Consider the following 144,179-nt stretch of genomic DNA (forward strand, 5'->3'; position numbering starts at 1 on the left):
CTTGCATCCTGGAGATGAAGCAAGACTTTCCAGGCACAGATCCATGGTCTTGCGAGACTAACCAATGCCATCTGGATAGGCCATTCAACTGCTGCACATATGAACCAGTTTAGCTTTGGATCAGACTCCAGGCTGGGATGTATGAAGCTTCACAATGAATGCACTGGAGACCTGGGTCCAGTCCTGATCTGGGTCCTACCATGTGGAATTTGCACATTCCTCTTGTGACCATGCAGGTCTCCCCCATATCCCAAAGGTCAGCTGAGCTAGCTGGTAGGTCTACTGGCCCTTGATGCACAGGTGTGTGGAAGGAGAAATGTGGGGCTGGGGATGGAGGGGGGATTGAAGGGGAAATTTTTAAACATGTGAGGGAGAACAGATCAGGATGAGGTAACTGAGGAACGATACTTGCATTGAGCACCAACATGTTTCATCTATTGTTCTAAGACAGGGGTTTGCAACCTGGAGTCCATGGACCCCTTGCTTGATGGTATTGGTCCCTGGCATAAAAAAGGCTGGGAACGTCTATTCTAAGAGAATATGGAAAGTCATGAAGCAGAAATACACCCAGCTCACTGTTTTCTGGTTCTGAAGTTTGGAAATGGCTTAAAAGGTGAAATTCTGACGTTCAAAGTTGTGTTTTTTCACTGTGGAAGTTTCCTTTTTGGGTCATGTCTTGGCAAGCCTGATATGATGATGAACTCCGTACAATCTGCAGTTTCAGTAGAAGTTCTCCCTGGGCTACAAACAATCAACCTATTGACACACCGTACATACAAACGAGCACTGAGGAGACCAGCGGGGTAGAGGGGGATGGATTTACCTGCTCTGATGGGGCTGCAGGCATCTTCTGCCAGGTGGGAATGGGACATTTCTGGGGGCCTTCTCTCTCCACTGCCCCGAGCAGAGCTGGGAGCATTGAGCAGACTCATAATCCCACTGTCAGGAAGGCTGACTGGTGGCCACTTTACCTTCGCCTGCTAACTTAGGACTTTTACCGATTTGGTTGTTACTAAATGCATGTTAACTGTTCAGATTATTTTATTTACTTTAAACATTACAAATGCTCAAAAATCATCTACAAACCAGTTAACTATTTTTATCTCTATCCAAAAGCACTTTGGTTAAACAAGTTAAAGTTTTGCAAGAATATTCAGTCTCACTTGAAGTTCAGATTTGCACTGAGGAGTTTACTGTGGGGTGTATCGAGTTCACTCCGAAGCCACTCCTGTGGTGCTCAGGAGTGATCCCGATACATCCCACAGTGTCCAGGGAAGGTCGGTTCCTGGCTGTTCTTCCTGCTGAAACTTAACACTGTCAGCTGGTCACAACTGACCCCATGTTCTGCACTATCTCTGCTTCTGCATGAATATCCTCAGCCTTTCCAAAAGAACAAGAGGTTGGTAGATTAATTGATCATTGTAAATTGTCCCGTGACTGCAGCTGGATTAAACTGGGGGGTTGCTGGACGGTGTGGCTCGAAGGACCAGAAGGGCCTATTGGAGGGCAGCACAAATGCCAGCATGGATGCCTCGTCACACTACCTTTGGCATTGTCTCTCCTGGGCGGCTGCAACAGTGACACTGTGGCACGAAGCCTAGTCTGTGCCACATCCGAAGCCACACAGTTTGCCCGCCGTTGGTCCCACCAATAAACCACTGAAGTGGACTGGCAGCATTCCACATTACCAATGTCCAACAGGGTTTCACCATCACAAGAAAACGACAACTCGCGGTCAGACTGTGCACCGCCTCGGCTCTGACACCTCTCTGTAGCAGACAGTAACACGATCCACACCAAGTCCAGCTCCTCCACCAACGAGCAACTCGCTGAAGGAGCAGACCTACAGTAGTTGGAGTTCTTAATATCCAGCAGTGTCTAATGATCGTAAAGAAAAACAATAACAGCTGAGTGCCACCATCGTACAGGAAACCATTCGGCACTGCGCCCTTGCTGAGATACGTTCCTCGGATGTGGAGCCGCCTTCTAATCCTGTCCTCCCTCCTCCTCTACTCAAGCCCTGCTCTCTAAACTCTTTTCCCTACCCTGACTAAGTATTGGACCTCTGTCTCTTCTCTCTTCCCATCTCCACTGACATGAGTCTGGATATAGTCTCACAAATGAATCTGGTGCTGTGGTACATGACCCTATCTATTCCACCGCTCGAGCCTGAACCCCCACTCACTACCACCTCCCTGAACTCAATCCACTGGCACACAATGGTTACAGTCCGACTACGAACAGTCAAAGTGACTCTATTGTTGTACATTTGAGTACATATTTATACAGGTACAAAGAAAAACACTTACTTGCGCAGCATCACGGGCACATGACATCAGATAAATAATATTCAAAAGAAAACCATTAACTAAACATAAATTGCTCACAATTTTGACAAGAAAGAACAATCAGACCAAAAAAAAAAGCAAAGTTCATCATAGTGCAAAATGATCAACGTGATCATAGTGTTTCTACACTGAGGATGGCTAGCCGCCCTCTGGGACGGACGGACAGTCAGCGATGGCGTGACCGGGCTGCAAAAAGTCGATAGTAAATACAAGCTGCTTTTTTCCATTGAGAATGCATGAGACTAGCACCAGAGTTCAGTGGTTAAGGGAAATGTGAAATGTTTGAGAGGAACATGAGGGAACACCCTCTCCACCCTCTGAGTGAATTTTTTCACCCAGAGAATGGTGAGAGTGCGCAACAAGCTGCTGGCGGAAGTGGGTGAATGTGGGTTTGATTTCACTATTTAATAGAAATTTGGATAAGTAGGTAGATGGGAGAGGGATGGAGGGCAATGGTCCAGGTGCACCTCAATTGGACTCAGCATAATAATAGTTTGGCACAGACTAGGTGGCCCAAAGGGCTTGTTTCTAAGCCGTAGGTCTCTATGATTCAAACACTGGTAAATGCTGTCTCTAGGAATCATTTCCAATAGTATCTTCTCCAATAGTCACCCAATGAGTTTAAGGCAAGAGTCTTGGAAAAACTGTTTCCCTCCCTTGCATTCCAGGTGAGTGATCCTGTGCAGACTGAACAAATGCATCAAAGCTTTGAGTATTGTTCCTGAGCAGAGATTAGAGTGAAATCTCACCAATCTCTTTTTCCATCTTCCAACATTTGAATTAGTGTCAACCGTTAATGTGCTATAGAGTCTGATCTGACACAACATTGAAAGCTGCTTTGAGAAATGAATTATAACTGTGAAACTGACGTGTGCATGTGGTTACACTTGCAGACCTGCTCCAACAAACAGATGTGCTGAGTTACGGAGTGGTCGCGGGAGGCAGAGGAATGGCTACAGGACTCACCTGGGCTGCTTTCAGCACATCTTCATGGAGCGTTGTCGCAGGAAAGCAGCATCCACCATCAGGGATTGCCATCACCCAGGGGATGCTATTTCTCACTGGTGCCGTCAGATACAGGAGCCTCAGACCTCACGCTACCAGGTTCCGATGCAGTTATTGCCCCTCAGCAATCAGGCTCTTGAACCAGAGGTGAAAGAGTATCTCCTGGGTGGTGGCAATCCTTGGTGATGGATGCTTGTCACATCACTGAACTGTTCCCACACAATTGCACTGACTTTCAAGGACTCTTCAACCTGTGTTCTCAATATATATTGTTTAATTATTTTTATTATCATTTATATTTCTTTTGTAGTTGCAGAATTTGTTGTATCTATTATATTTTCAAGATAAATTTTTAGAAGACCAACAGAAGCCTTGTATAGATTTGTTAAGCAACACACATCTAGGTTGGTGGTGAATGCAGCAGGCCAGGCAGCATCTATAAGAAGAGGTACAGTCGACATTTCGGGCCAAGACCCTTCGTCAGGACTAACTGAAGGAAGAGCTAGTAAGAGATTTGAAAGTGGGAGGTTTGTTAAACTGGTAATCAATCACAGTATATTTGAAACAACTAAAGACTGTTGGAATGAATGATAATTCATTTCACTAAAAGTTAAAATAACACTTCTGCCAAAATTAGACATAAAATTCCACTCAATAAGTATGCAAAGTGACAAAATGTCACAATCCATGTAATGTTTGTGATGTTTTTAAAAATAGGAAAAATATTTTCTGAATTTTTTTCTCTTCCTTCTCCTTTCACATATGCTGTGAATAAATGGGTAGAGACTTCTCCAAATGCCTCAAATCCATCTATAGCCCAGACTTCCACAGTGGATGAACACAGAGAAAATTCAGCTGAAGAGACAAGTAACCTAACCTCAACGTTTATTTCCTGAACTTGAGACACTCAACACCTGAAAGTTGCTTCTTTTTTGTCCCACAAATGATTTTAAAGTCATAGTTCACTCCGTATACTTTGATCAAGATGTTGCTAGCAGAAATTCTTAGATCTATATTTCTAATAGGTTAGTGTCACAAATGACAGGATACAGTTCCAATCTGTCTTGTTTAAATGTGGAATTTCCATCATCGATTTGAAAGGTTTGTATCATTGCAAACACAAAGACAAAACAATACATTTAAAAATGGCAAGTAAATGTCTGCGTTCGGCCTAATTTGTCCTTTTCTCTGTCTGCCTTTCACAAATGTCCCTGTTACCAAACTCAAACTTCTCTTTGTGATGTTATAGAGATTATTTGTAGATTTCTATTTCTTTTCACTCTCCCATGGAAGATTTTAGTGCCAGTTGATGCCCCCAACAACAGCCATATCAGTGATGTAATCTAATAGAAATATCACAAGGCAATTCACAAAAAGAATATTAAAGAATTGAGGATTAATGTAACCAGCAGAACATTGAACAAGACCATGGAAGGTGAGGTCTAGGTTTTGATTCAAGAAGAAGCCAGAAACTGCGCCAATCCAGTTGAAGACATTGTGGTTAGTGGTGCACTGGAGGGAGCCTCAAGGGGACCTTGCCCATTAGATTTGCCCTCTGTACCAGCACTCCAGACTGCCAGGGTTGGCACTACACCTCAGGATCAGGAACACCGACTTTCCTGCAACCACCTCTTTCTTGAACCGACCTACACAACCCTCATTCTACCCCAGCAAATGAACACAATGGACCATCTCTTGTTTGTCATTGTGGTTTGCATGGTATTTTCCTTCACTGTCTTGTATAATTCCTGTACAAATTACATTTTGTGTGTTCTCTGAATCTACATATCTGCCTATAATTCTGCTACAAGTTTGACATTGTATCTGTACTTCACCATGTTTGTGGATATGACAATAAACTTGACAACACACACAAAGAAATCCAGGAGAAAAATGCAGTAACTTAGGTCTTCACCATAGTATTGAAAGAAACTTCAATTGTTTCAAATCCATAAACAGTTAGAAAACTTTAGCAAGGTGAAGGAATAGTATGAGACAGGATGCCACAAATGAAATTCTGGGAGGGCTAGAGTTTGACAACTTGAAGCTGCAGAGGCTGGAGAATTTTAAATAGCGACGAATAATATATCCACTATACAGCTCAGACTTATCACTGAGACTTGAATGAATAAAACTTGGAAAAGGAAATGGATCTACATAATTGGTTATTTAGCAGGAAGTATCATTACTTTACTTTAAATGATACTTATAAAAAACTGTATAACTGAGTACTCCAAGCTTCAAATCTGGCAGGTGATGCTAAGGGAAGAGAGGTGAATCTATGAGTGAAGTGACTTTACAACATTGCTTCTCGTCCAACAAGTGCATCAGCATTTCCTGCAACTTACTAGAAATAATCCCCTGACCATCTAATTTCCCAATTTGATCCCAGTTGGTGACCCAGGCCCCACCCAAACATTGGGATGCGTGTCCAAAATCTGATTCCCCCCACCACTATCTTTCTCACCCCACACCTGCTGATTTTATCAGCAGTGACCTCTTGAGACAAACCTCCAACCCAAAAGAGATGAATCTTGTTAAATATGGCCTCATAGTTCAAGAAATCTTGCAGGTAAGTTCCGCTGCAATTCTGACAAAATCAATCTTCAACACCAATTCTACAGGTTCAAAGTGAAAGAAGATTAGAGCTTACTCATATATTTCACAACTTTATACTTTGAATACGACTCAAATCAAAAGCGTGAGCTGTTACAAGATTTATAGTTGGGAAGATGTGGAAGTCCATTATTCGTGACTGGGAGGCAGAGTGGGAATAAGGGAATTTATCTTGTTGGATGCTGCTGACTAGTGGTTTTCTGCAGGAATTGCATTGGGAAAGATACTTTTCACGTAAAATGTTAATGATTTCGATGATGGAATTGATGGCTTTGTGGCCAAGTTTCTGGATGATAAAAGATAAGTTGAAATGCAGTTATTGCTCAAGGAAGCATGGAGTCTGCAGAAGAACATTAGGAGATTAGGAGAACGGCCAAAGTAGCAGAAGGAGGACAGCGCAGGGAAGTATTTGGTCATCCACATTTATTGAAGGAATAAAGGCATAGATTATTTGATAAATAGTGAGGAAATTAAGAAATCAGGGGTGCAAATAGACTTGGGAGTCCTCATGCAGGATCCTCTAAAGGTTAACTTGCAGGTTGAGTTTGTGGGAAGGAAGGTAAATACCATGTTAACAGTCATTTCAAGAACGATGAGTCAGCATACAGAGAGGAGTTGCAGCAGCTAATGGACTGTTGAAGAGCCAACAACCTGTTTCTGAATGGGAACAAAACAAAAGAGATGGTTGTTGACTTCAGGAGGACACAGAACGACCACTCTCCACTGAACATCGATGACTCCTCGTAGAGATCGTTAAGAGCACCAAATTTCTTGGTGTTCACCTGGCGGAGAATCTCACCAACTAAATCTTAATAAGAGTGAACTCTTCCCATTAAACATACAGTTTCCAATTTATAGACGTTCACCATTCAGATTGGTTACTGACTACCTTACTTTATCTGGGTGTTAAAATCACGAAGAAGCATAAAGATTTATTTAAGGCCAAATTTTTACCTTTAATTAATCAGTTTAAACAATTGCTTACTAAATGGTCTCCATTGTCTTTATCACTGATTGGTTGAATCAATGCTATTAAGATGATTATTCTACCTAAATTTCTATATCTATTTCAAGTGGTACCAATTTTTATTTCTAAATCCTTTTTTGATGCTGTTGACTCTAAAATTTCTTCATATATATGGCAGAATAAAAATCCTAGGCTAAGTAAAAAAATACCTACAGAAGTCTAAAAAGGATGCTGGTCTGGCATTGCCGAATTTAAGATTTTATTACTGGGCAATTAATATCTGATATTTAATATTTTGGACACAGGATTTGGATATAATTTCAAGACCACAATGGGTAAACCTTGAATGTGAATCTGTACAAGGGTTCTCACTGGTTTCTATTTTAGGGACTTCGCTTCCCTTTGTTCTTTCCAAATTGAATAAACAAATGGTTAATCCAATAATTAATATACATTATGAATATGGTTCCAATTTTGTAAATTTTTTGGTTTGAACAAATTTATTTTATCAAGCCCTATTATATCTAATTTTTTTTCCAATCCTCTGTTATGGATCAAGCCTTTTTGGTATGGAAAATGAAGGGTACAATATGTTTTTGTGACTTATTCTTGGATAACTGTTTCATGTCTTTTGAACAGTTGTCTAATAAATATGATTTGCCCAGATCTCATTTTTTTAGATACTTACAAATTAGAAACCTTTTAAATACTACGCTACCTACTTTTCCAACTTCATAGCCATTGATATCACAGAAAAAATTTTAGATTTAAACCCGTATCAGAAGGGTTTAATAGCAACTATTTATGATATGATTATGAAAATACAGCCAGATATATCTGATAAAATTAAGAATGAATGGGAAAGGGAACTTCAACTTTTCTTACCTACAGAGAAGTGGGAGAACATTTTCCAATTAGTTAACTCTTTCTCTCTATGTGCTGAACATGCGTTGATACAGATTAAGGTGGTGCACAGGGGCCCACATGTCTAAGGATAAACCAGCTCGTTTTCACTCCCATATAAATCCTGTTTGTGACAGATGTCACTCTCAGGTAGCTTCTTTCACTCATATGTTCTGGTCTTGCCCTCTTTTGGAAAAATATTGGAAAGACATTTTTGATACTATTTCAGCAGTTTTGCGTATTGATTTAAAACCTCACCCTATTGCCGCAATTTTTGGTTTACCAATGATGGGACATAGTTACTTACCCTCCTCAGCTCGTTGGGTGATTGCATTTGCTACATTAATGGCTGGAAGATCCATTTTATTGAATTGGAAAGAGATTAATCCTCCTACTACATTTCAATGGTTTTCCCAAACTATATCTTGTTTAAATTTAGAAAAAATCAGAAGTGTCACTTTTGACCCTTCGGTTAAATTTGAAGAGACTTGGAAGCCATTTATTCAACACTTTCATATGATGTAACTTGGCCTTTTCCAAATTCTTCTTATTAACCTTAAATCTATGGACAGATGAGCATAGTTAATGACATTAATGATTGTATCCTATGGAATATAGTAGCTCAGCTTTGTTTAGTTTAGTTTTGTTTAGTTCAGTTTAGTTCTTTTTTTCTAATTTGAGTTTTTTTCCCTGACATTTTTTTGTTTTTCTTTTTATTATGTTTAATTATATTAAGAGTTTGGGAGGCTTGGTATACTTGTGCTATCTGTAGTTTATATTCACATATGCTAATTACCAATAATGTAATTCCAGTCTTTGTACTAATATTGTTGTTATGTTTATGAATTTGAAAATTAATTAAAAGACTGAAAAAGCAAGAAAGAGAATCTCACCTGGTCCCTCAACACCAACTCCATAGCAAAGAAAGCCCAGCAGCGTCTCTACTTTCTGCAAAGGCTGAGAAAATTCCACCTCTCACCCCCCATCCTCACCACATTCTACAGAGGTTGTATTGAGAGCATCCTGAGCAGCTGCATCACTGCCTGGTTTGGAAATTGCACCACCTCGGATTGTAAGACTCTGCAACGGATAGTGAGGTCAGCTGAGAAGATCATCGGGGTCTCTCTTCCTGTCATTACAGACATCTACACCACACACTGCATCCGTAAAGCAAACAGCATTGTGAAGGACCCCATGCACCCCTTATACAAACTCTTCTCCCTCCTGCCATCTGGCAAAAGGCACCGAAGTATTCGGGCTCTCACGACCAGACTATGTAACAGTTTCTTCCCCCAAGCCATCAGACTCCTCAATACCCAGAGCCTGGACTGACACCAACCTACTGTCCTCTGCTGTGCATATTGTCTTGTTTATGATTTATTGTAATGCCTGCACTGTTTTGTGCACTTTATGCAGTCCTGGGTAGGTCTGTAGTCTAGTGTAGTTTGATGTTGTTTTACGTAGTTCAGTGTAGTTTTTGTATTGTTCATATAGCACCATGGTCCTGAAAAATGTCTTAATTTTACTGTGTACTGTACCAGCAGTTATGGTCGAAATGACAATGAAAAGTGACTTGACTTGACTTGACTTGACTTGACTTGACTTGATTTTAAGAGGATCAAAATGCAAGAGCAAGGAAGTAATGCTGAGACTTTCTTTATGAGGCACCAGACAGACTGCCTTTGGAGTGTTGTGAGTTCCGTATCTAAGATAGGATGTGCTGATGTTGATGAGGGTCCAGGGAAGGTTAACAGAAATGATCTCAAGAATGAAAGGGTTAGCATATGAGGAGCATTTGTTTGGCCTTGGGCCTGTATTTGCTGTAGTTTATAAGAATGAGGGGTGGATCTCATTGAATCCTATTGAGTATAGAAAAACCTAGAGTGGACAATGGAGACATACTTTGTCAGAACTAAAAAGAGAATCTGTCAGAGTAAAAACTAAATCAAAAAACAATTTCCACTAACCAGTGACCACTACAGAACTAATATACTTGCATGACACACCCCCAAATCCAATTATTACTCCAAAAGTCGAATTCTGTAATCAATCAAGTTTATCCAAGAGTAAGCTAAGCATTATCTCAGTGAACAGCAGAAGATAGGACCTCTGCTGATCCCAAGATGCAAACTCCACAAAATAAGCAAGAAAATGTAACTTAATTCCTTTGCATTTATCACGTCCCCACTCATGTGACTAGTTATCATAATGAAGACCCAACACAGAATACAAAGCAGATAGAGGACAAAAGCAAAGCAAAGAGTCAACGGTTTTGTTCACTGGAAACAATTTGAAGTTGTACATGACATATAAACGAAAGAATTTTGTACTTTCAGGCTCTCTTAATGAAAAAAAATCTGTTGGCCCAGCTGATGTGCATACTACGAAAGAAGATCAGGGTCCTCTGCCGAGCAGAGTGGCATCGGAGGGGGCATCGTGAAAGGGCTCGAAAACGTGCTGCCTTTATCGCCAACCCCTTCAAGTTCAGCAAGGAGTTGCTGGGGGAGAAGCGCAGTGGGAAACTGGCCTGTTTGCAGGCAGACATAGACCAACATCTGAAGAAGATATATAATGATCCTGAAAGGGAGCAGGAGTTGCAAGAGTGTGACATCCTAATAGACCCACCTGAACCGGATGTGCAGTTCGACATGTCAGAGCTGCAACTAAAGGAAGTCAGAGAGGTCGTCCGCAAAGCAAGGGCAAGCTCAGCTCCAGGACCAAGCAACACCTTGTACAAAGTGTACAAGAACTGCCTCAAACTCCTGCTGCGTCTGTGGAAGATTCTGAGAATCTTCTGGAGAAGAGGGAAGATCCCAGAACAGTGGAGAGTGGCTGAAGGGGTGTGGATCCCGAAGGAGGAAAATGCCACCCAGATAGATCAGTTTCGCATCATCTCCCTGCTGTGTGTCGAGGCGAAGATCTTCTTCAGTGCAGTTTCCAACCGGTTGTGCACCTACCTAGCAAAGAACACTTATATTGATACATCAGTCCAGAAGGGTGGCATTTCAGGGATGCCGGGCTGTCTGGAGCACATCAGTGTGGTGACACAGCTCATCAGGGAGGCCAGAGAGAACAAGGGCAACCTGTCAGTGTTGTGGCTCGACCTGGCAAATGCATATGGCTCCATTCCGCACAAGTTGGTGCAGCTCACACTGACCAAATATCACGTCCCCAACAGAATCAGAGACCTTATCGCTGATTACTACAGCAACTTCAGGATGAGGGTCTCTTCAGGAGCAATTACATCAACCTGGCACAAGGTGGAGATCGGCATCATCACAGGGTACACTATCTCAGTGACACTGTTCTCCCTAGCCGTGAACATGCTCACTAAGTCTGCTGAACCAGAATGAATTCCGCTCAACGGCAACCACCTATCAGGGCATTCATGGATGACCTCACAGTCACCACAGAATCAGTCCCAGGCTGCCGGAGGATTCTGCAAGGGCTCGAAAAGTTGGTGGAGTGGGCCTGGATGCGTTTCAAACCTGCCAAATCAAGATCGATGGTGCTGGGGAAAGGGAAGGTGGAGAATAAGTTCCGGTTCAGCATCGCAGGCACAGCCATCCCAACCATCACAGAAAAGCCAGTCAAGAGCTTAGGCAAAGTTTTTGACAGCTCTTTAAAGGACACAACATCCATTCAGGCAACCTGCACCGAGTTGGATGGCTGGCTGAAATCTGTGGACAAGTCTGGCCTACCTGGGAAGTTTAAAGCCTGGGTGTATCAGCATAGCATTCTTCCCAGAATCCTGTGGCCCCTCCTCGGCTATGCAGTTCCAATCTTGACAGTTGAAACCTTAGAGAGGAGGGTTAGCAACCACCTCAGGAGATGGCTGGGGCTGCCAAAGAGCCTGAGCAGCATCACACTCTATGGACACCACAACAAACTGCAACTGCCCTTCAAATCCTTGGAGGAAGAATTCAAGGTAACAAGAGTCAGCGAAGTGCTACAGTATAGGGACTCAAGCGACCCGAAGGTGGCTAAGCAGGGATCCAAGTAAGTACTGGCATGAAGTGGAGGGCAGAGGGAGCTGTTCAGGAGGCAGAGGCGAGGCTGCGTCACAGGAGGCTGGTGGGAGTAGTCACACAAGGCCGAGCTGGGCTAGGATCCTTTCCAACTCCCCAAATGGACACCAGAGGGAAGGAAAGGCGTCATCTAGTTCAGGAGGAGGTGAGAGCAGTAGTGGAGGAGATGAGAGCCTGCAAGGCGGTGGCAATGAAGCAACAGGGAACTTGGACAAGATGGGAGAATGCGGCTGAGAGGAAGGTGACCTGGGCTGATCTTTGGAAAGCCGAACCACACCGCATCCAATTTCTCATCCAGGCAATGTACGATGTGCTTCCAAGCCCATCAAACCTGCACACATGGGGCAAGGCAGAGTCATCTGCGTCCACTGTGCTCCAAGCGAGGAACCCTGGAGCACATCCTCAACAGCTGTGCAAGGGCACTTGGTGAGGGACGGTACAGGTGGAGGCATGATCAGGTCCTGAAGACCATCGCTGAAGCCGTCAGCGCAGGAGTTGAGTGGGCGAAGCGGTCCTGACCCTCCAAGCAGACCATTGCCTTTGTCAGAGCTGGGGAGCAGCCAATACCTGCCAAAAGAACATCAGCAGGCATTCTGACCTCTGCAAGGGACTGGCAGCTGTTGGTGGACCTCGAAGGGCAGCTGAAATTCCCCAACCATATCGTAGCCACCACCCTGCGACCAGACATTGTCCTAGTGTCTAAGTCTACTAAGCAAGTGGTGCTGCTGGAGTTGACAGTCCCATGGGAAGATAGCTTGGAGGAGGCCTTTGAAAGGAAGCTCTCCAAGTACGCAGGACTGGTCAGCAACTGTCAGCAGGCTGGATGGAGAGTGAGGTGTCTCCCAGTGGAGGTTGGTTGTAGGGGATTCATAGCCCGTTCTTTAGCTAGAGCCTTCAGCATTTTGGGCATCGATGGAGAGAGGAAGAGGAGAGCCATCCGCAGTACCACCGATGTGGCAGAGAGGGCCTCAAGATGGCTGTGGCTCAAAAGAGGGGAGCCATGGAGTCATAAGTAGCTGGGACACAAGCTGGGGTCTGATCAGCCCCGGCTGGGTCACCTGGAGGAGGTTGTATGATGTTGAAAGACCCAAAACACCCGATGATTCCAGGAACATCACTGAAGATGTGTCCAGAAGCATCAATAGATGTATGTACATAGCTAGCTTTTGAAAATACATACATATTTACCTCAGTGAGCCTTTCATAAAACTCGACTTGTCTTGTAGAAGTTGGAGTACTATCTGGACCTTGATTTTGTCTTCTCAAATCTGCGTAAAACTCTAGCTGTACTTGAGTTGTTTGTGCAGATAACTTTGGACAAATATAACAATAATATCCTACAGATCTTCTTGGTAGCTCATGAGGGAGGTATGGGATCAAAATTTTCCCCAATGGAATCCTCTCAAACACAAACAGTTCAGATCAGAATGTTATACTGGAAGCTAACAGACATTAGATGTTTAGCCAATTAAAAAAAGACATCCCAGTCATTGCCCTGTACCAAATAAAGTGGCCACTGTGTTTTCACAGCCCATCTACTTCAAGATTTGATGTGTTGTGTTTTCAGAGAGGCTCTTCTGCACACCACTGCTAAAAACATGTGGTTAATTGAGTTACAGTCACTTTCCTGTCAGCTTGAAACAGTCTGGCCATTCCCCTCTGATTTCTCTCATTAACACGGTGCTTTCACCCACAGAACTGCCACTCATTGGAAGTTTTATTTTGTTTTTCACCTCATTCTCTGTGAACTCTTGTGTGTTTTGTGTTTCACTTCATTCTCTATGAATTCTGGGACTGTTGTGTGTGAAAATCCCAGGAGATCAGCAGTTTCTGAGGTACTCAAATAACCCCATCTGGCACCAACATTCCACAGAAAAAGTTACTCTATCACATTTTGTCCCCATGCTGATGTTTGATCAGAACAACTACTGAACTTCTTCAACATGTTTGCATGCTTTTATGCATTAAGTTGCTGCCACAACTTTTTATTTGCATTAAAAGTAAGTGTATAGGTGAACATAAAAGTGGCCACAGAATGTAAATGTACAAGTGGGTTCAGAGGATTATTCAGTTTCTGAAATTCATTTCTGGTGCCACAGTGAAGTGCCCTAATGCAACACTATTGCACATGTATTGCTGCTTTCTTTCTTTTTCAATCTTTTTATTAGTTTCATAATAATAAACAGTATTGATACAAAATTATTGGGAATACATTATTGTAATTGACATAGTTAAACATAAACCCAATTTACACTTAAATGTTAAAACTCCCAATCATACAGGATACAGATGAACAATATAAAACAAAGAAAACTATCTAAAAAAAAAGCATGAAAAAGGAAAAAAATATATAAAAATATAACTCCCCCCCAAAAAAACTAACCTAAACAGTGTTAATCAACTAAACTAAAAGAAAAAGACATGGGCTGTTATGTAACATCATAAAAAAAAGGAACCATTAGTGTCGGCCACTCCATTCCTCTCAACAAATATTACAAAGAAATAGAATAAGTTTGGAAAAGGTCAAATTACGTCATATGAAAATGTTGAATAAATGGCCTCCAAGTCTTTTCGAATTTAATAGAGGGATCATAAACAACACTTCTAATCTATTCCAAATTTAAACACAACATAGTTTGAGAGAACCAATGAAATGTTGTAGGAGGATTAACCTCTTTCCAATTCAGCAAAATTGATCTTCTAGCTATTAATGTAAGAAATGCAATCATCTGACGAGCTGAAGAAGTTAAATGACTTGATTCTATCATTGGTAACGGAAAAATGGCAGTAATTGGGTGAGGTTGTAAATCAATATTCAAAACAGTTGAGATAATATCAAAAATATCTTTCTAATATTTTTCAACAAAGGGCATGACCAAAACATATGAGTTAAAGAAGCTATCTCAGAGTGACATCTATCACAAATAGGACTTATATAAGAGTAATAACAAGATAATTTATCTTTAGACATGTGAGCCCTGTGCACTACTCCCAACCGTATCAACGCATGTTTAACACATATAGAGGATAAATTAACTAATTGAAGAATTTTCCCCATTTTTCAATCGGTACAATGATCTTAAGTTCTCTTTCCCAATCAGTCTTAACTTTATTAGATACATCAGGACATATTTTCATAATTGTATTATAAATAGTTGCTATAACACCTTTCTGAAAAGGATCTAAATCTATTTTTTTTTCCAAAACATCCATTGAATATAAATTCGGAAAGTTAGGAGAAACAGTATTTAAAACATTTCTAACCTGTAAATATGTAAAAAAGTGAGATCTAGGCAGATTATATTTATTAGGTAATTGTTCAAAGGACATAAAACAATTATCCAAAAATAAATCACAAAATTGAACTATACCTTTGATTTTCCAATCCAAATATGATTGATCCATAGTAGAGGGTTGAAAAAAGAAATTAGATGTAATAGGACTTGCTAAAATAAATTGATTCAACCTCAAAAATTTTCGAAATTGAAACTATATATGTAAAGTATGTTTAACTATTGGGTTATCCATTTGTTTATATAACTTAGAAAGAGTAAAGGGAAGCAAAGTCCCTAAAATAGAACCCAATGAAAACCCTTGTAAAGAATTACATTCAAGATTTACCCAATGTGGACTTGAAATTACATCCAAGTCCCATAACCAAAATTTTAAATATCGAATGTTAATTGCCCAATTGTAAGATCTAAAATTCGGCAGAGCTAACCTCCCCCCCACTCCTTTTTAGATTTCTGTAAATGTCTTTTACCTAACCTAGGATTTTTATTCTGCCATATATATGAGGAAATTTTGGAACCAACATTATCAAAAAAGGACTTTGGAATCAAAATTGGCACCGTTTGAAATACATATAAAAATTTAGGCAAAATAATCATCTTAATAGCATTGATCCGACCGATCAATGACAGAGACATTGGTGACCATTTAGTAAACAAAAGTTTAATCTGATCAATTAAAGGTAAAAAATTAGCTTTGAATAAATCTTCATGCTTTTTCGTGATCTTAACCCCTAAATATGTAAAAGAATCAGTAACCAATTTAAATGGTGAACATCCATAAATAGGATCCTGCTTATTTAGGGAAAATAGTTCACTCTTGTTAAGGTTCAATCTATAACCAGAAAAGTTACTAAATTGAGCCAGCAAAGATAAAATAACAGGAATCGATTTCCCTGGATTGGAGATATATAATAACAAATCATCTGCATATAATGATAATTTATTGTTACGTACCCCGTAACTGGGATGCCAAACCAGCAGAAATGGATCACTCAGTTGGAGTCTGGATTACTAGAACTAAGAAAGTTTTATTAAAGAAACAAGCAACACAGTACTCTAATCAAAAGGATAATAAATGCAACAGTTCAGCAATGATAAACATACATGTACACAGAATTAAGATAACAAGATCAATCAAGCTCTATCGTTGTCTAGGGGTAAATGACCAGTTTCAAAGTGACGCAAAGTTCAGTTCAATTTAGTTCAGTTCAATTCGCAGTAATTGCTGCCGTGGCAATGGACAGTGGGGGGAAGGAGAGAGAGAGCAAAACGAATGAATATTCAAAACGGCTTCCACACAGACCTTCGCAGTCAGCTTTCAGGCGAGTCCTTTGTGATGTCATCTGAGGTCACCGACCGTGACCCCCTCCGTTTCCAGATACGATCGTTTTTCTGCGGTGAACCCGGCACCCAGGCAAGGGTGGACACACACCAGGTTCCCGTCGATCGTGCCTTTCCACCCTGTGCATCTATGGCCTGGTCCCGCAACCGACCTTCCAAAACTTCCCACCGACTTGTGAGAGACGCACCGCTTCCAGGGTCTCGTTACCTCGAGTGTCGTGTGTGTTCTGCCTTAGCAAACCTGTCCCTTTTTATCCCCCTGCTGGGGTATCACCTGTCCATCACTTCAAACAGTTCAGGGTTCAAAGGGGGAGCCGCTCTTGACAGCTCTCCTTCCGTTACTCTCTCCCGTCCCTTCATTAACATCTCCAAATGCTGCTCCATTGTTTTCCTTATCTCTCTCTCTCCTGAAGACAGGCGGCAGACCAACTGCTGATCCCACTGGTGCCAGCACAGGACAGCTAACATCTTAATCTATGTGTATTCTCGTCACATTATGTATTTCATTTCCACGGGTAATACCAAAAATGTTAAGTGAGTCTCGGAGGGCAATATCAAATAATGATGGATTAAGAGGGCATCCCTGCCTAGTACCCCGAGATAAACGAAAAAAGGGAGATCTTTGATTATTAGTACAAACCGAAGCTACAGGGGTATGATATATCAAGTTAATCCAAGATGTAAATATCAGACTAAAATTAAATTTGTCAAACACACTAAATAAATATGGCCATTCAACTCTGTCGAAACCTTTCTCAGCATCTAATGAAATAATACATTCCAGAGTGTTAAATGAAGGAGTATAAACAATATTCATTAACCTCCTGATATTAAAAGATGAATAACAGTTTTTAATAAATCCTGTTTGGTCCACAGAGATCATTTGAGGTAGTATCTTTTCTAACCTAGTTGCTAATATTTTAGAAAAAAATTTTGAATCTACGTTCAAAAGAGATATGGGTCTATATGATGCACAATTAGTAGGATCTTTATTCTTTTTAAGAATTAAAGAAATAGAAGCTCCATAAAATGATTGTGGTAATTTACCAAATCTGATTGCTTCTTTAAATATTCTAGACAACCAAGGAGAGAGAATAGAGGAAAGAGAACTATTGTGGCCAAGAAGTTCTATTTTAACTTCATCAGTCCACAGGACTTGTTTCCAACATGCATCAGGCTTGAATAGAATAGAACTTTTGAATAGAACTTTTTGGCCGCAATGAGCAAAGATATGTTTGGAGAAAAAAGGGTGCAGAATTTCATGAAAAGAACCCCTCTCCTACTGTTAAGCACGGGGGTGGATCGATCATGCTTTGGGCTTGTGTTGCAGCCAGTGGCATGGAGAACATTTACTGGTAGAGGGAAGAATGAATTCAATTAAATACCAGCAAATTCTGGAAGCAAACATCACACTGTCTGTAAAAAAAGCCGAGGAGGAAAAGAGGATGGCTTCTACAACAGGATAACGAACTTAAACACACCTCAAAATCCACAATGGACTACCTCAAGAGGCGCAAGCTGAAGGTTTTGCCATGGCCTTCACAGTCCCCCGACCTAAACATCATCGAGAATCTGTGGATAGACCTCAAAAGAGCAGTGCATGCAAGACAGCCCAAGAATCTCACAGAACTTGAAGACTTTTGCAAGGAAGAATGGGTGAAAATCCCCCCAAACAAGAATTGAAAGACTCTTAGCTGGCTACAAAAAGTGTTTACAAGCAGTGATACTTGTCGAAGGGGGTGTTACTGAGTACTGACCATGCAGAGTGCCCACACTGTTGCTTCGGGCTCTTTTCCTTTTTTGTTATTTTGAAACTGTAAAAGATGAAAATCAAAAAGTTTTCTTGCTTAAAATATTAAAGAAATGTGTCATCTTTAACTTTATGTCTTTTGGAAATCAGCTCATTGTTTACTCGCTTAGCTGTTCACAATAACAGAAATTTTGACCAGAGGTGCCCAAACTTTTGCATGCTACTGTACATGGCAGTGCGGTCTATGCAGCCATAAGTCTGTGTAAAAAAAAATACCTCTGCTATTCACTGATATAATACTGGACCTGTTCCTTAACAGTTTCTCCTTCAGCTTCTCCCACTTTCTCCATTCTATTTATACAGATCAAATCATTACACAGTGCATTGAGCTAGGGTAAAGTAAAATAAAAACATAGAAACATAGAAACATAGAAAATAGGTGCAGGAGTAGGCCATTCGACCCTTCGAGCCTGCACCGCCATTTATTATGATCATGGCTGATCATCCAACTCAGAACCCCGCCCCAGCCTTCCCTCCATACTCCCTGATCCCCGTAGCCACAAGGGCCATATCTAACTCCCTCTTAAATATAGCCAATGTACTGGCCTCAACTGCTTCCTGTGGCAGAGAATTCCACAGATTCACCACTCTCTGAGTGAAGAAGTTTTTCCTAATCTCGGTCCTAAAAGGCTTCCCCTTTATCCTCAAACTGTGACCCCTTGTTCTGGACTTCCCCAACATCGGGAACAATCTTCCTGCATCTAGCCTGTCCAATCCCTATAGGATTTTATACGTTTCAATCAGATCCCCCGTCAATCTTAGAACAAGTAAACCGTAAAGCGTAAGATCATAAAGAGGTAGATTGTGAGGCCAAGAGTCTGCCTGAGAGTATAAGAGCTCCATTCAAGAGCCTGACAGTGGAATAGAAGCTGCTCTTGAGCCTAGTGATACATACTTCAGATTCTTGTATCTTCTGCCCGATGAGAACGGGGAGAAGAGAGAACGTCCAGGTTGGGTTTACTGAGACAATAAGATGTACATCATCCAGAAAGCTATCTTCTGAAACTACACCTCACAGCTCTGGAAGGGGCTGCTTTAAGAACAAGCATTTGGCCATCTGCCTTAACACATTGGTACGAATATCATTGTTATTATGTTGCTATGAAGATGATTAAAGATGCAAGTAGTTTTGTTGGATTCCCTCGTGGCAGCCTGATTCATAGCTGTTGGTCAGAACACATACACCCAGGAACAGTGAAAGACTTTGTTTTGCATGTCCTCCATACAAGTCATTTCAAAACCAACATACATCCAGGTAGTACGTGGGAAAAGCAGTTCTGCATTCTGTTAGAGTTTTTCCTTTGAATTAGCATCATGTGCTGATGTGATGAAATGTCTGTATAATGGAGGGTCTGGGTCCAAAACATCGACTCTTTATACCCCTCCACAGATGCTGCCTGACCTGCTGAGATCCACGACCATTTTGTGTGTGTTACTTTGGATTTCCAGCATCTGCTGAATCTCCTGTGTTTTAAGTTTTTCACTTTACCTGGGTACAAATGGCAATAATAAACCAATTGAGCATCAACAAATTCAAAATATCATGGTACAGTTCCCATTACAGTACTGAGAAAATGCAGTGCAGGTAGACAATAAGCTGCAACAGGAGGGAGACTGTGTGTCAGAAGTTTATTATTATGACTTTCATTCAATAGTCAATTGAAGCTGTTTTTGAGCCTGGTGACGCGTGCTTTTTGTCTTTTTCTTGATGATAAGAGAGAACGTCCAGGGTGGGAGAGCTCTTTCACTATGTTAGGCAGTGGCAATCGTAGACGGAGTCCCGAGTGGTCAGATCGGTTTCTATGATGAACTGAGCTGTGTCCACAATTCTCTGTCCGTCTGCTAATCTTCTCCTGTATCAGACCTTGGAATCAAGTATCCAGTATGACAGAGTATGTGAATAACGTGGCCAGGCCAGCTGAGGGAACTAGGGCCTCAGCGTTGAGGATGTGAGTCTGGGAAAGGATGCTAACATCAGTCCCTTCTGTGGATTGGATGCTTTTACAGAGGGAAAATTATTGGTATTTTAATACTTTTAACTAGTCCGGGTCTGAAAAGTATGTAGGAGGATAGAGATCTGTACTTCCTAATAGCCATCAAGTTTTGAGCTTTGCCTGGGAACTAGATCTTCCAGCGCCCCTTTCCTCAAACAGCGAGCAGTTATGCACCATGTTGAATGTGACAGTAAATTTCATTATTAATGTCTGTCTTTGTTGAGGGATAGCTTCAGTGATATCGCAGGTGGCTCACATTTTGCAGTCTGGAGGGATTCTTTATTGTTGGACAGCGATTTTGTACCACAGGTACATGTTGGTAGTGAACTGTTGTTTTGTGGATATTATTTCAAATGTTTCAGATTAGTAGCCTGTGTCTTTGGAATATTAGGCTCGCAACAAGGACAGGAAAAGAGGCAAAAGAGATAGCGTCACGGCTGCAAAAAAGGAGGAAATCATGGAGGGGTTGTCTGCAGAGTCTCTGTGGGTGGAAGTTAGGAACAGGAAGGGGTCAATAACTCTACTGGGTGTTTTTTATAGACCACCCAATAGTAACAGGGACATCGAGGAGCAGATAGGGAGACAGATTCTGGAAAGGTGTAATAATAACAGAGTTGTTGTGGTGGCAGGTTTTAATTTCCCAAATATTGATTGGCATCTCCCTAGAGCGAGAGGTTTAGATGGGGTGGAGTTTGTTAGGTATGTTCAGGAAGGTTTCTTGACACAATATGTAGACAAGCCTACAAGAGGAGAGGCTGTACTTGATCTGGTATTGGGAAATGAACCTGGTCAGATGTCAAATCTCTCAGTGGGAGAGCATTTTGGAGATAGTGATCACAATTCTATCTCCTTTACCATAGCTGGAGAGGATAGGAACAGACAGGTTCGGGAAATGTTTAATTGGAGTAAGGGGAAATATGAAGGCAGGAACTTGGAAGCGTAAATTGGAAACAAATGTTCTCAGAGAAATGTGGCAATTGTTCAGGGGATATTTGCATGGAGTTCTGCATAGGTATGCTCCAAAAAGACAGGGAAAGGATGATAGGGTAGAGGAACCGTGGTGTACAAAGGCTGTTGTAAATCTAGTCAAGAAGAAAAGAAGAGCATACAAAAGATTCAAAAAACTAGATAATCATAGAGATTTAGAAGATTATAAGGCTAGCAGGAAGGCGCTTAAGAATGAAATTCGGAGAGCCAGAAGGGGCCATGAGAAGACCTTAGCGGACAGGATTAAGGAAAACCCCAAGGCATTCTATAAGTATGTGAAGAGCATGAGGATGAGACGTGAGAGAATAGGACCAATCAAGTGTGAGAGTGGAAAAGTGTGTATAGAACTGGAGAAGATAGCAGAGTACTTTGCTTCAGTATTCACTACAGAAAAGGATCTTGGCGATTGGAGGGATGACTTACAGTGGACTGAAAAGCCTGAGCATGTAGGTATTAAGAAAGAGGATGTGCTGGAGCTTTTGGGAAGCATCAAGTTGGATAAGTCACCAGGACTGGATGAGATGCACCCCAGGCTACTGTGGGAGGTGAGGGAGGAGATTGCTGAGTCTCTGGTGATGATCTTTGCATCATTAATGGGGACGGGAGAGGTTCCGGTGGATTGGAGGGTTGCGGATGTTGTTCCCTTATTCACGAAGGGGAGTAGAGATAGCCCCGGGGAATTATGGACCAGTGAGTCTTACTTCAGTGGTTGGTAAGTTGATGGAGAAGATCCTGAGAGGCAGGATTTATGAACAGTTGGAGAGGCATAATATGATTAGGAATAGTCAGCATGATTTTGTCAAAGACAGGTTATGCCTTACGAGCCTGATTGAATTTTTTGAGGATGTGACAACATATTGATGAAGATAGAGCTGTAGATTGCTATGGATTTCAGCAAGGCATTTGATAAGGTACCCCATGCCAGGCTTATTGAGAAAGTAAGGAGGCATGGGATCCAAGGGGACATTGCTTTGTGGATCGAGAACTGGCTTGCCCACAGAAGGCAAAGAGTGAACACAAAATACTCTGCAGATGCTGGGGTAAAAACAATACTCACAACACGCTGGAGGAACTCAGCAGGTCGGGCAACATCTGTGGAAATGATCAATCAACGTTTCAGGCCGGAACCCTTCAGGACGAACCCTCCAGCGTGTTGTGAGGAAGGCAAAGAGTGGTTGTGGACGGGTCATATTCTGCATGGGGGTCTGCCTCAGGGATCTGTTCTGGGACCACTACTCTTCGTGATTTTATAAATGACCTTGATGAGGATGTGGGGGGATGAGTTAGTAAGTTTGCTGATGACGCAAAGGTTGGGGATGTTGTGGATAATGTGGAGCGCTGTCAGAGGTTACAGCTAGACATTGATAGGATACAAAACTGGGCAGATGGAGTTCAACCCAGATAAGCGTGAGGTGGTTCATTTTGGTAGGTCAAATATGATGGCAGAATATAGTATTAATGGTAAGACTCTTGGCAGTGTGAAGGATCAGAGGGATCTTGGGGTCTGAGTTCATAGGACACTCAAAGCTGCTACGCAGGTTGACTCTGTGGTTAAGAAGGCATACGGTACATTGGCCTCCATCAATCGTGGGATTGAGTTTAAGAGCCGAGAGGTATTGTTACAGCTATATAGGACCCTGGTCAGACCCCATTTGGAGTACTATGCTCAGTTCTAGTCACCTCACTACAGGAAGGATGTGGAAACCATAGAAAGGGTACAGAGATTTACAAGGATGTTGCCTGGATTGGGGAGCATGCCTTATGAGAATAGGTTGAGTGAACTCAGCCTTTTCTCTTTGGAGCAGTGGAGAATGAGAGGTGACCTGACAGAGGTGTATAAGGTGATGAGAGGCATTGATTGTGTGGATAATCAGAGGCTTTTTCCCAGGGCTGAAATGGCTTGCCTGAGAGGACACAGTTTTAAGGTACTTGCAAGTAAGTACAGAGGAGATGTCAGGAGTAAATTTTTTACGTGGAGTGATGAGTGCGTGGAATGGGATGCCGGTGGTGGAGGTGGATACGATATGGTCTTTTAAGAGACTCCTGGATAGGTACATGGAGCCTAGTAAAATAGAGGGCTGTGGGTAACCCTAGATAATATCTAAGGTAAGGACATATTCGGCGCAGCTTTGTGGATTGAAGGGCCTGTATTGTACTGTAGGTTTTCTATGTTTCTTTGTTTCTAACACAATCACTATTCTTGAAATGAGAATTTGCAGTATTTAGAGAGTGATGAAAAATAAAGTTTAAAATATAACGTAACTAATTATCACAACAAAAATATTTGTACAGACTCTAGAATATTTGGTGTAAAGGCCATTTAGTCATTGTGTAACAATTGTACTTGCCCTAAAAATTTTGGGCATTGGGATTAATAATAGAAATATAAAATTGCAAATGCAACAGAAGCATTTTAATATGTTGTGTAAAGGGTGTGCTGATTAAAAAGATGAAGCTTTTATGTGCTGTGGATAGATGACTTTTCTTAAACAAATTACGTACTTTGTGGAAGTGAGTCAGGGCAAGGTCCATTGCCATTTTGTAGTTTAACGAGGTTGCAATGTTCCATTTCATCTGCTTTGCATTTAGAAGTTGGGTTTGAGCTCCAGAAAAGGACAATTTCTGGGAGAAATTGATTTTATATTTGGTATTCCTTATGGAGCTGGAAGGAGTCCTTTCAGGCTACACCCACCATTAGACACACCCCTGTATTGGAATGATACTGACCTACTGCCACAACCTGCTCAGTGAGCTTTGCTGCTGAAGTGACTGAAGTCTCCGTGAGAAATATGAAACATCATTTGCAAATTTCCTGCCAAATTCGTAATGGAAGATTTGGAGATCTCTGCATTAATAATTCTGCTTCATCCACTGATTTATTGATCATGCTTCAGATGGAACAGAAAAAGAAACTTTTACCAATGGCAGAGTGTCAATAATCAGGGAAGATACTTAAAATAGTTGGAAGCAAAAATTCCAAGCATCACCGCTGGTTATTAATTAACACGATTAGAAAATTTGCTGTAACAGAAGCAATAGGTAGCTTTTGAAGGGGATTGAAGAAACACATTAAGGAAAATTGCAGGATGACAGAAAATAACTTGGTTTGATTCTAACTGGCATGTTCCTTAAACAAGTCAATGGGCATTGCAGACACGATGGGCCAGATGGTATGGAGGCTCCAATGTGCAGGACTGAAAGAGGCTGCATAGGGGTGTCGACTCCATCGTGGGATCAAGCCTCCCCACCATCAAGGACAATCTCAAGAGGCAGTATCGAAAGAAAGGAGCTTTCATTGTTACAGGTTCTTGTCATGCAGGACATGCTCTCTTTCCATTATTACTAGTGGAAAGGAGGTATGGGAGCCTAAAGACACACACTCAATGATTTAGGAACAGTTTCTTCCACTAAGACATCATATTTCTGAAAGGTCCATGAACACTACCTTGTTATTGCTCTTTTGCACTTTTTGGGTCCAGAGGTTCATGAGAATGATTCTGGGAATGTAAAGGTTAACATGTGAGGAGCGTTTGATGGCTCTTGGCCTGTAAATGCTGGAGTTTGGAAGAATGAAGGGCGGAATTACATTGAAACCCATTAAATATTGAAAAGCCTAGAGTGGACGTGGAGAGGATGTTTCCTGTATTGGGGGAGTTTAAGACCAGAGGGGAAAGCCTCAGAATAGAAGGACATCCCTTTAGAAAAGATGAGGAGGAATTGCTTTAGCCAGGCCAGAATTCACTGCCACAAACGGCCATGGTGGACAGGTTATTGGGTATATTTAAAGTGGAGTTTGATAGGTTCTTGATTATTAAAGATATCAAAGTTACAGGGAGAACTGGACGGGAAGGGTCAGGTGCCTGCGATAGCAAAGACAGGGGTACGGATCCTACTGACTTATCTGAAACTTTTCTACCGTCTGTGTTCGACCAGGACCCAGGTAGTGAGGCGGATAAGAGGGGTTTGTCATTGTCCAGGCGGAAGCTTGTGGAAGAGCAGGATAGGGATCTTGAGATTGCAGTTTTAAAACAGACAGCTCTTTCTGAGGATGAAATTCAGAGGGAGTCAATGGGTTACTATCTGAAGGATGGGGTATTAATGAGGAAGTGGAGGCCTACAACAGTACCTGTCGATGAGGATTGGGCCGTGGTGCACCGGGTGGTGGTTCCGAAGGGTTACCATACAGAAATTTTAAAGATAGCTCGTACAATGCCTTTAGGGGGACATCTTGGAGTTAGAAAGACAGGGCACAAGATTATGGAAGGATTTCATTGGCCAGGTATAAGAAAAGATGTAGCAGTTTTTGTAAAACTTGTCACACATGTCAAGTGGTAGGGAAACCGAATCAGACTATCCCAGAAGTGCCATTTCGCCTCATACCAGCTTTTGGTGAACCTTTCTCCAGGGTCATTGTGGATTATGTTGGCCCACTGCCAAAGACTGCAGGTGACCACCAATACTTGTTAACCATTATGTACGCTGCCTCTAGGTTCCCAGAAGCAATACCCCTCAGGAACTTAAAGGCTAAAACAGTAGTGAAGGCACTTATTAAGTTCTTCACGTTAGTGGGTCTGCCCAAGGAGATACAATCGGATCAGGGCAGTAATTTCATGTCGGGTGTATTCCAGCAGATAGTTACGAACTGGGAACGAAACAAATTTTGTCCACGGCATACCATCCCCAATCCCAGGGAGCGATAGAGAGGTTTCACTCTAACTTCAAAACCATGATTAGAACGTGCTGTATAGAAAACGAAAAGCATTGGGATGAGAGTATACCTCTACTTCTATTTGCGATAAGAGATTCGATCTAGAAATCTTTGGGGTTCAGTCCGTTTGAGCTCGTGTTCAGTCATAGGCCTCGAGGACCTTTGACCTTACTGAGAGAGCAATGGTCTGATAAGGAAGTGTGAATTGGTGTATTGGATTGTGTCTTAGAGTTTCGAGACAGGCTGAGCAGGGCATGTGACCTTGCAAAACATAATCTCCAAGACTCCCAGGCTGATATTAAGCGCTGGTATGACAGACAGGCGAGGGAGCAAAGCTATGAGGTTGGAGATAAGGTCTTGGTTTTGTTTCCCTTGGAGAATAACCCTCTCCAGGCTCAATTTAGTGGACCTTACGAAATAATGAGGAAAACTGATGAGCTGAACTATGTTATCAGGACACCTGGTAGAAGGAAGACCACTCAATTAGTGCATGTGAACCTAATCAAACCTTTTTTTGATTCTAAATCTGTATCAGTTGGGGGTCACGACCAAACAAGACCCAGCTGCAAAGACTAGCCCAGAAATAACGGGGGAGTGTAATGAGCAGTTTCTGGTTTCAGCTCGTCTCAAGAATGCTAGTGTTTTGGAGAACATAGACAGTAAAATTAACCACCTGGAACCGAAACAACAGCAGCAGATAAAGGTGCTAATTGGCAAACATTCCGATCAATTCCCAGATACGCCGAGGCAGGGTAGTATAGCTACCCATGTTGTCATTGTGGGGCAGGCTGATCCAGTGAAACAGCACCCCCTACAGGATGAATTTAGAACAAAGTAAAGTAGTGTTACAGGAAATCGAATATATGTTGGCCAATGGTATAATCAGGCCATCCACCTCTGCGTGGGCTTCCCCGTGCGTGATAGTTCCCAAGCCCGATGGTACAATGAGATTTTGCACAGATGATAGAAAGGTCAATGCAATAACTAAAACAGATGCTTACCCTATTCCCAGAATAGGTGACTGCATCGATAGGGTGGGAAAGGCTAAGTACCTCACAAACATTGACCTGCCAAAAGGGTACTGGTGCGTTCCCTTAACCGATAGGTCTCGAGAGATATCGGCATTCATCACCCCCTCGGGTTGTAGGAGTATAATGTGATGCCTTTCGGGATAAAAAATGCCCTTGGGACATTCCAACGTATGATAAACTCTGTGATTCAAGGCTTGAAGAATACTGGGGCATACATTGACGATTTAGTAGTATGGAACAACACGTGGGAGGAACACATTGTAACAGCAGAGAGATTATTTGATCGGCTCTCTTAAGTTAAGCTGACAGTGAACCTTGCCAAGAGTGAGTTTGGTCATGCCAGGGTCACGTATCTTGTTTACATAGTGGGCCAGGGTCAACTGGCTCCTGTGAAAGGGAAAGTTCAGGCTATCACTGATGTACCCATTCCAACAGGTAAGAGAGCATTGAGAAGCTTTTTAGGTATGGTGGGGTATTATTGAAAATTTTGCAAGAACTTTGCAGATATTGCCCTTCCACTGACAAGACTGTTGAGAAAGAGTGAACGATTTGTGTGGGATGAGCGTTGCCCAGTGGCGTTCGAACGGTTAAAGGGTATTCAGGAATACTGAATAGGAAAACAGATTATTATCTGAATGGTGGCCGATTAGGAAAAGGGGAGGTGCAACGAGACCTGGGTGTCATTATACACCAGTCATTGAAAGTGGGCATGCAGGTACAGTAGGCGGTGAAAAAGGCGAATGGTATGCTAGCATTCATAGCAAGAGGATTTGAGTAGAGGAGCAGGGAGGTACTACTGCAGTTGTACAAGGTCTTGGTGAGACCACACCTGGAGTATTGTGTGCAGTTTTGGTCCCCTAATCTGAGGAAAGACATTCTTGCCACAGAGGGAGTACAAAGAAGGTTCACCAGATTGATTCCTGGGATGGCAGGACTTTTATATGATGAAAGACTGGATTGACTAGGCTTGTACTCGTTGGAATTTAGAAGATTGAGGGGGGATCTTATTGAAATGTATAAAATTCTAAAGGGATTGGACAGGCTAGATGCAGGAAGATTGTTCCCGATGTTGGGCAAGTCCAGATCTGAGATGAGGAAAAACTTCTTCACACAGAGAGTGGTGAATCTGTGGAATTCTCTGCCACAGGAAACAGTTGAGGCCAGTTCATTTCTATATTTAAGAGGGAGTTAGATATGGCCCTTGTGGCTAAAGGGATCAGGGGTATGGAGAGAAGACAGGTACAGGGTTCTGAGTTGGATGATCAGCCATGATCATAATAAATGGCGGTGCAGGCTTGAAGGGCCTACTCCTGCACCTATTTCCTATGTTTCTATGTTTCTATTCTGTGTCACCATCCAGTGCACCAGACTTCACTAAGCCATTCTCCCTAGCGACGGACACTAGTGATGAAGCTGCAGGGGTGGTGCTATTACAGAGAGGAGATGATGGTATTGAACATCCAGTGGCATACTTTTCCAAAAAGTTTAAGGTGCACCAGGAAAATTACTTGACAATAGAAAAGGAATTGCTGTCCCTCATTTTTGCATTACAACATTTCGAGGTTTACGTTAGTCCCACACAAAAGCCGTTAGTGGTGTACACTGACCACAACCCTTTGGTGTTTTTAGATAAGATTAAAGATCGAAATTGGTATTTATTATACTGGAGCCTGTGTTTACAGCAGTTTGATATCGAGATAAGACACTTAAGGGGTACGGACAGTGTCTTTGCTGATTGCCTACCCCGCTGTTAAAAATGCTGACGAACTGTGTAAGTGCTTAATGTACACTCTGTGAAATAGAATGTAGTGCTTGGTGTGTACAAACTGAGAGTGAACAAAATTTTATTCGAAGATCAAAATTTTCCCCAAAGGGGGAAGGTGAGAAACTGCTGGAAAGTTCAGCATTCTAATGAACAAGGAGGCAATTAAGAGAGAGAGAGAGTACGGTGCGAGCTGGGAAGTCACCATGGTAACAGCTCACAGCAGTTGAGCTAACGGACGCTGGGATTTTGGATGGATTATAAAAAGTTGATCCTTCAGTCTGATAATGGCAGGGGAGATACAAGAAGAGAGAACTGCAGAAGCTACCCGAGAAACCACCGGTGGAGTTTAAGACCACCACAAGGGTGGAGGTGACAGACCGATTAATTTTGACCCGCGATTACCAGTGCGGTTAAGAGCTTGCTTGTGAGGGTCTGCTGTTGGTGAACCCGTGCCGTGGGTTAGTAGACCATTCCCTAGAAAGGGCTCTGTCCATCTGTGTCTGTGTGGGAAGCACACGAAGTGACTCTGAAGACTTCGGAAGCAAGAACAATTAAAGCTGCCAATTTGAACATCAGCCCAATTAACTCTCTTTCTCTCCATCAATTCAACTTGACGCAACACAAAGTGAACTGAACTGCTTAAACTTACCTGACACTGTAAGACTGATATCTACCTCCTGGACTATTATTTTTGCATCCACACACACATTTTATATTTATATATATATATAAATAGTTTATAACCTGTATTGTATTATTTGGTTGAATGATATTAATTCGTAGTAGTAATAAATATAGTCTTAATTTATAGTAAACCAGACTCCAAGTGTGTTCCATTCCTGCTGGTCCTTTTCAACCCATCACAGGGTTCTTGACAAAATTGTACAGAACAGAGTGCTGGTGAGGCCATATCTGTGAACAGTTTGCTTCTAGTTATGAAGGAGCATCCAGTAGCATTAGAAGCATTCCAGGTTAGCTCCTTGAATGAAAGGATTGTTCTATCAAGAGAGGCTAGACATTTTTAAAATCATGGTGTGACAAGGGTAGACAGTAATTTTTGGAGCTTAGAAGAGTGAGAGGTGCCCTTATTCGAACTTGCATGATCCCAGGAGCCTTGTGAGAATAGATATTGACTTATTTTCACTAGTGAGAGAACTGTGAATATGAGGACAGTTTTGCAAAATAAAGGAATGGTGATTTAAAACTGTGTGGAAAAGTTCCTTCTCTTAGAGGGCAGTGAATTTCGGGAATTCCCTGCCCTGAGATGGGGAAGACCAGATTATTAGGTGTATTTAAAATGGAAATAGATAAGAATTTGAAATAGATATAGGAGTTGAGGGTTATGGAGAACTAGCTCAGAATACAGTACCTGGCCCAGTACTGAAGACCTGTAATGACCAACTGGCTCTGGCAGAATGAGGCACCCACCTCCTCCGAGCAGGCTTCAATCGTATGCCCAAGAAGAGCGTGGTAACCTGCCTGAATGACTGTCACCCAGTGGCACGTACATCCACAGTGATTAAGCGTCTTGACAGGCAGGTGTTCAAGCTCCTGTCTGAATGGTGACTTGGATCTGCTGCAATTCTCCTCTCAAAGGAACAGGTCTATGGCAGATGCCATCTCACTGGCTCTTCACACCACTCTGGAACATCTGTACAGTAAAGATGCATACATCAGGATGCTCTTCATCAATTACAGCACCATCTTCCCCTCAAAACTAACCAATAACCTCTGAGACCCGGGCCTCAAAACCCCCTTGTGCAATTGAATTCTGGTTTTCCTCACTTGTAGACCCCAGTCAGTTTGAATTGGCAAAAACATCTCCTCTACAATCTCCTACAATCACAGGAGCACCACAGGGGTGTGTACTTAGCCCCCTGCTCTACTTGCTTTACATCTACGACTGTGTGGTTGAGTACAGTTCAAACACCAATGCAAATTTGCTTATGACACCGCTGTATCAAAGGGGGTGATGAATCAGCATACAGGAGGGAAATTGAAAACTTAGCTGAGTGGTGTAATAACAACAACCTCTCACTCAACGTCAATAAGACCAAGGAACTTCAGGAATGGGAAACCAGAGGTCCATGAGCCAGTAATGATCGGAGGATCAGAGGTGGAGAGGGTCAGTAACTTTAAATTCCTGGGTGTCACAATCTCAGAGGATTTGTACTAGACCCATCACTAAATATTATTGCAAAGAAAGCACGACAGTGCCTCCATTTCCTCAGGAGTCTGTGGAGGTTCGGCACGCCATTGTAAACCTTGGCAAACTTCTATAGACGTGCAGTGGAAAGTGTGCTGGCTGGCTGCATTACGGCCTGATATGGGAACACCAATGCCTCTGAGCAGAAAATCCTACAAAAGGTAGTGGATAAGGCCCAGTACATCACGGGTAAAACTCTCCCAACCATCGAGCACATCTACATGAAATGCTTCCGTAGAAAAGCAGAATCCATCATCAAAGATCCTCCCCATCCAGGCAATGCCCTTTTCTTGCTGCTGCCATCAGGTAGAAGGTACAGGAGCCTCAGGACTTGCACCACCAGGTTCAAGAACAGTTACTACCCCTCAACCATCAGGCTCTTCAACAAAAGGGGATAGCTACATTCATTTAATTACTCCGTTATATTGTTATTTCAAACTTGTAAGTATTTCAGTTTATTTATATCTACATTTGCACAGTTTGCTTAAAGTTTATAGTTCCTGATGTTTACAGTTAGTGTTCTATAGATTTGCTAAGTATACCCACAGAAAAAGAATCTCAGGGTTGTATGTGGTGACATGTATGTACGCCGATAATAAATTTTACTTTGAACTTTGAAGAGAAGTTATAAACATATGAAATGTTTTCAGGGCAGGCTTCTTGCATTAGGAAAAATTATTTACTTCACATTGACTTGTGATTTAATTGCTAACTAATGATAATTTCAAACTATGTAAATTTATTTGTTCACAAAGCATGTACTAGATACTTATTAAAACTGAAAGTGTAGATAAAATTTTGGATTAAGTGAAAACAATTTTACACTCCATGCTTGCATACCTTGTGAATTCTAGGTTTAATTTCTTCAACAAACTACAACTTACTTTCTAAAACTTTCTTTAAATTGTAGAATAAATGGTAAACATTACAGTAATGCTATTCAAAATATACAGAATATATTATCCCTACTACAAAAAATGAAGTGGCTTGAAATCGGCTTTCACACCAGCTATTAGATTCTGGATCCCAGAGAAATCTGGTGGCAATCTGTGGAATTAAAGTAAAATCTGTTAGAATGGCATCTGCAATCATTTCAAATGTGCAGTACTGCATTCTGAATTAAACACAAAAAATAGAATTAAGAGCACAAGAATAGAACACATTGACCATTGACCCTGTTCTTGCTCTTTGGAGAACAATCCATTTGTTTAATTTCCCTCCCATCATCAACCACCACCACCAAGCCCTGCATTTTTTGTATTAAATTTGTGTCTGATTCCTTTTTGATTACACGATTAATTTAGCATCTATCTCACTATCAGGTAATGCATTCCGGATAATAAGTTCTCACTAATAAAATCTTTATCCTTGCACCACCCCTTGATCTTTTGCTTGAACTTCAAATCCATCCTCACTTACTTAATCTGTCCACTCAACTGAACAGCTTCTTCATATTTACTTGGTTAGTTTTGCACATCTCCACCAATCTTCACTAACCTTGTGTGCTCCAAGCAGAACTGCCTAGATTCTCTTGTCTGTCCTAGTAACTGATATCCCTTCACCTTAGAACCATTCTACGACCTTTTTTCTGCACGTTCCCTTGGTCCTTCAGGTCATTTCTGTTGCAGTCACATCAAGGATCAATATTCAATGTTCTGACCTGAATTACACATCTGTAAGGAGTCCATGATTTCATTTGTTTTACCAATCACTTTTGCAACCAAGCCACCTCGAAGGATCTAAGCACATACACACCCAGGTTTCTCTCCTGCTGACAGCCTTTACTTTTGAGGTCTTTCCTTGTGCTTTCTACCAAAATGTATCATTTTACACTCCCCAACATTAAATTTCATTTACCAATCTACCTGCCTGAATTCTGCAGTCTAATTTTTTTCAGTTCCCACAAATGCATTTTTGCTATTTTCGAATATAGTAATTTTGGTCTGTATACTGGTATCCTAATCATCAACTCAAATCAAAACATAGCAACTTGATTTTTGGGGAAAATCATGTCTAATCTCTCTGTACAGTACTCAATCCCGAGCCTTAGCTCTTCAGTTCCAGTTCCAGGCATTTCTCTTTTAAATGTGGTGACAGATCCAGATCACAGTAAACAAATATGGACAGCCTATTTAAATAAGTATTCTTAAGTATTCAAAAAAATAAGCATGTTTAAGTATTAAAATAAATACTTTTAATACTTTTAAAATACTTTTAAACCTTGATTTTTTAATTCTCTCATGAAGACTTCAGCAATTAGTTTATATTGTTCAGGTGCCAATTCTTTTGCTATAGATTTTACATAATCAGGAGGGGAAAGAGTCATTGCCTTGAAGTGTTTACTATCAAGGCCCTTATTTCTTAGTTTGTCCTTTTAGGGAAAAAGAAATAAAAATGAATATTGGCTTTTCTCAATTCTAAATATGTTTTGTTCCTTAATGAATAAAAATTCAACTAATTTTATTTTCTTTCCATCAAAGCCAAAATAAAGCATTTTCCTCATAGTGCATTTTTTAATGTTTGGCAGAGGAAGTGTGACATTTGTTGCCAATAACATTGGTTAAGCAGGCTGTAACTAATCAAACTTCCACTGCTCTTCTCAAATGCATTGTCATCAGATAAATCTTAAAAAATGGTTACTAGACCTAGACGGCTATCACTTTGACTACTCAGTTTTTCTCCATTGGCCCACTGATGCCCCATAAACATTAATTCATGTGAAATTTGTTGCTTCTATCTCTACACAATCTCACATCCCATCGGTGCTTGTTAATCCCTATTGAAGTAAATTTTAATGTATTGGGAGATAAAATGTCAGAGCAGACTAGATGGGCCAAATGGCTCCCAAGCCTATATCTTGTGCTGTTTAAATTCCTTCATCAGCTCTGCAACTTTGCCAGCCATGTTGCAGAGAGCTCAGCATTCATCACTCGTTTCTCCAACACCGGTAGTTGTAACATTCACATTTTTGGCATTGGAATCATTTTCCTCTTTCACCATTTTCATACATTAGTAAATTGCATGAAGCTGAGTCCCAATAGATTGAGACTTGTGACCATAGCTATCCTGTAATCACCATGCAACCAGAAGTTCCAGGATCATATCCTAACTCTTCCAGTAGAATAGGGCAGCCATTGTTGCACCCAAACTAACATCGAATTCCATGGCAGATCCTGTTTAAAAACTGTGAAATAGATATGGGCAAGTTTATGGGTGTGATTCTCAAAGTAAAAGGCAACTTTTGAAGAATTTCAATATTGATCTGTTTCTGGTTTGAACAGAAAAGGGATGGATTACCAATGTGATTTCAGGTCTAGCAATGCTAGTTATAAAGAAGGCTGCTAAAAGGGTTAAGTAATGAAAATTTGTTTGTAACTATTGTTCCTTGAATTGTTGCAGGAATTCAAATCAACTACCAACAAATGCAATTGATTGTTATTACAAACTAAAATGCAGGCATACCAGTTTTAGCATAAAGCTATTCACGGCATTTCCTAACTGCTCTCTAAATGGAATGTCACATGCTGGAGATTCCTTTTATTTTTGGATATTTAATCAAACTAAGTTTAATCTAAGGACTTATATCCCTTTTCATCAATCCCCAGTATTAAATTCTGCTTTATTTCAATTCATTAATAATGCTTCTTTTAATTATCTAAAGACACAATGATTAAGTGTAAGTTCTTAATAGCTAGAACACCATTAATTTCAATGTATTCTTTATTTATGTAATCAATGCAAACACATGAAAAGTAATTATGGGACAACACCTTTATCTAACTTTCCTCTGACTGGAAGGGAGGGTTTTGAAAATGCATGGCTGTAATTTTGTTTAAGTTTCATTCTGGGCTATAACTGCAGGGAATTGAGTTATTCTTGGTGTAATGTTAAATTTGAGGTGTGATTGCAAGATGCTTTTTTGCAGAATTAAGGCAGAACCCTCAGCAGCATTTAACTATGCAGTGTAACTCTCAGTTGTTTCTCTAAACTGCTGCACGAAGAGTATGGGGGTATGGGGTTAGGGCAAGAAAGTGGTGCGGAGTGAAATGGTTGAGCAAACAAGAGGACCAAACATCGGAGTAACAGCTTCCTTTCCAACACGGTAAATCAGATTTAATAAGCCTCACATTTTTCTTTTCAAAATTATACTATGGTTTACTTTACCACCAAAAGTTCATCTACCCTTCTTGCAAAATCAAATTTCTAATCTGGACCCATTTTATACGTATTAGCTAATTTTTGTTTCACCAGAGTAGATCTCCCTACCTATGGTTCTTCAATGACGTCGTCATCATCTTCTTCCCAATTCACTCTCTTCAGTGTGTACAACTTGAAGGATGGTGTCATGTAGCCTTTCCTTTAAGATCTCGTGAAACCTCATTCAGAAAGAAAGTTGTTAGTAGTTAGATTATCCAGCATGATACCTTGCCTATTATTTAATTTTGTTTAGAATGGAACAGGCTCTTCTGGCCCTTCGAGTAGTGCTGCCAGACAGCCACCATTTAACCCCAGCCTAACCACAGGACAATTTATATTGATCGATTCGCCTACTCACTGGTACGTCTTTGGAAAGTGGGAAGAAACCAGAGCACCTGGGAGAAACCTACACATTCCACAAGGAGGACAATCAGACTCCTTCCGGATGACACTGGAATTGAACTCTGACCTCCGACCTCCACCCCCCCCATCCCCGAGCTGTAACAGCATTGTGCGAACTGCAATGTGACCATGGCACCTTCCCTGGTAGGCATTTATTATTCACATAAAGTATTGAAAATGGCTGATAATTGAGTGCGTTACAGAAAAATGAGTGAATACACGCAGAATTACATTCAATTTAACATAATGCAAAGATTATTTTGTACAAGCATTGTAACAAGCCAAATTTGCTACTGACAAGGGCAAATAATGGAGTGATTAACAGGGAAATCCTACCTAGAGTACTTCTTAAATTCACAGTATATTGTCCGAACAATGGAAACAGTTAAGTTGACTGCCCTGTAAATGGAAAAAAAATTGAACAGGTGGAGGGCACCATGTGTGCCTATAGATATGAGCTGTAAAAGTTTTGCTGGCTGCTCGCTGTGCAGAACCTACTCTCTCCTTGGTATTACGTGGGCTGCAAAGAGCCATCAGCTGCTGAGCAAGCCTTAAGATGTCTTGGATCAAGAGGTGTGACCTGTTGACCAATGCTGCTGGGACACAAGCCAGGGCCTGATCAACCCTGGCTGGGTCAGCTGAGAGAGAGTGTCTAATGTTGAATGACCTGAAACACCCGATGACCTCAGGTTACATCACTGATGATGTGTCCCAGTGCATTCGAGGATGATTCTCAGCACCAAATCAATATAAAGGCACTGTTTTCTCCTTGGGTATGAGAGGGAGAGACAAATGGGGGAATGAGTGGAGTCCACTTTACGTGGATTCAAAGCACAAATCTAAACGAAAGGCTGAAACAACAAACTATCAGCAGGTTGAGCAGCATCTGTGGGGTGAAAGGAACCGACAACTTTTCAGGTAGAAATCTTGCATCAGGTCTTGAACAGGGTTTTGATCCAAAGCATCAGCAGTTGCTCTCAGTCCTGATTCGGGGTGAGGTCATTATTTTGCTTAAACTGTAACTGGTTACCAGCAGGAACATTACAGAAAGTAATGTGAATAGATTCTTCAAACCCTTGTGCCTACTATCCTATTCATAACTTTTTTAACCAGTGACACTAATCCCACATCCTGTGATTCCCTGAATATGCTAAACATCTGAGCCTTCATATCCCTCCAGTACAGGATTCAAAAGTTTCTCTGCCCCACAAGTGGAGAAGAGTTCCCTCCCATTTCAGTCCAGAACGGCTGACCACTTATTCAGAGACTTGAGACCTGTGAGAGAAAGCTATTCCGAGTGACAGTGAAAAATTAATCAGCAGTGGGAAACTGGTGGTCACAATGAGCATACTGGTTCAATAGATGAGGGAAGCATGGAGACAAACAGTGGGTCACAGAGGCACTTGCTCCAGTTTCCTCCCACATTCCAAAGGTTAGAGTTAGAACAGGGGTTCCAAACCTGGGGTCCACTCACCTCCTGCTTAATGGTATTGGTCCATGGCATCAAAACGATTGGGAACTCCTGGGTTAGAAGGTTGTGGGCATGCGATTTTGGTGCCAGGAGCATACTGACACTTGCAAACTGCCCCCTGTACATCCTTGCACTGTGCTGGTTCTTGAAGCAATCAATGCATTTCACTGTACATGTGAAAAGTAAAGCTGATCTTTCAGATAACCCTAAGTTTCTCTAACAGTTAATGATCTGCTATTGAACCTATTTGTGTTTACAGTGATACAGTGATATGGGGCAGTGGTGCATCAGAGTCACAAAAAGCTGGAAGTTTGAAGACAGTATAGTTTAAGGCAAAAGCTATGTGAAGGCACATCTGGGAATATATCCAAAAAGAGAAATCCTGAGATTACCCCCACTGGGAATGATATTCCAGAATCATGAAGAAGAATTGAAAGTGCTGGATATTTTCAACAAGGCAGGCAGCATCTGTGGAGAGATAAGTTGAATAAACATTTCAAGTCAATGACTCTTCAGAACTGTGACAGTGAGAACATAAATCCATTCTAAATTGAAGAGGAGGCAGAATGGATAGAATAAAGGGAATGTCTGCATGAGGACAAAGTTAAGAATATCTAACAACTTAGGGAATTTAGCCATTTTCAGAGCAGCAAGTAAAAGTTCACAAAAAAGATAGCTTTGAGATTTTTAAATTTCAGGATTGGTTTCCAAAGGTTTAGACCAATATCCAAGAACACAACTTCCAACATCACAAGAACAATAACAAGGGAATAAAGATTCAAGTTGGAATTTTTCTTGCCCACTGAGCTTACAGTTAAAGAGGTTTACATTAGAAATCCTTGACCCCCAGCCCTTTCTAAGGAAATAACCTGTCATTCAAAAGGCCTGGAACCCACTGCTTTAAAGGGTGAGGGAGGTGGATGCCACTCAAAGAAAAAAAAGCATAGAGGATCACATAATCCTACAAAGCTCCCAAACTGGGAAAAAACAAACAAAAGTATGTCACTGGTACAGACTCCTGGTACTATAAGCATTTTCTTTGACTTTGAAACCTGGAATGACACATTAGTGGTGGTAAGCATGAAGTTATTGGATTATTGCTGAATTTAAATCCTACGATTTCCTTCTGATTTTTCTCTTGCGGCAGTATTGAGAACCAGTTGTGAAATAAGCTGCCTGTCATCTCGTAATGAAATAATTAGAATTATTTCAATCAGAGGGTAGAGAATTCCCTGGAACCACTACACAACACTTCATTAAGGACTGTTGTGGTTCAAGGAAATGGATCATCAAGAGCTTTCATTAAGTATGGGCAATACAAGTTGGCCTTCTCACTGACACTCTTATCCAGAAAATGAATTAAAGACACAAATCTGCTCATCAACTCCTCATGGAGTGAAGCATGCCATCCCTGCTCAGTATGACTTGTATATCAATCAGATCCCTTCCTTCCTCCTACCGCCAATATGACCTACACTGAACCAGGAAACAAGTGGGCAGTCAATTCTGGCTTGAGGATATAGTAATTTTCAGCTCTCTTTGTGGGGGTGTCTACAACGAGAGGGTGAAAGCTGAGCTGAGAAGTAAGAGGTTTCGAAGGGAAGTGAGGCAATTGTTTTCTACACAGTGGGTGCCTGGACTCCAGAGGTAGAAAACTGAAGGTTGAAAACCAAAGGTAGACGCCCAAAGGAATCAAAGGGTACAGTTGACTGGGGAAGTCCAGAGGCAGCCTGTCTGAGGGTTGGAGACTTGCTTGGTGGGTGAAGGGATGGGAAATGTACTTTGTTTTGTTGTTGCTGCTGTACATTATGGGTATGCTTTGTTGTTGCTCAAATGTGTGCCAACATATGCAGGCTGCCTTCAGCACATTCTTAGGTGTGTTGGCTGTTAAAGCAAATGATGCATTTCACAGTATGTTTCCATGTATGTGTAATAAATAAATCTGTATCTCAATCTGGGAACACGCTGCGTGAATGGGTGGTGGAGGCAGATACCATCAGGACATTTAAGAAGCCACTAGATGTATACTTGATTTGGGATTAAGTCAGCTACAGATGGTAGTTTGAAGGTGATGGGCCGAAGGTCCGTATATACATCAACACACAGGTGTAAAGGCAAGTGTCGGGACATCACGTGATACCAAAGCCACCCAATCCGATGAACGCTGAGCACGTGACCATCAAAAGGCGGGGTTCGAGATGATACACAGCGGAGGGTCACGTGTGGGTGTCTCACGCAAGGCGGCTCGGTATCGCGGTTTCCTTAAACACGCTGGACAATTTCGTCCGCTCGGGCGGATCGGCAGGTACGCTGGCCTTGAGCTCGTCCAATTCTGTCTCCTCGGTGTCTGCAGATATATCCTCTTTCCCTTCTTCACTCCAATCCCCAAAACCCTATCCGGCCCGGCCCACGGGTATGTCCATTGCTCCAATCCCCTAAAACCCGCCCCTAGAATCGTTGGACCAATGGAATGTGAGAGCAGGCGGTTTGCGTATCAAACCACGTGATTATCGACGCTGTTTTCCCTGCACTCCAATGGTCGTCACACACATCGGGCGAATGGAGGGCGGGGGGGCGGGGGGAGAAGAAATTCCCTTTCTCCTGATTGGCTGTCCCGGGTGTCCAATGGAAATGCAGCGGGTGCCTTGTATCTTGTGAGCACTGAAGCTGGATCAGGGCAATGGGCCAGAAGTTTTCGACCCTCATACCGGATTGTAGGTCTGGAGACCCTGTTAGCGGCATATCTCACTCTGTAGGAAAGCTCCGTCAATTGGCAGGAGTATCTGACCGTCGGGTTGGTTGTAGGACCTTTATTAGCCAGTAACTGCTCCAGTTATCTGAGAGTCCCACTTTGTGCTTGTTTTCAGATCTGTGCTTTTCAAAGTGATCTTCCTTTACCCTTATTTGCATCTGTAAAGTTGTTTACTTTTCAGCTTTACTAATGTAATGAAACCCTTTCTTTCAAAAATATGAACTTACTTTCTTTCTCACTATGCATATTTCTGGAATTAAAATCCCTACTTCATTTCTCTAGTTGAATAAATAATCTTTCATCTCACTATCTATCTAATTCATTTAAAAAAAAAACAATTGATTTTGCTTCAATGAAAGCTTTAGGACATATCTGTGTAAAATAATAAAATTTACATTTTTTATCTTCTGGTCAGAAAATTGAAAGATATATTTCCTTGGCCTTGAGCCGCTATTGAAAGTGGCTTCTCTGTTTAGCTGGAGTGTTGTACACAGAACACAGCTTTTAAAATCTGCAGATGCTGAAAATCTTGAAATTTAATATGTTGGATGTATTTATTGCATCAGGTAAAACAAAAATAGTCAAAATTTCAGATAGAAGATTCTCTAGTGAAGAGAGATCAAGTCAGTTTGTACTGTAACCAGTGTATAGAATAAATAAACTTGAGGGAGATAAGAGCAAGATTAAAGATTAAGAATCTACCTTTGACCATGTACTTGAAGTTGGGTCTTACTGGATCTTTACCAGATCAGATATCCACCTCTGGATCTCACTGGGCCTTTGCCAGATTGGTTACTGAGAGAATTCTGGGTGTATGGATGGTTTAACTCTGAGGAGCAGTAGCCTGTTTTAAGCTGTTACATTGACTACTGAAACCACACAATCTCAAAGACATCACTACAGAGTGTGGGTATCTTGTTTGTTGTCAGTTATGTAGAGGCAAGGGAGATTTCAGTCTTGTGTCTCGATTTTGGGAATCCTGATGTTTCGAGTAAAGAATACTCTGGGAATGAGGAACGATGTGACAGTAGCATAATAGCACAACGTTATTACAGACCGGGTTGTTGGGAGATCGAAGTTCAATTCCAGTGTTGTCTCTAAGAACTTTCAATGTCCTTCCTGTAAGCATGTCGATTTCCTCGGATGCTCTGGTTTACTCCTGCATTCTGAAGATGAACCGGGTAGTAGGTGAATTGCCCAGGTTCAGTAGGTGGGTTACTGGATGGTGCATCTCACTGGGCTGCAAGGGCCTGTTCCACACTGTATCTCTAAACAAATGTGAGTTAATATATTGGTAACCCTCCATCAGCTAGAGCTTGAATCCATGTGCATCCATAAACCAAGCTGATTCACTGAAAAAGTATTCAAACTGCAAGGGAAACCCAACCAACACAATTTTCTCCCAATAAACATAGAGTAATTTGTAGCAATCGATGGTGGGGTGGAGATACTGTATGTCTCTACCAAAGGAGGTGTAACGTGGGCAAAGTGTAGCAGTTGCTTAACCACCCCCAATCAGGGTCACATGAAGCCATGAGTGCAAGTGGTGGATGGTCGGATGAGCAGCTGATGCAAATCACAAGTCCTGGTTATGTGACCAGTGATGCCAGATAGACAATCTCTGAAGAGCGTTGGTAATAGGTGGGGTCACTCGTCTTGGAAAGTCACTGCCCAGAAGAAGGTAGTGGCAAACTACTTCTGTAGAAAAATGTCCCAAGAACAATAGTGGTCATGAGACCATGATTGCCCATGTCATAAGACACAGCACATGATGATGATGAATTTGTAGCAGAAAATGTCAGTGTGGAACTACATCACTGATGAAGTGTGGCATATAAAGTTATTTGTGTAGTCAGTCTCAATCACTTGAAGACAGGTCGTTATTAAGTCTGATTGATGTAGAAATTATCCAATTGTTTCCACTTTGTCTGATGCCCTTCTGTTTTACAGATGTAAAGAACGGTGAGCTTGAAATGTGTTTGCCTCAAGGTTCAATGAGCAATGTTCTTCTGTGATTTTTGAAGGGGATGGGAACCAGAGTGATGGGGCAGTTGGTATACAAGTCAATGCGGTGTGACTGTGAGGAAAACCAGACAGACGACAGGGCAAAATTGCAGTCAGAGGGATGACATCGGGGTACAATCAAAAAGGGTGATGAATACAGGACTGAAGGTATTATGCAGCATGTGGGATAAGGTTGATGATCTTGCAGCATGGTTAGAGATTGGTGGGTATGATGTTCTGGGCATCACTGAGTTGTGGCTGAAAGAAGATCATAGTTGGGAGCTACAATCACAGATCATCCAAGGATACACATTATATTGAAGAGACAGGCAAGTGGGCAGAGGGTGCGGAGGTGCCTGTGTGGGTTAAAAAATGAAATCAAATCCAAAGAGAGGTGACATTGGTTCAGAAGATGTAGAGTTAAGAAACTGCAGGGATAATAAGACCCTGATAGGAGTTATATACAGGTCTCCAAAGGGTAGAAATTGCAATGGAGATAGAAAAGGCCAATGTTATGGTAGTCGTGGGGGATTTCATTATGCATGTAAATTGGGAAAATCAGGTTGATGCTGGATACCAAGAGGGAGAATTTCTAGAATGCCTGTGAAATGGCTTTTTAAGGCCGCTTGTGGTTGAGTGCACAAGAGAAAAGGCAATTCTGGATTGGGTAATGAACAAGATTTGATTAGAGACCTTTAGGTAATGGAACACTCAGTAGGCAGTGATCATAATGTGATAGAATTCACCCTGCAATTTGAGAAGGAGAAGCTAATGTCAGATGTGTCACTATTACAGTGGAGTAAAGGGAATTAGAGGCATGAGAGAGGAGCTGGTAAAAATTGGCTGGAAGGGGGCACCAGCAGGGATAACAGCTGAATAGCAATGGCTGGTGTTTCTGGTGGAAATTTGGAAGGCACAGGATAGATAATAGCAAAGGAGAAATATTCTGAATGGAGGACAAGGCAACTGAGCTGACCAGGGAAGTCAAAGACCAGATAAAGGCACAAGAGAGGGCATATAATATAGCAAAATGAATGGGATGATAGAGGATTGGGAAGCTTTTACTTGATACTTATACTTTATTGTTGCCAAAACAATTGATACTAGAATGTACAATCATCACAGCGATAATTGATTCTGCGCTTCCCGCTCCCTGGATTACAAAGATTAAATATTAAAAATATTAAACATAGTAAAATTAGTAAATATTAAAAATTTAAATTATAAATCATAAATAGAAAATGGAAAAATGGAAAGTAAGGTAGTGCAAAAAAACCGAGAGGCAGGTCTGGATATTTGGAGGGTACGGCCGAGATCCGGGTCAGAATCCATTCAGCAGTCTTATCACAGTTGGAAAGAAGCTGTTCCCAAATCTGGCCGTATGAGTCTTCAAGCTCCTGAGCCTTCTCCCGGAGGGAAGAGGGATGAAAAGTGTGTTGGTTGGGTGGGTCGTGTCCTTGATTATCCTGGCAGCACCGCTCTGACAGCGTGCGATGTAAGGTGAGTCCAAGGACGGAAGATTGGTTTGTGTGATGTGCTGCGCCGTGTTCACGATCTTCTGCAGCTTCTTTCGGTCTTGGACAGGACAACTTCCATACCAGGTTGTGATGCACCCTAGAAGAATGCTTTCTACGGTGCATCTATAAAAATTAGTGAGGGTTTTAGGGGACAGGCCAAATTTCTTTAGTTTTCTCAGGAAGTAAAGGCGCTGGTGGGCCTTCTTGGCAGTGAACTCTGCTTGGTTGGACTAAGTCAGGTCATTTGTGGTATTGACCCCAAGGAACGTAAAGCCTGTTCCACTTGCGCACCACCGACGTAAATTGGGTCGTGCGATCCGCTCCTCCTTCTGAAGTCAACAACCAATTCCTTCGTCTTGCTGACGTTGAGGGAAAGGTTATTGTCTTCGCACCATGCCACCAGGTTTTTAATTTCCTCTCTGTACTCAAACCCATCATTACCCGAGATACGGCCTACAATTGTTGTTTAAAAACCAGCGGAAGGTTTTAACAAGAGAAAAGATGAAATATGAAGGTAAACTAGACAATAATATAAAAGAGGATACAAAAGGTTTTTTTCAGGTATATAAAGAGTAATAGAGAGGTGAGAGTGGATATCGGACCACTGGAAAATGATGCTGGAGGAGCAGTAATTGGGGACAAAGCAATGTTGGATCAGTCTTCACATTAGCAGAATGTAAGTAAATTGAGCGTGTCAGTGGGCAGAAGTGGGTGTCGTTTCTATTACTAAGGAGAAGGTGCTTGGGGAGCTGAAAAGGCTGAAGGTTGCAATGTCATCTGGGCCGTTGAATATTGAGGCCTAGATATAGTAGATGTTTAGAAGATGTTTCCTATAGTGGAGGAGTCTAGGACCAGAGGGTTTAGTCTCCGAATAGTAGCACGTGGAGGAGGGAGTTTCTTTAGCCAGAGGGTGGTGAATCTGTGGAATTCATTGTCACAGACAGCTGTGGAGGCTAAATCATTCAGTATATTTCTTACAGAGATTGATAGGTTCTTGATTAGTCAGTGTGTCAGACTTCTGGGTAGAAGGCAGGAGAAAGAGATTGAGCGTGATAATAAATCGGCCCTGATGGAATGGCAGAGCAGACTCTGAGCCAAATGGCCTGACTCTGCTCCTATTTCTTAATGGTTTGAAGGCAGGTGGAATATTTGCAGATCTGTGCCGGTGCGGAGAATGAACTCAGCAGTGAACAGTGGGGTGGCAACATAGAGCAGCAGTCAGCGCAATCACTTTACAGTGCCAGTGATCACTGAGTGGGGTCCTGAATGGTGGTAAGAGAGGAAGTGTAAGGGCATGTGTAGCACTTGTTCCGCTTACACGGATAAGTGCCAGGAGGGAGATCAGTGGGGAGGGATGGGGGGGACGAATGGACAAGGGAGTTGCGTAGTCCCGTCTCCCCTTCCCCCACCAATACCCTGCAATCTCATCTCCTTCAGATCCCACCGTCAGCTCCTGGGTCTTCAGAGGCTCCATCTTCCTCTCACCCCAACCCTCCCCTCTCCACTGACACCCCCAGCCTCCCCCCTCCCCCCTCTGATCCCAGCTCTCATCCGTGCCGGGTCTTTACCATCCCCTCTGACCTTCAACTGTCGGAGGCAGAGCGCTCTGTCCTCAGTAAGGGCCTCACCTTTGTCCCCCTTCGCCCACACCTCAGCGAGTTCCGTGTTCGCCATGATGCGGAACTTTTCTTCCGCCGTCTTTGAGCCTACTTCTTCGGCAAGGACTCTTCCACCCCCACCGATGACCCCTTCTCCCGACTTCAACCCTCCTCTTCTTCATGGACACCCCGCTCTGGTCTTCTGCCTGCTCTGGATCACTTTATCGCTAACTACCGACGGGACATCAATCGTCTCGACTTCACCGCACCTTGTTCCCATTCCAACCTCACTCCTTCCGAACGCTCTGCTCTCGACTCCCTCCGCACGAATCCTAACCTTATTATTAAACCCACCGATAAAGGGGGTGCTGTTGTAGTCTGGCATACTGACCTCTACCTTGCCGAGGCACAGCGACAACTCGCGGATACCTCCTCTTATTTACCTCTAGATCGTGACACCACTAAGGAGAACCAGGCCATTGTCTCCCACACCATCACCGACTTTATCCGCTCAGGGGATCTCCCATCCACTGCTACCCGTTCCCGCACCTCGCACTTCCCGTTTCTACCTCCTACCCAAGATCCACAAACCTGCCTGTCCTGGCCGACCTATTGTCTCAGCTTGCTCCTGCCCCACCGAACTCATTTCTGCAGACCTCGACACGGTTTTATCCCCCCTTGTTCAATCCCTTCCTACCTATGTTCGTGACACTTCTCACGCTCTTAAACTTTTCGATGATTTTAAGTTCCCTGGCCCCCACCGCTTTATTTTCACCATGGATGTCCAGTCCCTATATACTTCCATCCCCCATCAGGAAGGTCTCAAAGCTCTCCGCTTCTTTTTGGATTCCAGACTTAATCAGTTCCCCTCTACCACCACTCTGCTCCGTCTAGCGGAATTAGTCCTTACTCTTAATAATTTCTCCTTTGGCTCCTCCCACTTCCTCCAAACTAAAGGAGTAGCTATGGGCACCCGCATGGGTCCTAGCTATGCCTGCCTTTTTGTTGGCTTTGTGGAACAATCTCTGTTCCGTGCCTATTCTGGTATCTGTCCCCCACTTTTCCTTCGCTACATCGACGACTGCATTGGCACTGCTTCCTGCACGCATGCAGAGCTCGTTGACTTTATTAACTTTGCCTCCAACTTTCACCCTGCCCTCAAGTTTACCTGGTCCATTTCCAACACCTCCCTCCCCTTTCTAGATCTTTCTGTCTCCATCTCTGGAGACAGCTTATCCACTGATGTCTACTATAAGCCTACTGACTCTCACAGCTATCTGGACTATTCCTCCTCTCACCCTGTCTCTTGCAAAAACACCATCCCCTTCTCGCAATTCCTCCGTCTCCGCTGCATCTGCTCTCAGGATGAGGCTTTTCATTCTAGGACGAGGGAGATGTCTTCCTTTTTTAAAGAAAGGGGCTTCCCTTCCTCCACTATCAACTCTGCTCTTAAACGCATCTCCCCCATTTCATGTACATCTGCTCTCACTCCATCCTCCCGCCACCCCACTAGGAGTAGGATTCCCCTGGTCCTCACGTACCACCCCACCAGCCTCCGGGTCCAACATATTATTCTCCGTAACTTCCGCCACCTCCAACGGGATCCCACCACTAAGCACATCTTTCCCTCCCCCCCCCTCTGCATTCCGCAGGGATCGCTCCCTACACAACTCCCTTGTCCATTCGTCCCCCCCATCCCTCCCCACTGATCTCCCTCCTGGCACTTATCCGTGTAAGCGGAACAAGTGCTACACATGCCCTTACACTTCCTCCCTCACCACCATTCAGGGCCCCAAACAGCCCTTCCAGGTGAGGTAACACTTCACCTGTGAGTCGGCTGGGGTGATGTACTGCGTCTGGTGCTCCCGATGTGGCCTTTTATATATTGGCGAGACCCGACGCAGACTGGGAGACCGCTTTGCTGAACACCTACAGAGCGTACAGTCCGCCAGAGAAAGCAGGATCTCCCAGTGGCCACACATTTTAATTCCACATCCCATTCCCATTCTGACATGTCCATCCACGGCCTCCTCTACTGTAAAGATGAAGCCACACTCAGGTTGGAGGAACAACACCTTATATTCCGTCTGGGTAGCCTCCAACCTGATGGCATGAACATCGACTTCTCTAACTTCCGCTAATGCCCCACCTCCCCCTCGTACCCCATCTGTTACTTATTTTTATGCACACATTCTTTCTCTCACTCTCCTTTCTCTCCCTCTGTTCCTCTGAATATACCCCTTGCCCATCCTCTGGGTCCCCCCCCCTTGTCTTTCTTCCCGGACCTCCTGTCCCATGATCCTCTCGTATCCCTTTTGCCTATCACCTGTCCAGCTCTTGGCTCCATCCCTCCCCCTCCTGTCTTCTCCTATCATTTTGGATCTCCCCCTCCCCCTCCCACTTTCAAATCCCTTACTCATTCTTCCTTCAGTTAGTCCTGACGAAGGGTCTCGGCCTGAAACGTCGACTGCACCTCTTCCTAGAGATGCTGCCTGGCCTGCTGCGTTCACCAGCAACTTTGATGTGTGTTGCTTGAATTTCCAGCATCTGCAGAATTCCTGTTGTTTGAAGCATTTCATTGTATGTGTTGATGTACACTGATGCCAGTCTCTTTTCACTGCTCAGAAACCACTCTGCCTCAAGGAAGAAGCAGTAAACTTTAGGCTCTTGACCCTTGGTAGTGATGTTAGGGATGTGGTGGAATGTCAAGAGTTGATTTGGAGAGCAGAGAATTAAACCGGCTATGCTTGTTGATGTTTATCCCAAAATCAAAATCAACAACTGACTTATTTAGTTATTACTGGTTTTGGCAATCTCTTTGGAAAAATTGAAGCTTCATTTTTTGTCGAACCATAGAGGTTCAAGGTTCCAGAGTCGGTCATTGGCTTAAAGTGTTTTGAAATGCCTCATGGCTCTGAAGAACAGTAGGGAAATGTAATCTTCTTGTTTTGTTTCTTTGCCTGATATGGGCCTACTGATTCAAGTGCTCTGTTCTTTGTTGTAATGTCTGGAATTGGAAATATCGTCACATTATTTCCACAATAATGGCACTGCTACAAGAAGGTATCATCAAGGACCCCCACCGTCCAGGCCATGCTCTTCTTGCTACTGCCATCAGGAAGGATTTGGTCTTATCCCATCAGATTCAAGAACAGTTCTAACCCTTCAACCATCAGACTGCTGTAACTTCACTCACCTCTGTACTGAACTGATCCCACAGCCAATGGACTGGCTTTCAAGGACTCTGCAACACATGTTCTCAGAGTCTTTTTAAAAAATTATTTATTGTATTTGCACAGTTTGTCTTTTGGACATTGGTTGTTTGTCAGTCATTTGTGTGCAACTTTTCATTAATTGTATTCTATTTCTTTTTTAAAGTGTGAATGCCTGGAAGAAAATGAATCTCCATCTAGTATGGGTGCCATGATAGAGTACCGGTTAGCGCAATGGTATTACAGCTCGCGGTGTACTAGAGTTCAGAGTTTAATTCTGACACCGTTCTGTAAGGAGTCTCTTTATCCTCCCTGCTGAATTTGTGCATTTGCTCCGGGTGCTTCCGTTTCCTCCCACAGTCCAAAGACGTACTGGGTAGATTAGCTGGTCATTGTAAATTGTCCTGTGATTAGATTAGGGTTAATCAGTTTGTCAAGGTGTTGCTGGGCAACACGGCTCAAAGAGCCAGAAGGGCCTCCTCTGTGCTGTGTTGCTAAATATGGTGACATGTATGTACTTTGATAATGAATTTATTTGATTGATTGGTCTTTCCACCCTTCTCACAAACTAAATCAATGTTTTTTAAAGGTTCTTTTGGAAGTGAGAACATGTGCTTGGCCCCAATGGCAGCCACTGAGCACATAACAACCTGCCTTTCTGAGGCAGTGCATCATATGGTTTGTCAGCTCGGCTTCGAAAGGGCAGATGGTGCAGACCTGGGCCATGTCGTGACCGTATCTGGGGAAGTCTGCTGGGAGACAATTACAAATACACTACGCATGTCAGACACAGGTAGCCTCTTGCATATTTACAATTTGCAAAACTTTGTAACAACACTGAAGAAAACTGATAATTCAATTCTGATTATTGTTGCAGAAGAGCATAACCTGGATTATGTGGAAAGTGTGAGGCAACTGGGACCTGTTTGTAAATCTGTCCATTCATATCTACTCTCACTCAGTGCAAAGCAGTTCAAAGACCAGTATGATGTTTGGTTTATGTGGACGAACAATTCAGAGGTAGATAAACCAATGACTTGGTGATATTTTCTTGGCTGCCTTCAAGTGTTAATATCTCCCATTAGTTGAATAACGGTGTATTTGTGGATCAGCTCTTTGCCTTCCTGATCTTGTTTTCTTGCTTTGCTGGGTTATTCTGATTATAAATTGGTATTATTGAAATGGCTTCCTTTTACCCAGTGCCTTGCTTGAGCTGCTGCATTGTGGTTGATGAGAAGAGGACTTTATTCCCTGGAGCGTTGAAGAATGAGGGGAGATTTGATAGAGGTATATAAAATTATGATGGGTATAGATAGGGTGAATGCAAGCAGGCTTTTTCCACTGAGGCAAGGGGAGAATAAAACCAGAGGACATGGGTTAAGGGTGAGGGGGGAAAGGTTTAAAGGGAATATTAGGGGGGGCTTCTTCACACAGAGAGTGGTGGGAGTATGGAATGAGCTGCCAGACGAGGTGGTAACTGTGGGTTCTTTTTTAACATTTAAGAATAAATTGGACAGATACATGGATGGGAGATACGGTCTGTGTGCGGGTCAGTGGGACTGGGCAGAAAATGGTCCGGCACAGCCAAGAAGGGCCAAAAGGCCTGTTTCTGTGCTGTAGTTTCTATGGTTCTATGGTTAACGGTTGGGGGGAAAATGGCAGAGCACGGACACCATTATAGGTTTAGAATCTACTTCCTGAATAGTATTGATATTTTTGGACCCTTCTAAGGGAATTCATAGACATCGAGACTGCAGGCCCAAGACAGGCCCTGTGACCCATGTAGGCCATGCTGATCTATTAATCTGCCCAGTCTCTGCCTGCACCCAGGCCATGGCCCTCCATACCTTTCTCATCCACGTACCCATCCAAACTTCTCCTAATATTACAATTGAACCTGCATCCACCTCTTGCACTGGCAGCTTGCAATACCCCCTCAGTTTCCACTCAGATTCCCCTTCAATAGTTCACCTTTCACCGTAAACCTCTGACCTCTAGTTCTATTTTTACTCACCCTGAGGGGTGGGAGGGGAAGAAGCCTGCTTACATCCACTTGTATATATCCTTAAAATTTTGTACACCTCTGGAAGATCTCTCTTCATTTTCCTGCATTCTGATGGCCTTCAACTACTCCTACGTTCTTCTCGTTCTTATTTGGCCCTTCAAGCCAGTTCTGCATTCAAAATGATCTTGGCTGATGATACCCTGTTAAAGCCTTCATAGAAAAATCTTCAGCATTTTCTTCTCTGTTTCTATGTATAGTGTAAGTAGTTGCTCCCACGTATCATAGCCTTGATACTTTCAAACTGGCTACAGGGTATTGTATTGATACTGAGAATGTAGCAACTGAATTTGATTGCTCAGTGAAACAACTGGGCCTCTTACGCTCAGAAGGTTTTCCATCTCTTTTCATAAAGACTTTCAAGTGTGCATGTGTTTTGCCTGTCCTGCCTGTCCTGGCAGACCTATTGTCTCAGCTTGCTGCTGCCCCACCGAACTCATTTCTGCAGACCTCGACACGGTTTTATCCCCCCTTGTTCAATCCCTTCCTACCTATGTTCGTGACACTTCTCACGCTCTTAAACTTTTCGATGATTTTAAGTTCCCTGGCCCCCACCGCTTTATTTTCACCATGGATGTCCAGTCCCTATATACTTCCATCCCCCATCAGGAAGGTCTCAAAGCTCTCCGCTTCTTTTTGGATTCCAGACCTAACCAGTTCCCCTCTACCACCACTCTGCTCCATCTAGCGGAATTAGTCCTTACTCTTAATAATTTCTCCTTTGGCTCCTCCCACTTCCTCTAAACTAAAAGTGTAGCTATGGGCACCTGTATGGGTCCTAGCTATGCCTGCCTTTTTGTTGGCTTTGTGGAACAATCTATGTTCCGTGCCTATTCTGGTATCTGTCTCCCACTTTTCCTTTGCTACATCGACGACTACATTGGTGCTGCTTCCTGCACGCATGCTGAGCTCGTTGACTTCATTAACTTTGCCTCCAACTTTCACCCTGCCCTCAAGTTTACCTGGCCCATTTCTGACACCTCCCTCCCCTTTCTAGATCTTTCTGTCTCTATCTCTGGAGACAGCTTATCTACTGATGTCTACTATAAGCCTACTGACTCTCACAGCTATCTGGACTATTCCTCTTCTCACCGTCTCTTGCAAAAATGCCATCCTCTTCTCGCAATTCCTCCGTCTCCGCCGCATCTGCTCTCAGGATGAGGCTTTTCATTCCAGGACGAGGGAGATGTCCTTTTTTAAAGAAAGGGGCTTCCCTTCCTCCACTATCAACTCTGCTCTCAAACGCATCTCCCCCATTTCATGCACACCTGCTCTCACTCCATCCTCCCGCCACCCCACTAGGAATAGGGTTCCCCTGGTCCTCACCTACCACCCCACCAACCTCTGGGTCCAACATATTATTCTCCGTAACTTCTGCCACCTCCAACGGGATCCCACCATTAAGCACATCTTTCCCTCCGCCCCCCCCCTTGTCCATTTGTCCCCCCCATCACTCCCCACCGATCTCCCTCCTGGCACTTATCCTTGTAAACGGAACAAGTGCTACACATGCCCTTACACTTCCTCCCTTACCACCATTCAGGGCCCCAGACAGTCCTTCCAGGTGAGGCGGCACTTCACCTGTGAGTCGGCTGGGGTGATATACTGTGTCCGGTGCTCCTAATGTGGCCTTCTATATATTGGCGAGACCCAACACAGACTGGGAGATTGTTTTGCTGAACACCTACGCTCTGTCTGCCAGAGAAAGCAGAATCTCCCAGTGGCCACACATTTTAATTCCACGTCCCATTCCCTTTCAGATATGTCTATCTACGGCCTCCTGTACTGTAAAGATGAAGCCACACTCAGGTTGGAGGAACAACATCTTATATTCCGTCTGGGTAGCCTCCAACCTGATGGCATGAACATTGACTTCTCAAACATCTGCTAATGCCCCAGCTCCCCTTCGTACCCCATCCGTTATTTATATACACACATTCTTTTTCTCTCTCTCCTTTTTCTCCCTCTGTCCCTCTCACTTTCCCCCTTGCCTGTCCTCTGGGTTTTTTCTCCCCCTCCCCCTTTTCTTTCTCCCCGGACCTCCTGTCCCATGATCCTCTCGTATCCCTTTTGCCTATCACGTGTCCAGCTCTTGGCTCCATCCCTCCCGCTCCTGTCTCCTCCTATCATTTTGGATCTCCCCCTCCCCCTCCCACTTTCAAATCTCTTACTAGCTCTTCTTTCAGTTAGTCCTGATGAAGGGTCTCGGCCTGAAACGTCGACTGCACCTCTTCCTAGAGATGCTGCCTAGCCTGCTGCTTTCACCAGCAAGTTTGAAGTGTGTTGCTTCCAGCATCTGCAGAATTCCTCGCGTTTGTGTTTTGTCTTGTCGGGCCCAGTTCATAGCTCCCACATTACTAACATGACATGACTCAGTAAAAATGTTTAATGATAATACCCTGTTGTCATTCTTGCTCCTTGCATACGTAACACTTGCAAGTGGATTTCATTAAATGGTCATCAAAATTGCTCTTTTCTTCATGATTGCAGTTGTTTATTGAAGTGTTCAAGGCCATCAAGAGTTCACAACACACAGCCATAGCTCTTGGTTTGATGAAATTGACAGCATGCCTGGAACGAGCCTTGGGCAATGTAAGTAAAGTAGCAATCTTAAGTTGTTTTTCTATTGTAGGGGATAAAAGTGCAGTTGATTCCAGTTAACTGGGACCAGTACGTTTTGGCCTAATTAAGTGGCTGTCCCAATTAGCCGAAGTTTCATGGAAATAGTCAAAAGTACATTTTATTATCAAAGTATGTATAAATTATACAATCTCGAGATTCTTCTGCTTAACAGGCAACAAAGCAAGAAACCTGAAAGAACCCAGTTTAAAAAAAAGACCAATACCCAACGCGCAGAGAGAGCGAGAAAAAGAAAAAAAAAATTAAATCAATTATAAAGCAAGTGTCAGCATTCAGAACGAAATTGAGTCCATAAACCCGAAGCTGAGAGCAGCCGGATTAGGCCTGTAGTCTCAGTCTTAGTCGTCATTAAATAGTTCAAAAAGTATTTTAAAAAAAGGCAAATTGCCATGTAACTGAATTTGAATCATGCATTTAAATGAAACGCAGAACAAATTAGAACCCTTGGTGGTTATCTGTCGTATCTAACAATGACAGGAAATTTACGCAGGCGGATGTTAAAGAGGAATCAACGTTGCACTGGGTCAGTTTTACTCTTGATCTCAGAAGTCTGGGTCCAGTGGTACAAGTAGATGTCATAACTGCAGTCTTCCTGGTTGTCGTGGATGACCATGACTACTTCTGTACCCTTTTGCTCTGCACAGTGTGTTGCAGAGTTACCTTCCTGGCTGTTTGGATGTCACTGTAGATCTCATCTACCCAGCTTACCAGAGTTGACTTTGCATGCTTGGATAGGCATGGCCCTGTCTCACTGGGAAATGACGCCCACAGGCTACCCTCACCTGGTTTAGCCCGCTTGTCGAAGCGGTGTACCGGATGTGGGCACTGTCACCTGCTAACAGCTACTTGGAGCTGCACGTGAGAACTGAGTGTCATTCCCAAAGATGATGGTCAATACCTTGAAATCTTTGTCACTTTCACTCCTGGCCGTTTCTGGCATCTCCATGCCTGAGTGCTTGAAACTGCTGTGAGCAAAACAGTTCTGACTTATCTTCTGCTTATTTCTCACCATCCATCAGTAGAAAGATCACGTGCTTGTGTTTAAAAAGCAATGCAACCGACACTATTTTAAAAACTGTTCACACTAACACGATATAGCGTTTAACGGCCACTCAAGTACGCATATCTGACACTGGTTAGAAACTATTCAGCAAAGTCTCCTGTCCCAATTAAGTGGCATAGTGTCCTAAATAAATGAAATAATCCTGGCAATTTTCTTGATTTGTCCTTTTCTTTTAGAGTTCTGTTAAATAAGTGGTTGCCCTGATTAACCGAAGGCCCAGTTAACCAGAATCCATTGTACTTCCAGTTTTTCTGACTAAGGTGCGACTAAGGTGCAATTAAGGTTGCGAGAAACATTGGCCTTTTGATGCTCATTCTTTTTGACATCTGAAGGGAATATGGGTTTGTTCACGATGGCGTCACTGATACCCCATACCCAGTGGCACTTGAAGTGAGCTGGATCATTTTAGAAGCTAATTAAGAATCACTTGGTACAGTGGAGAAATAAACTTGAATATAATGTGAGGAAGTTTCATTCCCTGAGAAAGTTTATAGTGGAGTTTGAACTTGTGAATTAGTTCCAGTCCTCTCGAAACAAATGCTAACATTGCATTTGCCTTCCTCACCACCGACTCAACCTGCAAACTAACCGTTAGGGAATTCTGCACGAGGACTTCCAAGTCCCTTCACATTTCAGATTTTTGAATTTTCTCACCACTTAGAAAATAGTCTTCACTTTTTATTTCTTCTAGAAGATGCATGACCAAACACTTCCCGACAGTGTATTCCATTTCCCATCTCCTTGCCTATTCTCCTAAGTCCTTCTGTAGCCTCTCTGCTTCCTCAACACTACCTGCCCTTCCACCTATCTTCATATCGCCAGCAAACATGGCCACAAAGCCATCAATTTCATCATCCAAATCATTGACATATAATGTAAAAAGAAGCGGCCCCTACACAGACCCTGTGGATAACCACCTGTCACAAGTAGCCAGCCAGAAAAGGCTCCTTTTATACCCACTTTTTGTCTCCTGCCAATCAGCTAATGTTCTATCCATGCTAGTATCTTTTCTGTAATACCATGTGCTCTTCTATTGCTAAGCAGCCTTATGTGTGGCACCTTGCTAAATGCCTTCTGAAAATCGAAGTACACAGCATCCACCAATTCTCCTTTGTCTATCCTGCTTGTTATTTTCTCAAAGAATTCCAACAGATTTGTCAGGCAAGATTTTCCCTTCAGGAAACCACGCTGACTATGGCCTATTTTATCACGTGTCTCCAAGTACCCCAAAAATGCATCCTTCAACTATAGACCCCAACATCTTCCCAATCACTGAGGTCAGACTAACAGGCCATTAATTTCCTTTCTCCTGCCTCTCTCCCTACTTGAAGAGTGGAGTGACAATTGTAATTTTCTAGTCCTATGAAACCATGCCAGAATCCATTGATTCTTAAAAAATTATTACTAATCCCTCCACAAACAACAGGAATTCTGCAGATGCTGGAAATTCAAGCAACTTTGATGTGTGTTACTAATCCCTCCACAATCTCTTCACCACCTCTTTTAGAACGATTGGGTGTAGACCATCAGACCTTTCAGTTTTCCAAGTACCTTCTCCCTAGTAATAGAAACTTCACTCTGTTCTGCCCCCAAAACACTTGAACTTTCGCATACTTCTAGTGTCTTCTAGAGTGAAGACTGACGCAAAGTACTTATTCAGATCATTCTCCATTTCCTTATCCCCCATTACTACCTCTCAACATCATTTTCCTGTGGTCTGATCTCTACCCTTGCCTCTCTTTTACACTTATGTTATTTAAAGAAAGTTTCGGTATCCTCGTTAATACTATTAGCTAACTTACCTTTGTTTTCCATCTTTTCCTTACTGACTTTTTAGTTGCCTTCTGTTTGTTTTTATAAGCTTCCCAATCCTCTTAACATCCCACTATTTTTTGCTCTATTATATACCCTCTCTTTGGCTTTTATGTTGGTTTAACTTCTATTGTCAGCCACTGTTGCATGATCCTGCTTTTAGAATATTTCTTTGGGATGTATCTATTCTGCCCCTTCTGAATTGCTTCCAGAAACTCCAGCCTTTGCTGCTCTGCCGTCATCCCTGCCACTGTTCTTTCCCAATCAATTCTGGCGAACTCCTCTCTCATCTCTCTGTAATTCCCTTTATGTTACTGTAATACTGATATATCTGACTTTTGCCTCTCCTCACAATGCAGGGTAAATCCTATCATTTTATTATTGTTGGCCACTAAGGGTTCCTTCATCTTGAGCTCCCTAATCAATTCCGGTTCATTGCACAATACTTAATTCAGAATAGCTGGTCCCCTAGTCTGCTCAACCATCAGCTGCTCTAAAAAGCTATCTTGTAGGCATTCTACAAACTCCTCTCTTGGGATCCAGCACCAATCTGACTTTCCCAATCTACCTGCATATTGAAGTCCCTCATGACTATCATTACGTTACCCTTTTGACAAGCATTTTCTATCTCCTGTTGTAATTTGTAGACCACATCTTTGCCACTGTTTGGAGAGCTATATATTGTTCCTACCAGGGTCTTTTTAACCCTTGCAGTTTTTTTTAACTCTACCCACAACAATTCTTCACCTAACGATCCTATGTCATCTCTTTCTAAGGATTTGATCTAATTTTTTACCAACAGAGCCACCCCACCCTCTACCTACCTGCGTGTCCTTTTAATACAATGTCCCAGCTACAATTTTCTTTCAGCCAAGTGTCAGTAATGCCCACAATGTTATTCATGCTAACGTGTAACTGTGCTACAAGTTTATCAACCTTATACTGTGTTCATTCCAATATAACACCTTCAGTCCTGTATTCTCCCTTTTTGATTCTGTTCGCTTTTACATTGCAACTCATCCCGTTGACTACAATTTTGTTCCATCATCAGCCTGTCTTTGCCAGCAGTCTTACTACACACTTCCTGTGTTTGTAAACCAACTACCCCATCCTCAGCCCTATGACACTGCCAAAGTAGTACAGTCGACCTTCACTAATCCGACTACCTGTAATCCGGTTCCTTTGATAATCCGGCACTGATTATGCTTAATGTGATCCTTCTGTAATTCAGCATTTTCACTAATCCGGCACTCCTCAGGTCCCAATGGTGCAGGATTAGTGAAGGTCGACCTGCATAAACTTTCCCGAACAGCTCATGCAAACCTGTTTGCAGGATATTGGTCCTCCTCGTGTTCAGGTGTAACTTGTCCCTTTTGTACAGGTTGTACCTTCTCTAGAAGAGATCCCAGTGATCCAGAAATCAGGACCCTGCCCCCTGCACCAGTGCCTCAGCCACACATTCTTCTTCCAAATGCTCCTGTTCTTGCCTTCATTGATGGATGGCACAGATTAATCCATAAATTAATACCCTGATGGTCCTACTTTTCAGCTGTCTACCTAGCTCCGTAAATTCTTTCTTCAGGACATCCCTCACCTTTCCTACTTATGTCATTGGTGTCAATATGTACCAAGACACCTGGCTGCTCACTCTCCTCCTTTAGAATACTGTCGATCCAATTCAAGACATCTCTGACCATGGCACTTGGGTGACACCTCACCGTCTGGGTGTCTCTATCGCGTTCACAGAATTTCGTTTCTATTCCTCTAACTATGGAATCTGCTATCACACTGCAGTCTCTTCACCTCTCTTCTCTTCTGCGCCATGGGGCTAGACCCCCTGCCACAGACCTGTTTGCTACGGCTCCCCAAGGTAGGTTGACAGTATCCAAAGTGGTATACTTACTACTGAGGGGAACAGCCAGAGGGGTACTCAGCACTGGCTGCCCATTTCCCTCCTTCTCCTGAGGTAGAAGAAGGTAAAAGAATAATAATGCAGAATAAAGTTTAAGATTATAATGAAGTAGATTGAGGTCAAGAGTCCATCTTAATGTTCAAGTTTCTGATAATTGTTCAAAGGTAATTTATTGTCAAAGTGTAGCGGTGTGCTACACACAGCGCTAGAATAACGACACGTAGTCGGTGAGTTGTAGTTGCGAAAAAAGCGATTTATTCAAACTTCGCGGCCTCCCTTAGAGCCTTCCCATTCCCACCCTCCCCGGGTGGGATTGCTGTGGAGAAAGCATATTTGCAGACCCTTCCCGTGCGCGGGTTTTTCCCCCTGCTGGTAAAGATGGCCTGGCGCCCTTTTTGGGGCCAGCCTTTCTGCCGGCGCGCGCTGTTTTGTGAGCCGGGTTCGTGTGCGCTGGAAAGTGGGTCGCCACAAAAGTACATACTTGTCACTATATAGGAGGTACATTTTCTTCCAGGTATTCACTGTAAATTAAAAAAAACACAAGATATAGGTGTAGAATTAGGCCATTCGGCCCATCAAGTCTGCTCTGCCGCTTCATCATGGCTGATCCAATTTTCCTCTCAGCCCCAACCTCCTGCCAGATTTTCAATCTCCCTCTATACTGATCACACACCTTCAATCCAGCCAATGACAGTGGTGTGATCAGCAGCAAGCTTAACTATGGCATTGGAGCTGTGCTCAGCCTCGCGTTCATTAGTGTAAAGTGAGTAGAGCAGTAGCTATGTACTGATGGTGATTGTAGAGGAGATGTTGCCAATCTGAAATAACTGGGAAGGTGAGGAAGTTAAGGATTCAGCTGCAGAGGAGGTATTGAAGCCAATGTCTTGAAGCCTGTTGATTAGTTTTGAGTGGATGATAGTATTGAATGCCAAGCTGTAGTTAATGAAGAGCATTCTGATGTATGCACTTTCACTGTCCAGATGTTGCAGGGTTGAGTGAAGAGCCAATGCTGTTGACCTGTTGTGACGGTAAGTAAGTTGGAGTGGATCCAAGTCCCTCCTCCAGCAGGAGTAGAGATGTTTCATCACCAACCTCTCAAAGCATTTCATCACAGTGGATGTAAATGCTACTGAACAATAGTCATTGAGGCGTGTTATCACATTCTTCTTAGGCACTGATATAAAAGAACTCTTACTCTGCCAAACGTAGAGGTTTAAGATATTGGTGAACCCTCCAGTCAGTTGACTAGCACAGGTTCCTGAAGGATGCTCTCACGTCGGCCTGAGAGACCTGGAATCACAGGATTGTCAGAGCTGTGTGAGTTTATGAAAGTGACTCTATGTTTTGATGGTCAAAGCAACTATAAAAGGTATTGAGCTCCACTGAGAGCATAACCTTGTCACCTACGTCGCTTGATTTCACTTTGTAGGAAGTAACCTTGAGCCTGGTGGTACATGCTTACAGGCTTTTGTATCTTCTGGCCGATGGGAGAGGAGAAAAGAAGGGATGTCTGGGGTGGATGGAGTCTTTAATTATGCCGGCTGCTTTACTACTGAAGCAGCAAAAAGTTTGGACAGAGTCCATAAAGAGGAGACTGGTTTCCATGATGTGTCCACAACTCTCTGCAGCTTGTTGTGGTCACGCGCAGAGCAGTTTCCATACCAAGCCTTTAGGTATTTAGATACTAGATAAAATGCTTTCTGTAATGCATTGATTGAAAAATTAATAAGAGTTCATGGGGAATGTTGAATTTTTTTGGCCTCTTGAGGAAGTGGGGGCATTATTGAGCTTTCTTGGCTGTGATATCAATGTGATTGGATCAGGACACACTGTTGGTGGTGATTACCCTCTCAAACCTGAAGTTAATGACCAGATCATGTTTTGCTGACATTGGGGAAAAGGTTGTTGTCATGACACCATGTTACTGAGCTCTCTGTCTCCTTTCTGTACTTCGACTTATTATTTGAGATATGACCCACTATGGTGGTATTGTCTGCAAACTTGAAGATAGAGTTGGGCAAAATCTGGTCACACTATTGTGAATGTACAGGGAGTAGAGTATGGGCCTGACGACACATACTTGTGGAGCACCAGTGTTGAGAGTAATCATGGTGAAGGTGTTGCTGCCTATCCTTAATGGTTCTAGTCTGTTGGTCAGAAGGTCAAGAATCTATTTGCAAAGAGGGGTGTTGAGTCCCAGGTGTGGGAGTTTGGAGAAGAATTTCCTTGGAATTTTATTATTCAATGCATCATTCCTGCAGAAGATGGCAAAGTTTGTCATCAAAACATTAATTATAATTGATACTTGTACCCAGCTAGAAACCCGAGAAGAGTTTATTCGTCATGTACGCTGGGATAGCACTAGATCCTTTTCCAATAACCAGTTGTCTAGTGTAGGTATCTTTACTGGCCAGATGCTGCAGAGATATGTGTAGGTCCAGGGAGATGAAGTCTCCTGTAGACTTGTTTTAGTGGTAGGCAAATTGCAGTACATCAAAGATAAATGCTGTTTGCAAAGGACAGGATAGGTTGTAGTATAACCCAGCGGTCCCCAACCACTGGACCGTGGACCGGTACCGGAGGCAAAGTATGTGCTACCGGGCCGCGAAGAAACGATATGATTTGGCGATATGAGTCACCTGCACCTTTCCTCATTCCCTGTCACGCACTGTTGAGCTTGAACGCACACGAGGTCATTACCCGCGCGTCATCCATGTCAGTGCGGGAAGGAGATCAACTCCTCGAGCTTGCAAATGACGGCGGGCTGAAGAGTATGTTTGACATCACATCTCTGCCTGCCAGCATTCTGGATCAAAGTCAGGGCTGAATATCCTGAGATAGCCACGAAAGCACTGAAAACGTTGCTTCCATTTCCAACATATTTCTGCAATGAATGCAACGAAAACTAAATTGCAGAATAGACAGGACATAAGGAACCCCCTTTGAGTATCGCTGTCTCCCATCACCCCTCAATGGGACCGTCTTGTTGCAGGGAAACAAGCCCAGGGCTCCCACTGATTCAGCGATATTCGTGTGTTGCAATGATTTTATATGTTCATACGGGGAAAATATGCGCTGTGTGTTTAATATTCAAACGTTACTTAAAATGTAATGATGCTATTGACTAATAAGTGACTTATATAACAATATAACAACTACAGCAAGGAAACAGGCGCTCTTGGCCCTTCTAGTCCGTGCCGAATGCTACTCTGACCTAATCCCACCGACCTGCACTCAGCCCACAACCCTCCATTCCTTTCCTGTCCATATTCCTATCCAATTTTCCTTTAAATGATAATTTCGAACCTGCCTCTAACTCTTCTACTGGAAGTTTGTTCAACACTTACTTCAAGCTCCCCTGATAATTGACTTATCACTATATTCTTGCGAGGAAAATATGCACTGTGTGTTTAATATTAAATTCGTTAGAGAAACCCTTTTAGAAACGAAATTGAGTGTATTAGCCACTTAACACCTATATTCCGGTCGTGATTAACACCCCCCCCCCCGAACAGAATCGCCAAAAACGATTTGTGGGGAGAAACATCGGCAGGTACACGCACACGCAAGGCTTCATGGTCATTGTAGTCTTCCTCAGGGTAAACACAATGTATTTGACTGCTGCTGTTGTCCGTTTGCAACCCTACTCACCCCCCCCCACCCCTCCCCCGGTCGGCCGGTCCACAAGAATATTGTCAATGTTAAACCGGTCTGCAGTGCAAAAAAGGTTGAGGACCCCTGGTGTAACCCTGTTAGACGAGTTGCTTCACTGCAATAACCTGCATCCAGAACAGTTAAGGTGGTAAAATACCCACGTGGCTTTACACAAGTCTGCAGGTTTGACACAAAATACACGGTAAAAAATATGTCAAAAGTGGTAGTGTTTTCAGGAACAATTTCAAGGAGGGAGGAAAAATGTAGATATGAAGATGTAAGCTGGAAGTCTTGGGCCTTGGCAGCTGAAAGCAAGGCCAACAATTAATAAATAATTTACAGTGTAAATGGGCCCTCTCCAGAAATTTCTTCTGCATAAGCCTATAGTTCAAAAAGTGGGTAAACCTCATTGTCAAATTTATAATTGGTTTGTCTGTTCCTTCTCAGTACCCTGTTACCAATGTTGAGCAAATGGTTATGTGTGCATGCATGCCCGTGTGTCTGCATGTACTGAAGACTTGTGAGACAGTATCACAGATTCTGAGATGGGATGTTACGTTGAAGTTGTATAAGACATTGGTGAAGCCTAATTTGGAGTATTGTGTGCAGTTTTGGTTAACTACCTATAGGAAAGATGTAAATAAGGTTGAAAGAGTACTGAGAGTTTATAAGATGTTGCCAATCCTGGAGGACCTGAGTAATAGGGAAAGATTGAATAGGTTAGGACTTTATTCCTTGGAACGTAGAAGATTGAGGGGAGATTTAATAGAGCGATACAAAATTATGAGGGGTAAAGATAGGGTAAATGCAAGCAGGCTTTTTCTGCTGAGGTTGGATGAGACTGCAACTGGAGGTCATGGGTGAAGGGTGAAAGGTGAAAAATTTTAAAGGGGAACATGAGGGGAAACTTCTTCACTCAGAGGGTTGAGAGAGTGTAGAATGAGCTGCCAGTGCAAGTGGTTCATGAAAGCTTGATTTCAATGTTTATGAGAAGTTTGGATAGGTACATGGATCGTTGGGGTATGGAGGGCTATGGTCCCGATGCAGCTTGATGGAAGTAGGCAGTTTCAATGGCTCAGCAGGGACTAGTTGGGTCAAAGGGCCTGTTCCTGTGCTGTACTTTTCTAGGACCCTGTTTCTAACACCTGTCAATTCAAACAAAAGATCCAGCTGCAGATCTGTTCTGGATAGATGTCATTTCTAAGAATGGCTGTTAATAGTAGGCTGATTTTCTTGTGTATTAGGTATTTCTCATGATTGGCAAAGATTGTCCTTTTCTGCTGAGAGATCTGTTAGCCTCACAAGAGCTGGCTACGGTGTTTGGACAAAATGTGGTAAGAATTTTTTTTTCATGCTGATGAAGTAAAAGCAAGATTTTTTTTCTCCTTCAACTAGGCATGCAGATATTAAGTGTGTATTAACTTTGCCTGACTGGCTTTAATGCTCTGTGTGATGTGTATATTAGCTCATATTGCAGTAAATGATGGGTTTGTGTTGCTCAAATGCAGATGAATGTTCTGCGTGTGTTCCTGGGGTCACCTCGAAGTTTAAATCTCCGCAATATCTTGTGGCACGGATTTGCAGCACCTGGAGAAATTCCACCCATGTAAGGATTTTATTTTATGTATGTTTTTGATGTAGGAAGTGAGTGTTGTTACTAAGGCCATCTGTAATAATTTGGAGGGTAGCAGAATTACTGACTGGTCATTGTGTAAGCAGGCAGATTGTTATACCCTGAAACTTAATAAATGCAAGTGGATACAATGTTAAAGGCGGCTGGGGGAGTGGTGGACTTTGGACAGAGTACAGCTGTATAAAACTTCATTTAGTTTACATTACAACTTCAGGGCATTTCTGGTCATCAAACTTAAGGAAGGATGTAGTAACTTTGTAGACGGTTTTTCCAGGATGTTGCCTGAATTGGTGAGTAGTAGCTATAAGAGGTGGTTGCATAGAGTTGGATAGTTTTCTCTGGAGCATCAGGGCCTCTTGACACAATAAAAGCATTTAGAATTGAGAGGTGAAGATAGAGTCTTGTCCCAAGGATGGAATTGTCAAATACTAGAGGGCATAGCCTTAAGGGAGGAAGGGAAATACTTTTAAAGATTTACAAGACAAGTTTCTATAGTAGGTGCCTGGAATACTCTACCAGGAGAAATGATTTAAGAGGCATTTATACAAACGGGCAGGGAATAGTTTACAGACTAACATGGGATTTGGTAGATCGACATCATTCATTAAAGAGCTTCTTCCTGTGTTGTGCTGTTGTATGTTTTGTGAACCAAATGGATTTTTACTGCAGCCTTACTGTCACCATTACTGAAACTAGCACTTTTCTTTAATTCTTGGCGTTTATTTAATTATTAGAATCAAGGCCAAATGGCCAAATCCCTGGGTCTGCAAGTCCACCGGGGAAGTCAGAGGCCCAGTGTTGGCAAGTCCACTGCTTCCATTATTAGAATTTGAAACGCAAGGTGCTGAAAAATTAGAAATGAACAGTTCAGAACTCAACTACTGGGGGTTTAGAGCTGATGTTCCAAAAAGTATACCTGAGGGGTTGAAGACACTGATCCAGATGAAAAGAAACTGGTAGAACAGTGAGCAGGGGTCTGATATAATTTCAGATTCATTTATCACACGGACATCAAAGCATACAGTGAAATGTGTTAACGTCCTAGGAATGTGCCGGGGGAAGCCTGCAAGTGTCACCACTCATTCCAGCACCAACAAAGCATGTCCACTATGTTCAGAACACAAGCAACAGCAGCATCAAAAATAAACCAGCAGCAAACCAAGATCCTTTCCTTTCTTCCTCCCACTCACTCACGTACAGATAGGCCTCCAGCTTGGGACCTCCAGCCTCCAGTGGACTGGCAAACATTGGGTCTCTGACTTCCCCAGTGGACTTGCAGACTCAGAGATTTGGCCTTGATTCTGGACTCACTGACTTTGGTCCTCAACATTTGAGTTTTGATCTTCAATATCGACCCCAGTACTCAACAATGATGGGGCCACAAACTCTGGACTTGCCAACGTTGGGTGTCACCAGACGTCATTTTAACATGATGTAGTGCCAGTACAGTGCTATATTAAAAATAAAAAATACATTTACTGGAAAGCTGAAATAAAATCGTTTTTTTGTTTTGGTGCTGAATTTATGATATGGGAGGTACCCTGTGACCTACTCAAGGAAAACTAGGAACACATTAAGTGCTAGAGAATCTGGACTCTTGGACACCTTTGATACCAATGGAAGGGAATTCATGGATGGAACTTGGATAAATACGTACCTTAAATTTTCAAAAATCAGAATCAGGTTTATTATCACCGGCATATGATGTGAAATTTCTTAACTTAGCAGCAGCAGTTCAATGCAGTACATAATATAGAAGAGAGAAAAAAAATAAGTAAGCAAATCAATTACACTATATGTATATTGAATAGATTTTTTTTAAAGTGCAAAAAACAGAAATACTGCATTTTTAAAAAATGTGAGATAGTGTCCAAGGGCTCAATGCCCATTTAGGAATCTGATAGCAGAGGAGAAGAAGCTGTCCTGCATTGCTGAGAGTGTACCTTCAGGCTTCTATACCTCCTACCTGATCGTAACATGGAGAAAAGGGTGCTGGATGTCCTTAATAATGGACATTGCCTTTCTGAGACACCGATCCCTAAAGATGTCCTGGGTACTTTGTAGGCTAGTGCCCAAGATGAAGCTGATTAGATTTACAACCCCCTGCAGCTTCTTTCAGTCCTGTGTAGTAGCGCCCCCCCACCCCCCCATACCAGACAGTGATGCAGCCAGTCAGAATGCTCTCCATGGTACATCTATAGAAGTTTTTGAGTGCATTTATTGATATGCCAAATCCTTCCAAACTCCTAATGAAGTATAGCTGCTGTCTTGCCTTCTTTATAACTACATCGATATGTTCGGACCAGGTTTAATCCTCAGATCTTGACACCCAGGAACTTGAAACTGCTCACTCTCTCCACTTCTGATCTCTCTATGAGGATTGGTATGTGTTCCTTTGTCTTCCCTTCCTGAAGTCCATAATCAGCTCTTTCATCTTACTGACATTGAGTGCCAGGTTGTTGCTGTGGCATCACTCCACTAGTTGGCATATCTCACTCCTGTACACCCTCTCGTCACCACCTGAGATTATACCAACAATGGTTGTATCGTCAGCAAATTTATAGATGGTATTTGAGCTAAGCCTAGCACACAGTCATGTGTATACAGGGAGTAGAGCAGTGGGCTAAGCACACACCCCTGACGTGTGCCAGTGTTGATCATCAGCGAGGAGGATATATTATCCCCAATCTGCGCAGATTGTGGTCTTCTGGTTATGAAGTCGAGGATCCAATTGCAGAGGGAGGTACAGAGGTCCAGGTTCTGCAACTTCTCAATCAGGATTGTGGGAATGATGGTATTAAATGCTGAGGTATAGTCGATGAACAGCATCCTGACGTATGTGTTTGTGTTGTCCAGGTGGTCTAAAGCCGTGTGGAGAGCCATTAAGATTGTGTCTGCCGTTGACCTATTGTGGCGATTGGCAATTGAAGTGGTTGAGGCAGGAGTTCAGTCTAGTCATGACCAACCTCTCAAAGCATTTCATCACTGTCAATGTGAGTGCTACCAAGCGATAGTCATTAAGGCAGCTCACATTATTCTTCTTAGGCACTGGTATACTTGTTGCCTTTTTGAAGCAAGGGGGAACTTCTGCCCGTAGCAGTGAGAGGTTGAAAATGTCCTTGAATACTCCTGCTAGTTGGTTGGCACAGGTTTTCAGAGCCTTACCAGGTACTCCACCGGGACCTTCCGCCTTGCGAGGGTTCACTTTCTTTAAAGGCAGCCTAACATTGGCCTCTGAGACGGAGATCACAAGGTTATCAGGTGCAGCAGGGATCTTCACAGCTGTAGTTGTGTTCTCCTTTTCAAAGCGGGCATAGAAGGTGTTGAGTTCACCTGGTAGTGAAGCATTGCTGCCATTCAATCTATTGGGTTTCACTTTGTAAGAGGTAATGTCTTGCCAAAACCTGCATCCAATGTTGCCTCCAACTTCGTTCGAAATTGTCTCTTTGTCCTTGAAATAGCCCTCCTCAAATCATGCAACACACATAAAAGTTGCTGGTGAACGCAGCAGGCCAGGCTGCATCTCTAGGAAGAGGTACAGTCGACGTTTCGGGCTGAGACCCTTTGTCAGGATTAACTGAAAGAAGAGCAAGTAAGAGATTTGAAAGTGGGAGGGGGAGGGGGAGATCCGAAATGATAGGAGAAGACAGGAATCATACCTCAAATCTTACCTGGTTTTTTGGTACAGGCCTGGGTCGCCAGACTTGAATGCCACAGATCTAGCCTTCAGCAGATGACATACCTCCTGGTTCATCCACGGCTTTTGCTTTGGGAATGTATAGTAAGTCTTTGTAGGCACACACTCAACCACGCAGGTTTAAATGAAGTCAGTAACAATGGCAGCATACTCATCCAGGTTCGAAGATGAATCCCTGAATACAGTCCAGTCCACCGATTCAAAGCAGTCCTGTAGGCGCTCCTGTGCTTCCTTTGGCCATACCTTCTTGGTCCTCACTACTGGTGCTGCAGTCTTCAGTCTCTGTCTATACTCAGGTAGTAGAAGTACAGTCAGGTGATCGGACTTCCGGAAGTGAGGGCGTGGAATAGCACGGTAGGCATTCTTGATGGTGGTGTAGCAATGGTCCATTGTGGTGTTTCCTCTGTTATTGCAAGTGATCTGTTGATGGTAATTGCTTAATGATTTTTTTCAGACTGGCCTGGTTAAAATTACCCAAAACGATGGTGAAGGCATTAGGATGTGCTGTTTCCTGTATGTTGATCCCATTGCTCAGATCATCTAAAGCCTGATTGACATTGGCCTGAGGTGGAATGTATACTGCTACCAGAATGACCCCAGAGAACTCCCATGGTGGGTAAAAAGGACAGCAGTTAACTGCTAGATATTCCGGGTCTGGTGGGCAGAATTGGGACAGCACTGATATATTTGTGCACCAAGAAGAGTTGATCATGAGGCATACTCCTCCACCTCTGCTTTTGAGAGAATCTATAGATCTATCCAGACGGTGTACAGTAAACCTGTCGATCTGAATTGCTGCATCCGGTACAGAAGGGGTTAACCATAATTCCGTGAAACAAAGGACACACGCAGTCCTAATGTCCCTCTGATTCAGCACCCTAGCTCTGAGATCATCGATTTCATTCACCAGAGACTGCACGTAGGTCAGCAATATAGTGGGTATAGGAAGTTCAAAACCCCGTTTCCTTAAATGCACTTATAACCCCGCTCTGCACCCGCGTTTCCTCCGAGGTATCTTACGTGGGCATTTCCGACCACAATCGGTGTTGTTTCTGTCAGTTTTGAGCTGTGATAGTTTGTTTAAACGCATTAAGACATCTTTGTTGATTGTACTGACCTTGAAAGCAGTTGTGCTTTTTAGCTGTATCAGGCTGAAATGGGAATATTTAATCGTATTCATTTAGAGTACTGCTGCTACTCGAGTTGCACCTAGGCGCCTCGGAAGTAGATCTTTCAAATAATAATAAAGTAAATGCTTTCAAATAATTTAGAAAAAATCTCTGATTGAATATGGTTGGTGGCCAACCATTTTAATTCCTATCCCCGTTACAGTTCTGACATGTCGGTCCATGGCCGCCTCCTTTTGCCACGATGAGGCCACTCTCAGGGTGGAGGAGCAATACCCATATTCCGTCAAGGTAGCCTCCAACCTGATGGCGTGAACATTGATTTCTCCTTCCAGTAACTTGTTTCTCTCTCCTCATTCCCTCATCTTCTATTCCCACTCTGGGAAATAGATATCACAAATAGCAATAACAAATAGAAAATTGCATAAAGCGCTGGGAAGATTCCCAGGTGATGTGCAGATCTCTGCATCACAGACAGTTCTGAGAAATGACCTCACACATGTAGATTCAAGATTCATTTATTATCAAAGAATGTATAAATTATATAATCTTGAAATTTGCTTACTCATGGGTAGCCCCAAAACAAGAAACCTGAAAGAACCCAATTAAAAGAATTAAAGAATAAAAATAAAAGACCAGCATTCGATGTGCAAGAGGGGAAATAAAATACAAGTCATGCAAACAATTAAAACGGTCAACAGCTTTCTGAACCAAAATTGAGTTCTCAGATTTGAACCCTGGAGCAGACTGGAGAAGGCCCAAAACCTCGCTGGTCAGTTCATCATATTAGCAGGCACGGAGCACAGCAGCGGAGGCAGTCTTCACAGCCTCAGTGCCATAGAGATGAGCAAAATTGGCTCTCGTCCTGTGATCGACACCCTGCCTTTTCAACCTTTCTGGGCTGGTGTTTAAATGGACCCAACAATGGAACAGTGAACGTCTCCATGCTGTGGAGAGAGGAATGGACATCGCGGAGACCGAGCAAAATCGGCTGTTGCCTCCAAATTGGACCAGTGTTTAAATTGTCTAAACAGCTAATTGTACCCTGCAGTAGGACCTGGATACCGGGCCTAGACTGTGCTGCCCAGTGACTTGCTCTGGGTTCAAATTCCGGCGCCCAGCCCAATCAGATCAGCCCAGTGCCCAGAGCGATCCAACCTGGCTCCCGGGCCAGTTGAATGAGCATTGGAACTTCTTCACCCGGGCCTCGACTTCCTTCAACACGCTGAGTGATCCAACCTCACTTCCGGGCCGTCTGTGCAGGCATCAGAACTCCAGCTGCAACAACTCTGCAACAAACTATCTTGGCTCATCCTCCGAACTCACCTCATCATCGCTCGTCCCTTCACTGTTGCAATAATTTACCAGAGATAAGGTATTCTTAGTGATGTTTATAGTTCAATTTCTTATCTTTTTGACATGTTCTTTTCTCATGTGTTCAGTTGGTAGTGTCATTTTAACCCTAACATGAACAGAAGTTAATAAAATGTAGAAAAATATTGCATAAAGTGTACAATAAAGATCTCAGTCATCTATTGAAAGAGTGAATTCGTCAGCATCAGAGCCGACGTGTGCTGCTTAACGGTGTGCTGATTATGAAACAAGCAAAGATCTATCACAAACTGAAAATTGAAGGCAATTATGAACATTCAGCAGGCTGCTTATAAAAATTTAAGACAAGGCAGAAAATTAAAATTTTAAAGTGCCTGCTGATCACAAAGCAGCAGAGGAATTCACTGATGAATTTGCCAAGATCGTCACTGATGAAAATCTTAACATGCTGAATGGCTGCATCAATACATCTGTGTGATGAACAAGTGTAAGACAAAGACTGCTTATCGGTAGTGCACAGATTCAGAGTTGGGAATAATGGCGATCCCAGGTTATCTCATTATATATTCCAAAAGAGGAAACACCTCCTGCCCCAAGTAGTTCAGATAAAGGGTACTCAACCTGTGCTTGAAACTACGTCTGTGGTACATCCTCCAGTTACGATGAAACGTTTACATTGTGTTGTGTACATAAGCTCCTGATCTAAAATCTCCAACACTTCTATTGTACTTTGTTCTAATTTTTTTTTAAATCCCATTGATAGCATGCTGCTAAGTATGCCCACAGAAAAAGAATCTCAGGTTGTATGTGGTGACATGTACAGTTGAAGTCAGAAGTTTACATACACCTTAGCCAAATACTTTTAAACTCAGTTTTTCACAATTCCTGACATTTAATCCTAGAAAACATTCCCTGTCTTAGGTCAGTTAGGATCACTACTTTATTTTAAGAATGTGAAATGTCAGAATATTAGTAGAGAGAATGATTTATTTCAGCTTTTATTTTTTTCATCACTTTACCAGTGGGTCAGAAGTTTACATACACTTTGTTAGTATTTGGTAACATTGCCTTTAAATTGTTTATAACTTGGGTCAAACACTTTGGGTAGCCTTCCACAAGCTTCTCACAGTAAGTTGCTGGAATTTTGTTCCATTCCTCCAGACAGAACTGGTGTAACTGAGTCAGGTTTGTAGGCCTCCTTGCTCTCACACGCTTTTTCAGTTGTGCCCACAAATTTTCTATCGGATGTATGTACTCTGATAATAAGTTTTACTTTGAATATTTAAAACATGTATGAGTTTCATTGTTGTTCAATAATCCCTAGGTACACCTCTATGCTGCTGTTGCTGACAGCTGGTTTAGGGCAGATACTGCAGACAGAATCCATGCCTGTACATCGATCTTATTTCAGATTGACACAGTTGGAGGAACTTGCTGTATTTCCTGGTAAGCAACACAAATTGAAACAGGAAATTAGCTTTGGAACTCTTTGTCGAGCTGGTGAAGGGGAAGGGTATCAGATGGGGAATGCTCCGATCTTCCTGAGTCATAGAGTCAGCATCATAGGACAGTACAGCACAGAAACAGACCCTTCTGCCTGTCTGGTCCCATTAACCTACACCCAGATCACAGCCCTCCATACTCCTGCCATCCATGTACCTATCCAAATTTCTCTTAAATATTGAAATTGACCCTGCGTCCACCATTTCCGTTGGCAGCTTGTTTCATACTCTCAACACCTCCTGAGGGAAGAAGTTCCCCCTCCTGTTCCCCTTGAACATTTCACCTTTCACCCAGAACCCATGACCTCTCATTCTAGTTCCAACCTCAGTGGAAAAAGCCTGCTTGCATTTACCCTATCTATATTCCTCATAATTTTGTATACCTCTATTAAATCTCTCCTTATTCGCCTATGCTCTAGGGAATAAAGTCTTAACCTCTTCAACCTTTGTCTATAGCTCAGTCCTCATGCCCATGCAACACCTTGTAAACTTTTTTTCTGTACTCTTTCACTGATAACTCTCTTGTAGGTATTTGTTTCAGAAGGAGCCAACACAATTGGGAGGAGGTACTTTTCAGTCTGTAGATGGCTAAGTAAGTAATTTATTTGCAGAAATTGCTGATTCCTTCATCAGCACTAGGCGGCAGCATCTTCTGATTAATAATGGGTGTGTAATGTAGTTGAAATGACTGTAGCTCATTATCCTGTGAACACACTTGAGAGAAATGGCCACTTGGTGGCAGTAACCCAGTGTCAAAGTTGAGTTTATTGGCCTATTTACAGGAGAAATGGAAAACTTGCAGCAGCATCACAGGCACATGCACCTGAGGTTCAAAGTTCATTTGCTATCAAAGTATATGTCACCAAATGCTATCCTGAAATGCATTTTCTTGTAGGCATTTATAGGAAAATTAAGAAATACATTAGAAAATATGAAAAAAATCTTTATTTAACAAGGACTGACAGACATAAAATGTGCAAAAGAGGAAAAATCATGCAAATAATTTAAAAATGTACATAAATAACACTGAGTTGTGAGTTGTTGAAATGAGTTTACAGACTGTGGAATTAGTTCAGTAAGTTCTCCAGACAAGTTCTGGAGCTCGATGTTCCTGACCTGGTGGTGTCAGACCTAAGACTCCTGATGTCAGCAGCGAGAAGAGAGCATGTCCTGAAGAGTGGGGATCCTTGATGATGGATGCTGCTTTCTTGTGGCAGTGCTCCTTGTAGATGTGCTCAACAGTGGTGAGGGCTTTGCCTGTGATGGACTGTGCTGTATCTTTCATCATGCATCTATAGACGTTTAGACATTCACAAGAGAAGAAAGGTGACATTTGTGGAACATGAAGGAGCCAACACAATTAGGAAAAGTTACTTTCAGTTTGTTAACACCCATACACGTAATGTATTTACAGAAGTTGCAGCATAAAGGGACACAAATTGGCTCTTTGAGTGAGACGAGAGAGAGAGAGACATGTAATTGGTCCCTAGTGTAATCGGCAAATATTTCTTGTCCTGCCCACACCTGTTAAATTTCCAGATTTTCTCTCAGCCTGTTGGTCTTTTTAAAGAGCTGTTTCTAATTAGGACATACTTCGTGAGCTCTTGACATTTTGCCATGACCATTGTGTTTTTTAACACTGTGTCTGCATGTTTCTTGTTTTCTGTGGAATACTGTCAGTCAAACAAGACTGAACTATCAAGAAAGCAGTTCTCAGGAAGCCGGACATCCTCAGACAAAAAAAAACATACCTTCTCCAAGGATTGTTGCCTTGTTGTGGTGGAATTCCTGAGATCCTGAGAGTGATGCCTTCTGATGCTTAGCTCCTGGTACTGACCCCCATGGCGGTGAGGTCAGGGGAAGGGTCCAGACAAACAGTAATCCAACCAAGACTCAACAGTGGAGCTGGTGCAATAGGGTGACAGATAAACTACAACAGGAGATAGAAAAGGCATGTAAAAAGGGCAATGTTATGATAGTTATAGGGATTTCAATATGCAGATAGATTGGGAAAATCAAGTTGGTACTGATTCTCAAGAGAGGGAATTTATAGAACATAGAATAGTACAGCACATTACAGGCCCTTCGGCCCACAATGTTGTGTCGACCCTCAAACCCTGCCTCCCATATAACCCCCCACCTTAAATTCCTCCATATACCTGTCTAGTAGTCTCTTAAACTTCACTAGTGTATCTGCCTCCACCACTGACTCAGGCAGTGCATTCCATGCACCAACCACTCTCTGAGTAAAAAGCCTTCCTCTAATATCCCCCTTGAACTTCCCACCCCATACCTTAAAGCCATGTCCTCTTGTATTGAGCAGTGGTGCCCTGGGGAAGAGGTACTGGCTATCCACTCTACCTATTCCTCTTATTATCTTATACAACTCTGTCATGTCTCCTCTCATTCTCCTTCCCTCCAAAGAGTAAAGCCCCAGCTCCCTTAATTTCTGATCATGATGCATACTCTCTAAACCAGGCAGCATCCTGGTAAATCTCCTCTGTACCCTTTGCAATGCTTCCACATCCTTCCTATAGTGAGGTGACCAGAACTGGACACAGTACTCCAAGTGTGGCCTAACCAGAGTTTTATAGAGAGGCATCATTACATAGCAACTCTTAAACTCTATCGCTCGACTTTTGAAAGCTAATACCCCATAAGCTTTCTTAACTACCCTATCTACCTGTGAGGCAACTTTCAGGGACCTGTGGACATGTACCCCCAGGTTCCTCTGCTTCTCCACACTACCAAGTATCCTGCCATTTACTTTGTACTCTGCCTCGGAGTTTATCCTTCCAAAGTGTACCAACTCACACTTCTCTGGGTTGAACTACATCTGCCACTTCTCAGCCCACTTCTGCATCCTATCAATGTCTCTCTGCAATTTTTGACAATCCTCTACACTATCTACAACACCACCAACCTTTGTGTCATCTGCAAACTTGCCAACCCACCCTTCTACCCCCACATCCAGGTCATTAATAAAAATCACGAAAAGTAGAGGTCCCAGAACAGATCCTTGTGGGACACCACTAGTCACAATCCTCCAGTCTGAATGTACTCCCTCCACCACGACACTCTGCCTTCTGCAGGCAAGCCAATTCTGAATCCACCTGGCCAAACTTTCCTGGATCCCATGCCTTCTGACTTTCTGAATAAGCCTACCATGTGGAACCTTGTCAAATGCCTTACTAAAATCAATATAGAGCACATCCACTGCACTTCCTTCATCTATATGCCTGGTCACCTCCTCAAAGAACCCTATCAGGCTTGTTAGACACGATCTGCCCTTCACAAAGTCATGCTGACTGTCCCTGATCAGACCATGATTCTCTAAATGCCCAGAGATCCTATCTCTAAGAATCTTTTCCAACAGCTTTCCCACTACAGACATAAGGCTCACTGGTCTATAATTACCCAGACTATCCCTACTACCTTTTTTGAACAAGAAGACAACATTCGCCTTCCTCCAATCCTCCGGTACCATTCCCATGGACAACGAGGACATAAAGATCCTAGCCAGAGGCTCAGCTATCTCTTCCCTCGCCTCGTGGAGCAGCCTGGGGATTATTTCATCAGGCCCTGGGGACTTATCCGTCCTAAAGTATTTTAACAACTCCAACAGCTCCTCTCCAATGAACATGCTCCAGAACATCAACCTCACTCGTATTGTCCTCCCGTCATCAAGTTCCCTCTTATTGGTGAATACCGAAGAGAAGTATTTATTGAGGACCTCGCTCACTTCTACAGCCTCCAGGCACATCTTCCCACCTTTATCTCTAATCGGTCCTACCTGCACTCCTGTCATCCTTTTTTTCTTCACGTAATTGAAGAATGCCTTGGAGTTTTCCTTTACCCTACTTGCCAAGGCCTTCTCATGCTCCCTTCTTGCTCTTCTCAGCCCCTTCTTAAGCTTTCTTGCTTCCCTATGTTCCTCAATAGACCCATCTGATCCTTGCTTCCTAAACCTCATGTATGCTGCCTTCTTCCACATGACTAGATTTTCCACCTCACTTGTCACCCATGGTTCCTTCATCCTACCGTTCTTTATCTTCCTCACTGCGACAAATTTATCCCTAACATCCTGCAAGAGATCTCTAAACATTGACCACATGTCCATAGTACATTTCCCTGCAAAAACATCATCCCAATTCACACCCGCAAGTTCTAGCCTTATAGCATCATAATTTGTCCTTCCCCAATTAAAAATTTTCCTGTCCTTTCTGATTCTATCCTTTTCCATGATAATGCTAAAGGCCAGGGAGCGGTGGTCACTGTCCCCCAGATGCTCACCCACTGAGAGATCTGTGACCTGACCCGGTTCATTACCTAGTACTAGATCTAGTATGGCATTCCCCCTAGTTGGCCTGTCCACATACTGTGACAGGAATCCGTCCTGGATGCATTTAACAAACTCTGCCCCATCTAAACCCTTGGAACTAATCAGGTGCCAATCAATATTAGGGAAGTTAAAGTCACCCATTAACAACCCTGTTATTTTTGCACCTTTCCAAAATCTGCCTCCCAGTCTTCTCCTCTGTATCTCTGCTGCTACCAGGGAGCCTATAGAATACCCCCAATAGAGTAATTGCTCCCTTCCTGTTCCTGACTTCCACCCATACTGACTCAAAAGAGGATCCTGCTGCATTACCCACTCTTTCTGTAGCTGTAATAGTATCCCTGACCAGTAATGCCACCCCTCCTCCCCTTTTTCCCCCCTCTCTATCCCTCTTAAAGCACTGAAATCCAGGAATATTGAGAATCCATTCCTGCCCTCGTGCCAGCCAAGTCTCTGTAATGGCCAGTACATCATAATTCCATGTATGTATCCAAGCTCTCAGTTCATCACCTTTGTTCCTGATGCTTCTTGCATTGAGGTACACACACTTCAGCCCTTCTACCTTACTATCTTTACACCGTTTATTCTGCTTCTCTTTCCTCAAAGCTTCTCTATATGTTAGATCTGGCTTTACTCCATGCACTTCTTTCACTGCTCTATCACTCCGGGTCCCATCCCCCTTGCAAATTAGTTTAAATCCTCCCGAACCATGCTAGGAAACCTACCTGCAAGGATATTGCTCCCCCTCAGTTCAGGTGGAACCCATTCCAATCTGTACAGGTCCCACCTTCCCCAGAAGAGATCCCAATGATCCAAAAAGCTAAATCCCTGCTCCCTGCACCAACTCGTCTGCCACGCATTCAACTGCCATCTTCTCCAATTCCTACCATCACTGTCACGTAGCACTGGCAGCAATCCTGAGAACGCCACCCTTGAAGTCCTGTTCTTCAGCCTAGTTCCCGAAACTCACACTTCAGGACCTCATCCCTCTTCCTGCCTATGTCGTTGGTACCAACATGTATCACGGCTTCTGGTTGCTTTCTCTCTCGTACCAGGATGTCGTGCACCCGGTCAAAGGCATCCCGGACCCTGGCACCTGGGAGGCAACAAACTATGCGGGTGTCCTTCTCACGTCCACAAAATCTCCTTTCTGCTCCCCTGACTATAGAGTCTCCAATGACGACAGCTCTTCTCTTCTCCGTCCCACCCTTCTGCACTACTGGCTCAGACTCAGTGCCGGTGGCCCTTCCACCGTGGCTCACACCTGTTCGGTTGTCCCCGCCAACAGTATCCAGGACAGTAAAATTATTATTCAAGGGAATGGCTACAGGGGTGCTCTGCACTACCTGTCTGCTCGCCTTCGCTTCCTCCCTCTAACTGTCACCCAACGACCTGCTTCCGACAGCCTAGTTGTGACTACCTCCCTGTAGCTCTCATCTATGACAGCCTCATTTTCCCTTATGAGTCGAAGGTCATCCAGATTCTGCTGCTCCAGATTCCTTACATGGTCTTCCAAATCGCCCAGCTGTATGCACTTCTGGCAGATGTGACTCTGCGGGAGAGGGGCGTTCCCCCAAGACTGCCATATTTCACATGAGAGGCACACGAGATGTTTTTTTTTAAGAGCATGTTGTGGTTGAGCCCACTTGGGGAAAGGTAAATCTGGATTGGGTGTTGGGTATTGATTAGGGAGTTTAAGGTAAAGGAGGCAGTGATCGTAATCTGATGGAATTCACCCTGCAGTTTGAGAGAGAGAAGATAAAGTCAGATGGATCAGTACTACAGCAGAGTAAAGGGAATTAGAGAGGCATGAGAGAGGAGCTGGCCGGAGTTGATTGGAGGGGGACATAGCAGGGATGACGGCAGAACAGCAATGGCTAGAGTTTCTGCGGGCAGTTTGGAAGGCACAGGATAGAGGCAACCTGGCTGAAGTTAGAAACAGCATAAAAGCAAAAGAGAAGGGGATATAATATAGCAAAAACTAGTGAGAAGTTAGATAATTGGGAAATTTTTAACAGCCAATAGAAGGCAACTAAAAAGCCATAAGGCAAGAAAGGATAAAATATGAAGGTAAGCAAGCCAATAAGAGGATACCAAAAGTTTTTTTCTGATATTTAAAGAGTAAATCAGAGGAGGGAGTGGCTATCGGACCACTGGAAAATGATGCTTGCAGAGAGAGTAGTGGAGCACAAAGAAATGGTGGACAAACTTGAGTATTTTGCGTCAGTCTTCATCATGAAAGACACTAGCAGTATGCCAGAAATTAATTTCAGAAACAGTACTTCAATAAAAGTGATGTGATCCAGTCTACTACCACAATTGCTGGTATACATTCAAAGTCTAGCACTCTGCTGGGACTCGAATTTTCCTGCCAGACACCCAGCAGACCTTTTACATGACCCTGAAGCTGTCTCCCTATTAGCTGCCTATAATGTGCAGTTCAGCAAAAGGTGTTGAAAATATTCCTAAAATGCATTTTCTGAAGTCCCAAGAGTGATTTACCATGGTGTCCAGATGGTGTCAGAAGGCCAGGCTTGATTGCTATACATAATTGAAGCCTGTTCATCCTCCGTCCCTCTTGTTAATCCAGCCCGTGTAAGATTTATGATGGTACTGGACTAGCAGATTTTCCAATTCATCAGTGTTGTTTGAACTGGTACTCAATTTGCTACTTTCAAAAAATATTACCCAGCATCTGGTAAGCTTCACAGGAGCATAGTAATCAGTAGTTGGTGAGCCAGAGGCAGACCATCAAAATTGGAATAAGACGTAAAGACATAGGAGCAGAATTAGGCTATTTAGCCCATTAAGTGCTCCACCATTCAATCATGGCTGATTTATTTTCCCTCTCAACCCCATTCTCTTGCCTTCTCCCCATATCCTTTGATGCCCTGACTAATCAAGAGCCTATCAACCTCTGCATTAAATATACCCAATGACTTGGCCTCCACAGCCTTCGGTGGCAATGAATTACACAGATTCACCACCCTCTGGCTAAAGAAATTCTCCTCATCTCTTTTCTAAAGGGAATTCATTCCAGTCTTTATAAAATGACTTCTTTCATTCTATATAAATTTACATGGAATAATTACTAACCTTTCTTTCGTTGCAAGTGAAGAAAAATGCTTTTCATTTGAAGCAGTAAGGTAGGGTAATGAAGATTTGTCTGCTAGCAAAAGGATCTGAAATACAAATGTAAAATTCTGTGTCATTTTTCCTAAAACAGATATTAATGAGGAAGCTATTGCTTTGGCCGAAGACTTCATTGGTAAATCTAGTTTTGTAGCGGAGATCATGCGGCCTTACTGGAGAGAGGCAATTGAAGCTTACAGAAATCAAAGGTAGGTTTGATACTTACTGTACATTTATACAAAATGTGAATTGTGTCCTTTATTACTTATTCTGTAAGGATCGTTTCTTGTAAAAAAACACCGAAAGCAGGAAGACAAAATCTTATTTTTGCTGCACTGTCACTAGTCCTATTGATGAGATGTTAAACTGGAGCGCCATCTCCTCTCCCAAGTAGACATGAAATATTCAGTGACTGTAGTTGAGACAATGATAGCGTAGTAGTTTGCATGATGCTGTTACAGCTCGGGATGTCAGAGTTCGGAGTTCAATTCTAGTACAGTTTGTAGGGAGTCGGTACATCCTTCCCATGAACCACGTGGGTTTCCTCCTACATTCCAAAGACTTGCCATTTAATAGGTTAATTGGTCATTGTAAATTGTCCTGTAATTGGGCTAGTGCTCAATAGGTGGGTTGCTGGGCAACGTGACTCGTTGGGCTGGAAGGGTCCCTGTTCCGTGCTGTACCTCTAAATAATAAATAAAATTGGCAATTTCTTACAAATATAGACATTTAAAGACAAAATCTTGTTATTATCATTGCCCTTTCAAATAAAGCTGTAAAGCTTGGTTGTCTGTTAAGCTTCTGTAGAACATACCAAGGTTGTGAAAGCCTCTATAGTTATAAAGGATATAAAATGACTATATCCCAATAGTCACTGAGTTGGATGTGGGACACATGACTTGTATTGAAGTGCCTGTTGTGAACCAAGCAGTCAAACAACTCATAAAACAGAGACACAAGGTGCTGGAATCTGGAGCAACAATCTCTTGGAAAACTTCAGTGGGTCAAGCAGCATTTTTTGCAGTGTAGGGGGTGGGGGGAGGAATAGTCAAAGTCTTGGTCCTGTGCAGGGTCTCAGCCTGAAGTGTGGACATTTCCTCTCCAGCTCAGTGGCATTATACCAGGGGTCCCCAATCTTTTTTGCAGTGCAGACCGGTTTAATATTGACAACATTCTTGCGCACCGGCCGACCCGGGGTGGCGGGGGGGGGGGGTGGGTAGGGTTGCCAACGGACAAGAGTAGCAGTCAAATACGTTGTGTTTACCCAGCGAAAGACTACAATGACCATGAAGCCTTGCGCGGGCACCAGTGCACATGCGTAACCTGTGCATGCGTGTACCAGCCGATTTTTTTTTTCCTGCAAATCGTTTTTGGCGATTCTGTTCGGGGGAGGGGTTAATCACGACCGGAATATAGGTGATGTGGCTAATACATTCAATTTCGTTTCTAAAATGATTTATCTAACGAACTTAATATTAAACACACAGTACATATTTTCCTCGCATGAATATAGCAATAAGTCAATTATCAGGGGAGGACAGGGGAGCTTGAAGTAAGTGTTGAATGAACTTCCAGTAGAAGTTGTAGAGGCAGGTTCAATATTATCATTTAACGAAAAATTGGACAGGTATATGGACTGGAAAGTTATGGGCTGAGTGCAGGTCAGTGGGACTAGGTGAGAGTAATGTTCGGCACGGACTAGAAGGGGTGGGATGGCCTGTTTCCGTGCTGTAATTGTTATATGGTTATGTAAGTAAGTCAATAGCGTCATAGCATTTTAAGTAACGTTTGGATATTAAACACAGAGCATATTTTCCCCATATGAACATATAAAATCATTGCAACACCCCAATATCGCTGAATCAGTGGGAGCCCTGAGCTTGTTTTCCTGCAACAAGACGGTCCTATCGAGGGGTGATGGGAGACAGCGATACTCGAAGGGGGTTCCTTATGTCCAGTGTATTCCGCAGTTTGGTTTTCGTTGCATTCATTGCAGAAATATGTTGGAAATGAAAGCAATGTTTCAGTGCTTTCGTGTCTATCTCAGGATATTTAGCCTTGACTTTGATCCAGAATGCCGGCAGAGATGTTATATCAAACATACTTTTCAGCCTGCTGTCATTTGCAAGCTCGAGGAGTTGATCTCCTTCCCGCGCTGACATGGATGACGCGTGCGTAATGACCTCGTGTGCGTTCAAGCTCAACAGTGGGCGTGTCAGGGAATGAGGAAAGGTGCAGCTGACTCCTGTCGCCAAATCATATCGTTTCCTCGTGGCCCGGTAGCGCATGCTTTGCAGCCTGGTTGTTGGGGACCGCTGCATTATACTATAGCATTTTTAACTATGTGTCATATAGGCACTTAATGTCAACTTGTACATCTATAGAATACTCTTTTAAAATCTGTTAATATGGTTGTGTTAATATTATTTCACGTATTATTCTGCGCGCACGTGCTTGTGTGTATATATACACACAGAATCATATACTGTTTCCACTTCACGAATGCCGCCTCACCTGCTGAGTTTCTCCAGCAGATGAGTTTGTTATTCATGTTCAGCTTTATTGTCATTCAACTGTACACATGTATACAACAAAACGAAACGACGTTCCCTAAGGACCAAGGTGCAAAACCCAGTGCATGTATCACAAACAACACATAAAATATTAAAACAGTTATATTAACAAATAAAAGAAATATTCTGTAGCTATGGAAGCTGATGTAAAGTGCAAATATGATATAATTCAATATACAACAGTATAATGCTACTGGCACTGTCATGAGTAAAGTGTACTGGGGTGTTCAGAGTATCACAGTCTGGGGGAACAGTCTATTTAAAATGGGGTTACCAAGATTGTATTCCAACACAGAAGGACAGGTTGTTGGCAGGGCACTAATAGTCCCACTGTAGAACAAAAAATCTGAAGAGCAGCATCTACAGCTGTGCAGCGAGCTAAACAACTTCCCAAAAATCACCCAATGGAAGCTTTCTGCAGGATTTCTTTTTCTGTGAAACTGCGGAGAGATAAATAAAATATGTATTAAATTCAATAGAAATCGCCGTGCACCTGAATATACTAATACCGTTGGTTATTCTCACAACTGCTGTTAAATGAGGTAGTACATATGCGCAGCATTCTGTAACTGCATAGTGTAAGCAAGGGTAAACTTGTGTTGCAATGATAAACTTAAAGATAATACTTCCTTCAAAATATATTTACTAAATGTTTACCAATATTACCAAAAACTCAAGACTCACAGATATTGCTATTTTAAGGGCAAATAAATGCAGCCAGGAAATGATATAACAAAACAGTTTAGGTATAGGAAGTGATGTTTATGCAAAATGAACTGTGCCTCTAGAGGCAAGAATGCAGCATTTCCAACAGGCATTGCATGGAATAATATTAAATATGTAGAAGGAAATATAAAACGCAGGAGATTCTGCAATGCTGGGAATCTAGAGTAGCGCACAGAATTCTGGAGGAACTCAGCAGGTCAGGCAGCATCCATGGAGAGTAGTAAACAGTTACCATTTTCAGCTGAAATGCGTGCTCTGAAACAATGTCTTTTTGTTCCTCTCCATAGTGCTGCCTGACCTGCTGAGTTGCTTAAAAAAAAAATTGAATCTGCTAGTTAGCTGCTCTGAAATTTGACCTTTAAATTTGGAAGGCAATGCTCAGTCATTTGGTAGGGTGGATGGGACTGGGGAGAATGTGAAAACTGATTTCTTATTTTCTAGATTCTGGAAATATTCAGGAGATCCAGTAGTTTCTATGGTCCTCAGCTTGTAACTTTTAAGACTTTCTTTCTGACCTGATAACTATTTCTAGCTTTGTTTTTCATAGGAACTCCATTCAGTTCATTTTCTGCCCTTGCCGAGACTTCCAAGTAATGGGCTCAGGCCGTGATATGGGGAGACCTATTGCCAAGAGCTCTAAGTTCTTCTCTGCTGCATCATGCAATCTGAACATTTTAAACAGTGAAACACCTTATCTTTTAAGGTGATCTACAGAGAATTAAGGGGGTTGTCAGAAATAGTTTTCCTACACAGAGTGTGGTAGGTCCTTGGTATGGGCGGGGTGGCGGAGGTTGGTACATTAGTGACATTTAAGAGCCTTGTAGATTGGTACATGGATGAAAGAAGAATATGGGCTGAGTAAGAGGGAAGAGTTACACTGACCTTGGAGTAGGATAAAATGTTGGCATAACATTGTGGTGGACCGACGGGCTTGTGCTTGCTATATTCTATTTCAAGGCAAGGCTTTGTCAAATACAGAAACTGCAAAATTTTGGCCATTCTAGCTATGTATCACATGATCAGAAATAATACAGGAGGCTTTTCTTGTTGCCAGGGCATTATTCAGTCCATAGTGATCTGATACTTGTTCCCACAGGTACGCGGACTGTGTAATACTACTACTACCTCAGCTGGAAACTGGACTTCGGAAGTTTTTCACAGTAGTTAATAACTGTCCCAATAGGCTTCTAACTGCAGAGGTAAATACATTCATATCTGTGGAGCGTAGGGCAAATCTGTTAAATGTCAGGATATTTACACAGGAGTGAGAGCAATTAAAGAGCAGTCTGTTAGTTGCATTGTGCTTGCGACTAGTTATTTAAGTACATGAACTTAGAGTCATACAGCTCTACAGCACAGAAACAGGTCCTTAAGCTTTCCTAATTCATGCTGAACTGTCTAGTCCCATTGACCCAGACCATAGTCCCCTCCTCGTACCTCTCCCATTCATGTACTTAACCAAATTTCTCTTAAACATTGCAAATGAACTATATGACTTGTAGTTCTAGTGTCACCCAACCTCTGTGGAAAAAGCCTGCTTTTGTCTTACTTGTCTTACCTATACGCCTTATTATTTTGAATAACTATCAAATCTCCCCTCATACTTCTGCACTTCAGGGGATGAAGTCCTAACCTATTCAACCTTTCCCCATTACACACGTCCTCAAGTCCCACCAACATCATTGTAAAACTTTATTGGCTCGGGAGTCCCAGGTGTTGTCTGTTACCTCTCACATGGCAGGGTTAGAAATGAGAGTTCAGATCATAAGGGCTGCATTACAGCAATTGCAAATTATTTCCAGTTGTTATATCTTCAATTTGTAGAAGCCATTAGTGAAAACACTGATTGTAGAACCTTGCAAAGATGTTGAAATTCTAGACCTTCCTGAGTCCAAAAAACGTAATCAACCCAAATACGGTATCATCTAGTTACTGGCCCTCATTACCCTTATTTCTTATGCTTTCCACCTCAAGCTTCTACGCCCTGCTGCTTCCTAGAAGGTTACTTCATCACCTAATCAGAGTCTCCTTGTGTAGGTACTCCAGCACCCAGTGTCACTTTATGTATGTACAATCAATCTACTTGTATAAGCTAATCTTAAACTATAAATGGCCACACTCAACAGTTATTCTACATTGTGTTTGGTAGGATTGCTTATTTTTAATGCTTATTATGTTTTTTTTACACTGCATTGGATCTGGAGTAACTATCATTTAGTTCTCTTTTACACCCGAGTACTAAAGAATGACAATAATCAATGTTGAATCTTGATTTGCCCAGTTGTTTGGGATATGATATTGCTGGGAAGGACAACATTAGTGCCCTATGAGAAGTTGGTGCTAAGCCATCTTCCTGCACTGCTGCAGTCCTTCTGGTGAAGGTGTTCCTGTGACAGGTTCCCAACCATCTTTTATGCCGTGGACCCTGACCATTAACTGATGGGTCCAGGTTGGGAACCGCTATCCTATAATAAATGAGAATTTCAGGATTTGCATCCAGATGATGAAGGAATGGCAATATGTTTCCAACCTAGGATGATGTGTAGCTTTTTAATTTGTTCGTGGATTTTGAACTCAGGTTCTCAAACTGTATGTAGCCAAGCTTTTAGTTCAACTGCTAAATTTAAAGATCTAGATAAGATGACCAACACAGCCTCACCTGGTTTCACCTATACCTGCCAGCTTGTACTCGTTCTCCTCCCCCCCGCCGCCTTATTCTGAAACGTGCTTGGGGCAGCCTGCAATTGCCACCATGATCCTGGCACCAACAAAGCCTGCCGAAAACTCACTAACATTAACTGTATGTCTTTGGAATATTGGAGGAAACCAGAGCACCAGGAGGAAACCCACGGGGTCTCAGGGAGAATGTTCAAACTCCTTATAGACAGCTGCAGGAATTAAAACCCGATCTTGCATCAGGCACTGTAAAGCATTACACTAACCACTACACTACCATCCCGCCTAGTAATGCTGCACTTATGAAAAATGCAGATTATTGGATTTCTAGTACTGTGCAAAAGTTTCAGGCATATAGATAGGGTCCCGAAGACTTGCACAGTGCAGTATCTATTCATTTAATTAGCAATACAGTGCAGATTAGGCCCTTCTGCCCTTTGAGCAATGCTGTTCCAGCAACTCCACAACCCAGATTAACCATAACCTCATCACAGGAGGATTTACAATGCCCAGTTAACCTACTCGGTACATCTTTGGACTGAGGAGGAAACTGGAGCACCTGGGAAACCCCACACATTCCACGGGGAGGACGTACAGTGATTCCTTACAGAATTGAACTCTGAACTCCAAAGTGCTCTGAGCTGTAATAGAGCCATATTAACGCTACCATGGCACCCAAATTCCAACATCCCACTTACCTGGTTTCATTTACCTCAATGGAGCTATATATTCGGTTTGGCTTGCCTTATTTTGTTTTATCCTGTTTTGTTTAGTTGGTCTGTAGAGGGAGGTGAACAAATAGGTTGAGGTGTAAATCTGTGATTGTTTACTGTATGTACTGACATTTGAAGTCAACCATGCATTCAGAAGATGAAGGGGGTTAACAGTGCTCATGATTATACATGTGATGGGCTGTTAGTCTATTACCAAGCTCCATATAGCCACAAGGGTGCTGGGGGGATGGGTGTGTGAAAGGAGGCTGTGAAATTCTGGAGTCCATCATCCCTGTCCAGAACCAATTTGGTGTTAGGGTGCCTCTAGGAGCAGGGTAAAGATTCTGTCATGGAGACATCTGAAACAGGATAGCTGCAAGGAAGAGGAAGATTTTAAAATTTTAAAAAATGCTTTATGTAATAGAAATGTGAGACATAATCAAGAAATACAGAGCTGGTCAGGGCCGTATCTGCTAGAAAAACAGTTATTGTTTCTTATCCAGTTAAACTACTTCCTAAGTATTCCACCAATTTTCTATTTCAAAGTATAATTGCACATTTGGTTTGTGAATCTCTGTACCTGATTTTTTTTAATATGTAGAGAATCTGATGTTTTGGTTGATGTGTGACATATTTATTGCAAGAAAATTGATGCTTTAAATATATTCTAAATTCTATTTCTTTTGTTGCAGTCCACAACGCTTTACACCACGTTTGATGAAGTAAGTTTGGACTTTATTTTTATTTGGAAACTGCAACTACTGTCTTCTCAGAACCAATTATAAGACCATCGAGTGTGCTCCACCATTTTATCATGAGCTGATCTATTCTCCTATTTAGTCCCACTCCCCCGCCTTCTCACCATAACCTTTGATGCCCTGGCTTCTCAGATACCTATCAATCTCTGCCTTAAATACACTCAATGACTTGGCCTCCACTGCTGCCTGTGGCAACAAATTCCATAGATTCACCACCCTCTGGCTAAAAAAATTTCTTCGCATTTCTGTTCTGAAAGGGCGCCCTTCAATCCTTAAGTCATGCCCTCTCGTACTAGACTCCCCCATCATGGGAAACAACTTGGCCACATCCACTCTGTCCATGCCTTTCAACATTCAAAATGTTTCTATGAGGTCTCCCCTCATTCTTCTAAACTCCAAGGAATACAGTCCAAGAGCGGACAAACGTTCCTCATATGTTAACCCTCTCATTCCCGGAATCATTCTAGTGAATCTTCTCTGTACCCTCTCCAATGTCCAATATTCAAAAAAAAATTCCAGAAAGTTCTAAAAAGCAAAACTTGAATTTGCCACACGCCGGGCACTACGCTGAATCCATGGGAATTAAGTGATGTGTAGGCATACCCTACTGTAGCCTCCCGCCATTTCACAGATCCTCAGTCTCTCTCTAGCACTCGTTCGCCTCTCGTCTCGTTCGTTTACTACTTGTGCTGTGAGCGAGAGGAAGGAGTTTAAGGCTGGCTGGCTATGTAAAGCGCTACAGCCTCAAGAACTTAAAGATCACGGGAGAACTGGCATTGGCTGTTGCCGAGGCAACGTCAGCGTTCCCAGAAGAGCTACGATGGTTGCGACTGTACTGAACGTGTACAGACTTTTTTTTCTTGTCATTATTCCCTAAACAATACAGTATAACAACTATTTTACATAGCATTTACATTGTATTAGGTATTGTAAGTAATGTAGAGATGATTTAAAGTATATGGGAAGATGTGCGTAGGTTATATGCAAACACTATGCCATTTTAAATAAGGGACTGGAGCATCCGCGGATTTTGGTATCCGTGGGGGGTCCTGGCACCAATTCCCCGCGGATACCGAGAGACGATTGTACTTTAAATCTAACTACTGACCCACTCGCTAATGATAGTTTTGTTCACATTGGCATGGATATTATTACCACAATTATCATTTTGTTCAAGTAACCATCAGCTTTCACTCTAAGGCTCCAGTAAATATCAGTCATGGCGTCAGAACAAGACAGAGAGTATGCAGTCCTGCTGAAGGGTTTTGGCCTGAAACATCGACTGTACTCTTTTCCTAGATGCTGCCTGGCTTGCTGAGTTCCTCCAGCATTTTGTGTGTGTTGCTTGGATTTCTAGCATCTGCCGGTTTTACATAGAAACATAGAAAATAGGTGCAGGAGTAGGCCATTCGGCCCTTCGGGCCTGCACCGCCAGTTATTATGATCATGGCTGATCATCCAACTCAGAACCCTGCCCCAGCCTTCCTTCCATACCCCCGATCCCTTTAGCCACAAGGGCCAAATCTAACTCCCGCTTAAATATAGCCAATGAACTGGCCTCAACTATTTCCTGTGGCAGAGAATTCCACAGATTCACCACTCTCTGTGTGAAGAAGTTTTTCCTAATCTCGGTTCTAAAAGGCTTCCCCTTTATCCTCAAACTGTGTCCCCTCATTCTGGACTTCCCCAACATCAGGAACAACCTTCCTGCATCTAGTCTGTCCAATCCTTTTAGAATTTTATACATTTCAATAAGATCCCCCCTCAATCTTCTAAATTCCAACGAGTATAAGCCTAGTCGATCCTGTCTTTCCTCATATGAAAGTCCTGCCATCCCAGGAATCAATCTGGTGAACCTTCTTTGTACTCCCTTGATGGCAAGAATGTCTTCCCTCAGATTAGGGGACCAAAACTGCACACAATACTCTAGGTTGGGTCTCACCGAGTCCTTATACAACTGCAGTAGTACCTCCCTGCTCCTGTACTTGAATCCTCTTGCTATAAATGCCAGCATACCATTCGCCTTTTTCACCACCTGCTGTACCTGCATGCCCACTTTCAATGACTGATATATAATGACACCCAGGTCTCATTGCACCTCCCCTTTTCCTAATCGGCCACCATTCAGATAATAATCTGTTTTCCTGTTCTTGCCACCAAAGTGGATAACCTCACATTTATCCACATTAAATTGCATCTGCCATGAATTTGCCCACTCACCTAACCTATCCAGGTCACCCTGCATCCTCTTAGCGTCCTCCTCACAGTTTTCTCTTGTTTGTGAGTGTACGAAAAGTCTAAGATTACTCAGCAACCTCATTTAATGCACTTTTGAATTAACAATGCATTGTAAAGTTGTAGGCACAGTTTGCCAAGATATTGCAAGTCTGTTTGGCAATGAGAAGCTAATAAGAGCAGGAAAGAGTTTCAGATATTTCAAGATACAGGGTAATTGTTTATTATTGTCATGTGTACTGAGATACATTGAGAAGCTCTGTTTCACTTTCCATCCATTCAGATCATTACAGAACATGAGTACATTGTGGTATTACAAAAGAAAGAGCAATGACAGAATGTGGGATAGAAGTAAATTTGAAGCTCAGCAGTACATCTGGCCTTATGGGCCTCTACTGTGCTAAAGACATGTTCTATGCCATTTGCTTTCTGAACTGCTGTGTCCAGTTGTATGAGGAGAATGCAGGAAATTATTACTAAAATGATTCCTGAATAGCCGAGGGAAGATGGAATGGTACTATTTGGAGCACGTTTACAAAGCAATGCACTAGAGATATTAACATTGTGAAGGGTATATATGCAGAATAAGAACAAACATTCAGAGAATAGAAGTGATTGAACAAGACATTAAAAAAGTGATATGTAGAGAAATATTTTATAGTAACAATGGTTTTGGTTAGGAAAGCTCTGCCCAGTGTAGTGTTGGACCATTCAGAAGGAGTTGGTCAGTATCTGAAAGGGAAGAATTTGTAGCTTTATGGTGGAGAGAGTGGGGAATGGGACTAACCAAGATGCTTGCTCTAAAACTGATATGGATGTGGAGTCGAATGGCGACCAGCTGTAACTGTTATGTGATATGCTTTCATAAGTGATCTGAAACGAATGCGGTTCGCTGGTTGGTCTTTACAGATGCTGGCGAAATACCTAGAGAAAGGTGATACAAATCAACTTCCAACAGCCCTGGGAGATCCTATAGTGGTATGTCCCACAATGACAAACTGCATTTGATAAATATGTACAGTGCTGATTGTTTGAAGGGGGAAAAGCACAAATGTATCAATATAATTTCCAGGAATGTTTGCTTAGAGCGTGATGGAATTGGGCTGGTTGAAGCAAATATGCATCATCACAGAGTGAGAAAGCTCAGAGGCAAGCCTGCAAATAACTTGTGCCTGAGTAACATCACAACTCTTGATCCTGTGATGGGCTATAATGTGTCTTCAGCAGTGTTCCCCTTTGTTCCTGCAGAGAGTAATTAAAATTATGCCATCAAGATCTTATCTTGTTGTTTGCAACCAGTAAGTAGATGAGAATGGTTAAAAGGAAAGATTAGTTTTATTTGCCACATGTACATCAAAACATACAGATTTGTTTGCTTCAAATCAAATCAGCGAGGATTGTACTGTGGAGGCAGCCTGCAAATGTTGCCAATGTAGCATGGCCATGACTGACTTACCTTAACTGTGTGTCTTTGGAATGTGGGAGGAAACTGGGGCAGCCACAGGAAATCCATGCGGCCATGGAAAGAACATTCAAACTCCTTGAAGACAATGGCAGGAATTTTTTTTTAGATTATGAGAACACTCAGTCCTCTTTTATTGTCATTTAGAAATGCATACATGCATTAAGAAATGATACAATGTTTCTCCAGAGTGATATCACAGTAAACAAGACAGACCAAAGACTAACACTGACAGAACCGCATAATTATGACATATAGTTACAGCAGTGCAAAGCAATACCATAATTTGATGAAGAACAGACCATGGGCACAGTAAAAAACAAAGTCTCAAAGTCCCGAGTCGATCAACTCCCGAGTCCCCGATAGCAGGCGGCAAAAGGGAGAAACTCCCTGCCATAAACCTCCAGACACCGTCAACTTGCCGATACCGTGGAAGCAGCCGACCCTGAGTCCATCCGTCCGAAAACTCCGAGCTTCCGACCAGCCTCTCTGATACAGCCTCCCAAGTGCCTTCGACCTCTCCCCGACCGCTGAAACATGCAAAGCTGAGGATTTCGGGGCCTTCAGCTCCGGAGATTCCGGTTACCACACAGTAGCAGTGGCAGCGAAGCGGGCATTTCAGAAGTTTTCCAGATGTTCTGCTGTGCTCTCACATCAGTCTCCATTAAATCAGAATTGTGCATGGTCCCCTACTTGACAGATAACAGATATTCATCACCGAACTGGCCGTGCACGCTGTCGTCATACAGTGATCTCTGATGTTGTTATATGTTGCGCAGAACATTACAGCACAGTAAAGGCCCTTCGACCCATGATATTGTGAAGACCTTGTATTCTACTCTTAAGATCAATCTAATTCTTCCCTCCTACATAACCCTCGAGTTTTTATTAGTCATCCATGTGCCTATATAGGAGTTTCTTAAATATCACTAATCTGCCTGTACCATTGCCCCAGGCAGGGTGTTCCATACGCCCACTGCCCCAGGCGGGGTGTTCCATACGCCCACCGCCCCAGGCGGGGTGTTCCATACGCCCACCGCCCCAGGCGGGGTGTTCCATACGCCCACCGCCCCAGGCGGGGTGTTCCATACGCCCACCGCCCCAGGCGGGGTGTTCCATACGCCCACCGCCGCAGGCGGGGTGTTCCATACGCTCACCGCCCCAGGCGGGGTGTTCCATACAGGCAGGGTGTTCCATACGCCCACCGCCCCAGGCAGAGCGTTCCAGACAAGCAGGGTGTTCCATACAGGCAGGGTGTTCCATACGCCCACCGCCCCAGGCAGGGTGTTCCATACGCCCACCGCCCCAGGCAGGGTGTTCCATACGCCCACCGCCCCAGGCAGAGTGTTCCAGACAAGCAGGGTGTTCCATACAGGCAGGGTGTTCCATATGCCCACTGCCCCAGGCAGGGTGTTCCATACGCCTACTGCCCCAGGCGGTGTGTTCCATATGCCCACCACTCTCCTCTAAAATTCACCTCTAACATCCACACCTATACTTTCCTCCAATCACCTTAAAGTTATGCCCCGTTGGATTAGCCATTTCTGCCCTAGAAAAGATATCTGGCTGTCCACTCGATCTACTATGTGTCTCGTATTACATTGTACACTTCAATCAGTCACTTCTCATCCTCCTTTGCTCCAAAGAGAAAAGCCCCAGCTCACTCAACCTATCTTCATATGTCTTCGAGTCCAGGCAGCGTCCTGGTAATTCCACATCCTTCCACATCCTTCCTAACTAAGTAGTTCCGCTAACTACTGTGCAACTGTGCCACTCTATTTAGTTTTTGGCATCTAGGATAAGGAACTCCTTGGGGCAAGTCTATGAAGACGATTAAAGGCTGTCACTATTTAGGGAAGGGCTAGTTGGATTTGACAATCATGAGACGTCATGAGAATACAGGGTTAATATCAAAGAAAATGTGACGATTTTGCATTCCGCATAGGAAATCCTTTGGGATCTTTTAAACCATCAAGAGGGTCCCCGGATCCGAGACCACTTGAGTCATGGTGAGCTGGATTTGAACACGTTTCCTGAGGAAATGGCCAGTCACGTGGTAGCACTGGCCATTGTTCTACTACATCGCTGCTGTAGAAAAGGAAATGAAAATGTCATGGTAACCGGCCAATTCTTCCATTCACCATTTTGTTAAGTTACAGTCATATGTACGTTTGATGTGGGCTGATGCATGCTTCATTGAATATAGGAAAGTGAGTGGTTGAAGGCGATCATCAGTTCGATGGATTCATACTGCTGTCGGTTCCATCCCATTGGAAGACTTAAAGAGCAGGTATTCAGTTCTTTCCTACCTGCTTTATTAGATTAAAACCTCCAGGTGGAATTTCTGTTCCTGTTCAACATTAAAGTCTTTTAAAGATTTTCTGACATTTGCAGAACAGAGTAATGGCACACTAGCCTTGAGCAATGGCAAGAGATGTAATCTGTCCTGTCTGTACTGTTCACTTAATTGAAGGTGATTGATTTTTTTAAAATACTGTGTAGGTGTAATGGTCTTCAAAGATTCAGTGTTCATTTTGCCGGTTGTATAAAATATTTGCAGGAAAAGCAAACGGTCAACATTCATTAGACAGCTGCTCCAGTGCTGTCTTGCCACTCTCCACCTTCAAACTAATTTAATATGTTAGACCATAAAACATTGGAGCACAATTAGGCCATTTGGCCCATCAAGCCTGCTCTGCCATTCCATCATGGCTGATCTATTATCTCTTTTAGCCCCTTTCTCCTGCCTTCTCCCCATAATCTTTGATGTCCTGACTAATCAAGAACATATCAACCTCTGGTTTAGGAATACCCAATGACTTGGGCTTCATAGCCGTCTGTGGTAATGAAAATCAGTGTCACCACCCTCTGGCTAAAGAAATTCCTCCTCATCTCTGTTCTAAAGGATATCTTTTTATTATGAGGTTGTTCCCTCTGTGTCGAGACTCTCCCACTATAGGAAACATTCTCTCCACGTTCACTCTATCTTGGATAATCCAAATTTTGCTCCAAAATTCCGTTAATTTTCCAAGTTATATCAATGTCTGCCTTGTACTGTCTCAGTTTGTTTACAAGGCCACAGAAATTGTGATGTGTGGGTACTCAGTGAAATTCCTCAGCAGGAAGTTCTTGTTTCTCTTTGCAGTCCCAAGTTATTAAAGGCAGCAACTCACATCGTTTGTGCAAGTCTTTGTATGATGTCAGGTGGAGCTGGCTCATTGAGTGAACTGGCTGAATGCCTGTTGTTGGGGGGATTGCTCTGTGTTGATTCTTCAGCTGTTTTCTCTTGCAGCTTCGACACTGCGTCCGATGCCTACGAAAATGGAATGAGATTCCCAGACCCTCAGTAGGGCAAGTTTTGGAAGGACCAGGGTAGGAAAATAAGTAGAATAATTTCAAAGCAAATTATTATCGAAGTACGTATATTGTATGTCACCATATACAACTGAGCTTATTTTCTTGAGGGCATTCACAGTAATTACAAAAAAAAGAAACTGAAAAACTGCGCACACAAATGAAGTGGGACAAGCTAACAATGTGCAAAATATAGTAAATCGTGCAAATGAAAAATAAAAAAAAGCAAAATAATAATCAAAGTTCTGAATGTTCGGAGTAAATGTTATTATCAAAATACATATATGCCACCATATACAAACCCTGCAATTTATTTTCCTGTGGGCATACTCTGCAAATCCATAGAATATTAGCTATAACAGGATCTATGAAAGGTGAACTGGAGCAGGAGCTGGATGACCTGCGGATCATTCGGGAGAATGAGGAGATTATAGATCGTAGCTACAGGGAGGTAGTTACGCCAAAGGAGCAGAGGACAGGAAATTGGGTCACTGTCAGGCGAGGGAAGAGGAAAGGGCAGGCAGAGCAGGGTTCCCCTGTGGCCATTCCCCTCAACAACAAGTATCCTGCATTGGATGCTGTTGGGGGGGATGACTTACCTGGGACAAGCTGCAGTAGCCGGATCTCTGGCACTGGGTCTGGCTCTGCAGTGCAGAAGGGAGGGTGGAAAAAGAGGAGAGCGGTAGTGATAGGGGACTCGATAGTCAGAGGTACAGATAGGAGGTTCTGTGGTCGTGACGGAGAATCCAGGATGGTTTGTTGCCTCCCGGGTGCCAGGGTCAAGGATGTCTCTGATTGATTGCATGACATTCTGAAGTGGGAGGGTGATCAGCCAGATGTCGTGGTGCACATCGGTACCAATGACATAGCAAGGAAGAGTGAAGAGGTCCTGGACAGTGAGTATAGAGAGCTTGGTAGGAAGTTGAAAAGCAGGACCTCAAGGGTGGTAATCTCAGGATTGCTACCTGTGCTGGGTGCCAGTGAGGGTAGGAATAGGATGCTCTGGAGGATGAACAAGTGGCTGAGGAACTGGTGTAGGGGGCAGGGTTTCAGATTTCAGGATCATTGGGACCTCTTCTGGGGCAGGTGGGACCTGTACAAGAGAAACAGGTTACACTTGAACTACAGGGGGACCAATATCCTTTCAGGGAGGTTTGTTAATGCTATTGGGGAGGCTTTAAACTAGATTTGCAGGGGGATGGGAACCAGAGTGCCAGAGCTGACAGTGTGGCTGGGGTGAAAATAAATGATGTTAAAAGTTCAAGCAAATCCGCTAATAGAAAGGTTGTGAGTGGTGATAAAAATCTTCTGAGGTGTATGTATTTCAATGCTAGGAGTATTACGGGGAAGGCAGATGAGTTGAGGGCGTGGATTGACAGGTGGAATTATGACGTTATAGCAATTAGTGAAATTTGGCTACAGGAGGGGCAGGACTGGCAGCTTAATATTCCAGGGTTCCGATGTTTCAGATGTGATCGAGGCAGAGGAATGAAAGGTGGGGGAGTAACATTGCTTGTTAGGGAAAATATTACAGCAGTGCTCAGGCAGGACAGATTAGAGGGCTTGTCTACTGAGTCCTTATGGGTGGAGCTGAGAAACAGGAAAGGTATGGCCACATTAGTGGGATTGTATTACAGACCACCCAATAGTCAACGAGAATTGGAAGAGCAAATCTGCAGAGAGATAGCAGGCAACTGCAGGAAACATAAAGCTGTGGTGGTAGGGGATTTTAATTTTCCATATATTGATTGGGACTCCCATACTGTTAGGAGTCTAGATGGTTTAGAGTTTGTAAAATCTGTTCAGGAAAGTTTTCTAAATCAATATATAGAGGGACCAACTAGAGGGGATGCAATATTGGATCTCCTGTTAGGAAATGAGTTAGGGCAAGTGACAGAAGTCTGTGTAGGGGAGCACTTTGGTTCCAGTGACCATAACACCATTAGTTTCAACTTGATCATGGACAAGGATAGGTCTGGTCCTAGGGTTGAGGTTCTGAACTGGAAGAAGGCCAAATTTGAAGAAATGAGAAAGGATCAAAAAAGCATGGATTGGGACAGGTTGTTCTCTGGCAAAGATGTGATCGGTAGGTGGGAAGCCTTCAAAGGAGAAATTTTGAGAGTGCAGAATTTGTATGTTCCTATCAGGATTAAAGGCAAAGTGAATAGGAATGAGGAACCTTGGTTCTCAAGTGATATTGCAACTCTGATAAAGAAGAAGAGGGAGTTGTATGACATGTATAGGAAGCAGGGAGTAAATAAGGTGCTTGAGGAGTATAAGAAGTGCAAGAAAATACTTAAGAAAGAAATCAGGAGTGCTAAAAGAAGACATGAGGTTGCCTTGGATTCGCCTGGGGGGACTATGAGGCGAGGTGAGTGGCTGAGCCCGGGCGACCGAAGCGAAGTGTCAAATGTGGAGGAGTTTTTGGCCAGAGGAGTTTGGTGCAATGTGAGGAAAATGACCCAACATACCAGTTGAACTTCCTGGTGTTGGGACAGACGGTGGTGGACCGGGGGATGGAAGCTCAGGTCGTCAATCTGAATGAGACACAGGGAAGAGAGGGGATTTGCACCGCACTGCGGTCATGTACTGATGAATTAATCCAGCGAGAAGAAACAATGACCCGCCTTCGAAGGGATCAGCAGAAACTCAAGACGTCGATTCAGAACAGATTGGAAGACTTGCAAGTTGGGGAAGATCATGGAAGTGTTCTGACTTAGGTCAACAGAAAACCGGGAGCCCAGGGAGGGGAGTTTGACTACACGCCCAAGGAGGTAAAGAAATGGAGGGCAGATCTCGGAAAAGGGAGGCGGACGCTTGAAAGGAACCTGAAGATGACTATCGCGAGTTTAAATGAAGTGGAAAAACTGAACGTTGACCTGGAGGACGCCCTCGGGAAGAAACCACCAGAGGCTGAACATCCTTTAACTGCTGCTTTTCAGGTCAGGGAGGAAGAAGCTGGTGGGGTAACTGCGTCCCAGATTGAGATGGCCAGGAACCCTGAGTCAGAACTGCTGAGGCTGTGGCGAGAGTTGAAGGAGTCCCCGAAGAAGCTGACGTCTCGACTGCAGGAGGCTGAAGGGGTAGCCCTGGCTAAATGTTTCAGTTTGGAGAAACTTAACCAGCAGCTATCGATCGAGGGAATGAGGAAGGATACGGGTTCGAAGGATGATGTGATGCACATGTGGTAAATGCTGCCTTCCGCTAACTTCCCCGTGATTGAGGAAGAGACCTTTGGCCCTTCTCCCACTGAGTCAGGTGTAGTGGGGAGGGCTAGCTGTGGGCAGTCTGAGTTGCGGCAGGATTGGGAAGGAGGAGAGGCGGGGCCCTGGACACGGGACAGGGGGCTCCGAGCTGTAGTCGTGGTCTGAGTGAGAGAGAGTTGGCAAGCAGGCCTGAGGTATCCCTAGTAGTGTCTGAGCCTTTTCGGTTTAGGTGAGGGGGTACGGAGGTCTCAGAGGGTTAAGAAGCTCCCAAATAGGTTGGCCTATGTAGTGCCCGTGGGACGGGAGTAAGGTCCTCTGTTTGGGGAGCACTGTCACTGTGTGTATCTGTGTATGTGTGTGTTGTGTGTCTGTAGGACTGGCTGGCGAGTTATTTAGAAGTCATGAGGACATGACTTTATTTGGTGGGGGGAGAGTGTAAGGGGGTTTCGATTTTTATGTTACTGCGGAGGCTAATTAAAATGGTGTCTTTGTTATGTTAATCTGGGGAATGCGGCTTTGTTGTGTTAAACGTTGAGAAAGTTTGCACTAGCAGCTTGTTGTGGTTTAGAGGGTGATAAGAGGATGCTATTAACCAATTGGGATAGTTGTTATGGTTTTGGTGTATTTGAAGATACTGTATGCGCGGGGTTTTGGGGGAGAAGGCGGGAGAGTGAGACAGAGGATGGACGAGGTGCTGTGATGTCCGCTAACGGGGTCGGACCCCGAGCGGGACGTTCGGCGAGGAGACGGAGACGGACTCGTGTGGAGCGTCTGGTCGACCACCGTTGTTGGTCCCAGGCGGCCGGTCGAGGTGGTCCGAGGGGGTCACAGGGTGAAGAAGAAGGTCCTTGAGCTCCAACAGTTTTTGTGCACGAAGAGATTGGACTTTGATAAGTGTGGCGCCTTTTATTTTCCTTTTATATTTTATTCTCTTTTAATTATATAGTTCCAGTAATATCTATAAACTGTATATCATTTAATCGCATCTGGTGTATTGTCTGTTATTTGGGCGGGGTGGGGTACCTCACACAGCATCCACACAAACGAATTACCCAGTTTGGCGGGGCCGAGGCTGTTTCCCTAGACGACAGCGAGCCGAGCGACCCTGAGGGTGGCCGGGGGGCACATTTGTCATCTGTATCAATGATCTGGATGATAATGTGGTAAATTGGATCAGTAAATTTGCTGATGATACAAAGATTGGAGGTGTAGTAGACAGTGAGGAAGGTTTTCAGAGCCTGCAGAGGGACTTGGACCAGCTGGAAAAATGGGCTGAAAAATAGCAGGTGGAGTTTAATACAGACAAGTGTGAGGTATTGCACATTGGTAGGACAAACCAAGGTAGAACATACAGGGTTAATGGTAAGGCACTGAGGAGTGCAGTAGAACAGAGGGATCTGGGAATACAGATACAAAATTCCCTAAAAGTGGCGTCACAGGTAGATAGGGTCGTAAAGAGAGCTTTTGGTACATTGGCCTTTATTAATCAAAGTATTGAGTATAAGAGCTGGAATGTTATGATGAGGTTGTATAAGGCATTGGTGAGGCTGAATCTGGAGTATTGTGTTCAGTTTTGGTCACCAAATTACAGGAAGGATATAAATAAGATTGAAAGAGTGCAGAGAAGGTTTACAAGGATGTTGCCAGGACTTGAGAAACTCAGTTACAGAGAAAGGTTGAATAGGTTAGGACTTTATTCCCTGGAGCGTAGAAGAATGAGGGGAGATTTGATAGAGGTATATAAAATTATGATGGGTATGGATAGAGTGAATGCAAGCAGGCTTTTTCCACTGAGGCAAGGGGAGAAAAAAACCAGAGGACATGTGTTAAGGGTGAGGGGGGGGGAAGTTTAAAGAGAACATTAGAGGGGGCTTCTTCACACAGAGAGTGGTGGGAGTATGGAATGAGCTGCCAGATGAGGTGGTAAATGCGGGTTCTTTTTTTAACATTTAAGAATAAATTGGACAGATACATGGATGGGAGGTGTATGGAGGGATATGGTCCGTGTGCAGGTCAGTGGGACTAGGCAGAAAATGGTTTGGCACAGCCAAGAAGGGCCAAAAGACCTGTTTCTGTGCTGTAGTTTCTATGGTTTCTATGAACTAGAGTGCAGAAGACAACAAATTGTGCAAATGCAAATATAAATCAATAGCAAAAAGTAATGAGTTCAAGAGTCCTTAAAGTGAAATCATTGGTTGTGGAACCATCTGAATGGATGGGCAAGTGATAATTAATAATACTCAGAACAGGAGTTGTAGAGTCCTTGGAAGTAGGTTGTGCCTGTTCACTATTGGGGTGTGTGAATTTATCCATGCTGGTTCGGGGGCTTAATGGTTAAGGGGTAAACACTGTTCCTGAACCCGGTGGTATGGGAAATTAAAGCTTAGTAACTTCACGTTGCTGCTGAAAGGTTGTAACCAGGCTGGTAAGCGCCTGGTGTAGCTGAATTGTGGCGACAAGGAAAGTGACATGTTTGATTCTTGACCTGCGCTGGGCTTGTTGATTTTCACACTCTTGCAGTACGGTAGTTTCATTGCTTTCCATAAGATCATAAGACAAAGGAGCATTATTAGGCCATCTGGCCCATTATTGCTGATTTATTATCCCCCTAAACCCCACTCAACTGCCTTCTCTCCATAACCTTTAATGCCCGTACTTTCAGGGGGTAGAGCAGGGAGGGGAGATTTACTGTCCAGCTAACCTCTGAGGAGGAGGGTGTGGGATAGTAGTTATTGGGCAAGATCATTTATTTTGTTGTGACCCTGATATTCAGTTTGGCACACAGAGGATGGACTCTTCATTCTTTACTCACCAGATGGCTCTATTGAATGGTTCTTACCTGCTAATTTCACCCAGACCACTGGTGACCTCGCCTTTCCTGACCTAACGTAACTGGTGTCTAATAAGATCATAAGGCATAGGAGCAGAATTAGGCCATTTGGCCATCGAGTTTGCTCTGCCATTCAATCATGGCTGATCCTTTTCTCCCCTGCTCAGCCCCACTCCCCAGCCTTCTCCCCATAACTTTTGCTGCTGTGTCCAATCAAGAATCTATCAAACTCTGCCTTAAATACACCCAATGACCTGGCCTCCACAGCTGCCTATGGTAACAGATTCCACAAGTTCACCACCCCCGGCTAAAGAAATTTCTCCGCATCTCTGTTTTAAATTGATGACACTCTACCCTGAGGCTGTGCCCTCTTATCCTAGGCTCTCCCACCATGGGGAACATCTTTTCCACATCTACTCTGTCTAGGCCTTTCAGCATTCGAAAGGTTCCAATGAGATCCTCCCTCATTCTTCTAAATTCCAGTGAGTACAGACCTAGAGCCATCAAACGTTCCTCATATGGTAACCCTTTCCTTCCTAGAATCATGTGAACCTCCTCTGAAGCCTTTTTACTGCCAGCACACCTTTTCTTAGATGAGGAGCCCAAAACTGTTCACAATACTCAAGGTGAGGCCTCACCAGTGGCTCAGCATCACATTCCTGCTCTTGTATTCTAGACCTCTTGAATGCTAGCATTGCATTTGCCTTCCTTACCACTGACTGTACCTGCAAATTAACCTTCAGGGTGTTCTGCACAAGGACTCCCAAGACCCTTTGCATCTCAGATTTTTGGATTTTCTCCGTTTAGAAGATAGTCTACACTTTTTTTTTTACTATCAAAGTGCATGATCATGCATTATCCAACATTGAATTTCACTTGTCACTTTCTTGCCCATTTTCCTAATCTGTTTTAAATCCTTTTGCAGCTTACCTATTTCCGCAACACTACCTGCCCATCCACCAATCTTTGTATCATCAGCAAACTTGGCAACAACGCCATCTATTCTATTATCTAAATCATTGATATACAGCATAAAAAGCAGTCCCAACACCAATCCCTGCAGAACACGACTAGCAGCCAACCTGAAAAGGATCCTTTTATTCCCATTCGCTGTCTCCTACCAATCAGACAATGCTCTAACCATGCCAGTAAATTTTCTGTAATACCATGCCTCTTGGCGGGATACTTGGTAGTGTGGAGGAGCAGAGGGATCTGGGAATACATGTCCATAGATCCCTGAAAGTTGCCTCACAGGTAGATACAGTAGTTAAGAAAGCTTATGGGGTGTTAGCTTTCATAAGTTGAGGGATAGAGTTTAAGAGTGGCGATGTAATGATGCAGCTCTATAAAACTCTGGTTAGGCCACACTTGGAGCACTGTGTCCAGTTCTGGTCGCCTCACTATAGGAAGGATGTGGAAGCATTGAAAAGGGTACAGAGGAGACTTACCAGAATGCTGCCTGGTTTAGAGAGTATGGATTGTGATCAGAGATTAAGGCAGCTAAGGGTTTACTCTTTGGAGAGAAGGAGGATGAGAGGAGACATGATAGAGGTGTACAAGATATTAAGAGGAATAGATAGAGTGGATAGCCAGTGCCTCTTCCCTAGGGCACCACTGCTTAATACAAGAGGACATGGCTTTAAGGTAAGGGGTGGGAAGTTCAAGGGGAATATTAAAGTAAGGCTTTTTACTCAGAGAGTGGTTGGTGCGTGGAATGCACTGCCTGAGTCAGTGGTGGAGGCAGATACACTAGTGAAATTTAAGAGACTACTAGACTGGTATATGGAGGAATTTAAGGTGGGGGGTTATATGGGAGGCAGGGTTTGAGGGTCAGCACAACGTTGTGGGCTGAAGGGCCTGTAAGGTGCTGTACTATTCTATGTTCTATGTTAACTTGGTAAGCAGCCTCGTGTGGCACCTTGTCAAAGGCCTTCTGAAGGTTCAAGTATACAACATCCACTGCATCCCCTTTATCTATCCTACTTGAAATCTCCTCAAAGAATTACAACAGGTCCATCAGGCAAGATTTCCCCTTTATGAAACCGTGCTAATTTTGTCATATCTTGTCCTGCGTCTCCAAGTACTCCATAACCTCATCCTTAACAATTGACTCCAACATCTTTCCAACCACTGAGTTCAGGCTAACTGGTCTATAATTGCCTTTCTGCTGCCTTCCTCCTTTCTTAAAGACGTTTGTAATTTTCCAGTCCTCTGGCGCCATACCACAGTCTAATGGTTTTTGAAAGATCATTACTAATGCCTCCACAATCTACAAAGCTACCTCTTTCAGAACCCTAGGGCGCAGTTCATCTGGTCCATGTGACTTGTGTACTCTTGGGTCTTTCAACTTTTTGAGCATCTTCTGCCTTGTACTTGTAACTGCACTCATTTCTCTTCCTTCACACCCTTCAACATCTGGCACACTGCTAGTGTCTTCCACAGTGAAGACTGCTGCAAAATACTCATTTAGTTCATCTGCCATCTCCTTGTCCCCTGTTATTATTTCTCCTGCCTCATTTTCTACCGGTCCTATATCCATTCTCATCTTTCCTTTATTCTTTACATATTTGAAAAAGCTTTTACTGTCCACCTTGATATTGTTTGTTAGCTTGCTTTTATATTTCATCTTTTTACTTAATGATTCTTTTAGTTGCTCACTGTAGGGTTTTAAAGGCTTCCCAATCCTCTATCTTACTTTGTTTTGTATGCCCTTTCTTTTGCCTTTACATTAGCTTTGACTTCCCTTGTCAGCCGTGGTCGTACTATTTTGCCATTTTGAGTATTTCTTTGTTTTTGGAATATATTTGTCCTGCATCTTCCTCATCTTTCCCAGAAACTCACACCATTGCTGCTCTGCTGTCATCCCTGCCAACATCTCCTTCCAATTTACTTTGGCCAACTCCTCTCTCATGCCACTGTAATTTCTTTTATCAAAGGTTCAATTTGATATCAGATCCTGAATACATCCTGAAATTCCTTTTCTTCGCAACCATCCACAAAAACAGAGGAGTGCCCCAAAGAATGAATGACAGTTAAATGTTAGAACCCCAAAGTCCTCCCAGCTCCCCCCCTCCCACATAAGCAGCAGCAAAGCAACCACCCCCCACCAGCAAAAAAGCATCGGCGCCCCCCCCCCCCACCGAGCTCTCAAGCATGCAGCAAAGCATCAATAAGGACACAGACTTGCAGTACCCCAAAGATTACTCATTTCACCCAATATACCACAGGCTCCCCCCCCTCTCCCCCCCTCTCCCCCCCCTCCCCCCCCTCTCCCCCCCCCTCTCCCCCCCCTCTCCCCCCCCTCTCCTCTCCCAAATAAGGTGTCCTCGTTTCACAACGAGAGGGGAGACATAACAAACATCTCACTGATTAACAATGTTAAAAGTCTGTCACTTTCTCTGAGCTCTGGGCCCAAAGATCTCAGGTCTCTGGCATGCAGCCAGCTTGCTGCTTTCGATCTTCCTTCTCTCACGACACTCCAATTTCCTGCAGAGGCACCAACCTTGAGTCCGCCTGCTTCAGGGCCATGAAATCCCGGAACCCTGAAGGTGTGCTAGTCTTCTAGGTTGCATCCTTGGTATATCAAGTAGCGGCCAGTCGTGAGACCCTGAGAGCAGTTCCCATTCCCGCAAAGAACCGGAGTCAGCGTGTAACTCCAGGTCAAGATCTTCAAAAGATCCCTGAAAGGGAAAAATAGAGATATTAAAGATAGAAATAGAGCTGTTTCCGAAGACTAGCCACATCCACTGAAATACTACTGCATCAGACTTTCTCCCTATCAAATTTCAAGTTGAATTCAATCATATTGTGATCAATGCCTCCTAAGAGCTCTTTTTACCTTAAGCTCCCTAATCACCTCTGCTTCATTACATAACATCCAATCCAGTATAGCTGATCTCCTAATTGGCTCAACGACAAATTGCTCTGAAAAGCCATCTCATACACTATCAACAAACTCACTTTCTTGAGATGTATGTTGAAATCTTCCATGATTATCATAACACTGCCCATTTGACACACCATTTCTATTTCTTGTTGTAATCTGTGGTCCACATCCCAGCTACTGTTGGGTGGCCTGTTGTCTATAACTGCCATCAGGGTCGTTTTACCCTTGCAATTTCTTAACTCAACCCACAAGGATTCAACATCTTCCAATCCTGTGTCTCATCTTTTCACTGATTTGATGCCATTCTTTACGAGTAGAGCCACACCAACCCCTCTATTGACCTTGCTGTGTCCCTCTGATACAATGTGTAACCTTGGACATTTAGCTCCCAACTCCAGTCATCCTTCAGCCATTATTCAGTGATGGTCACAACATCATACCTGACAATCTGTAATAGTTCAACAAGATCATCCACCTTATTTCTGATACTCCGTGCATTGAGTATAACACTTTGAGTGCTGTATCTGCTATCCTTTTTGATTCTGCATCCCTAACGCACTGATACTCACCCTGCTGGCTGCAATTATGTCCTATGATCTGCCTGCCCTTCCTGACAGTCTGACTGCAAGATATCTTTACTTTTTTACCATCCGTCCTATCCTGAGTCCCTTCACTCTGGTTCCCACCCTCTACCAAATTAGTTTAAACCCTCCCCAACAACTCTAACAAACCTGCCTGTAAGAATATTGGTTCCCCCACCCCCCTCGGGTTCAGATGCAACCCGTCACTTTTGTACAGGTCATACCTCTCCCAGAAGAGATCCCAGTGATCCAAGAACCTGAAGCTCTGCCCCTGCACCAGCTTTTTAGCAATGCATTTATCTGCTACATCATCCTGTTTCTGCCCTCACTGGCGCGTGGCACAGGCAGCAATCCAGAAATTACTACCTTGTTGGTCCTGCTTCTCAGCTGTCTACCTAGCTCTCTAAATTCTCTTTTCAGGACCTCTTTGTTTTTCCTTCCTATGTCATTGGTACCAATATGTACCAAGACATCTGGCTCCTCCCCCTCCCACTCCAAAATATTGTGGGTGCGATCTGAGACATTCCTGTCCCTGGCACCTGGGAGACAACATACCATCCGGGTGTCCCGTTCATGTCCACAGAATCTCTTGTCTGTTCCCCTCACAATTGAGTTGCCCTATCACTACCGCTTCCCTCTTCTCCCTCTTTCCCTTCTGCACCATGGATCTATGCTTAGTGCCAGGAACCGGTCTCCATGGCATTCCCCTGCGAGGTCATCCCCCACAATGGTAATAATCACTTCTGGAACATTGAAATCTGGATCAGGTTCACAAAAATGATCCTGGGAATAAAAGGGTTAAGTGTATGAAGGAGTGTTTGACAGTTCTGGGCCTGTGTGCACTGGAGTTCAGAAGAATGAGGAGGAATCTCATTGAAACATATCCAATACTGAAAGGCCTAGATAAGAGTGGACATGGAGAGGATGTTTCCGAAAGTGGAGGGAGTCCATGACTAGAGAGCAGAGCCTCAGAAGTGAAGGACGTCTGTTTAGAACAGAGATGAGGAATAAATTCTTTTTGCCAGAGGGTGGTACATTTGTGGAACTCATTGCCATAGCTGGCTGAGAAGGCCAAATCATTTGGTGTATTTAAAGCGGAAATAATGGGTCCTTGATTTCAAGAGTTACAGGGAGAAGGCAGGAGAATAGGGTTGAGGAGAATAATACATCAGCCATGATGGAATGGCAGAGCAGACTCTGGGCTGAATGGCCTAATTCTGCTCCTGTGTTTTATGGCTTTATGGATGCTGAATCAGGCTTCAGTGAGGTTCCCACCATAGCTAAATGGACTGCTGATTGAGTAAGCTTGCATATTAGCAAGCTGGCCAAAATTTGTTATTGCCGGGGTTGGGATGTGTGGAGTAAGTAACTGCAAAGCCAAGGTTCACCAGATTTGATTCATGGAATGGTAGGTTGTCATTTGAGGAGATACAAGGTTGAGCAGACCTTTACTTCCTTTGCAAAATGCAGAGCTGATGTTCACCCCAGGTGTCACTGTCTCAAATAAGGGATAAGGGGTCAGCATTTCGTTACAAAGGTGACGTTTACTTGCTCATCCAGGGTGTGGTGAATCTTTGGTATGCTGCACCAAGTGGTCTGTGGAAGCTCAGTCACAGGCAACCGTAGACCATTCAGCCCATCGAGTCTGCCCCAGCATTCGTTCAATCCCTCTCAACCCTCTTCTTCTGCCTTCTCCCCATAATCTTTGACACCCTTACTAAACAAGAACCTACCAATCTCTGCTTTAAATATACCCAAAGATTTGGCCTCCAGAGCAATCTGTGGCAATGAATTCCACAGATTCACCATCCTCTGGCCAAAGAAATTCCTCCTCATCTCTGTTCTAGATGGACATCCCTCTATTCTGAGGCTGTGCCCTCTGGTGGTTTATCCTCCCACTACTGGAACTATCCTCTCTACGTCCATTCTATCCAGGCCTTTCAATGTTCCTGATGAAGGGTCTCAGCATGAAACGTCGACTGTTTACTCTTTTCCGTAAGTGCTGCCTGGCCTGCTGGGCTCCTCCAGCGTTTTGTGGGTTTTCCTTTCAATATTCAGCATGTTTCACTAAGATTTCCCCTTATTCTACTAAACTCCAGCAAGTGCAGGCCTAGGGCCATCAAATGTTCCTTAGATTTTTGTCTATTCAGAGAATCAATGCCTATGTGATTTGTGCAGGAAGATGGTGCTGAGGCTGGAAATTAACTATCATCTAACTCTGGTACAGCAAGTGCAAGGGGATGAATAGGTAGTCTTTTCTTACATTATACAATACTGTATCCTTTGGAGAGGAGAGTAAAGTGGAGATGGAGAACAGACTCTCAATGCTTGGACAGATATGTAGGTAGGAAGGTTCCAGAGAGATGTGGGCCACATGTAGGCAAGTGGTACCAGCGCAGTAAAGCACCTGGGTCGGCCTGGATGAAATGGGATTAATTCCATGCTGCATGACTTCATAATAAACATTGTTATTGGAGGAAATAAGTATTACTGTAAAAGTAGAATATGAAAAGTAACAGAAAATGCTGGAGGAACTCAGCAGGTCAGGCAGCATCTGTGGAGAGGAATAAACAGCCAATGTTTTGGGCTGAGGCTGTTCATCAGGATCTTTATTGCTCTTCATTGATGCTGCCTGACCTGTATATTTGCTCCTGCATTTTGTATATGTTACTCCGGATTTTCAGCATCTGCAAACTTCTGTGTGTGTAGTGTATGCAAAGTGGATTGGTGGTAAAGTTAGCGGGAAAGCTTACAGATTATAATGTTGATGTACCTTTCTTCCACCCCACATTACTGACAGGTCTGAGTACTCAAGCCCAAGAGCTCAAGCTATTTCTGCCTGCCATGTGAAGGAACTTGTTCCCTACTTAATAAAGCGGCTACAGCCAGTCTACGATGAAGAACTGAATATGTCACAGTATTTATTAGCTGAGGAGTAAGTATCCTGGGATTTGTTGGCAGTTTCACTGTTATAAGATAGGCATAGAGTTAGGGCATTTGACCCATTGAGTCTGCTTCACTATTCCATCATGGCTAGTTATTATCCCCCTCAACCCCATTCTCCTGCCTTCTCCCTTTGACATCCTTACTAATTAAGAACCTATCCACCCACTAACTTGGCCTCCACAGCCGTCTGTAAAGGGGGTGAGTAATTATGCCATTAACTATTTTGTGTTTAATAATTGTCATAAATTTAGACCAATCTGTAGAAATTTGCTTTCACTTTGACACGAACGTCTCTTTTCTGTTGATTAGTGTCAAAAAAGCCAAATTCAATCCACTGTGATTGAATGTTGTAAAACAATAAAACATGAAAACTCCCAACCCGGGGGGTGGTTAAGTTTGTGTGCGTGTGCGCGGATCATTCGGCTGTGTGAATTTGCTCCGCGGTTTTCCAATTCTGAATCTTGCACATTCCCATTCCCTACACCAGGCTGGCTACAACGGTCTATGTAACTGACTCTGCAGCTTATTTCAATCCTGTGCAGTAACCGCCCCCCCCCCCCCCCCCGCCGCCATACCAGATGATGATGCAGCCAGTTAGAATGCTGTCCGCAGTTCATCTATAGAAATTTTCAAGTGTCTTTGGTGACATACCAAATCTCTTCAAACTCCTAATGTCGTGTCTTCTTTGCGGCTGCATTACTATTTAAATGGAGTAATACTGAAATATTGTACTATAGAAGGACCTGAGGTTCTTCAAACATAAAACTCAAAGGGCGTTATGGTCTTTTGGGATGGCAAAATAGGACAACCTTCCGCTTCTGTTTAAGTTCTTAGTAGATCAGTCAGCTGCGTGAACTTGTTCTGCGGTTCTTGAGATCACAGTGGATTTGTATCTGAACTCTTTCTAATCCCATTCATTCCATATCCATTTAACACTTGGATTAAATTGAAAGAGAACTGCTTTGAGTTTTCATTACACTGAATCCCAGGCTTGTGTTTGAAATTCTTCATGGTCTTGCCTGTAACCCCTCCAACTCTACCACGCTCATATCTCTGAACATCTCCAATTCTGAGTCTTATACATTCCCCTTCCCTACTCCAGGTTGGCTAAACAGGTCTTATCCCTAGAATCAACACACATAAAAATTGCTGGTGAGCGCAGCAGTCTAGGCAGCATCTATAGGAAGAGGTGCAGTCGACGTTTCGGGCCGAGACCCTTCGTCAGGACCAAGAATCCCTAGATAAGAATTCCTTATCCTTAGAATTCCCACTCTGAAACTCTCTGCTTTTCTTTTTCCTCCTCGTAAGGCACTTTTTTTTTTTTAAAACAAAAACAGCTACTTCCATTGACCAAATATTGGTCAGCAGCACTGACACCATCTTACCTGTTCTACGTGAAGCCTTGTTCAATAATCCTGGGGATGCTACAGTGTTAATGATACTATGCAAATGAGAGTTCTTTATGTTATATCCTTCCGAAGCTCTTTGTGTTTAGCGCATTGTCTTTACTGAGAATGGTTCTTCCTACTACAGGCAACTTCACCTGGTAACTAAACTGCTGGGCAGCTCCATACGGACCTTGTACTGTCCTCGGACTGTTTTGGAAGTGGTTGCCCTGCTGCGGAAAGTGGTCTCACAGTGCCTGACCGTTTCAGAGCAGGTGACGTGTGGTGCTGTGACTCGCCAGCAACTGTGGTTGAACAAATCTCTGCGCTCGCGCCAGAGGCAAAATTATCTCCGTATGTTGGGCAGGTGAGGGTTTCCTGTAAAATGCTTTATGTGCAAGCTGTGTGGGCATAAGGGATTAGTTCAGGTACTAATTGGTTCAGCACAACACTGTGGGCTGAAGGGCCTGTTCCTGTGCTGTGCTGTACTGTTCAATGTCCGATGCTTTAAACTTGCAATTATCCAGCTGAGAAATTCAGAGGTCCCTTTCAAGAAGATGGAACCCCCTGGTCTCTAGTGTGTATTTGTATTTCATACATAGTCCAGCATCTGAGTGAACTTCTGACAAAGCTACCATCTTGTTCGTTTCCCCGTTTCACAGAGTAATTTGCTATAATTTAACATTTTGATTTTTGCACCAGCACAGCAAGTTCTGACTGCTGTGACATTTCTGGTGAGATCACAACAGTCACAAATCACTCCCTAACTCTGCATATAAGGCTCTCCTTCTTGCCTCTGCAAAACGTGTGGTCATAATCTCCACTCAAGCGCCATCTGTCAACAACATAGAAACTAAGCTTTCTTTGTCTCTTTTTTTTTCTATGATTAATATGCTGATGTTCTCCAGTAACTTCTCACTTTGATTTTTGTAAAAGCCTCAAGACCATGCCTCCAAGAAGACCACAACCTTGTTGCAGGGTTTGGAGGCCTGTGTGCCTCAATGACCCAGAGAGCTATGTTGGCTGGAGACAGGGCTTTGTGCTTTAGCTCTTGGTAGGGTCACCCATGCCAAACAGGTGAAGGCCAGACGAAGTGATCCACCGGTCCTCCAGGTTCGGGGGTTCAGCTCAGGGCTAACGACCCAGACTGGTAAAACAAAATTGTTACGGAAACAGCACGTCTGAGTGTGATGGTGTTCCTGAGTCTGCAGCTGGTACTTGCATGGCTGACTGTAGTAAAAACCGAGCTACTGACACGATGAAGGAAGTCCTGAACGCTGCCAGAGATGGAGGACCTGCACTGCTGACCTAAGCGCCAGACCATGGTTAACTTCATCAGCAAACTGATGTGTTGCATCTTAACCAAATGATAAGTGTAAAGCCTTATCATGTAATTGTTCTGGAAATTTAAACAACTCAGACGTGCACACACAATTTACACACATCTGCTGACATCTTACTCAGTAAAATTGAGATTACTCAGGGCACAAATTAAGACTTAGCCATGAAACCGCAGTGGATGTTTATTTTGAGATAACCTGAATGTGCTGGTACTTCTAACTGAGCAACTTTAAAGAAATATACAATTCATTCCTTTTATTCAAAGTCCTTTTTTAAAATATATTTTCTCATGAGATGTTTGCTTTTCTGGTATAACCAGCATTTTAGACATACCCTTTTTTCCCTGAAGTGTGGTAGAAGAAATTATCTTTGAAATACTGCAGACGTAAGATATAGGAGCAGAATTAGGCCATTTGGCTCATCGAGTCTGCCCTGTCATTCCCTCAATGCTGATTTCTCATCTCTCTCTCAACCCCATTCTTCTGCCTTCTCCCTGTAACCCTTGATTCACTTACTAATCAAAAACCTATCAACCTTCGCTTTAATCGTACCCAATGAGGCATTGAATTCCACAGATTCACCACCCTCTGTCTGAAGAAATTCCTTGCTGTTCTAAAGGGATGTCCTATTCCAAGGCTGTACCCTCTGGTCCTAGAATATCCCATTATAGGAAACATCCTCTCCATATCCTCTCCACCTATTCAATAGATTTCAATGGCATTTACCCCTCATTCTAAACTCCATCAAATGTTCCTCATACAAGTGCTACCATATTCATGTCCTCCAAGATATTGACCTAGCAACTCTGAAGATGCAGTAAAATTTGCAAGTTAGTTTGGTGTGAATGTAACGAATGTATGTGCTAAGTTATTGGTTGTGTTCAGTCAATTAATTACGTACTGTTTTATTTTACAGTGTTCAGTATTTGCACTCCATCTTCAGTTTAATCACTCTACTAGTAACTGTGGAACTGCTCAACACAAGGACAATAAGTGAAATAGATTCTTCTGAATGCCGCATTTACTTGAAGTAAGTGCATTGGTCTGTGTTTCAGGGTTGCTCTTCACTGATACGATGTTTCATAAAAGAAGTTGTGTATTTGTAGTCCTAATATTTTAATGACTTGTGTTGGAATGCAAACTGATGACTAGATATTGATACTCCCCTCTTCCCACCCCCTTCCCACTCACAGTCTACAATAGAAACCCCCCCTCCCACACACACAAACAGAATCAGGTTTATCATCACTCACATGTCACAATTTTTTTTTGGCAGCAGCAATACATAAGATTACTATAGTGCTGTGCGAAAGTCTTAGACACCCTAGATACATATGATATGTCCATATATATCTCTCTATATCTATGACTTTTGCATAGTACTGTATAATGTGCTTTCTCCTTGAACTTGCTCAAGTGAAGCAAATCCCATCATAGTGTATTTATAGCACAGAAAGACACCTAGCTTTTCTTGCCTACCCCACTTTGGAAGAGCAGTCACGTTAGTCTCGCTCTCCTTATAGTCCTAGAAATGTCTTAAGTACGACCAAGTGATGATGAAGGAAAAATGGATGTCAGTATGCAAGGGGTGTCATTTGGAGGGAAACTGGTGAACTGGTTTCCCAAATCTAGTTGGGGGGAAGAAGTCAATTTCCCCCTTTTACTGATAGCCATTCCCCTGCTCCCCGAGATGAGGGAGGTAAGGTGAGGAAAGACAGTCCATTATCTCCATACGCCTGAAAATGTTTAATTTTGGTCTCTGTGAGACATGAACTTCAAGTAGAGTGAGGAGACTTTCCTTGCAGGAGAATTTTACATGTAGCATGATCATGAAGAACTTCCTATTAGTGTCATTAACTGGATCAAAACTCTTCTTTACCTACCTGTCTTTACAAGAGGATCAATATTAGTCATTATATTTATGACTATAAGATATCGGAGCAGAACTAGGCCCATTGAGTCACCTCTGTCATTTCATCGTGGTTGATCCAATTTTTCTCTCAGCCCCAATCTCCTGCCCCCCCCTCCACCCCATCCCATATCCCTTCAAGCCCTGACCAATCAAAAATCTATCAATCACTGCCTTAAATGTACATAAAGACTTGGACTTCACAGTAACTGTGGCAAAGAATTCCACAGATTCACCACCCTCTGGCTAAAGAAATTCCCCCTCATCTCTGTCCTGAAAGGATGCCGCTCTATTCTGAGGCTGTGTCCTCAGTATTTTCTACTGCTTGGACCCTGAGCCTTAAACTTCCCTAGGTAAACTTCCCTGCCTCCCACTCCTTTTGACACTACTCCTTGTGGAATATGTTGTATGAATAGTTGTGTGAAGTACTAAGGGGTACTTTATTATATGAAGGACCAATGGACATTTAAATGATGGTCTGGAGTATTCTGAACTGCCACAGCTACTGAGCAGGCAGAGTGACCGAGAGATACAGCCCTCCAGGTCCAAACTGACCATCAAGCACCCTCTTTTTACATGAACCATAGCCCAAACTGTTTAACCTCCCCTCAGTGTCCAATCAAACTACTAGCTTAATGTTTTTGGGCTGGAGGGATCTGCAGCACCTGGAGGTGTCACAGGGAGAAGCTGCAGACTCAGCTTCATACCACTGCAGTCAGGATTGAACCGAACCCTAGTTGCTGGAGCTGGGAGACTTTGGCTGTACTTATTATCTCTACAACTCTATACATAATTTGACAGAATAAATCATTTTTACCTGTTTTTTGTAGTAAATCCTACTCTTGCACTTGCAGATTCTTGAAGTCTTTGTTGCAGTACACAGAAAATATGGTGACGTACACAAGCCCAGGGAAAAATAAATGGGAGGAAACCTGGGACCTGACTGAAAAGATGCAACAGAAAGTTAAAGGATTTTATAACAGATGGAATGATATCTCTGCAATGAGTGTGGCTGGGAATGCTTGGTCTTAATCCAACATATTTATGTACTTCTAAAAAAAAAACATGAAGAATTTCAAACACAAGCCTGGGATTCTGCTGAAGGAATGGACCTTAGCTACACCTGTGGATGTGGGTTTACTTGTGTGAAACTAGAGCAAGAATTATGAGATATTTTGTTATGGAGGCCAATGCAGTAAAACTCGGTCCTCCCCAGAGGGACATACTAAGCATGATCCTCTTTCCTACTAATCCTGATATGAGAAGAGTTTGTTCAACAAGAGTTTGTTTCTTCTCCCCTTTCCCAGTGAATAGAAAATATGGTTGCCTGAAAACCCAGACCACCAGGCTCAAAGGCAGCTTCTGTTACTATAAGATGATTGAATAGTTCCCTATAATGTACCTCATTATGATCCTGCACCTATTGTCTAACTGACTGAACTTTCTTTGTACCTGTTGCACTCTATTCTGCATTGTTATTGTTGTACCTTATTCTAGTTAAATGCACTGTGTAATTGATTTGTATAAACAGTATGCAAGACAAGCTTTTCAGTGTATCTCAGTACATTTGACAATAATGAACCAATTCCAATTATAGATCAGATCTAGATCTTCTGGCCAACTTGCATTTGGTGTTGGTGGGTGTTACCTTACACCACGTCCTTGGCTGTCCGTCGATTTCGATGTTGACTGTGCTGAGAACACGCCTTGCACAGTAATAAGACAGACAGTGTCGTGTCCCACTATACAGACTCTCTGGGCTTCCAAATCTGATGCTAAGTGGTACACAGAGTGTAACAGACTTAGCGGATAAGGAAGCTGCTCCGCAGTGACAACTAACTAGTCCAGTGATGCCATCTGTTGACCAGCACTCTGGTTCCTCCGCATGCCACCAAGGTGGCTGTACCATTGACCCTTTTGGATTCATCTGCTGCAGACACCATCAGACGCCCTGCTGCCGGCGTCCTCGTTGGGTGCAGCCTTTGCCTGAAGAGGCATAACCTACAAAGTAGCAAAGGCATGCTTACCTCCTTGACTTGGCTAGCCACGATCCTGCTACTAGATCTAGTCTAGTAGTATACCGATGGAACATCACCTTCACGGCCAGGTTAGACCTGCCAGAGAACCAATCTCCACCGTACTTCGCTGATGTTCGGCCAGTGTCACTCCTAATGGTGAGGTGCCAAGGTAGGATTTTGTAGGAGTACACAATAGACTATTGAAAGGAGCACAAAAATCCTTTCTCGATAGTTGCATGCTTTATCCCCTAAAATAAAGTTCTTTTTGCCAAGGAGAGTTCCACAGAAGGTACAGTATTCCAGCTTACTTGTAGTGGTAAATGGTCACTTGTAATAAAGAGGCCATCACATCACACACAGATGACTCTCCCACCTGGGATCAACAGGTGGGAATTTCCAGGGCATTGAACCTTTTGAGTCTATCCCAATAACCTGATCACTTAGCAAGGGGAGTGGATTATTACTGGAATTGCCTCATTGATATGGCTTGGATAACCTCAGAGGTTGTGGAGACCTTGGAACCTATTTGTATCTTTAAACAAAAAGAAGTTAATTTTGGGGAAATGGGATACGTAAAGGTTACGTTGAATTAATCTTTTTTTTAAAATAAATTGGTGAAAATGATCATATTATTTGGTAGAATGTGAACGTGGTGGGTGTGTGGAATGCCCTGCCAGCCTGGTGGTAAAGGCAGAGACATTAGGGACATTTAAGGTGCTCTTGGATACGCACATGATGATAGAACAATAGAGAGCTATATAGGAGCGAAGAGTTAAACTGGTTTTAGAGTAGTTTGCAAGGACTCTCTAGTGTCTCAGAGTGGTAACTGGTGGCATTGTAGATTGAGTAAGTCCTGTTCAAGACAAAATTTATACATTCTGCAACCAGTGATGTACCCTTACTGTTACTGTCTGTTATATGCATTAATGATTTAGAGTTACGATTAGTAGGTTTACAGAAAACCAAAAGAGTTGTTTGTCATGTAATCGGGTCATAGAATGATATTGATAAGGGACAAATTAAATTTAACCCCCAGAAGTGTGATGTGATGCATTTTGGGATGCCAAAGAAGGCAAAGAAATATACAATGAATGATAGGCCTTTGTAGTATTGAGGGACTAAAGGACCTTGGTGTATAAGCAAGTGGCAGCACAAGTAGATAGAGTGGTAAAGAAGGCACCGTTTATTAGCTGGGGCATAAAATGTAAGAGAGTAGGGCAGCTATGGTATACAGTACAGGTTGAGTACCCCTTATCTGAAATGCTTGGGGCTAGAAGTGCTTCACATTTTGGAAGATACAAAGCGGTAGCTTAGGTTCGCCATTGTTTCCAATTCTGAATTTAGGTGCTACCAGTAAGCAATCTTTGTCTTATGCTTGTTCATCACACATAGATAACGATGCAGCCGTTTGCGTGTTTTCATCAGCAATGATCTTAGCAATCTCATCAATTAATTTCTCTCATGCTTGGTGATCAGCATAAATCTTTTAAAAAGTTAATGCATTTTCTTAAATTTGTGAAACAAACCTGCTGAATATTCTAATTACCTTTAGTTTTCAGTGTGTCATGATAGATCTTTCCTTGTTTGATGATCAGCTTACCATTAAGTGGCATGGTCACTCCAGTGCTGACAAACTTCCTCATTCACTACACAGTCGAGATTCTCATTTTTCACTTTATGTAGTGCTTTTCTATTTTTCATTAACTTGTTCATTACAAATATGAGCTTACTTCTTAGAACCGCCTGTGGTGTGTAGGTACCCAATGCCTTGTGGTATTTTCCATTTGTGATGCGCTCAACAACATTTGGGTGGCAAAAACGGGAAAACAGATTATTATCTGAATGGTGGCCGATTAGGAAAAGGGGAGATGCAACGAGACCTGGGTGTCATTGTACACCAGTCATTGAAAGTGGGCATGCAGGTACAGCAGGCGGTGAAAAGGGCAAATGGTATGCAGGCATTTATAGCAAGAGGATTCGAGTACAGGAGCAGGGAGGTACTACTGCAGTTGTACAAGGTCTTGGTGAGACCACACCTGGAGTATTGTGTGCAGTTTTGGTCCCCTAATCTGAGGAAAGACATCCTTGCCATCGAGGGAGTACAAAGAAGGTTCACCAGATTGATTCCTGGGATGGCAGGACTTTCATATGATGAAAGACTGGATGAACTAGGCTTATATTCGTTGGAATTTAGAAGATTGAGGGGGGATCTGATTGAAACGTATAAAATCCTAAAGGAATTGGACAGGCTAGATGCAGGAAGATTGTTCCCAATGTTGGGGAAGTCCAGAACGAGGGGGTCACAGTTTGAGGATAAAGGGGAAGCCTTTTAGGACCGAGATTAGGAAAAACTTCTTCACACAGAGAGTGGTGAATCTGTGGAATTCTCTGCCACAGGAAACAGTTGAGGCCAGTTCATTGGCTATACTTAAGAGGGAGTTAGATATGACCCTTGTGGCTAAAGGGATCAGGGGGTATAGAGGGAAGGCTGGTACAGGGTTCTGAGTTGGATGATCAACCATGATCATACTGAATGGTGGTGCAGGCTCGAAGGGCCGAATGGCCTACTCCACCTATTTTCTATGTTTTCTATTTTGGATTTTGGATAAAGGATGGCCACTTTATTAGGTACACCTGTACATCTGCTCATTAATGCAAATATCTAATCAGCCACTCATGTGGCAGCAACTCATTGCATAAAACCATGCAGACATGGTCAAGAGGTTTAGTAATTGTTTAGACCAAACATCAGAATGGGGAAGAAATGTGATCTGGGTGACTTTGACCGTGGAATGATTGTTGGTGCCAGATGCGGTGCTTTGAGAATCTCAGAAACTGCTGATCATCTGGGATTTTCAAGCACAGCAGTCTCTAGAGTTTACAGAGAATGGTGCTAAAAACAAAAAATGCTTTGTGAGCAATAATGAGAGAGGTCAAAGGAGAATGACCAGACTGGTTCAAGCTGACAAGAAGGCGACAGTAACTCAGATATGCTCACGTAACGACAGGATGTGCAGAAGAGCATCTCTGAATTCTGAACACTTTGAACCTTGCAGTGAGTGAGCTACAACAGCAGGAGGCACACTAGATTCTACTCCTGTGCCTAACAAAGTGGCCACTGAGCATATCTCTCTAGCAGTTTTATTTCAGATTTTCCTTTGGCAAAATTAAACAAAATATAAAGGGTCTCAGCCTGAAACATCGACTGTTCATTCCTCTCCATAGATGCTGCCCGACCTGCTGAGTTCCTCTAGCATTGTGTATGTTAAACAAAATATGGCTTATTTATTTTCTTTGGAGCTGAGATGGGATTGGATAGAGGTGTACATAATTATGTGAAGCATAGATAAAGGTAAGCTGTTCTGAACATTTTTCCCATGGCAGAGATGTCTATAACTAGAGGGCATAGGTTTAAGGGAAGGAGTGAGAGGTTTAGAGGAGAGAAAAGAAATAGTTCCTTTGATCCGGAGGGTGATTAGAGATCAAAACATACGACCATAGAGGGTGGTGGAAGCAGAGACTCCCAACATTTGACAAATGTTTAGAAAAACACTTGTATTGCCAAGACATAGAAGGCTACAGATTACATGTTTGTAAATGGGGTTAGTATAGCCAGTCCTGGCCCAACCACAGATTTCGCAGCCAAGAAAGCTCACTAGTGCTCTTCAGGAGGCTAAACAGATTTGATATGTCCCCACTGATCCATTAATGCACCATACAAAACAACCTGTCAGGATGCATCATACACAAAATGCCTGAAGGCCAGACAGGATCTACGGAAAAGAGTACAGTCGACATTTCGGGCCAATCTGGATGTGTTACTGCTTGGTATGGTAACTGCTCTCCACGTGATCACAACAGACTTGTTCCAAATGAATAAATGTTCCATATTTGTTCAAGAAGGGATCCTGGGATAATCCTGGAAACTTTAGACTGGCGAGTCCCACATCAGTGGTAGGGAAGTTACTGGAGAGAATTCTTAGCAATATGATTTGTGAGCACTTGGATAACCACAGCTAATTAGAGAGAGCCAGCTTTGCGCAGGAGATAAGGTGAGAGAGGGAAAAGGGAATGGTGAAGGATGCAGGGTGCATTACCAGAAGTTCTAGTAATTGATTTTCATGCCATCAAGTTGAAGGTTACCCAGACAGAATATAAGGTGTCATTCCTCCAACCAAATGGCCTCATCATGACAGTAGAGGAGCCCATTGATTGACATGTCGGAATGGGAATGGAGAGTGGAATTAAAATATGTGGCCATTGGGAGATTCTGCTTCTTCAGGCAGACAGAGTGGTCTCCCAATCTACGTCGGATCTCACAAATATACAGGAGGCCACACCGGGAGCACCAGACACAATAAATGATCCCAACAGACTCTCAGGCAAAGTGTCACCTCACCTGGAAGGACTGTTTCAGGCTCTGAATGGTAGTGAGGGAGAGGGTGTAGCATTTGTTTCGCTTGCAAGGATAAGTGCCAGGAGGGACGAATGGACAAAGAAGTTGCATAGGGAGCGATACCTGCGGAAAGCAGAAAGTTGGGGGAGGGAATGATGTGCTTGATGGTTCCCTTCCACGGCCATCAAGCAGAACTTGTCCTCACTCTTAATAATTTATCTTTTGGTTCTTTCCATAGGCAATCACATGGGTCCCAGCTATGCCTGCCTGTTGGCTATGTGAAACAATTCATGTTCCAAGCCTACACTGGTGTCTGTCACCCACTTATCCTGCGCTACATCGGCAACAGCATTGGTGCTGCTTCCTGCATCCATGCTGAACCTGTTGATTTCATTTACTTTGCCTCCAGCTTCCACCTTCCCTCAAATTTACATGGTCCGTTTCCGACACCTCCCTCCCCTTTCTCGATCTCTCCATCTCAATCTCTGGAGACGTCTACTGATGTCTGTTATAAAACCCCTGATTCTGACAGCTACCTGGACTATACCTCTTCCCACCCTGTTACTTGTAAAATACCCTTTTCTCATTTCCTCTGTCTCCGTTGCATCTGCTCTCAGGATGAGGCTTTTCATTCCAGAATGTAGGAGATATCTTCCTTTTTCAAAGAAAGGGGCTTCCCTTCCTCAATCATCAACACTGCCCTCAACCGCTTTTCTTCCATTTTATGAACGTCTGCTCTCACCCCATTGTCCCGCAACCCTACCCGGGATGGGGTTCCTCTTGTCTTCACCTACCACTCCACTAGCTTCCGTGTCCAGCACATAATTCTCTGTAACTTCCGCCATTTCCAGCAGGATCCCACCACCAAGCATATCTCCCCCCGCCCCCCCCCACTTTCTGCTATCCGCAAGGATCGCTCATTACATGACTCCCTTGTCCATTTGTCCCTCCCCACTGATCTCCCTCCTGGCACTTATCCTGGCAAGTGGAACAAGTGCTACACCTCCCCCTGCACCTTCTCCCTCACTACCATTCGGGGTCCCAAACAGTCCTTCCGGGTGAGGTGACACTTCACCTGTGAGTCTGTTGGGGTCATATACTGTGCCTGGCTCTCCCGGTGTGCCCTCCTGTATATCGGTGAGAACCAACGTAGATTAGGAGACTGCTTTGCCAAGCACCAATGCTTTGTCCACCAGAGGAAGCAGGGTCTCCCAGTGACCACCCATTTTAATTTCACTTTCCATTCCCATTCCGATATGTCAATCCATGGGCTTCTCTACTGTCACGATGAGGCCACACTTAGGTTGGAAAAACAGCACCTTATATTCCGTCTGGGTAGCCTCCAATCTGATGGCATGAACATCGACTTCTCTATCTTCTGTTAATGCCTCCACCCTCCCTTTCCTTCACCATTCCCTATCCTCTTTTCCCTCTCTCACCTTGTCTCCTTGCTCGCCCATTGCCTCCCTCTGGTACTCCTCCCTTTTCTTTCTTCCATGGCCTTCTGTCCTATTCTATCAGATTCTCCCTTCCCCAACCCTGTAGCTCTTTCACGAATCAACTTCCCAACTCTTTACTTCATCCCTCCCTCTCCCAGTTCCACCTATCACCTTGTGCTTCTCCCTCCCTTCCACCACCCACTTTTAAATCTACTGCTCATCTTTTTGTCTCCAGTCCTGCTGAAGGGTTTCAGCCCGAAACGTCGACTGTGCTCTTTCCCATAGATGCTGCCTGGCCTGCTGAGTTCCTCCAGCATTTTGTGTGTGTTGCTTGTATAAATATTGATGGCAGTTAGTTGAGAAAGGTAAAAATAAAAGCCAACGTATGGATGCGGTTCAGTAAGGCTGACTGTGGGTGGCAGTATAGGAAAAGATTCCCTTGGCATTGATAGTAGAGTGTGGGTCAGAATCAGAATAAGGTTTAATATCACTGGCGCATGTCATGAAATTTGTTGTTTTGTGGCAGCAGTATATTGAAATACATAATAATTTTAAAAACTAAGTTACGATAAATATATATAAAAATTAAATTGAAAAGTAGTTGCAAAAAGAGAGTTTAAAAAAGTGAGGTAGTGTCCATAGTTTTATTGTCCATTCAGAAATCTGATGGCGGAGGGGCAGAAGCTGTTCCTGAAACATTGAGTGTGTCCTCAGGCTCCTGTGCCTCCTCTCTGATGGTAGCAATGAGAAGAGCACAAGCCCTGGGTAACGGGGGGTTCTTAATGGTGGGTGCTGCGTATTTGAGGGTGTCGCAGATCCTGGGGAGGTAAAAGATGCAATTAACTAAATGCCAAACTTATACAATCACACTCCTCATCTTCATCCAAGAATTGTTAATTACATTTTGCTTTAAAAGTCTAAGTATGGTCCCAACTATTGTTAACTAATAGGAAGTGCAAAGAACAATGCCTTCAATAGACTGGACCCTGATCTATAATTACCAAGAGTATTTGACAGTCAAATTACAAAGGATGCAATGAACTGATATTCGAGGAATGTTCTCATACATACAACCTGATTGTTGTGGTTAATTTATCTAAAATAAATATAGCATTTGATTCACAGTAGTTGAATCTGTACTATTTTTGTTGGAAGGGTGGATTCCACTTAACCCTTCCCCTCCCCTCTCTGCAACCTTTTTAGTCTGCTGTCTTCCCCCTTCCTTTCCAGACCTGAAGAAGGGTCACGGCCTGAAACACTGACTGTTTATTCATTTCCATAGATGCTGCCTGACCTGCTGAGTTGCTCCAGCATTTTGTATCTGTTATTCTAAATGAGGAGATTATTCTTTTGGAATGAAGGGCACTGACTGAAATACACAGAGGAAGTTCTCAGAAGAACTAAGGGAAAGATGAGTTTTTTTCGTAGCAGATCAAGATCTGGAATGCACTTTGTAAAAGAATGGTAGAAGCAGCTTCAATACTAACCTTCAAAAAGACAGGGATACTTATAAGAAGGAAAAAGTTCTGACGAAGAGTCTCGGCCTGAAATGTCGAGTGCTTATTCATTTTCATGAATGCTGCCCGACTTGCTGATTTCCCCGAGTATTTTCCGTGTGTTGCTCTAGATATCTGGCATCTGCAGATTCTCTTTGGTTTGGTTTCTACTCAATTTAGTAATTTAATTTAGTGACCAATTAACCTACTAACCTGTAGGTCATTGCGATGTTAGGTTGCTCCGGTCATACAAGCTCCTTACAGACAACAGCAGGGAATGAGCCCCAAATGCCGGCACTGTACTAACAGCACCCACTATGCTACCGTGCCACTCACTAATCTGCCTCTATCCCATGAATATATTTTTTGCCCTGTTGCAAAGTCAAATTTGGGTACAACAAACCTACTGTTAAAAGGTGTGCCCCCATATTTGATTCCATAGCCTCCCCATTATTGTTTATTTTATTTGCATTCTTGAGCATGCTGCTGTTTACCGGGCCTACGTATTGCCTTTTGCTGTAGTGTCAGTTTAAGGGTATGATTTACAAACTTCATCACTGGCACTTCCCTTCAGCTTTCTCTATGTAATGCAACACATACAAAATACTGGAGCAACTCAGCAGGTCAGGCACCATCAATGGAAATTAATAAACAGTCGACGTTTCAGGCTGAAACCTCCATCAGGACTGGAAAGGAAGGGTGAAGATGCCAGAATAAAAAGGTGGGTGGAGGGGAAAGAAAATAGTTAGATGGTGACAGGTGGAGAGGAAGGAATGTGAAGCGAGAGGAGAGGGGACCCAGAGGTGTGTGACAGGCCCAGGTGAGAAGAGGTAAGAGGTCAAAGTAGGGAATAGATGAAGAGGGGAGGGGGAGGGGGAGGGGGAGGGATTGGCTACCCAGATGGAATATAAGGTGTTGCTCCTCCACCCTGAGGCAGCCTCATCCTGGCACAAGAGGAGGCTGTGGGCTGACAGGTTGGAATGGGAATTAACTGCTTGGCCATTGGGAAATTCCACATTTGGGGGGATGGAGTGGAGGTGCTTGATAGAGTGGTCTTGTCAGTGTAGAGGAGGCTGCACAGGGAGCACTGGAAACAACAGATGACCCCAGCAGATTTACAGGTGAGCTGTTCTTGTATAGCTTCGACATTATTGGAAGTTTATTGTTGCTTGTAACATTAGTGAAGTGGAGGGAGTTGTCAAGTTATAAATTGAATTAAAGTAAATGAAGTCATGAATTTGTGGAATTGCCTCAATAATCTCTTGAGATGGAGATCCTTGCATCTTTTTCACTCTGGTTGCTTTCTCGGTAATCTCCTGTACCTAATAAAATGGCCTTCTGCTGCTGTAGCCCATCCGCTTCAAGGTTCAGCATGCTGTGCACTCGGAGATGCTCTTCTGCACACCACTGTTGTAACGTGTGGTTATTTGAGTTACTATCGGCTTCTTATCAGCTTGATCCGGTCTGGCCATTCTCCTCTGACTGCTCTGGAATGTTGAAGGTCTTGACAGAGTAGATGTGGAAAGGATGGTCCACTGAACCATCACTCACTGGATTTTTTTTTCTGTTTCTCGTACCAATCTCTGTAAAATCTAGAGAATGTGCCTGGAAATCCCAGATCAGCAGTTTCTGAGATCCTCAAATCACCCCATTTTGCAACAACAATCAATCCACAGTCAAAGTCAGTTAGATCACATTTATTCCCCATCCTGATATTTGGACTGAACAATAACTGAACCTCTTGACTATATTTGCATGCTTTTAGACCATAAGACATAGGAGCACTATTAGGCTATTTGGCCCAATCAAGTCTACCCACCATTCAATCGTGGCTGATCCTTTTCTCGCCTCCTCAGTCCCACTTCCCAGCCTTCTCCCCATAACCTTTGATGCCACGTCCAATCAAGAACCTATCAGGCCCTACCTTAAATACACCTAATAACCTGGCCTCCACAGCTGCCTGTGGTAACAAATTCCACAAATTCACCACCCTCTGGCAAAAGAAATTTCTCCACATCTCTGTTTTAAATGGACACCCTTCTATCCTGAGGCTATGCCCTCTTGTCCTAGACTCCCCCACCATGGGAAACATCCTTTCCACATCTACTCTGTCTCGACCTTCAACATCCGAAAGGTTTCAATAAGATACCCCCTCTCCATCCTTCTAAGTTCCAGCGAGTACAGACCCAGAGCCATCAAACGTTTGGATGAGTACCCTTTCATTCCCGGAATCCTCCTTGTGAATCTCTTCTGAACCCTCTCCATTGCCAACACATCTTTTCTTAGATAAGGAGCCCAAAACTGTTCACAATACTCAAGGTGAGGCCTCACCAGTGCCTTATAAAGCCTCAGCATCATTTCCCTCCTCTTGAGTTCTAGACCTCTTGAAATGAATGCTAACACTGCACTTGTCTTTCTCACTACCGAACCAACCTGCACGTTAACTTTTAGGGTGTTCTGCACAAGGACTCCCAAGTCCATTTGTACCTCAGATTTTTGTATTTTCTCCCCATTTAGAAAATAATCTGCACATTTATTTCTTCTACCAAAGTGCTTGACCATGCATTTTCCAACATTGTATTTCATTTGCTGCTTTCTTCTCCATTCTCCTAATCTGTCACAGTCCTTCTGCAGCCTACCTGTTTCCTCAACACTACCTGCCCCTCCACCAATCTTTGTAACATCTGCAAACTTGGCAACAAAGCCAACTATTCCATCATCTAAATTACTGATATACAGCATAAAAAGAAGCGGTCCCAATTCCAACCCCTGAATAACAGCACTAGTCTGCCTGCTTTTTCACCATCTGTCCTAACCTGAGTCCCTTCACACTAGTTCCCACACCTGTGCCAAATTAGTTTAAATTCTCCCCAACTCTCCAACAGACCTGCCTGCGAGAATATTGGTCCCCCTCGGATTCAGGTGCAATCTGTCTCTTTTTTCATATCTCCTAGAAGAGATCCCAATGATCCAAGAACCTGAAGCCCTGCCCCCTGCACCAGCTTCTTAGCCCTATATTAATCTGTCAAATCATCCTGTTTCTACTCTCACTGGCGCGTGGCACAGGCAGCAATCCAGAAATTACTACCCGGGAGGTCCTGCTTCTCAGCTTTCTGCCTAGCCCTCTAAATTCTCTTTTCAGGACCTCTACGCTTTTCCTTCCAATGTCATTGGTACCAATATGTATCAAGATATCCGGTTGCTCTCCCTCCTCCTCCAAAATGCTGTGAACGTGATCTGAGACATCCCTGACCCTAGCTCCTGGGAGGCAACAAACCATTCGGGTGTCCTGTTCACATCCACAGAATCCCCTATCTGTTCTCCTGACTATTGAGTCCCCTATCACTACCGCTCCCTTCTTCTCCCTCTTTCCCTTCTGAACCTCGGACCCACGCTCAGTGCCAGTCACCCAGTCTCCATGGCATTCCCCTGGGAGGTCATCCCCAACAACAGTATCCAAAATGGTATACTTATTATAGAGGGGAATGGCCACAGGGGTGCTCTGTGTTAACTGCCTATTCACATTTCCTTTTCTCCTGACAGTCACCCAACTACTTGCCTCCTGCAACTTAGGGATAACTACTTCCCTGTAACTCTGACTGAGTTTATTTTCACTCTCCCGTATAAGCTGAAGGTCATCCAACTGCTGCCCCAGATCCCTCACACGGTCTTCAAGGAGCTGCAGCTGGATGCGTTGAATTGCTACCTCGTGACTGGCTGGTTAGATATTTGCATTAATGAGTAGGTGTACCTAACAATGTGGCCACTGAATGTAAGTGAAAATTTTATAAATTTGGAATGTGAGATGTAAGTGGTTGTGCGATATCTCCTGTGTTCAAAGGTCATGGTGAGGGTTGTACTTTCAATATACATTTTTGGACTCTGGCCTCATGGACAATGCCAGCATTTATTGCCCACCCTTGATTTCTCTTGAGAAGGTCATAGGATATTCATAGGCACATGTCAGGCCATCAGACCGCCGTAGATGAGGCCGTGTGTTTCCCCCTCCCTGGGCCTGTGGGTTTCAGAATTGCATTTCCTTGTGCGCAGGAGGAACGAGTTCCAATGGCCTTCTGGAATTCATGAATCAGCGACACTGGAGTTTGAGGCCGAATGATCAAGGTGCTGTTGCTGGCGAGTCCAGAGTTCGAGGCCCAGGGTTTGGTGATCAGCGGGTCCTGGGGCCGATGCCGAGGATTGAGGCCCAGAGGTTGAATCAAAGTCCAGAGGTTGAGGGCCATTGGCAGGAGTGCAAGCCCAAGAATCTCGGCGAGGCTGCTGGGGAAGCTGGAGACCAAATGTCTGCAAGTTGGAGTCCCACTGGAGGTGAAAGGCTGAAGACGACCTGCCCTGAGGTTGGCAGACTGTGTATGCGGAAGGGTGAGAGAGAGGAATGTGGCTTCTTTGGCAGGTGGTGTTTTGTTGCTTGTGTTCTGCCCAGCATTGTTGGCACGCTATGTTGGCACCAGAAAGTGTGGCCACTCTTGGCATGCTGCCCCTAGCACATCCTCGAGTGTGTTGGAAGTTAATGCACTGTAGGTTGCGATGTTCATGTGATTAACAAATTTAAATCTCGAATCCTAAACTGCTCAGTTGTTCTGGTGAATCTGCACCCTCAGAGATGTTGATGTTGTTCGGGTGAATCTGTACCCTCAGATCTGTTGAGTTGTTCTGGTGAATGTGCACCCTCAGAGCTGTAGATGTTGTTCTGGTGAATGTGCACCCTCAGAGCTGTAGATGTGGTTCGGGTGAAGCTGCACCCTCAGAGCTGTAGATGTTGTTCGGGTGAATGTGCACCCTCAGAGCTGTAGATGTGGTTCGGGTGAAGCTGCACCCTCAGGGCAGTAGATGTTGTTCGGGTGAATGTGCACCCTCAGATCTGTTGATATTGTTCGGGTGAATGTGCACCCTCAGATCTGTTGATATTGTTCGGGTGAATGTGCACCCTCAGAGCTGTAGAGGCTGTTCTGGGATTTGGTCGGGTGCTGATAAAGAACCAATGCACTCTGCCCGGGGTGCTGTGTGGAGGGGGACCTGCAGATGGCAGTGTTCACTTGTACCTACCACCCTTGTCTGCTTGGTGCCAGAAGCTTCTGGTTTGACAGGTGTGTTTGCAGTCGCCCGAGTTGGAAGCTGGCTACACAGTGCAGTTGCGGAGTATTAGGGAGGAGGGAGTGAACGTTGTATGTCAATCAAATAGGCTGCTTTTGCCTGGATGGTGTAGAGTTTCTTGAGAATCCAGCCAAATTGAATACATTCTGTTATATTAGTCATTCAAGACACTATGAAGCTCATTCAAGAAAATACGGAACTTTCCTGAGCTACTGACCAATGTTTATCCTACAGCATCATGAAGTAACCCAGCTGGCCTTGTCCAATACTGCTGTATGCAAATTGATTGCCATGGCAATCCTAGCTTCACCTCAAGGCAATTTGTTTTATATGAAATGTTTAGGACCTCGAAGTACTTTATACAGGCAAACCTTATCCTTCATTACAGTACTTTGCACAAGTCTGATTCTGTAGTTTACATTACACTACCTGACACTATTCCAAATATTTGTTGTCCATTCAAAAGGAAGTCCATTCTCATCTCAGCATTATACATTATTCATTCAAAGTGATGTCGGCTGCTGTTGCTCCTTGTTTAAAGCACTGTGCTGTCTCCAGTATGTGTGCCTTTGTTAGATACACTTGTACCACTGCTTGGTAGTGCAAATATCTAATCAGCCAATCGAGTGGGAGCAACTCAATGCTTAAATGCATGCAAATAGGTCAGGAGGTTCAGTTGTCATTAGAACCAAACATCAGAATGGGGAAGAAATGTGATCTAAGTCACTTTGACTGTGGAATAGTTATTGGTGCCAGACGGGGTGGTTTGAGTATCACAGAAACTGCAGATCTCCTGGGATTTTCACACACAACAGTCTCCAGAGTTTATAGAGAATGGAGCAAAGAACAAAAAAAAATCCAGTGGGTGGTAGTTCTGAGGGCAAAAACGCCTTGTTAATGAGAGAGGTCTGAGGAGAATGGCCAGACTGGTTCAAGCTGACAGGAAGGTGCCAGTAACTCAAATAACCACGTGTTACAACAGTGGTGTGCAGAAGAGCATCTGAGAGCACCACACCACGTTCCACTCCTTTACCTTAAAGAGTGACCACTGATAATCTACAAAATGCACTGTTGCCTCATTATTTGGTAATAATAGTTGCCCTGCTAATTATTGAGACTGGTACAGTTGGAGCTGATGAGGTAGGCTGATGAAAATCATTATCTTAGAACTTTCCACAGCCCTACACTCAATACGCTGAATAGCAGTAGCATCATATTCTTCTCCACTACTCAAACTCCATTGTGTTAAAACTGGATCTGGAACTAGACGTCATGGGTTACGGGTGAAAGGTGAACGTTTAAGGGGAACATGAAGAGGAACTTCTTCACTAGAGGATGGTGCGAGTATGGAACATGCTTCCAGCGCAAGTGGTGCATGTGGGTTTGGTTGCAACATTTAAGAGAAGCTTGGATGGGTACATAAATGGGAGGGGTGTGGAGGACAAGGTCCAGGTGTAGATCGATGGCATTAGGGAGAATAAGTTCAGCATGGACTAGATGGGCCAAGGAGCCTTTTTCGATGCTGTAGTACTTTATGATTCTATGATCTCAGTGGAGGTGCGTGGTACACTGGGCCTTTAACATTGATTGACATGAATTACTCTGCGGATGTCTGCCAAGTCATTATCACCAAAAGAAATACACAGATAAACACAGCTGGTGCTTTGGCATGAACTCACTGGGTGCTGTGGATAAAATGCTCTGATTCAACGAATGGCCTCTTAACTCCCAAACTCTAGGTCAGTGCCATTTATTGTTTTATGGCAACAGTACAGTGCCAAACAGTAAATAAACTACTATAAGTTACAAAAATAAATGCATAGTGCAAAAAATGAATAATGAGGTTGGTTCATCGACCATTCAGAAACCTGATGTTAGAGCAGAAGAAACAGTTCCAAAAATACTGTGTGGGTCTTCAGCTCCTCTCCCTCCTTCCCAATGGTAGTAATGAGAAGAGGGCATCTCTGGAAGGCGAGGGTCCTTAGATGAGGCACTGCTACCCAAAGATGTTCTCGATGATGAGGAGGGATGTGCCCGTGATGGATTGATCCAGTTTGATTAATGATAATTATCTGCCTAACAAGCTAGACTATAAATCTTTGAAATAATTTGTCTGGCAGGGTAATGCCAACTCAGAATGGATTGTTCAAAGCCCGGATGGATTCTGTGACAAACCTCCATTTATTAGTTCTAAACCCTGGAATTCCTGATAAAACAGCACCACATTCAGAACTCAATGGTTTGAAGAAGGTGGCTAACCAGAACCTACTTAGGGATAATTAAGTAACAAATACAGGCTTTTCAACACCACACAAGTGAACTTTGGGGTATTCATTGCAGGAACTTAAAAAATAGTTTTATGGTTCTAAGTTTAAAAGTGACTTGATTCAATGTCACATGTTCAAGTATAAATAGATTGGAAAGCAAGGTGTTTGTATCTCTAAGTGGTACCTCTGGGTAGCATTACTTTCTCCTGAGACTGATGGTTAGGGGTTCTTGCACTGGATCTAGGTTGTGGCAGGGGTTGCTGTTGGCAATGTGATGACTCTGCCTTCACAACCATTCCAAGTACCAAAGACTGATTCAAGATTCAAGTTTATTTATCATGTGAAGATTGAAATATATGGTGAAATGCATAATCTAAAATAACAGCCAACACTACCGAGGGTGAGCCTGGGCAGCCACATGTTCTGGTGCCAACATAGCATTTCCTCAATGCTTGGCAGAACACAACAAAACAGAACGAGCAATGAAACATCATCAGAACAAGCCCAGTTCCTCCCTTCCATCCAAGTGCATACATAGCCCTCTAACCCCAAGACAGTCTGCCTTCTTTGGCCTCCAGCAAACGTGGGCACACAGACATCGGCCCTTTGACTACCCCAGTGGACTCAGAGATTTGTGGACCTGGGGCTCAGGCCAACTGGCCTCGTCTTCAAAACTTTCGATTCGACCCTTGGACCTCGATCCTTGACAAAAATCCCAGGACCCGACAATCACTGAAAACAAAGCCTTGAACTCCTTACTCACCAGTAACAGGATCCTGAACACTAAGCCCTGAACTGGTTTGTGAATGCAGGGTATCCTTCTTAAGATTGCTTAGATCTTGCATGTTTGAATTGCCGGAATGCTTTCTCCCAAAAGAGGAAGCCAGTATCATCATCATCTGCCGTGTTGTAAGACATGGGCAATCATGGTCTCATGACTTTGATTGTTCTTGGCAAATTTTTCTGCAGAAGTGGTTTGCCATTGCCTTCTTCTGGACAGTGTCCTTACAAGACTGGTGACCTCAGCCATTTTCAATACTCTTCAGGGATTGTCTGCCTGGCATTAAAGGTTGCATAACCAGGACTTGTGATATGCACCAGCTGCTCATATGACCATCCACCACCTGATCCCATGGCTTCACATTACCCTGAATGGGTGCTACATTTTACCCAAGGTGACCTGCAGGCTAGTGGAGGGAAGGAGCACCTTGCACTTCCTTTGTGAGAGATACATCTCCACCCCGACACCAAAACTTAAGAAGTAAGCTTGAGGAAAAGAAAGGAGAAGTGAAAATGGGAAACACGATTACCATGTTAGTAGTAATAGAAAGAATGGTAAAATTTATTATTAAGACTCTAATAATGGGGTATTTAGGGAATAATTATAGGATTGGGAACAGTTGACATGCATTTGCGACAAAAATCCTTGAGGTTGCGAAGAGAAAAGTGGACACCAATGAATAAGACTTATTTCATGGGGCCTTAAATGATTACCACAAAAAGGATTATGAAATAAAATTAGGATAACGTGATTTGGTAGAACACTACAGTGTACCAAAGATTGGTGAATAGACATAAAAAATAGTGGGAATAACTGGGTCATTTTTCAGGCTGTTGGTGTGATTGTGATTGATGCTCAGGTTCCATCTCTTCACATTCTCAAAAAAATTGTGAAATAAATTTGATTATGATACAGAGCATGGCACCAATGTAAGTTGTAAGGAGGATGCAGAATCGAAGTGAATGGGCAAAGACACGGCAGATGGAATACAGTGTAATATGGAAAAATATGAAATCATTCAACTTGGTAGAAAAATTAGGGTTTTTTCTAAATGGCAAGAATTTGAAAGGTATTGGTTGTGGATTGAGGGTGAAAGGTGAAATATTTAAGGGAAACATGAGGGGGAGCATCTTCACTCAGAGGATAGTGAGAGTGTTGAACACGCTGCCAGTGGTAGTGGTAGCTGCAAGTTTGAATTCAACATTTAATAGAAATTTGGGGAGGTACATAGATGGGGCAGCTATGGAGAGCTATGGGATTGGTACAGGTCGAAGGGACAGTACAGAATAATAGTTTGGCCCAGACTAGATGGGCTGAAGGGCCTGTTTCTGTGCTGCAGTGTTCTATAATTCTGTGACTATGGTGTATTTATATGCAGATTATTGAAAGCTAACAAGGTTAACATGTGGGCACCGCAAGCAATTAGAAAGGCAAGTAGTATGTCAGCATTCATTGGTCCCCAGTCATCTTGAATTCCATGCCACCATACCCTGACCCCAATCTGTCCAGACCGTGCAGTATCTGCCAGTGCATCAGTATCCCCACATTAAACAAAGTCACGCACAGGCATTCTTCATTAAGGGAATCCAGCCTAGCATCCTGGATTAAGTCCCGTGGTCATCAGCAAGTGGCAAAGGGGCAGGGGCAAGATTGTGAGGACTGGAAGCCCACATTGCACCAGAACATGTGTACCTGATGTGCCTCTACTGCTGTCTGAAGAGCCACTGATAGACAACCCATAGGAGAGAAGATCATACTCAACTGGAGGGTTAACTCTGCTTACACTACTTCAGTGCAAGGGCACTGGAGGAGACGTGCCTTTTATAAAGGTGGTTGGACAGATCACATTCAAAATGTTATGCTCAGGTCTAGTCTCCGTCCCAAAGGAACGATATATCTACACTCTGTGGTCTTCTTATTAGGTACAGGTGGCACTGAACAAAGTGCCCACTGAGTGTATGTCCATGGGCTTCTGTTGCTGTAGACCATCTACTTGAAGGTTCGATGTGTTGTGTGTTGAGAGATGTTCTTCTGCATCCTACTGTCGCCTTCCTGGCAGCTTGAAACTGTCTGGCCATTCTCCTCTGACTCTCATTCACCCACAACACTGCTGCTCACTGGATGTCTTTTTGTCTCTCACACCATTTTCTGTAAACTCTAGAGACTGTTGTGCGCGAGAGTCCCAGAAGAACTCAGACGGATTGGGGAAATAGGCAAAGAAGTGGCAGGTGGAATGTAATGTAGGGAGTTCATGGTGAGCTTTGGGGGGAGAAAAGGTGTGGACTATTCTGTAAATTGGGAGAAAACTCAAACATCAGAGGTGTAGAGGGACTTGGGAGTCCTTGTGCAGGATTCCCTAGAGGTTAACTTGCAGGATGAGTCAGTGGTAAGCAAGAGAAATGCAGTGTTAGCGTTCATTTCAAAAGAACTCGAATACAAAAGCAAAGATGTAGTGCTGAGGCTTTATAAGACATTGGTCAGACCACATTTGGAGTATTGTAAGCCCTTATCTACGAAAAGATGTGCTGGCATTGGAGGGGGGTCCAGAGGAAGTTCATGAGAATGTTCCCAGGAATGAAAGGGTTAACATATGAGGAGCATTTGATGCCTCTGGGCCTGTACTCACTAAAGTTTAGAAGAACGAGAGAATATCATTGAAACCTTTCAAATATTGAAAGATATGGAGAGGATGTATCCTATAGTGGGGGAAGTCTAGGACAAAAGGGATTGAGGGACGTCCATTTGGACAAGAGATGAGGAAAAATTTCTTTAGCCAGACGGTGCATTGCTGCCACATGATTGGCTGGTTAGATATTTGCAACAATGAGCAGGTGTATCTAATAAAGTAGCTGCTGAGTGTTTATTGGAGGGAGTGCAACAATTTAATTGATTGATCCCTGGGAAGGAGAGATTAAGCAGGCTGGTTCTAATCTCCATTCATAAACATGGGAATTGAAGCTGAAAAGGTAAATTGAGCCAGTTCCATCATTTAAGGAAGTTATGATTGATCTGATTGTAACTGTAATGCGATATTCCTATCTATGTGTGGTTATCTTTCATCCCCTTACTCATCAAGAATCTACTCATTCCTATCTACCTGTGAGTACCTTTCATCTCCTTGCTCATCAAGGATCTACTCATTACTGCTTTAAAAGGCTTAGATGGAGTGGATTTGGAGAGGATGCCTCCAGTGGACCTGCCGTGGGAAGGTTTGTCGATTACACATCAAAGTTCAAAGTAAATTTATTATCAAAATACGTATATGTAACCATATACAACGCTCAGATTCATTTTCTTGCAGGCATTCACAGTTGAACAAAGAATTACAAAGATGGACAAATAACCATAGTGTAAAAGAAGATAAGCTTTAAATATAAAACAAAAACAAATAATGATAAGTAACTAAATAATACTGAGAAGAAGAGTAGTAGAATCTTACCAGATCACTCTGTAACAACACTGTCAAATGCTATTGACAGGCTGATCTCTTAATCCTGTTGAGAAATCCAAGATTCAAAAAGATGGACAACTAGCTTAGAGTTGGCTTCTCTACACAGAACATCTTGAGAGGAAGTATCACCTAGTCGAGTCATGGACCTCCATTGGTCAGGGTCAACCATGGATGTTGTGTTCTAGCTGTCTACATGATACACAAGCCGGGGCAGTACGATATGGAGAACAGGCTGTTGTCCATGTAGCAGGTTCCTCCTCTCCACACGGTGATGAATTCAAAGGAATGGCAGAGATTGATGCAGTTGGCACCAACAGTATCGCAGTAGTTGCCAGTCAGCGTTGAACTCAACTTAGGACTGCCTCAGGTAATCCAGCTCAGATTTTTCCTCGGGATTTACTCCCGAAGCCTTGCCCATGAGTGGGTTTAGCCACAAGGCAGCAGAGCTTTGAGATCAGAGATTTCCTTGTCTTAGCTCAGTGGCTAACCATGGCTGACATGCCCCATCTTCCCAGAGTGACAGGTTTTAAGACACCAGTAACCCATCTTTGCCCCTTCTCCTGTCAATAGGAATGGTTCCACGTGCTTAGCAGCTAAACCACACGTGAAGACCAGAGGCTGAACTTGGTTGTCACTGGCTATTTGAGATGTCTACAATTGAGAGCATTTAATAGGTACAGTACTGGGGGTTCATTTCCATAACCTCCTGCAATGATAGCCTTAAGGAACCAAGTGTCAATTGAATGAATGATGAACTCAGCAGATACTTACCTGATAAAGAAAGTGCCAAGAGAAAGGATAAGCGGTTGGGATGGAGTCTAATTCCCTCTGTTGTTTTAGCACTTTTCAATCTTCCTAATTCACTTAGTGAAATTTGTGTTGGACTGCCACACCAACAAAAGCAAGTTACAGTCTCACATTTGCTCTGTTAATGCAAAGTGCCCAATCCAAACAATGTGCCAGTTGGTGCAGCTGACTGGCTGTATCTGAATGTATCTATCCCATGGTAATCTTTCAGTTGTGTGGTGAGCATTTAAGTCAGGTGCCTTTTTATTTTGTGGTTATTGGAGACGAAAGTATTCACGACGACAGCAGGTGACCACTTAAACAGATTAATTTTATAAATGATTCCTCTTGTCTGATAACAAGAATTGTCAGCATGACTGGAGTTGGTTAATATTTCTCCCCTTGTCCAGTTACATTCATTACTACACTCAGATAAGGTGCATGGTGACATGTGTTTGTGTAAGAATGGGATCTAGTGGGCTTTTCATCCTGCTTATCTTTTTTTCTCTCTCTACTTTAGTTCATCTGTTATCAGGCACTGTTTTCACCCTGCCCCCTGGACACTCCGATTTGTGCTGTTTGACATAATTGCGTAGAGAAAGGACTTCCACTTCAAAATTCACTTGTCCCAGCATCACCAGACCCTTGCTTGTGAATTTTTTTCAGACCTTTTAAGAGAGTAGTGGGTGCATGGAACAGCCTGCCAGGGATGGTGGTAGAAGCAAATACGTTAGGGGAATTTAAGACATTTTTAAGTGCCTCTAATGCATATGGATGATTTAAAAAAAATGGAGAGTTATGTAGGAAAGAAGGCTTAGATTGAAATTAGAATAGGTCGTAAGGACAGCACAATATTGTGGGCTGAAGGGCCTGTACTATGCTGTAATGTTCTATCTTTTTTATGTGGAGCCATGGAAAAGCCTCAGCAGTAGAACAGGCCTTTCATCCCAAATAGTGCAGACCAACATCTGCACCCAGATGATATTGGCTTTCATGAGCTCAGAAGATCCAGTGAAGCCAAAGAAGACTGTTTCGACGTGTAGAAAATGGGGTAAGGAAAATCGTACCTATGCTCATGACTGAGGCAAGTGGGCCTCCGTTGTCACAATGTTTGCTTTCATTTTGAGAGGACTAGAATACAAAAGCAAGGATGTAATATTGACACTTTATAAGGCATTGGTCAGACCGCACTTGGAGTACTGTGAGCAACACTGTGGGTGTACCTAAACCTCAGGGTGTGCAGCGGTTCAAGAAGACAGCTTATCACCACCTTCTGAAGGGCAACTAGAGATGGACAAAAAATGCTGGATTAGCTGGTGATGCCCATATCCTGTAAATGAATTAAAAATATGTTTTGGGCCCTTTATCTAAGAAAGGGTGTGCTGGCATTAGAGAGGATCCAGAAGAGATTCCCAGGAATGAAAAGGTTAATGTATGAGGAGTGTTTGATAGCTCTGGACCTGTACTTACGGCAGTTTAGGAGAATGAGTTGGGATCTCTGAAGCTTATCAAATATTGAAAGGCCTAGATAGAGTGGATGTGGCCTCAATGACTACAGACCGGTGGCATTGACCTCCCACATCATGAAGACCCTGGAGAGACTTGTTCTGGAGCTGCTCCGGCCTATGGTCAGGCCACACTTAGATCCCCTCCAGTTCACCTACCAGCCCCAACTAGGAGTTGAGGATGCCATCGTCTACCTGCTGAACCATGTCTACGCCCACCTGGACAAACCAGCGAGCACTGTGAGGGTCATGTCTTTTGACTTCTCCAGTGCGTTCAACACCATCTGCCCTGCTCTGCTGGGGGAGAAGCTGACAGCGATGCAGGTGGGTGCCTTCCTTGTGTCATGGATTCTTGATTACCTGACTGGGAGACCACAGTACGTGTGCTTGCAACACTGTGTGTCGGACAGAGTGATCAGCAGCACTGGGGTTCCACAGGGGACTGTCTTGTTTCCCTTTCTCTTCACCCTTTACACCTCGGACTTCAGCTACTGCACAGAGTCTTGTCATCTTCAGAAGTTTCCTGATGACTCTGTCATAGCTGGATGCATCAGCAAGGGAGATGAGGCTGAGTACAGGGCTACGGTGGGAAACTGTCACATGGTGCGAGCAGAATTATCTGCAGCTTAATGTGAAAAAGACTAAGGAGCTGATGGTAGCCCTGAGGAGAGCTAAGGTACAGGTGACCCCTGTTTCCATCCATGGAGTCAGTGTGGACATGGTGGAGGATTACAAATACCTGGGGATACGAATTGACAACAAACTCGACTGGTCAAAGAACACTGAGGCTGTTTACAAGAAGGGTCAGAGCCATCTCTATTTCCTGAGGAGACTGAGGTCCTTTAACATTTGCTGGACAATGCTGAAGATGTTCTACAAGTCTGTGGTGGCCAGTGCTATCAGGTTTGCTGTTGTGTGCTGGGGCAGCAGGCTGAGGGTAACAGACACTAACAGAATCAACAAACTCATTCGTAAGGCCAGTGATGTTGTGAGGATGGAACTGGACTCTCTGACGGTGGTGTCTGAAAGGAGGATGCTGTCTAAGTTGCATGCCATCTTGGGCAATGTCTCCCATCCACTACATAATGTACTGGTTGGGCACAGAGTACATTCAGCCAGAGACTCATTCCACCGAGATGCAACACAGAGCGTTGTAGGAAGTCATTCCTGCCTGTGGCCATCAAACTTTACAACTCCTCCCTTGGAGGGTCAGACACTCTGAGCCAATAGGCTTGTCCTGGACTTATTTCCTGGCATAATTTACATATTACTATTTAATTATTTATGGTTTTATTATTATTTAATTATTTATGGTGCAGCTGTAACGAAAACCAATTTCCCCCGGGATCAATAAGGTATGACTATGACTATATGGAGAGGATGGCTCTTATGGTGGGGGACTCTAGGACCAGAGGGCACAGCCTCAGTATAGAGAGACATCCATTTAGAGCAAGAGGAGGAAGAATTTCTTTAACCAGAGGGTGGTGAATCTGCAGAATTCATTGCCGTAAATGGCTGCAGAGGTGAAGCCTTTGGGTATATTTAAAGCAGAGATTGATTGGTTCTTGATTAGTCAGGGTGTCAAAGGTTACAGGGGATAAACAGGAGAATGGGGTTGAGAGCGCTATCAAATCAGCCATGTTGGAATGGTAGAGCACACTCAAGGGGCCGAATGCTCTAATGTTTTATGGTCACTGTTGGCCCATTTTATGAGTTTCACTTTGAACCTGTAGCTCAGTCTTCCAAAACAACTGCAAGAGATATCAAGAGATTCCGCAGAGGCTGGAAATCCAGAACAACACACACAAAGTGCTGCAGGAACTCAGCAGGTCAGGCAGCAAATATAGAAGGGAATAAAAAGTCAACATCTTGGGCCAAGGTGCTAATCAGGACTGAAAAAGAAGGGGGCAGGGGGATAATAGTATGCTTGATGGGTGCAAAGTTTTCTCAGCTATACTTCCTACAGTAATTCTGCAACTGGAAGGAAAAGATGATTAAGTGGTTTTGATAGAGTGGACAGCCAGAGTCTTTTAACCAGGGTGGAAACAACTAACATGATGGGAATTAAAATTTATTTAAATCTTACATCCGTCCCACAACGCGTAGGAGTAAAAATCTTTGTGTTATGACTCTGTTGCAATGCACAGACATGTGAATTTAAAAGTCTAATGGCTTGTAGAAAGAAGCTGTTCTGTAGCCTATTGGTCCTGGCTTTAATGCTGCAGTACCATCTGCCAGTACTTGAAGCAAGACTTTCCAGGCGCAGATCCATAGTCTCGCGAGGCTAACAGCTGCCACCACAGAAGCAGCTGAAACAGTTTATGGTTGGGGTGACTGGTGTCCCTGATGATCTTCCAGGCCTTCTTTCTACACTTGCTGCTGTAAATGTCCTCAATGGAGAGATGTTTTCATCTACAGATGCACTGGGCTGTCCATACTAGTCTCTGCAGTGCCCAGCGATCAAGGTTAGTATAATTCCTGTACCAGGCAGTGATATCCCTCAGTGGTGCCCTTGTGGAAGGTCTTGAGGATTTGGGGGTCCATGCCAAACTTCTTCAGTCGCCTGAGGTGGAAGAGACACTGTTGTACCTTTTTGACCACAAAGCCGGTGTGTACAATCCAGGTGAGATCATTAGTGAAGTGTATACAGAGGAACTTGAAACTACTCACCCTCTCAACTGCAGACCCTTTGATGTTGATCGGCCAAGCTCGTCTCCATTCTTCCTATAATCCACAATCAACTCTTTTGTGATTTGGACACTGAGGGAGAGATTGTTATCTTGGCACCACTGTGTCAGGGTGTCGACCTCTCCTCTGTAGGCTGATTCATTACTGCTAGAAATAGGCCGATCAAAGTCATGTCATCTGCGAATTTGATCAGCAGATTGGAGCTGTGTGTGGCAGTACAGTCATGGGTGTAAAGGGGGCACCTGTGTTGAGGGACAGAGGTGAGGGAGCCCATCCTTCCCACCTGTCCGTGATCCGACAGGAAGTCTAGGATCCAGCTGCACAAGGTGGGGTGCGGGCTGAGGATTCTGAGCTTCCTGTCCAGTTTGGAAGGAATTATGGTGTTGAACGTTGAACTGTAGTCAGGATCAGCATTGCAACATATGTGTCCCTCTTCTCCAGGTGAGTGAGGACGGTGTGTAGCGCTGTGGCTATGGTGTCATTGGTGGACGGTTCCTTAGGTAGGCGAGTTGTAGGGGGTCCTGTGTGGGTAGTAGGGTAGCATGCTGCAGATGTAGTCTTTAACCACAATTTGAAGGTGAATGGAGGACAATATGTGGGGGTGTCCGAGGTAAGAGTTTTTACACGGAGAGTGGTGGGTGCGTGGAACACACTGCTGGGGTGGTGGTAGAGGCAGCTACATTTAAGGGACTTTTAGATAAACACATGGATGATAGAAAAATGGAGGCTATGTGGGAGGGAGGGGTTTGATTAACCTTAGAGGAGGTTAAAAGGTTGGCACAACATCATGGGCCAAGAGGTCTATACTGTGCTGCAGTGTTCTCTATTATAACAAAGGCAGAAGATTGCCATACAAAGATTCCTACCTGCTTGCCCTCTCTGTCTCGCGCCACTTTGATAGATTGCTTTTCCTCAGCGATGTTGGATCTAAATCCTACAACAGTTTTCCTGCAGCTGTGTGGGAATACCTTCACCACATGGGCCTCTCAAGGACAGTTAGTGATGGTAATGAACATGAGACGAGACTGGTACACTGGTGCAGCAGTTACTGCATCGCTTTACATCAGTAGGTCTTACATTGGGATCCAATTCCCACCCATGTCGGTAAGGATCTCGTAAGTTCTCCCCATGACCATGTGGGTTTCCTCCCACACTCGTACGGGTTAGGGATCGTGAGTTGTAAGCATGCTAGGTTGCGGCTGGAAGTATGACCACACTTGCGGGCTACCCCCCAGCATAATCCTCGCAGATTTGTTGGAAATGACGCATCTGTATGTTTTGATGTCCTGTAAATGTGACAAATAAAGCTTATTTATTTATTTATTTGGAGATATAGTGTAGAACAGGGCCTTCCAACCCAATGAGCCGCACCACCAGCAAACCCTTGGCCCAATCACAGGACAATTTACAATGACCAATTAACCTACTAACCGGTGCGTCTTTGGACTGTGGGAGGAAACAAGAGCACCTGGTGGAAACCCACGTGGTCACAGGAAGGACGTACAAACTTCTTACAGAGGATGCTGCTAACACCCTGAGCTGTAATAGTGTTGTACAAATGGCCACACGCACTACCTAAACTTTACCCTTAGAAAGTGAGGAGCTGACAGTGAGATACCAAACATTTTATGATTAACTCCACTCCATGGGGTATAATACATTATGGCCTTAGAGACTAATGCATTTCACACTCTAGTCCCCACATAATTGATAACAATTGTATCATGAAAGAATATTGGAAATGGAAATTGTGTCTCCAATGCTGTCATATTTCGGTTACTGAGCTGTCCCTCTGTTCATTCATTAATCTGATTTTAAAAGCTTGGAATATTATTACACACATTTCCAAAAAAAAACAATGATGAGGAATTCCCATTAATTTGTCACCCTTGGTTGTGAACTTAGTTGACTTCCTGGGCTGGAGTGGGTTGTAGATGTTCCCTGGCTGTGGAATCTTGGAACCAGAGAGCACAGCTTAAAATTACATCTACAGACTTTTCAATAGGTAGGAAACAATTCTACATTATTTTGCTTAAGTTTTAGGTACATACAGTGTACATAGCTAGGGTGCCTAAGACCTTTGCACAGTACTGTAGTAATTTAATGTATTGCTCTGTACTGCTACCACAAAAAATCAAATTTTGTGACATATGTGAATGATGATATACCTGATTCTGAATTGGATCACAATTGTGGACTGAAAGTGGGAAGGGGCCAGGGAGAGGGGAATCATGGTTGGGAAAAGGAGAAGGGAGAGGGGAGGATGTGGGAAGAACCAGATGGACATTCTGTCATGATCAATGAACCAATTGTTTGGAATCAGATGTCCTTGCCTGGGGTTTCAGAGCTGGGCGTGTCTGTACTCATACCAGCTTCCACCCACCTGCCCCAGCACTTGTTCCACTCACTTGCAATGGCACTCCACCCTCGCCGTTCCCAACATCCTTTGCTCCTGCCAGATTCACAAACTCGCTCTCTGTTCCACATTGACAAGTGCCCTACCATGCATAAGTCTTAGCCACGATAAATCGGAAAGTTTGGTCACCAGGGTATTCAGAGAAATAAGGAAAAGATAGATGTAGGTTACAATGATCCTAATTGAATAACAGAACAGACTCAAGGAACAAAATATCCACCTTCTGTCTCTACACTAAGTGACCACTTTATTGGTTACGTCTTCTACTGCTGTGGCCCATCCACTTTGAGTGACGTTTTGCATTCAGAGATACTCCACTGCACACCACTGTTGTAATGTGTGATTATTTGAGTTACTGTCACCTTCCTGTCAGCTTGAACCAGTCTGACCATTCTTCTCTGATCTCTGTAAGTAATAGGGCGTTTTTGCCCACGGAACTGCCACTCACTGGATTTTTTTTTTTGTTTTTGTAAACTCTAGAGACTGTTGTGCATGAAAATCCCGGGACATCAGCAGTTTCTGAGATACTCAAACCACCCCATCTGGCACCAACCATCATTTCACAGTCAGTCACTTTGATCACATTTCTTACCCATTCTGATGTTTGATCTGAACAACAAACGAACTTCCTGACTGTGCCTGCATGTTTTCATACATTGAGTTGCTGCCACATGATTGGCTGATTATATATTTGCATTAAAGATCAGATGTGTAGGTGTACTTAATAAAATGGCCACTGAGTGTATATATTCAGGATTGGCACATGAGATGTACAAATGTACATAAAACACTGAAACAGAACAGTGCAGGCCCTTTGGCCCAAGGTGTCATGCCCACCCTTTAACCTACTGCAAGATCAATCTAACCCTTCCCTCTCACATAGTCCTCCAGTTTTCTTACATTGTGACGGGATCGTGAAGTATCCCTATGAACTGTGCTTTCAAAAAGAGAGAGAGAGAGAGAGTTATTTAACACAGACACCTTGTTATTAAGAGAGAGAGAGAGGCAAAGATTGCTTGGAGGTGGTGTTATGGTTTCTCTGCAGCATGCTTACACTTTGCAAGGACACTGTCAGCTTCTGTGTTCTTACAGAGAGAGAAGGGAGGAGCTACTTGATGGACAGCTGGTGTTCAACACGGTGAGATAAATAGGTCAGCTGTTAGACTGACAGACACATGGTTTTGGACACTGAATGAGCTTTGTTGTGCCCACAGAAAAGGTGGGTTTTGGAGGATCGATCAGACGGATCGATCAGTGGCTCTCAGACTGTGAAAAGGATGTGACCGATGGAGAGTTATTCGTGTGTTTGACCCTCACCTGGGTTGATAATTCCACCACAGAAGAACAGTCCCCTTTGTTGTGGTCACAGTCAGTGACTTCTAAAGGATTTCGGAGGACAACAGGAAGATCGATGGCGTCAGCTCACCTGAAGACTCAAACCTCTCTCTCTCTCTCCATCACTACTCAACTCAATACCACGAACTGAACTGAAGTTTACTCATCATCGTAACACTATCTACTTACCCCTAGACTTGAAGAAGCTTTGTTTTCATATATTTCCACACTTACTTATATATAATCATTGCTAACCTGTTTGATATATCTGCATTTATATTACTGTATTGCATAGTTACTAATAAATACCATTAGTTAATAGTAATGCGGGACTCCAAGGTGTTTTCCATTTCTGCTGTCATGTCCTTCCTATAGTGAGGTGACCAGAACTGAGCAAGTGGGGTCTGACCAAGGTTCTATGTAGCTGCAACATTACCTCTCAGCTCTTAAACTCAATCCCACGACTGATGAAGGCCAATACACCATACGCCACCTTAACTGCACAGTCAACCTGCGCAGCAGCTTTGAGTGTCCTATGGGCTTGGACCCCAAGATCCCTCTGCTCCTCCACACTGCCAAGAGTCTTGCCATTAATGCTATACTCTGCTATCATATTTGACCTACCAAAATAAACCACCTCTCACTTATCTGGATTGAACTCCATCTGTCACTTCTCAGCCAAGTTTTGCATCCTTTCGATGTCCCGCTGTAACCTCTGACAACCCTCCACACTATCCACAACACCCCTAACCTTTGTGTCATCAGCAAAGTTACTAACCTATCCCCCCACATCCTCATGCAGGTCATCTATAAAAATCACAAAGAGTAAGGGTCCCAGAACAGATCCCTGAGGCACAGCACTGGTGACCGACCTCCATGCAAAATATGACCCGTCTATAACCACTCTTCGGCTTCTGTGGGCAAGCCAATTCTGGATCCACAAGTCAATGTCCCCTTGGATCCCATGTCTCCTTACTTTCTCAATAAGCCTGGCATGGGGTACCTTATCAAATGCCTTGCTGAAATCTATATACACTACATCTACTACTCTACCCTCATCAATGTGTTTAATCACATCCTCAAAAAATTCAATCAGGCTTGTAAGACACGACCTGCATTTGAGAAAGCCATGCTGACTATTCCTAATCATATTATGCCTCTCTAACTGTTCGTAAATCCTGCCTCTCAGGATCTTCTCCATCAACTTACCAACCACTGAAGTAAGACTCACTGGTCTATAATTTCCTGGGCTATCTCTACTCCCTTTCTTGAATAAGGGAACAACATCTGCAACCCTCCAATCATCCGGAACCTCTCCCGTCCCTATTGATGATGCAAAGATCATCGGCAGAGGCTCAGCAATCTCCTCCCTCACCTCCCACAGTAGCCTGGGGTGCATCTCGTCTGGTCCTGGTGAGTTATCCAACTTGTTGCTTTCCAATAGCTCTAGCACATCCTCTTCATTAATGTCTTTATGCTCAAGCTTTTCAGTCAACTGTAGGTCATCCCTACAAGGTCCTTTTCCGTAGTGAACACTGAAGCAAAGTATTCATTAAGTACCTCCACTATCTCCTTCGGATCCATACACACTTTTCCACTGTCACACTTGATTGGTCCTATTCTCTCATGTTTTATCCTCTTGCTCTTCAGATACTTGTAGAATGTCTTGGGGTTTTCCTTAATCCTGCTCACCAAGGCCTTCTCATGGCCCCTTCTGGCTCTCCTAATTTAATTCTTAATCTCCTTCCTGCTAGCCTTATAATTTTTGAGATCTGACACATGACCAGGTTAATTTCACAATACCAGATCAAGTACAGCCTCTCCTCTTGTAGGTTTGTGTCAGGAAACCTTCCTGAACACACCTAACAATCTCCATTCTATTGAAACCCCTCGCTCTAGGGAGATGCCAATCAATATAGAGAAAATAAAAAATCTCCCACTACGACAACCCTGTTATGATTGCTCCTTTCCAGAATCTGTCTCCCTACCTGCTCCTTGTTGTCCCTGTTACTACTGGGAGGTCTGTAAACACCCGGTAGATTTATTGACCCCTTCCTGTTCCTAACTTCCACCCACAGAGACTCAGTAGACAATCCCTCCGTGACTTGCTCCTTTTCTGCAGCCATGACACTAATTCTGATCAACCGTACCACACCCCCACCTCTTTTGTCTCCCTCCCTGTCCTTTCTGAAATATCTAAAGCCTGGCACTTGAAGTAGCCATTTCTGCCCCTGCACCTTCCAAGTGTCTGTAATGGCCACAAATTCATAGCTCCGAGTACTGATCCACGCTCTAAGCTCATCCACTTTGTTTATAATACTCCTTGCATTAAAATAGACACATCTCAAACCATCAGTCTGAGCGCATCCCTTCTCTATCACCTGCCTATCTTCCCTCTCACACTGCCTACAAGCTTTCTCGATTTGTGACCCCATCGCTCCATCTCATCATTGGTCGATGTACCTCAAAATGCAGGTGGACCAAGGGCGATGTAATGACTGATCAGGAAATGGAGTTGCAGTGATTGAGCTGCCGAGAATAGCTGGGGAAAACAATGAAATCATTGAAGAACGTAGCCTCTCATCCACATGGAAACCTGACAAAACTAGGCCTCCCTGATGTTGGAACTATGGCCAATACCATATAGAACATAGAACAGGACAGGACAGTACAGATTTTGTGCTGACCTTTTAACCTACTTTCACATCAATCTAACCCTTTCCTGCCACATAACCCTCCATTTTTCTTTCATCATGTGTCTATAAACATACTGATTGGACAATATCTCACAGATACCACAAAGTCTGGAGTTAGGGGTAAAAATGTAAGATTAAATCCATTTATCTACCTGCTCCCTCCATACCAGTCAACCACAAATGTACAGAGAATCTCGGGCCCCAGCTAGATTAAATTGCATCAATATCCTGGTGTGATTCTCCTGTCCATCTCCAAACACCTTAATTAGATTTGAGTGCAAATACAAGGCAGCTGAGGAACATCATTTGGCTGACCAAACTACCTGTAGTTGTTTAAAAGCCAGCTGCTGTGTTGTGGGACGTTAATAAAACATCTGTTTCAACTGAAAACCTGGGATCAATCTCCTTTGTTAAGCCTCCAATAAATCTGATAAACAACTCATCTTGCTTCTTATCAGTTCCCAGAAGCTGCTGGCGAATACAATCGAGAACAGGCTGAAATGTACACGCTGTACAAGGTTGCAGGTAAGATGTTATTACATTGACTTTCTCTGAAACTCAAACATGAGGAGATGCAAGGCAGAGATAACTATGACATCTGGGAGATGTGCTAACCCAGAGAATACCTGTTGTAATTAATCATCTTTTATAATTAACTAGGGATGTAATTAGATCTAATGATACTGAATACATGGTGCAACCATTTAAACACACAAAACATCGGATGTCACCTGTTCTTAATGAAGGGATCAGTGACCTACTAAGGTATCCTCCATGCACATCAGTCAGTGTATGAGCACAGAAGAAAAGCAGTGTTTGAGGTGAGCAACTATGAGATGCTTTTAGAACCAGTTGCAATTGTGGAATCTCAAATGTAAAATTATCATTGTAAACTGTTTCATTCAGTATTATTTCATTTCTTGGTCAAATAGAAGGCAAAGCTGTTGGATTAGAGTAAAACACATTACTTATAATAGGAAGAGGTTAGCCATTATATGGAATATGATAGCCGTGCAGTGAACAGTCTTTGTGTTCCCTCACCACCAAATATCTGACACCTCTCATATATTTGCACTAAAGACTTTGAAATGGTGCTCTGTGCGGATTAGCAGGTGAAATTTAATGCATTGGCTTGAAGTTCCTCCCTAAATAA

The 144,179-nt window shown here is 43.4% G+C and overlaps 1 protein-coding gene and 1 long non-coding RNA gene across 3 annotated transcripts; one reads left to right on the top strand and one right to left on the bottom strand.

Annotated features, from left to right (window-relative positions):
- Positions 1–31,965: 31,965 nt before the first annotated feature.
- On the bottom strand, positions 31,966–39,494 carry LOC140201610 (uncharacterized). Its single transcript, XR_011886908.1, has 3 exons — positions 37,076–39,494; positions 35,269–35,378; positions 31,966–32,049 (listed from the first exon to the last, which is right to left on the bottom strand). It is a non-coding gene; the product is annotated as an uncharacterized lncRNA (long non-coding RNA).
- Positions 39,269–112,291, top strand: LOC140201608 (endoplasmic reticulum membrane-associated RNA degradation protein-like). 2 transcript variants are annotated; one of them, XM_072265976.1, is made up of 18 exons: positions 39,269–39,377; positions 48,745–48,948; positions 49,033–49,175; positions 52,708–52,809; positions 62,543–62,632; positions 62,807–62,904; positions 70,412–70,533; positions 78,155–78,269; positions 82,456–82,558; positions 85,441–85,470; positions 88,651–88,719; positions 91,149–91,319; positions 91,410–91,493; positions 92,496–92,575; positions 105,861–105,995; positions 107,540–107,758; positions 109,648–109,761; positions 111,495–112,291. In XM_072265976.1, the coding sequence occupies exons 2-18, from the start codon at positions 48,765–48,767 to the stop codon at positions 111,670–111,672; spliced, it is 2,037 nt and encodes a 678-aa protein (XP_072122077.1). In that variant the 5' UTR covers positions 39,269–39,377; positions 48,745–48,764; the 3' UTR covers positions 111,673–112,291. The 2 variants fall into 2 exon arrangements, with proteins under 2 accessions (XP_072122077.1, XP_072122078.1); XM_072265977.1 differs by lacking the exon at positions 88,651–88,719 and having other exon boundaries at positions 111,495–112,290.
- The last annotated feature ends 31,888 nt before the right edge of the window (positions 112,292–144,179 follow it).

The sequence above is a fragment of the Mobula birostris genome, chromosome 8, assembly GCF_030028105.1.
Source record: "Mobula birostris isolate sMobBir1 chromosome 8, sMobBir1.hap1, whole genome shotgun sequence".
NCBI classification, from domain to species: domain Eukaryota; kingdom Metazoa; phylum Chordata; class Chondrichthyes; order Myliobatiformes; family Myliobatidae; genus Mobula; species Mobula birostris.

Bases quoted from the DNA above. Each gene is read 5' to 3' on its own strand.
- LOC140201608 (XM_072265976.1), top strand. From the start codon at position 48,765: ATGTGCTTGGCCCCAATGGCAGCCACTGAGCACATAACAACCTGCCTT. The intron at 85,471-88,650 runs GTAAGTTTGGAC...TGGTCTTTACAG, and splicing joins TTTACACCACGTTTGATGAA to ATGCTGGCGAAATACCTAGA. The intron at 91,494-92,495 runs GTATTCAGTTCT...TTTCTCTTGCAG, and splicing joins TTGGAAGACTTAAAGAGCAG to CTTCGACACTGCGTCCGATG.